At 49.2% G+C, this 118,232-nt stretch overlaps 3 protein-coding genes across 7 annotated transcripts in view; 2 read left to right on the forward strand and 1 right to left on the reverse strand.

Annotated features, from left to right (window-relative positions):
- Window positions 1-1,589: 1,589 nt before the first annotated feature.
- MRPL14 (mitochondrial ribosomal protein L14) lies at window positions 1,590-17,794 on the reverse strand. Its single transcript, XM_014600029.3, has 3 exons — window positions 17,734-17,794; window positions 5,012-5,105; window positions 1,590-2,046 (listed from the first exon to the last, which is right to left on the reverse strand). Exons 1-3 carry the CDS (start codon window positions 17,774-17,776, stop codon window positions 1,680-1,682), a joined length of 504 nt encoding a protein of 167 aa, XP_014455515.1. The 5' UTR covers window positions 17,777-17,794; the 3' UTR covers window positions 1,590-1,679.
- Window positions 17,795-17,878: 84 nt separating this feature from the next.
- On the forward strand, window positions 17,879-108,735 carry TMEM63B (transmembrane protein 63B). 5 transcript variants are annotated; one of them, XM_059716810.1, is made up of 24 exons: window positions 17,879-17,999; window positions 70,619-70,811; window positions 71,598-71,677; window positions 77,287-77,325; window positions 84,551-84,641; window positions 85,914-85,951; window positions 87,421-87,563; window positions 88,053-88,104; window positions 88,542-88,650; window positions 90,053-90,123; window positions 91,513-91,593; window positions 92,220-92,343; window positions 92,722-92,855; window positions 93,096-93,233; window positions 93,616-93,769; window positions 94,639-94,745; window positions 96,977-97,063; window positions 99,173-99,238; window positions 101,218-101,380; window positions 101,894-101,999; window positions 102,853-103,020; window positions 103,255-103,370; window positions 103,901-103,981; window positions 105,502-108,735. In XM_059716810.1, the coding sequence occupies exons 2-24, from the start codon at window positions 70,641-70,643 to the stop codon at window positions 105,664-105,666; spliced, it is 2,484 nt and encodes an 827-aa protein (XP_059572793.1). In that variant the 5' UTR covers window positions 17,879-17,999; window positions 70,619-70,640; the 3' UTR covers window positions 105,667-108,735. The 5 variants fall into 5 exon arrangements, with proteins under 5 accessions (XP_059572793.1, XP_059572785.1, XP_059572795.1 ...); XM_059716802.1 differs by having other exon boundaries at window positions 17,880-17,999; window positions 105,499-108,735; XM_059716808.1 differs by lacking the exon at window positions 17,879-17,999 and adding an exon at window positions 33,772-33,790 and having other exon boundaries at window positions 105,499-108,735.
- An 8,175-nt stretch (window positions 108,736-116,910) lies between these two features.
- The window catches only part of CAPN11 (calpain 11), a 24,924-nt gene continuing 23,602 nt past the window's right edge, over window positions 116,911-118,232 (forward strand). Inside the window, exon 1 of the mRNA XM_006271904.4 lies at window positions 116,911-117,057. The gene's annotated coding sequence lies outside the window, so the exon portion shown is untranslated. The remainder of the gene's footprint in view (window positions 117,058-118,232) is intronic.

Consider the following 118,232-nt stretch of genomic DNA (forward strand, 5'->3'; position numbering starts at 1 on the left):
AATAATGCAATGCAGGCAGCCAATCATGGCTAAAACTAAACAGGCTGACTACTTTTAAAGTATTTTCCCTGTTATACAGAGCAAATGTTAAGTAAAGCACTGATGTTCTTTCTATCCAGATGGAGGGTGTTTGCTACTGGGGTTTGTTGTGGCTCTTTGGTTAACACAGATGATTCATGTGGTTCCTGAGCATCACTAATGTAGAGAGAGGTTGTCCTAAAAGAGAAAGTGTTATGATTAAAGCCCAATAGTTTGTTAAAAAGAGAGAGAGGGAGATCATATTTAAACACTTTCAAGAAAATACGTTTAAATTAACCCTTTCCGCTACAGCAGAAGTGTCAAACATACAGCTGTGCCCCAGAGCTGTGTTCTCTGGTCTACCACACTACCAGGAGGCCATGGGAATTTGGGGGGCATGGCCTCCTGCAGGATCTTAGCAGCAGAAGGGTGGCTGCTCTACCTCCCTGGCTACCAGCTCTTACTGCATACCCCATGCTGCAGCTGGAGCTACTGCTGCAGCACAGGGCACACAGCAGCAGCTCTGGCATACAGCAGGGATTGCTGCTATTGCCATATGCTCCAGGTCAGAGTCATTGCTGCTTCCTAGTGCTCGGGGCTGGATCTGACCCACAAGGAGCCCCACAGTCCAGATCTAGCCCAGGATGCAAAGCAAGTTTGACACCCTTGCCCTACAGGTCTTGCCACTTGAACCATAGAGCATGTTACTAGATTGGAGGACCCAGAAAGTGCACCTGACTGGTTGATTCCCAAAGCCTTCCACTGGCTTAAGCTATACTCCTTAAGCCCTGAACTGCAGTATCACCCCACCCCACATTCTCTCCTCTCCCATTTGTTTCTCTGTGGCTTCTTCAGTATTGTCTGCAGACATGGATCCATCTCCCAGTCCCAAGGCAGCATACCCATTAGCAGGATGTTTCTCCAATTCCTCCTAGACTCATTTTTCCTGCCAAGTCACAGACATTAACTCACCAGCCAAAGCCTCTAGGACAGGGGTAGGCAGCCCCCTGGCATGGGTGCCAGAGCACGCCACGCACATGCATTTTACTTGGCATGCACGCCTCGGGGCAGACAGCAGAGGAAGGACTGGGGCTTCACTGACAAAACAAGGATTGGGCCCCTCGCAGCTCCCCCACCATCTACCCCAGCATGCCGACATCTAACAAGTCAAGGGTGCAGGTGTTTTTGGCACTCTGCCCAAAAACATTGCTGACCCCTGCTCTAGGACTTAAATACTTCTCTTTTTCCTCTAACTCTCCTCCTCTGTCTTATCCAATTCTGCCTTTTAAGTTGCTAGGTACTCAAGGCAAGAATTATAATATTTGCCTTACTCAGGAGCAGAAAGAACAAAGAAATGCAAAAGAGCTTGGGGGGGGGGGTTAAAGCACAGATAAGAGGAAAGCAAGTGAGGGTTTTAACATTTCCATTTTAATGTAGCAAAATGTGAGTCCAAAATAGGTGTACATTGTAATGGCATTACAACCTTGTACATAGATATTTTTACCAAAGCAATTAAAGAATTAAACAGTTTAAAATCTTAAGCAGAAGAGAAGACTCCTGATGAACCTCAGTTTTTCAATACAGTTTTTAACTTAGAAAAGATGCAAACAATGGTTACAGCTTGAAAGGTTGTATGGCAAGACAGACTGAGAGGTTGCTGTTCACACAAAATTGCTGGCAATGGCCAACACTTTGGAGTACTCTCCACCTTGCTGCCGCAAGGTAGAGGGAATGGGGATTTTTATTCTAGTCCCCGTTGGGTTTCCGTTGTCTTCGATGAGCACCACGTTGTTGGAATCAAATCTAGGACTCATACGAGGACCAGGCATCTTGTGCCCTACAATTAAAGCCTTTTTCTTTTCTCCTTTGATAGCCAAGAGAATCTTATCCCCTACTTTACCAACTCCAGTCTTGTTATACACATGGATGCACTTGGGTGGCCGGTGGTACGGAGTGTTCCCCAAGGCACTGTTGTCTACCACTCGTACACGGGTCAGCTTCTGTATTGCACCACATGCTCCAGTGAGGCTGGCAAAAGAGAAGCAAGAATGCTAGACAGGCCTCCTCAAACAATCCTTGGGGATCAAGGGCAAAGAACTGGACAGAATCAAGCTGTTACGCAAGCCACTGATAAGGAGCCGGCAAGAAATACATACCATGTTGTTGACACATTGACTGCATTCAAAGCATTCTCTAACAGCCCGAGGCCACTTTGGGCTTTGCATACACTTTAAAAAATACCAAACTTACACGGGCCATTCTACTCTGGAATGTGGATATAACATGGTGTTTTGGGGGCCCACATTTACTGCGTCTTTTACCAAGTCCAGGTAAAGTACATCCAGTTCACACACAAAAGGATTTGGGTGTTTTCAATACAAGGTGCAGGCCTGGAGATAAGGGAGCTGAGGGGGATTCTTTCATTCTTGCAAAGTGACAAAGGCTCAGCATGCTCTCTCTCTCCCTTCAGTGCCCCTGTGACACCCCACTGCCTTAATACTCTGCCCCCAGTGACACTTTCAAAGTCCCACTGTCCGTGCACAAGTGCCACGACTTGGACTTTAATAGACTATTATCTTTGTGAGGTAAAAAGAAGAATCATGTGCCAGCTGGATCCTCAAGGCAATACAAATGCATGCTGGTATGTAAACTCAGCAGATCTGATCTGGAATAAGCTACACCAATGGCAGGGCAGATTCACAGAGTAAGAAGGGATCATGTTCACTTTCCAGAGCTGAACCCGACTTTATGGTACTTTTCTGTTCTTTTATCCAGATGAGGTTTTCAATACCAAATTTGGAACAGCCCTGTTCAGAGAAGACACAGGCTCAAGTCTAGGGAAGCATTTCATCACAACAGAGTAAGGAGCAGCAATCAAGTTGACTCATACTGGTCCAAACACAGTATTGGACTAACACTAGGAGGGGTATTCCCTGTTATACAGTGTCCCTTCAAGAAGTTCAGGGTGAAGATACAGCCCATCCACTCAGGCTCTCTCTAGAACAGTGGTTCTCAACCTTTTTGGACTTGAGGCACCCCTTCCATAGCTTCTGTGAATTGAGAGGCACCCTACTTCAAAAAGTAATTTATATATTACTGTGCTTACCTCCTTGCAGAGGGGCTGGGCTGTGGGAGTGGGGAACTGTTCAGGCAGAGACAAGCCTGAGTGTACACTTATCTCCTCAGTTTGCAGTACCCTTCAAAGGATCTGGCATCACCCTGGTTAAGAATCACTGCTCACAGATCATCAAATGAGGATTTCCACAGCAGGAAAAACACAACCAAAATAGGGCCTTCATTCCTGCTTGAACATGGAGGATTTGTGCACACAGACAACTTCCTTCCAAAGGGGAGGCACACAAATCCCCTCCCACCATACATGATGGGCAGCATGCCCATGGGCACATTTAAACAGAAAGGGACAGGTTCAGAAAGTGCAGTGAGGAATAAGCAGACTTAAGAGTCTGTATAAGCAGCTTCTTGCACCCACCCAGAGCATGATTAATATCAATGAGACTTCATATATGCTCAGGGCCCACCCGCAGATTTAATCATGAACACAGGTTAGATTTGCTTTCAAAGGGACTGGTAATCTCATTCCCCATCCTGCCATTTGTAAAAATACCCTAAAGATAACTCACAGATAATCAAGTACAAGGCTTGTCTACATGGGAAAGTTAACCAAATACTGGCTATGGTATAAATTCAAATAAAGGGTTATACCCATGACAAGGGCTCTCTTATTCTAGGAGAATGGTGCTTTTTAGATTTAGCTTCTACAGCTCTTGAAGAAAAAGGTAGTGGGGAGATATGCACAGATCACTGGCGCACACATCTTGTAAATGTTGCATCCTGCAGCTCTTGACCATGTTAAAATTTTGATTAATTGCTACAAGGGTTAGAAAGTTTGGCCACCCTTGTCCTTGTACTGAAAGGGGAAGTATCAAGTCCACTCTGTATGGAAACGGATTGTATTTCCCTAATCCAAGGCAAGTACACAGAGCCCAGAAAGAACATAAGTGGGTATTATACGAATGACTATTAAATCAGTAAGTCTGCTCAATACATTGAAATCCCTTGCAAAGTGAGGTCCCAAACCTGTCAGATCTGTGCTGGTTAGGGTGGCCATCACAGAGGACATTCCAGTTTTCTGCTACTCTGTCCTCTACTGGTACAAAACCTGACGCCTTTATGTTCTCTGTTTTTTCCTTCAAGAGAAAAACAGAGGACACAAATGCATCCAAGTTTCATATCAATAGAGGACAGAGGACAACTGGACTGTCCTCTATGATGACCACCCCTGTGCTGGTAGATCTGTGTACCCATCCAGAGTACACAGCAGGTCTATGGCCTGGTCAAAGCATTGCAAAAGATGAAGTTTATAAAATTTAGGAGCCTTTAAATGCCTGGAAGCAGGGATGGACTCTTCAATAATTTAAAATTAAAAACACACCTCTGGAAGGGAACTGTTGAGATCTGATGGAATAATTTTTCAGTTTTTTTAAAAAATGTTCTTCTTCTAAATACTGAGAGGATTAATTCTAGAAAAATTTAAAAACACATGACTGACTTTTCACCATTTAGTACTAGATGCCTGTCTCTCTACCTTTTGCTCAGGTAGGAAATTAGTCTTCCCTGATCCTGCAATCAACCAGACACAGGAAGATGCTGACAAACAAAAGCACTGGTGAGAAGGGCTTCTCTTCCCACACATCTGATTACCCAATCAGGGCCATTGTCAATATTGCTTTTTGATCCTCAGGCACCGGCATGTGCTGTTATGTTTGGATTGCCTGGATTATTTTTATAATCCATAAAAATTATGCAATTCATTTTTTTCTCTTAGACTAATTTTTTAAAAAGCAGAAATACTATATATCATGTTTGAATTATGAGGATGGCCCTTTAGAAGAGGATAATCAGTTTAAAAAAGGGTAATTAGTTTTTAAAGAAGTGGGTTCAGTGAAAGCTATTCATAGTGTTTGAAAGATACCTGAAATGTCGCTGGTTGACTGCTCTGCTAAAGTGGGTTAGGAACAACCCCAGTCGTCCATTCACAAGAGCCATTGGAATTCTGGTACAAAGCCCTGCACAGGAAACATGAGAATTATGGACTCTGGAAATGTGTCAGTACTGGTTTCAAAAAAAGAAAAGATAAATCACAGGCTGGAATCCAAATGACACATCTGGAGTATGCTACATTGAATCCGGCTGCATACATAACTCAAGTGCTAACAGTATCCTCACAGCAACAGGCTTTACTTGAAATCTCATGGTCAGTATAATTCAGAGGCACATAACACAAAGGTGTGTTCAACACGACTGCAGGGCAGTTTTCTACTTAACAGAATAGAGCTTTTTTGGATAGCATTTTCCCTCTTTGTGTGAGCCTTGTAGTTCTTAAACCCACTTAATAATGAATACAAAAAAAAGGCTACTTGCTATACAGAATGAAGCTCAAATGGACTCTGGTCAGTAGCGCTTTAAATCTTATTAAGCAGGGAACATTCCTCAGCTTGTTTTTAGACTTCAGTATTATTTCACAGACAAGATCTCCTTTTTCTATGGTGCCCACAGAAAGTCTCCTGTTACTTAAAAAAGTTCAGTTGACACAGTTCTGTGTAGTAATGCTATCCTGTGTCTTTGCAGCGTGCCAGCCACATTATGGCCCTTGTTATTAGAGTTGGGCATAAATTAACCAGATACCAAAATGCATGCATCAAAATGAGACTCCCTGACTTCTTCCCAGGTTAGCATTTTATGTGCTTCTGTTTGACATTCTGTGGTCAAAGCTACAAACAACTAAATTACTTCTAACAAGGTTACCTTCTGCTTCTCTCCTTTCCAGAACAAACATTAAAATACAGTTACTACTACTTGTCTCTCCGTGCCAGTTCTGATAAACTTAGGGGCAGATTCTGACCTCAGCACATATGAAAGGTCCATCTTGAAGGATCTGCCATGGCAGTTCTGCACCAACACTTGCAAAGCATAGCACGTATTCTTAAGTACGTGGCAACGGCCTAATATCACGTTGGCATGCTTTGAATAAAGAGGTTAGTGACACTGACAGATCATTACTCTATGGAGCCAATACCAAAACTCAAATGTTCAGTGGAGCAACTGAGCCTCAGGTAAGTTAGATGCATTTCTTGAAGCTCTGCTCAAGCTCTCCTCCACTAAGGATGTCCTCCCAACCAAAACAAGGCAGCCTTTTTACAGCAAGGTAATTAAAACAAATTAGCTCCCTGGCCATAAAGTCCTAGGGGAGATGAGACCTCAGATTTTATCTCAATGTAGCTAACTGTGGTCAATGCTACATCAAGGTCAAAACTGCCTGTGTTTGGTCTCCACCAGTATTTTAGAGAGATGTAGCTTGAGCTGCCTTGATGTAACACACACCTCCTTTGATAGGGAAGATAGCCTTTGCCCCAGTTTGCATACTCTTAGCTATGTGCTTGACTTTAGCATGTGAGATTAATGACAAGCCTCAGTGTCTGAGGATTACTTTCACTTGTGTCAGAGCCATGGACCTTTCCAGAAGACCTCAATGAGCAAAGCTAGTGCCTACCCTGTGGTCACTGTTAAGACTCTACACCCACTATCCCCGGGCTCATGAAAAACCCAAGATTCGTGAATGACTGATGGCTCCTGAGATTGGGAGGGCACCATGGTGGTGAGAGGAGACCACCCGCAGATGCCGAATCGGTGCTGGCGAGCGGGGAACACCCACAGACTCCAGCATCAGCCAATCTTGGGGGGGCATGTGCCCTCCTCCCCCTCCCGGTGCATCGCCTATGCCAGAGCTGTCTCTAACCTCAAAGTCTCAACATGGCATGAGGTTAACTAGGCCACTGACCCAAAGTCTCTTCTGTCCTGCAAACAAAGCGAAGGAGGTTCAAGAACTATGTTTAATCAATAATTTTACAACGATGAACTGATATTCCATCTCTGTGACAATGCTGAGCAAGTTTTCAAGATAACAACATGAAAAACAAAAAATAATTTTGATATGGCTGATAATAGTAAATCCATATTAGTAATAAATAATTAATCCTCAAACCCATACAGACTCCATATACCATGCAACAACCCTTTCTCCTTCCGTATAACATTCCCTTGGATCCGAAATGTCCCCATAATTTGCTCAGTTCATGGAGTGAAAGACGTATTGTGCTGAATCTCTGTGCTTAATATTACATGAAGAGAAAATGGTATCTTCAGTTAATGTGATTAATGTCAGCAATTCCAAATTTTCCAAGGAAAGGCAGCTCCATTTCAGAAAGGGTAATTGGGCCGCTCACGGGATAAGTACAACTTTTTGGTGTATTGCCAAACACTTCTGAAGCTAGCCCTTGCTCTGATTCACTCTTTAATGGCCTTGACAAAGTCACCTAACCTAGTCTACCCTGTCTGAGAACCATAGATAGTGCTAAACTCAAAGGGACAGATTATTTGCTGTCTGTGTTGTACTACGTAAATGCTAAGTATTGAAAGCATGTTTTAGTAGTCATCCAAAACACCAAATGACATCCCACCAACTATGGCACAGATCACATCAACAACACCTAGCTTCCTCATTTTCCAGGTAGATGTTACACCATGCTGGCAAATCTTCTACATGACCCAGAAAGAGAGAGACAGGATTTGGCACATGCTACTAAAGAGGTAACCCCAAGGTGAGGAGAAGCAAATCAATTCATTTAGTTCTTCTCTGTAAATTTGCTTTTCTAATCTCATCTCCGCTCGTATTTCAGGGCTGTGGGAAGGAAGAGGTCCTTCCCAGCATCTCTCAAGCATGATATAGTGTAAACGCTTGGGCAATTCCAAGAACCACTCATCTGAAGTTGGTACTGCCCAACAGGCACATGAGGACACTTTATAATAGCTGAGACAGGCAAGGGAATGTTTAATATTTAAATACTAACATTCTTCTACTTGCTAAATCATTCATGTCAGGTTAGAAGAGGCAAATCTTTGGAAAGTTCTGACATTTTCACCATCTTCATCAAGGTCACTGCCCAAAAGCATGGCCTGAGACTACCACTGAACCAAAAAACAATGTAGAAGTTATACAGCAAGAAGTGCTTCTTGCTCTAGAAATGATTGCAACACTCTAAAACCAACACCTCTAGCTCTCCCAGAAATGTTGTATTCAAATCTTCCTCTCATTCATGTTAGGCTGCTGATGCTAAACTATATAGCTAGATACACTGCACATTTCTGTACATTCAGACATTCAGTGGCATATAAATTGGGTCACTTTAGAGAGTGAATGTTGAACTGATTTTTTTTCTTTCCTATCTGAAACTTATTTTGAACTCAAATTGGATTCTGCATCTGAGTTATACCTGGCACATGGGTTGGGATAGGTAGAGCATCCTCAAGGCCTTGAATTTGCCAAGCTAAATGAATATAATATGAATATATAGCTATATAGGGGCTCAACTAATCTCTCTCTCTCTCTCTCTCTCTCTATATATATATTCATTTAGCTTGGCAAATTCATGGCCTTGAGGATGCCCTACCCATCCCAAACCACGAGCCAGGTACAACTCGGATGCAAAATCCAATTTGAGTTCAAAATAAGTTTCAGATACGAAAGAAAAAAAATCAGTTAAACAAACATTCACTCTCTAAAGTGACCCAATTTATATGCCACTGAATAAGTCTGAAAGTATAATGCAGCCAGACCCCACTCCAGTAGGTTTTCAGCAGATCCACCTGAAGTCCAAACACTGCACAGAAAAGAGGAACTTTTCACTGGTCAGAAGGTGCTGAAGGTATTTATGCATTACGCCATTTTGAAGTGCCAGATTAAAAGAAGCACTTTTCCATAGCAGTTAAAGAGGTTTTAATACTGCAAAGTTAAGTGGATATCAGCAGAACAAATATACTGGACTTCTGGAAAATTTCATACCACCTAACACAGTGATGGTCGACAGAGTATTTCAGGCTAACATACATAGGCAGTGTTGCCCCACATTTCACTTACACAAGGTGAGGACGTCTCACCACTAATAACAAAAAGCAGCAGGAATGTTATCTGCTTACTCACAGAAGGAGCTGCATGGTCCACGAAGTGCCAGAAAGCGGTCACGTACCTTCTTTGGGTTCAAACAAAATGGGAAGCATCACCTGGGGGCTTCTCATTCTCTTACATTACTCCATCCTGAAGTGACCTCTTACTCATGGAAGCTTAAGCATCTCAGAGTTGGCTGAGATCGAGCATTGGAAGTATCTAAAGTGCTGGACTAGAGTCTGGGATGGAGGATGCTTGCCTGTAGTATCTGGGGGCATCTGAATCCCAAAACCTCTGGGCTTGGGGCTCCACATAGGATGCCTGCCAATAGATTTGGGAGTATCTGAAGTTCCAGGGTGAGAGCCTAGGACAGAGGATGCTCACCAGCTGTAGTGCCATACATGGTGTTTAGAACAATTAAGTTCTGCCTGCAAAATCAATACGGTTTTTGGAACAATTGAAAAGATGAATTGATATGATTTGGAACTGATTTGACCTGGAACACGAAATATATTAATATTAAAAAAAATCTGAGTCACTTAGTCTATAAAGACACATCTCTACCCTGCCTCCATGCCTCATAGATTCATAGATGTTAGGGTCGGAAGGGACCTCAATAGATCATCGAGTCCAACCCCCTGCATAGGCAGGAAAGAGTGCTGGGTCTAGATGACCCCAGCTAGATGCATATCCAACCTCCTCTTGAAGACCCCCAGGGTAGGGGAGAGCACCACCTCCCTTGGGAGCCCATTCCAGACTTTGGCCACTCTAACTGTGAAGAAGTTCTTCCTAACGTCCAATCTAAATCTGCCCTCTGCTAGCTTATGGCCATTATATCTTGTAACCCCCAGGGGTGCCTTGGTGAGTAAAGCCTCACCAATTCCCTTCTGTGCTCCCGTGATGAACTTATAGGCAGTCACAAGGTCACCTCTCAACCTTCTCTTGCGGAGGCTGAAGAGGTCCAGGTGCCCTAGTCTCTCCTCATAGGGCTTGGCCTGCAAGCCCTTAACTATAAGAGTGGCCCTTCTCTGACCCTCTCCAGGTTATCCACATCCCTCTTGAAGTGCTACGCCCAAAATTGCATGAAGTATTCCAACTGCAGTCTGACCAGCGCCTGATAAAGAGGAAGTATCACCTCCTTAGTTCTGTTCGTCGTGCATCTGCTGATGCACGATAAAGTGCCATTAGCTTTTCTGATGACTTTGTCACACTGACGACTCATGTTCATCTTGGAGTCCACTAGGACTTACACTTTCACTTTAGTGAGATCGTGCACATTATCCCATCCCAACTCCATTTTGTGAACTAGAACCTTAACGTCCTCTGCAGGAGTGTTCTGTACAGTCACCATTACCACTGCATACCCTATGTGAGCTACAGCAATATGACTGGAGGTTCTGCAAAAACTGTTTACTAATGATATATTAAGTATTAAAAGGAAAAAAATAAAAGCATTTAGAATTATTGTTGTAATACTTCCTTGAGTAAATCCACTTTGAAAGGAACACTTTCTTTAAATGGGTAGATTCAGAAACAGAATCTACTCTCAAGCTGTGGTCAATGTTTGTGGTTCCACAAATGCATTTTTCCTTTTTTTAGATTTCTGCCTGGCCCCTGCTGTACATGAAAACCTGGCACAGTACAGGTAAAGAAAAAACCTGACTGGCTCTGCCAAACAAACAGCAAAACTAACTATAGAAAAATTCCAATCAAATGTGCAAAATAAAACCTCTCAGTTTGATGCAAAGAAAAAACATCTTTAATTGCTCTCAACCACAGTGATCTTTCCTGAATAGTCAACTAGCAGGGTACAGGATATGGGTTCTTTCTAACAAAGGAATTGGGGGAAAAAACAGTCAAATTCTGAGCCCGAAAAAGGAGAAATGTGCAATGGGTCCTTCATTCATCAGGAAAATGAAGGCAATAAAAATCAAGACAATATGCACAACGCAAGCTAGCTATCTGAAGCGGTGGTAACAGGTTGGAAATTTATTTATAGCATGTCTGCCAATGTGCGCTATACGGGCCAACCGTGAGCTACAGGGGCTCAAGTAATTCACAGCTTTCTTCATAAAGGAAGAGATGTGATTAAGGGCTTGTGTGTGTTAAAAATACAGGAGATATTCATTACAAAGGCATAATTGGTTTTACAAAAATGACAGGCTGAGGGGCCAAAGATTCACATGGAGGGAGTTAATTCTTCTAGAATTCAAGTTTCTGAATAGGATTAGTTATTAATCTTTGTATCTAGTGATTCAAGGTAGCAACAGAAACTCATTAGAGTTGTATTTATTAATGAAAGAAGGAATAATTCCACTCTTACAAATTCCAAGTGAAACTCACAAAAGGTGATAAAAAGATAGTTAAAATATTCTCAACTGAAACCTACAAGATTATTTTTAGCAATACAGGTATCTGAAAACCTTTTCACAGTACATTTCTCATCTGTCTAAGATACTTAAGTGGCCCTCATTGCTAGGGTAGTTAATCTTTTTAATATATTTATCCACACATCACTCCCAGTAAGGAGGATGGAATTATTCCCTTTTTAGCAATGAGCTAAATGAAACCACACAGGAGATAAGTGATTTGTCCAAGTTCACAATGGGATCCTGTGGCAGAACAAGCTCCCAAATCCTACACTACTGGCCTCACCTCTGGATTATCCTCTCTCACTCGAAGCTTCTGGAATTGCAAACAAATCCAGCCAGATTTCTGCAAAACTGGATTCTCCTTTCCATTCTTCAAAGGGTGTGTGACATATGTAATCAATTCCCAAACAAAGCTTTCACCTCCTAAAGACAAGCAAGATCTAGCCAACAAATTAATAATGGCAAATCAGGAAACCAGGGTCTACTCCCAGATCTGCCACTGACCTAGGCTCTCTGTCTTCATAGCATGTGATATGCTAACATTTAGATAGCTAATGCCAGGGACGTGTACTGGTATTGTTGTTCCTGGAAGGTATTCCTAATTCAAATTTAAAAAAGAAAAGAAAAAAGGAGTTAACTAATTGCCTAGGGTCTCAGTGCAGTATAACACAGGGATCATCCAGGCAGGGATTGCCTTGGCACCCTAGTAAAAAAGCACTGGTATACCACAATTGTGCCTCTCCACAATTGCTTCCTCTTGCCCCCACAAAGGGCAGACAAGTTTTGCACAATTTACTGGAAAAGAATTGTTGAGTGGCTGAATTTACTGTGCCACAAGAGAACCAAGACACATGTCCCCCAAAGTTCAAGGGACAAAACAAGTGAGTGCTGCTCCAGTGAGACCACAGTAACTTTGTTATGGCTTTAGAGTGGGGTGGCCAACCTGTGGCATGAGTGCCATAAGTGGCATGGGTAGCCCTTGGGTGGTACATGCCTGATCGGGAAGGGGATAGGCAGCATAGTAGGGCAGAGGGGAGAAAGCAGAGTAGCAAATCAGGTAGAGAGGATAGGGCAGAAAGCAGAGCAGCAAATTGAGCAGGGGGAGGAGAATAAGAGGGCACCGAGGGAGGGTGGGGGGCTAATTTGTGGCATGCCTGCAAAAAAAAAAAAAAAATATTGTCCCCACTGCTTCAGAGGGTGGCTGTTCGCATCCACAAGTGGCTAACCTGTGTCCTCAAACACAGGAATAGTCCCTAAAGTTAACTCTAAAGCACAGACATAGCCTGACATATGGTAGGTCAATACTTCTCAGCCTTTTCAGACTGGTGAGGCTAAGACTTTTCATGACCCCCTTACATTTATTAGAAAATGTCTGTGATCATAAAGCTAAACCTAAATAAACATGTATTTTGAGAAGATCACAGAGACTTGACCTTGAGCATAATAGTACACAGGGAGAGAGATTTCTTCTGCACTGGGTTGTAATATAATTTTTTATGTCTCAGATACCCCCTGGTGGTCACTACCTACATTTTAGTAGTGTCCTAGACTGAGCTGTACAAAGATGAAATGTTTGTAGTCTAGAAGCAATACATGGCTGTGGACAGCTATAACTTTCAAGCATTTTAAAATGGGAGGGGGAGGCTATGTTCTGAGGCACGCATGAAACCACGAAAAATGGCACTATTTACAATCGCCAGGAAATATTGCATTGGCTGGAATTTCCCACAAAATCAACCTAAAAAAAACAACAACCCAGCATATTATTCATATAATACACTGTTTTAGAACGTCCTACTGTTTACCACAACACAAAGACAATGCGACAATCACTGCAGCCATAGATCACATGATTTAGAGTTTGTCTGAGAAGTGACTCGGAATAAGTGAAGGCGCCAGTCAGTAAAATGAAAATGTTTCAGTGCCATCTTTTAAGAAGTGAAATGCAATGCCAATACCCTTCACCAATCAGTGGCAAGGGCCAGGGATGCCAGGAAATGCTTCCGAAATCGGCTCTTCATGCTGCAACCAAGCCATACAAATTATTTTGTGTAGTCTTGCGTCAAGTAGATCCCTAGTCATAATGGTATGGAATGAAAGAGGTATAAATTGTTACAATATAACCATTATATATGCATATTCCTACAAGGGATACAAGTGTAGCAAAGCCATTGTAACTTTAACCCTGCTTCTTTCTTTCAGGGCTAAAATTATAGCCAGTAGGAGCATACAAACATAAATTACATCATAACAGCTGATGCCAAGTGAATGTTATTTCTGTCTGTTAAACCCTAAATGAAATATGGGTAAATTTACAATTGTTTTATTCCATTAATTCCACTATAGGAGCATGCGAACATAATAGTTAAATTGGATTAATTTATACAAGTATACCTGTTACATCTGTCCATGCCCTTTTGGAGTCATGCTTGACTACTGAAAAAAAAGTGTCTAGCGCAGACCCTTTTCATATCTTTCCTACAGCTGTAGAGCTCACCGAGGAATTGCCTGCCCCTAACAATATGTTTGTCCAGCACTGAGCACAACAGAGTTCTGATCACAGTTGGGAACCTGACCATATTTGTTTTTGAAAGGCAGAATGAAGAAAAAAAGATTTTTCCAGAGTTATGGTTGCATTAAGTAGGGACATACCCTAATCTTCAGCTAACTCAACCTTCCTGTCCTGCTTAAATAAAACTGAAATCCAAGCTGCTGCTGAAGACTGGTCTCTATGGGCAGGCCTAGGATTTTGAAAATAGCTAAAGAATCTCCATGGCTGTGAAACAGGAGAAAAGACCACGAGCAGCTAATGGACAGCAAAACTACCCCAAGAAAGGTTAGTTTTGATTAGTGGGACATCAAGACCACCAAAAAGGAAAGGCTGAAGTGCTCAATGACTTCTTCGCCTCAGTCTTCACAGGCAAGGTCAGCTCCCAGACTACTGCACCAGGCAGCACATTTGGGGAGGCAAGTAGCCAGCAGAGGCAAAAGAACAGGTTAGGGACTATTTAGAAAAGCTGGACATATAAAAGTCTATGAGGCCAGATGGGATGCACCTGAGGGTGCTGAAAGAGTTTACCTGATGAGATTGCAGAGCCATTGGCCATAATCTTTGAAAACTCATGGTGATCAGGAGAGGTCCTGGATGACTGGCAAAGGGCAAACATAGTGCCCATGTTTGAGAAAAGGGAAAAAGGAAGATCCAGGGAACTACAAACCAGTCAGCCATGTCATCTCAGTCCCTGGACATATCATGGAGCAGGTTCTCAAGGAATCCATTTCTATGCACTTGGAGGAGAAGGAAGAGTGATTAGGAAGAATCAGCATGGATTCACCAAGGGCAAGTCATGCCTGACCAACCTGATAGCCTTCTATGATGAGGTGACTGGCTTTGCGGGTGTGGGGGACCAGTGGATGTGACACACCTTGATTTTAACAAGGCTTTTGATATGGTCTCCCACAGCATTCTCACAGGCAAGCAAAGGGAGTACGGGCTGGATGAATGGACTGTAAGCTGGATACAAAACTGGTTGGAGCATCAGGCTCAGAGAGTAGTAATCAATGGCTCAATGTCTGGTTGGCAGCCAGTATCAAATAGAATGCCCCAAGGTTTGGTCCTGGGGCCAGTTTTGTTCAATGTCTTTATCAGTGACCTGGAAGATGGCATAAAGTGCACCCTCAGCAAGTATGCAGGTGACAGAAAGCTGTGGAGGTAGCAGATACTCTGGAGGGTAGGGCTAGGATTCAGGGGGACCTAGACAAACTGGAGGATTGAGCCAAAAGAAATCTCATGAGGCTCAACAAGGGCAAGTGCACAGTCCTGCACTTAGGATGGAACAATTCCATGCACCAGTACAGGCTGGGGGCCAACTGGCTGGGCAGCAGCTCTGCCGAAAAGGACCTGGGGGTTACAGTGGATAATAAGCTGAATATCAGCCAGCAGTGCCTTTGCTGCAAAGAAGGCTAATGGCATTCTGGGCTGCATTGGTAGGAGCATTGCCAGCAGGTCATGGAAAGTGACTATTCCCCTCTATTCAGCACTAGTGAGGCCACATCTGGAGGACTGTGTTCAGTTTTGGGCCCCCCATTGGAAAGGATGTAGGCAAATTGGAGAAGGTCCAGCACAGGGCAACAAAAATGGAGAGGGGGCTGGGGAACATGACTTATAAGGAAAGACAAAAACCCTTGGATGGGATGATCTAATTGGGGATGGTCCTGCCTTTAGCAGGGGGTGGGACTAGATGACCTCCTGAGGCCCCTTTCAACCCTAATTTTCTATTATCTTAATGCCTCTGGAATAAAGAACACTGAGCCATTAAGACAACTGACTCCCTCAGCTGACTGAATACTAGTGCCACAGCTGCTGTACTAGCCCTATTTGAATCATATAGGGAACCTGGGCAGAAGCCCACAAATTAACTACTAGTCCCCCACCTATTATTAGAGGGGGTCACTAGGTGTGCAATCAACAGCTTCTAAGGGGCAACAGAGATGGAGGGGGGGGGGGTTAAAGTGTGATCACAGGAGCACCAAGGGGGACACTGAGTAGAGCACCCCAGCCAGCATCCACTGGCCCTCAAGCAAGTCCAAAGAACATGTGGACACTACGCAGTGAAACTGCGTGGAGACACTAATGGATGCAGGATAGCTGACACATTAGGCCTTTTTGCTACATCAAGGAGTTTGTGGGCCAAAACTCACCAAGAAATTATAAGCCCTCTTACACAGGGAGGCCACTAAAAATGTAGCAACTGATTTCTTGGGACAAATCATAAGAAAACAAGAAGGGAGTGAAGGTCACAGGTTAATAACAAGGGAGCTAGAAAGGGAGATTGGGCAGAATACACTGGCCAGTGCCCACTGACCCTTGAGAGTCCGAGGAACCAGTGGCCACTGGCCAGTGGAACTGCTGGGAGACATGAACAGATGAGGGACAGCTGCTGCACCAGGCCTTTTCAACATGCATAGGGGAATATGGGCCAATGCCCACTAAGTAAGTCCATAAGCTCCTTTCAGTAAGGGTGGGGGCACTAAGCGAACATCAACTAATTGCTGGGGACAACTAAGAATGAAAACAGAGACAGGAGTGAAGGTCAAAGGTTTATAACAAGTGCTCCAAAGAGGGACACTGAGCATTGCTCACTGGCTCCCAAATGAGTCCAAGGAGCCAGTGGACTCCGCCCAGTGAAACCGCCCAGAGACAGGCCTATTGGTTACTTTCAAGGGATCATGGGCCATTGCCTACCAAGAAGAAAGGGAGGCCACTGAGAAAATAACTAATTTCTTGGGATAAAAGGAAAGCAAAACAGGGATAAGTGAAGGTCAAAGGTTTAAAATGGGTGCATCAAGGGTGGGACACCAAGCAGAGCACGTGGGCCAGTGCCCACTGGCCCTAGAGTAAGTCCAAGAAGTCAGTGGACATAGACTTCATAGACATTTGGGCTGGAAGGGACCCCAAAGGATCATTAAGTCCAGCCCCCTGCAGTCCCTGGTGGTCACCCCCAGCCAGAGCCTCCGTCCAGGTCAGGTGTATGGCCAGCTTGGCTACAGCCAGGACTCCCTGGACACAGGCCTATTTGTCACCTTAAGGAGCACGGGTCTAGGCCCACCAAGTAACTTACTGACCTCCCGCAGGCAGGGAGGCTACAGGAAAGGTGACAATTGACAATTGAATACGTGGGACAAATAGTAATAAAAAGAGGAACAGGAGTGGAGGTCAAAGCTTCATAACAAGAGTGCTAAGAGGGGGCACCGAGCAGTGCACACCAGGCAGCTCCCACTGACCCTCAAGCAAGTCCAAGGAGCCAACGGACACTGCCCAGTGCTCCTCTGCTAGGACACAGGAACAATGCGGGGCAAGAAAAGTAGCCCTGCAGTCCCCAGGGACCCTCCCGCTGCCCAGACACAAGAATCAAAGCAAAGTGCTTCTACCACAGCCAGAAAACCAGCTCCGTCCTTAATACACCTCCCCCCCTCCATGTGGGGTATGGAGAGGGGTGATTTTGAAGGTGGGGGGCGGTAAGCATACACTGTAGGTGAGAAAATATGGCAGCACAAGGGGGAGGTGGAGGCATCTCCTCAGGACCTCGGCTGTGCAGTGGGCAGCCCCTTGACTTGGCAAAGGCCAGGAGGAGCCAGCAGGAGGGTGAAGCAGTGGAAAAGCGGACCCCCACAGGCACATGCATCGCCTGCCTGCGCAAATGCAACCCCCCCACAGGGGCAGGAGCGGGGCACCCTCCGGCAGGGGCAGGGGCAAGGCAGGACTCCCCCGAGACGCAGCTTGTTGCAAGTCCCGCGCCCAAATCCCGCTCCAGCACTTACAGGCCACGAGGATCCACAGCAGCACCCCCTCCCTAACACGCATGCGCGCAGAACCCACAACCCCCCCTTACCAAGCGCATGCGCAGCCGGCTCCTCCCGACGCCCAGCCCCCTTCCTCCTCCCTCCTCCCCTGCGCCAGGCGCGGCCCCGCCCCCCGCTCGCGCCGCCAGCCCGGGCCGCGGAGCTCCGGCTGCTCGCAGCGCTGGGCGCGGGGCGTCTGTACCGCCCCACGGCACGGCTCGGCTCGGCTTGGCACGGCAGGCGTGGTAAGCGGGCCCGGCTCCGCAGCACGATTCTTGTCGGGGGGGGGGACCCTTTGCACACCCGGGCGGGGTGCGGCGCGGGCATGTCCCCGGGCTGCCTCCGCGCACTAAGGGCGGTCGCCACTGCAGCCGCCCGCTCGCTCCTCTCCCCTGCCGCAGGATCGGTGCGGAGCCGCCGCCGCGTGCTGTGCTCGGGGTGGGGGGCGGGTGATGCCGCTCCCTCTCTCCCAGCGGAGGTCGTCGCCCTTGCCCTGGGCCGGTGCAAGGGGGCTGGCTGGCACTGCCTGTAGTGCCCGGCCCCATCCCTGCTGTGTGCCCCTGCCTCGCTGCGGAGGGAATCGGGTTAGTTGTTCGTGTTGCGAAACGGACCGACCCACGCCTACACGTAGGCACACACGTATACATACATACATACATGCACACCTACGTGCACATAGATACAAGCATTCACATCCACACACACACATACATGTATATGTATATGCCTGTGCATGTGCACACATGTGTGCGCACATGTATATATGCCTGGCATGCATACATACATACATATGCACACTCACACATATATATGCCTGGTGCATACCTGCACACACGCATACCTGCATACATGCACGTATAGATGTATGTACTGCCTGGTGCTCGTGCACACACACACACACACATAGTATGCGAAAAATGTTGAATATTTACTGAGCCATAAAACATTAAAGATTTCTGTGCCATTTTACATCCCTTTTCGCTGTGCTGGAATTGGGAATGGCTTAATAAATATATGTCTCTTAAAAATGCCCTTTTGCAGGATGTTGGGTGTATGTCAGGGGGCTAATGGCATTTTAAAAAGGAAGAGGGAGGGCTGTGGATGGGGAGGGGTAGCTGATGGATGGAGAAACGGAGGGGCGTGAATGGAGCATCCCAGAGTGGGTCTGTGGGAGCTGTGGTAGGATTGGTTGGCCGTCGCTATGCTGAATGTGTTGGTTCTGAATTCAGTGCTTGCTTGAGAGGCTGGGACTCGAAAGGGGTATCGGGGCATTGGCTTATTAGCGTCATGCATTTCGCACAGGAATATTACGCAGCCTACATTTTTTAAAGGTGGGGAGCATTAGAAACAAAATGCCATCTTTTCTGTTTTGCGGGAGTCCTGATGGTCGAGCATGCTGGACTCATGATTGCTTTAGCTCTGCTTAAATAACAGATGGGGTCACTGCCTCAGGGAACTTAGCCTTTAGAGCTGTCATTCTACAGTTGGCAGGCATAGGGGGGCAGACCCTTGGGTTAGTAAGGAGCCCCGAGGGTTTGTGGTGCCGGGAGTGGCGTGTGGATGCCTACAAGCCATGGAACACCAAGCTGTGTTGCAGCTGCAAAGCAATGCAAAAAACTGTTTTCCTGATGAAAAGCTGGTGCCTAAATGTGCATCAAAGGACCCCATCCCTATGATAAATTGCATGAGTGGTGGTGCATAGCATCTTACCTTTTATATAAATCATGATTTAAGTAGGTGTCATGCAGAGGTACTGAGAATGCTGAAGCGGTCTTATCTGCAGGGCAAATACTATAAAATTTATTTCTATATAACAGAATTCATCCAAGTTTCCCTGTACCCTGCCTTCTCCCCATTCCCCCCCCCCCCCCCCAGTGAAATCAAAAGGAGGCTTGTCAGCTCATTTGTTGGTTATAAATAATAGTTGACATTTCCCTTTGGGAAGACAGGGTGCCAGTTTCCTGTGCTAATAGGCTTGGTATTGCCTGACGCCCTTCTCCTGGTGGCAGACAAAAGACAGGTTGATGCTGTAGGTCTGTCTCGCCTCTTTTAGATAGAACCATAGTACTGTCCTCTGTATAAGGCTGCCCGTGGGATGTCCAATTGACACAGACTGACTGGTAGAGCTGCAGGGATCACTGCACTGCTTTCCTCAAAGATGATGCTGGCTGATCCTTTCACTTTGAAATGAAATATGAGGTATTGACCTATAAACCTGTGGTGTGCAACCAGCCTTTCTCTCCTGCTGTATCATTGTGGTGGTCAAGAGTAGCCAAAGAGAAGCAAGAATTGTGGGACTTGCAGGAGGACAGGAGAGACTGGCAGATGCCTAGGGCTTATGGGGAGCATAATAATGCTTGGCACTTCTGGCACCTTTCACCCAGGAGCCATGGAGCACTTGACAAAGATGGGAAACTGAGACACAGAGGGTAAAGGACTTGCCCACAGCCATACAACAAAGTAACGACAGAACCAGAGCTGAGGCCCTCAGTAGCTGTTTTTAAATTCTCTGCTCTAATCCTAATCTTCCCCCACACAGCGCAACCTTATCAGTGTGTGTAGCATTGGGCGTAAGTCACCTGCTACAAGTATTACATAACCCGATATCCATTGGATGTTAGAGAACTCGCAACCAAATTGAGGGCAGGGAGTGGCATGGAGTGTGGTGTAGTCCTGTGAAGGGTGGCTGGGCAAAAAAGCCATGCCTGAAACCAGCCACAAAGCCTGAAGCCCAGAGTTGATCTGAGGGAAATCCTGGTGTAGATATATGTGCTGTACTAGGAGCCTCCCCATCCCAAATCCATCTGTTGTCTTTTGTTCTGGCTTTTGAAGTAGTCCATTTCATCATAGTCTTTGTGACATCTGAGGCCCCATGGTCACAAACTAAGTGATGCAACCTAGTACTGGCATGGTGGTCCCCATGAGGACAGTGTCTCAGACTTCTGCAGGTACCATGCCCCTGCCCTGGACAAGGCCTTGGAAAATACCATTGCAAGGATACATTCCTCCTCAGATGGGCACAGTGGTTGAACCATATGAGCTCTAATAGCTTTTTATCCTTCTCTAATGTTTCTGATTCTGTGCAGAGCCAATCATTCAGCTGATAAGTAACTCCAGGAGGACTCTGCATGCACCAGAAATAGCAAAGCATTAAGGACATTACCTTTAATGACTGCAATTAACTTGCATCTTACCTAGGAAAAGCCTTTTCCCCTGAATCTTTCAGTCTTCAGCATATTCTCTGTAGCAGGATGTGGGGGGTTGGGGAAGATGTCTGGTTAGCACAGGTGGGAGTTACATGCAGAAGAGAAGATTGAGGGGCTTAGGAAAAGACCCCAGCAGGCCAAGGGAGCGGGTTCTGTTGCACAAAGTTCCGTCTCTCCATTACTTCCTATGCTAAGTGATTTTGAAAGAAGCTGACTACAGGACTTTTTGAGTGTGTTGGTTTTGTCATCAAGAGATCTGTCAGGGGGCTTTGCATGTTGATATCTTCTTCCCTTTTGACCAGCACACAGTTCTGTCCTCCGCAAATGTTCCCAAAAAAATGAGTCAGATCAAAATAAAAATCATGCAACTGGCTTAAAAATAACCAGCACTAGGTTTTTTTCTCTCTGCCTTCACAGCCTTTGCTGTAACTTCAGCTCATTTTTTTGAGCTTCCCTCAGCTGTTGTAGACTTGTCTATATCACCTAGGTGCACCACTCACTCACTCCCACTTGCACTTGCTAAGTCCTGAAAGTAGGCAGTGTAGCCGTCTTAGACTGGCAGTGCCAATAAGCAACCTAGAGATGGTGAGCCTCAGAGCAGTGCAAGGCCTGTAGTCGGGCCGCTCAGGGAGGCTCCCCTGCCTTATTCCCGGGCTTTGGCACATGTGGAGTGGACGCAGATGGGCAATTTGGACAGGGATCCTGCACACTGCGCAGAAATGAGGTAGACAAGGCCTGAGAGACTGGACGCTAACTCAAGATATAAGTGGAAAGGCTGCATTTCGTATCCAATACCCTGCTTCTAGGAGCAAGGGCATTAAGAGGAGTGGCAGACAACATGAGGCTTCTGACAAAGTCAGAACAGTGCCGATGACATGATTTGTCAAGTTCCAAATAGGCTTGTGCTGAGCCAACGGGCGATAAAGTGCCTTGGGTCCCATGCAGTCTCCTGGAATCATGCCATAAGCCCCTGCTGCTGCCTTCACCTCTCGTTACAGGGCCCCAGCCTGGGGAGAAGGCGAATCCCAGCATGCGGTGCTCCATCATCATCCAAGCAGCCTAGATGGCACAGTTGCATGCTGGGAGTTGCAGTCTGTGCCACTGACACCTCCCTGCTTAGAATATGGCCACTGGGACCTGCTGTGTTTGATGTAAGCCATATCCAGCCCCAGGGTTCCTCAGTGTGGGGGCCTCCTAGCAGAGTTAATTTCAAACAAGTGATGATGAAGGCTTCACTGGGTGGTTTGCAAGAATCTGAGAGCTCTGCAGTCCCCTCTCCTCTTGTGGCTCACTGGAGTTTGAGGATAAATCTGGCCCAGACATTTTTGGTTCAAAGATGGAACAAAAATAATATGTTGATTGATGGATATTTGGAGAATACAATCCCCCTCTCTTTGTCCCCCTCCTCCCTCCACTCTCAAAACTGACTCTGTTCTGTTCAGTGGAAGCATGGTCAAGGCCTTTCATCCCAAGAGCTGATTTCCAAACGCAAGGAGATGAGAACAAATGTAAATGCAAACTTTGCCACTACCCCATGACATGCTTCTGCTTATTGGTGCATCTGGTCCTGCTCCAGCCCTTCTCACTTTCTGGGGGTCATGTCATTTGCTTTTTGACCCTTCAAGATGAGGATTTCTATATACCTGCCTGGAAAGGGCCGAGCATACTGTATGACATTAGACCAGTAGGTTAGGCAGAGGCCAGAATCTGCCCTGTTTTTCTCTCTGTGCCTCCATGATGTTTAGCTTGAGAGTTTCAATGTTTTATTTATTTATTCATTCATTCATTCAGCCTGTGCCAAGGTGCATCTCCAGCCCCCAGGATAGCAGTCTCTATCAACACAGTCCAGGGCTACCCTGGAACTGGCTGTCCCTGCACAGCTGTCCCTACAGGGGCAAAAGCATCCACCCAGAGTCCACATTTGGGAGCAGGCCCTGCACAGACAAACTGGTGTGTGGGGGAGTGAGGAGAGCTTACAAAGGACGTTTTGCAAATGCTTTCTTATTTCCTTAGCCTCACCAAATGTGCTGAATGCTGCATGTAGCACACTGTTACATGTTGCGCCCACCCCAAAGAGCTTGCCTAAGGAAGTTTCAGTGTTTTAAATTTCTGTGGGCTGTTGGAAACTAGGACTGACTGGGGGTCCTCAGGGCTGGAAAATCCTTGGCAGGTTTCCTGCCTGGCATACGGTAAGGCTGCAGACAGGAAGTTATTGGTGCAGATGGCTGCTGGAGTACCTGAGAAGGCCTTGGAGAAGACAGGAAGCTGATGCTCCTATCCTGTGCCACACAGGAGGGATGCCTTCTCTGGCCCAGGCATTGGTCTGCAGGCAGGCACGGCTAGAGGGAGGAGAGCAGAGAAACAAATGGTATCCAGTTTCTGAGGCATATTTTCCTTACAACTTGGAGAGAATGGGAAGGAAATGGGAGGCCTGTTCAAAGCCAAAGGCAAAAGGACAAGTTTCCTACCTCCCAAACAGGCTCTGCAGAGCCCTAGGTATCACATAATGGTTTTGGAGGCAAGAGGAATGGGTGAGGGGGCACTGCCATCCTTAACAGTACCATGGCATGTTCTCCAAGACGCTGCTTGGTCTGATGTTCATTGCTACAAAGCTGAGCCTCCTGTCTTCTCTTCCATCTCCAGGCCTTGAGAGTAGGCTGAGAGTGCATTTCAAGGTGTGGCCGAACAGGCCTGTTTATCTTCACCCCCTGATTCAGTGAGAGCAAGTGCTGTCTCTGGGAGTGGAAACACAGGCATGATGCAAGGCGGTTACTAGGGCATGGGGTCCCTGGTTTCCCCAGAGGGGACCTGCAAATGTTGCAGTCAGATGGTGCTTGGGGAAGTGAGGCATTAAGCTACTACAGAGCATCATTGAACAGTTCTACTCCCCTGTTAGAGTCTGACAGTAAGGTTGTGGTGATGCCCACTGGAAACTAGACGGAGCTGAAGCTTTGTTTCACTGCGACCTAAGATCAAAACATCACTCAGTCTTCTAGAGTGGAGGGGTTGAGTGCTCTGGTCTCTTTTCAGCTTTTCTCACTACTTTCCACCAGCCTCTTGCCTAGACATCCTAGCCAAAATGCTGCTGCTTCTCAAACCTCTGACTGCTGCCCCTCTGTGTCCCTGATGGGAGCTCCTTCAGCCTTGCTGAGTGTACTGGAAAGAGCTCAGCCTCCCACCTGCTCCCCAGTGCAGCCTTGCTCCGTTAAGGTCACCTCCTCTCGTCAACCATATGGGACTATGCAGAAGCAGCCCTGCCCTTCTTATTCTAGAAAAGGAACCTCCCTTACTGAAGCTGTTGTAGTACCAGCGGCCCTCTGTATATGCCCTCTGCATGCCTTGAAATACCAACAAAGCTGGAAATGCAGAGCCAGGGAGTGGGGTTCTACAGAAACCAAGCCTCAAGTGATACCTTCTGTCCTGACCCTGGCAGCCTGTGCCCCAACAAGCTGGCTGCATCTCCAGGGTCACAGTCAGTAAAAGGGAAGCCAAATGCATATGTTTGGCTGGGAGACAGTGGGGTGCGTGCGGGACCAGAGTGCTAATTTGGCATGGAGAAAGAGAACAGGGTATGAAATGGAAATTCCCGGCTCCTGAACCTGTGGTTCCCACTGCCTTCTACCTCCTCGTTCTTTTCCAGCATTCACCTGGGCTCCTCTTTTTTTTTTTTTTTTCAAATACAAATTAACAGCAGGAAGCCCAGGATCCTCCAGGCAAGGTACAGGATTTTGCTCTCTGCTTTGCAATATGTAATGTTCGCTCCCCTTGACTGCGTCATCCTCACGCTCCATCCCGCTGCCTACTGCAGCCTTCTCTTGTGTACCAGTGCCTCAAGACAGGCCTTGGAAAGCTTTCTCTTGCTCTGCCACTGATGCACATCCCCAAGGGACGTGCGTACATTTGGAACCCTTTTAGAACCAGATCGCGCAGCAACTGTTACCTTCTAACAGCTACCTGTGGACAAGCCAGGAAGTTACAAATGTAGCAAGAACTGCTCCAACTTTAACAGAGCTTCATCCAGGGGTAGAATTGCAGTTGTTTTTGTTACACTTGTATGGTTTGCAGTTTGTCTGCCTGTAAACTAACTGTCAGAATATAACAGCTGCTGCATAGATTCGGGCAAGACTGTTCCACCCCATGCCCCTTTGGAAATAGCTCCAAATGGACATGTGTCCAGACCCTCAGATGCCCCATGCCTCCCTTTTTGTCATCATATCCTCAGTGGCTAATAGAATATAGTCACCATACTATATTACATCAGCAATGTGTCCCTTGGGAGGGCGCAGCTTATCGCAGCAGAACCATGTTGTTGTTGCTATAGTTTATTACAGCCCCCCTTGGCAATATGAGCTTGTACCCACTCTGGGGGCTTCTGCTGTGGCAGCTGTGTACCCAGGGGCAAGACCGCACCTCTTCATACTGTGGACTGATGCAGGTGCTGACAGGAGACTGCAATATAGACTGGATTAATTTAGAGCAGTGGTTCTCAATCTTTTTAGTCTCGCAGCACGCCACAGCAAACTCAAGAGACCCCTTGTTAGACTTGAAACACCCTTTGGAAAATGTCAGCTCTTAGTTTTCACTCAATTTTTGACTACGGAATGATAATAAAGCAGTTCTTCTGTTGCAAAGAGCTCAGACAGACCACACCAGGGCAGAAGGGTTTTAACACTATGGATTCCTGTTTGAGATCTCTAGGTTTATCTTGTGACTCATATTTGCACACCTCACAGTGCTGATGTTGCGCAGCACCCTGTGGCACCCTTAAAAAATCTTGAGGCACCCCAGAGTGCCACGGCACCCTGGTTGAGAATCAATGGTTTAGAGAAACCCTGTTGGTGAGGTCTGTTCAGGGATGGCTTTTAGGCCTTGTCTGCTGGCATAGCTCTGCCAGCAAAGCCCTTGGTGTGGACACAGTTCTGCTGCTAGAAGGTTGGCTTCTACCAACAAAGCAGCTGTCATTTTGGGAGAGCTGATGTAAGTCTGCCAACAGAAACCACCTCCTGCCTTCAGAGCCACAACCACACTGGGGGTTTGGCCTCTAACTCTGCCACCAGTGTCAACTGTAGCTGTCTTCACACTGTGGATTGACACCCCTCGCCCCCCCACCCCAAGGCACACCTATCACGCTTTCATGCCATGCCCAGGGACATGACCATGATGCTTGCCCTGCCTGCATGCACCAGTTCCTGGAAACGAGACAGTTGAGCTCAGCAGTGCTTGAGCACCTTTTCAGCGCTGTCCTAACCATATGCAAGGCTGCTCTAAAGCAGCTAAGCTTATATTGCCTCCTTCCTGGGATTTGGCATGCGTCACACAAGAGTGAGTGTGTGGTCAGCAATAATACAGAGAGTGCTACAGAGTAAAGACCTTCCAGAGGCTCACTGCAGTGGCATCAGGGGAGCAGAACATTACAGGTGGGGTCTGTTTCCAGCCATTCTTGGTACTGCTCTAAGGTCATGGGATTGAGCTGTCATAATCGGGTCTCTTCTGGCAACAGAGCAGCTAATCTTCTTTCTGTTCTTTCCTTTGGAGAAGCAGTCTGTATGGGCCATTTATACCTGCATTGTTTTCTTCAGCAGCCTGTTATCAGTCCTCTGTCTAGCCTCTCTGCTATTGATCTCCCCCTTACCCATAGGATCCTATATCGGACATGGGTGGGCAAAATGCAACCCGCGGGCCGGATGCAGCCCACAGGGACCCTAAAAAATTTAGAAAATTAATATTTGGCTACCCCTGGCTGCCTGTCATGCAGCCCTTGATGGCTTGCCAAAACTCAGTAAGTAGCCCTCCGCCTGAAATAATCGGCTGGCCCCTGCTATATCGGATGTGCCCCTTTTCTTGTGTTTCAGCTCCCCTTCTTTGGTTCAATTCTGCATGGTGCATTTACTGGCTGTGAGCTCCTTCTCTTCTCTCAAAGGAGGCTGTAGGTATGGAGAGCTCTGTGGAGCCCCTGTAGGTGGATAGGTTGTTCAGAACACATGTATCCTTTTCCAGCTACAGCCCAGCTTGTACCAAGTAAAGCAGCCCTGTGGAACTGCAAAGGATCTGTACAGGTGTCTGTGGTGTCACCAGCCATCCCAGCTGCAGGCCTCTGGCATGTGCCAGCAGAGAATGGAGAATGACCCACAGGCAATATGGTTCCTGGTTGCTACATGAGATGTCACTTTCTGAAGACTGTGCCTCACCATGAAATGTGGACAGATTCCTTGGCTCACATAAATTTCTGCATGCTGGTCTCTGCAGTCTCTACCTACTCCTCCTCCATACTAAAACAGAAGGCAGCTCAGACCTACTACTCTGGGTGCAGCCCTGTCTCCTGAGAAGTGACTGACACAGCCCTGAGTAAGACGAAGGTTGAACTTTGCAGTGCAATTTAACAGAGTCATGCTCTTGTTCATCCCACATTTTCCAATTAGAGGTCTTCAGTAGCCTCTTTCTCTGGATGAGTCCATCAGCCTCTCAAGTCAGTGAACAAACCTATAGTTTTCACCACAGCACTGTGATCAATGTGAAATTCAGATTACAACAGGTTGATGCTGGCTGCATGGCAAATTATATTCACAGGCTGAGGACAGAGCTGAGAGGAAGCTTCAGTGTAAATGTTTAAAAACACTTGCTACCTTCTTAGGGTATTTCACCAATGCTGCGAGCAATTTTCGGGTCCCAGAGAGGATCTCAGAAGGGATCCAATGACTCTTTCTCTTCTTACATCAGTGGAGCCTTTTTTAGACCTCTTTGTCTGTGACTAATTGTCTCTTGCTGTGGCCCAGCCTGACATTGTTGGCTTCTGGAGACTCAGAGTTGGAAGTCAGTGAAACTGAGACCCTTCCCAGGGCTCTTCTGTGTGCAAGTCACACCGGTTTAGAATCGGTTAGAGTCTTGTTTGTTTATTTTGTCTATACATAGATTTGTACCAGTTTAATCAGCCAGTGTAATTAAACCGCTACAGTCCTTTAAACCCCCATTTCCCTTTAAGAGCAGTTTATTTGAAGTCACTTCAAACCTGCCCCAACTGACTTAAGGTAAAAGGAATAAGGTTGCTTTTGAACCTGTTCCATACTCTGTGTAGACACATATTTTGGTTTAACTAAATTGGTTTAAATTCACATCTTTGGTTAAACCGCTGTGACTTTCCTACGTAGACAAAGTTTCCAACTGACTGATATATAACTTGCACATCAGCCATGAGCAAGGGCATAGGCTCGTTTGACTCAATGCCAAGGAGCCAAGAGTGAATTACTTTTCCTTGCTATGTTCTTTGTGTGTGTAAGTGTCTGTATAATAGCAGAGCTGATAGCTACATAGACTGGACATAGCCTCACTGTGCTGTTCTTTTCTGTACCCCTGGCTGGCTGGAACGGTACCATAACACAGAGATCTGCAGGGACTGGCGCTGGGTCCAGTGCAAGTTAGTCTTTTCATCAGCCACCTAGAAATAAATCTAAAATTGCAGATTAAACTGGTTTGGGGGTGACAAAAATTGGCAGAGTTGTGAGCACAGAGAGAACTGCCACACAGAGCATGGTAAGCTGGGCCAAATGGTTTGGAGCAGAGCCAAATGCAAAATTCTGCATCTAGGAGCAAGGACCGCAGGACAGGCTGATGGAGATACCCTGGAAGACTTCTGTGGGTCACCATGAACAACACGAGCTTCTGAGCTGAGACAAAAAATAACAAATGCTATCCTTGGAAAAGCATTCCTGGCCAGTATGTGCCCATTGCCAAAAGAGCGAACAACAGATTACACAGACAAGGTTGAAATACTCAATGTTTCAGTCTTCACAGGAAAAGTAAATTGTGACCAGTTTCTTAATGCAATTCATGTTGATTTATGAGACTAGGCTGAAAAGGCTAGGATTATTTAGTTTGGAGAAGAGAAGACAGGGGTGGGGGGAGGGGAGGGGATCTGGTAAGTCTTCAAATACCTGAAGTGTGGTTATGTGGAAGATGCAGATAAAGTATTTCCTGTGGCCACAGAGGACAGGAGAAGGAACAGCAGTCTTAAGGCACCTATACACATGCAGAGAGGCTGCTCCAATGTGTTGTAATTACAGTGCATTGGAGCAGACTCAATTGAGTCTGCCAGAGCATGGTAATTACCATGCTCCAGCAGACTCCAGCATCACGTGTTTCAGCATCCCTGCACTGAAAAATGGCAGCGGGGGTGCTTTAACTAAAATCATTTGCTGAGCTTTAGTTAAAGCACCCCTGCTGCCGTTTTTCAGTGCAGGGATGCTGATGCATGCACGCGAAGCTTCTGGCACTTTAATTAGAGTGGCTCTCAGAGCTGCTCTAATTAAAGTGCTCCCCCCCCCCCTCTTAGAACACATCTATACATGCCCATAAATGACAGCAAGGGAAATTTAAGTTGGATATTAGGAAGAATATTTCCATTATAAGGTGGGTTAAGCACTGGAACATGCTACCAGGAGAAGCTGTGGAATCTCTGTCCTTGGCTGTTGTTAAAGGTTAGACAGACTGTGATGGTTTAGTGAGGGATGATCCTGCCTTGAGCAGTGGGGTTGGACTATATGACTGCACAGGTTCCTTCCAGCCCAGCTAGTCTATGATTCTGTGTTAACAAATGGATCAGAACACAGACCAGAAGAGGGAGAGAGTGGGTTAAAGAATATCTGGATAGATTAGATGTATTCAAGTTGCCAGGACTCAATGAAATTCCCCTTAGAGTGCTTGAGGGCATAGCTAAAGCAATCTCTGAACCCTTAGCAGCTATCTTTGAGAGTTCCTGGAGGACAATGTAGGTCTCAAAGGATTGGTGAAGGGCAAATATACTACCTGTCTTTAAAAAAAAAAAAGAAAAAAAGAGAGAGAGAGAAAAGAGAACCTCAGAAAATATTGACCAGTCAGCCTAATTGTGGTACCTAGAAAGATGCTAGAACAAATTATTTCTACAGTCTATTTCTAAGCATGTGGAAGATAATAAAGAGATGGGGAAATAGGCAACCTAGATATGTCAAGAATGTATCATATCCTGTCAAAGAAGAAAAACTGATTGGCTTGATAACTGGCCTAGCAGATGAGGGGGAAGCAGCAGCTGCAATGTATCTTGACTTTTGTAAGGCTTTTGACACTCCCTCACATGACATTCTCACAAGCAAACTACAGAAATATGGTGTAGATGAAATCACCCTAGGGTGGGTGGTAATCAGTGCTTCACTGTCAGACTGCGAGGACATTTCAACTACAACTCTGCAAGGGTCTGTCCTGAGTCCTGTTCTAGACAATAGTTTCATTAGTGGCTTGGAAGGGAGAGTGTGTTTATAAAATTTGTGGGTAATACCATGCTGGGAGAGGTTGCAATTTCTTTGGGAGACCGGATTAAAATTTAAAATTATACTGATAAATTGGAGAACTGAACCAAAATCAAGAAGATGAAATTCAGTTTAAGATACCCCCAAAACAGTGGTAAGTACTATACATAGGAAGAAGGAACCATAGGTATGAGTGCAAATGGGGAATATAACTGGCTGGTATGTAAGCAGTACTACAGAAAAGGGGCTAAGAATTAGACTGGATCAGAAACTGAGCATGTATCAATGAAGTGATATTGTTGCATTAAGGTAAATTTCATTGTGAGCTGTATTAACAGGAATGTCATAACAAGAGACAGGAGAAGATTTTTCTGCTCTACTCAGCACTGGTGAGGCTTCAGCTGGAACATTGTTTCCAGTTGAAGGCACCACAGTCTAAGAAAGATGTAGACAAACTGGAAGTTCAGAGAGAGAGCAAGTAGAATGAGAAGCGGCTTGGAAAATGGCTTTCGCAGAAAGGTTGAGACCATCATATTTTCAGACTGAGGTGGGGGGACAAAGGCGTTCACCTATGTAAAAGAGGACCGCTCTCAGATGTTTTCCATATCTTCTGGGGATTTAGGACAAAGAGTCCTTGGCTTAATTTCAACAATGAAGATTTAGGCTAGATATTAGGGAACATGTTTTTATCTACTGGGTAAGTAAGTGCTGAACAGGTTACCTTAAAAGATGTTAGAATCCCCTTTGGAGTTTTTTAAAAGCAGGTGAAACCAGCACCCCTCAAGAGTGCTCTAGGTCAGTGATTCTCAACCACTGTGTGATGAGATCCTTTTAAGGGGGGCATGAGGTGCTATGCAATATTAGCACTGTCACATGTGGAAACACTTGCACATGATTCTCAAGATAAACCAAGAGATTTAAAATAGGAATCCATAGTATCAAAAACATTTCTGACCTTTTGTGGTCTTCCTGAGTTATTTTCAACAGAAGAATTGTATTCATTTTCCATAGTCAAAAAATGAGTGAGAGCTAAGCGTTGGCATGTTTCAAAGGGTGCTCTGAGTCTAATGAGGGCTCCCTTGAGTCCGAAAGGTTGGAACCCATTTGTATAGGTATGTTTGATCCCACTGAGGGATGGGATGGGCTGGATGACTTCTTAAGGTCTCTTCCAAGCTGATGTTCCAGTGAAACCTTTTGCTTTCTAAACAGGGGAGTGATGAGTAGGAGTAGGGAGGTGATTTATTACCTGTGTTTAAGAAAGCTGGAGAGACTAGTACTGAAATATTGGTGTTCACATTTTTAAAATGATGTTCAAAACCTGGCAGGGAAAGACCCACAAAAGTGATTTTGGTGATGGAAATGCATGATAGTGAGAGCCTTGGAAAGCTTAATTTGGTTAGCTTATCAAAAAGAAGATTGAGAGGTGATTTCATTACAGTATTCAAGTGTCTTCAAAGGGAGGTGCTAAAGGGCTCTTTCACTGAGGAAAGGTATAAGTGACCAGTGGCTGCAAGTCAAAGCTAGCCAAAATCAAAGGGCAAGTAAGACACAATTCTTTAGAAGGGAAGGTGATTGACCACTGGGTCAACAATCGAGCACAGCGGTAGGTTCTTTGTCTCTTGGTGTCTCCAGATGTGGGCTAGATGCCTGTCTGGCAGTGAGGTTTAGCCAAACAACTTGTAGACTTCAGACTAGCAGGGTATTGGCAGCCCTTGTCTCTCCCTGCTTTTACCTGTGGCATATTGTAGAAATGTTCTTGTTGTTTCGGTAGTGTTCCTTTGTAGTGTTGGATGAAGGTTTGATGTAGAGACTTTGGGGACTTCTTCAGTGGACAGTGGCCCATCAACACGAGGAACTGACTTCAGTGATCCAGGAGGCCCTTCCGGTCTGTGGGGGAAACTGGGTGCAATTTAGTGGCACCTGGTATACTGGAACTCAGACTAAATAACCTAATGGTCCCTTTTAGCCTTACCTTTTGTGACTGTTTGGACATCTAGAGTGCAGTTCAGTTCCTGTACTCTGCTAGACCTGTCTCAGGCAAACCCAGTGTCCTGAACTACAGGGCTGAGCTCCTAGAATTGGGGGAAATGGAAGGAAGCACTGCAAGGCATTCAATCTGTATTAAACCTTCTTCCTTTTGTTAGAAGCTTCATCATAATACAGGATGCCTGCCAGGCAGAAGATGAGTAAATGTTGTGGGCCAGGACTTGAGATTCCTGGCAACTGAGGAGCCCTGCCATCTCCACTAGGAGCCCCTCTGTTCTTCCAAAGGCTTGGTTGGCATTTGCTTGCCTCCCTGCTGAGCCCCCTCACCTGTTGGTCCTGTCAGGCACAGGCCTGGCAGTTCCTCACATCCAGGCAACTGTGCTATCTGTCCATCCAGGCTCATTCTTCCAAGTCCTCTGCCTGCTGGAGGAGGCCAGGCTTAAGTGGCAAACTTCCTGGGCTGGGCCATGACATACTCAGACATAGGAGTAGAAACAGCACAGCCAATTTTGCAAAGCATCTCAGGTGAGCGGTTTAGCATGGCTGAGGGACAGAGCCAAACAACCCACCTTTGTAGCATTTAGCCCTTCTGTGGGGCTGCCTGGACATGGCTACACTGCTTCCAGGCTAGGGAGCAGCCTGCAGCAGTTTGCTTGAAGATGCTGCCTCTGGGGGCAGTGGGTTTGCAGCGTAGTTATGGTAGGGAAACGGAGCCAATGCCCCTCCCCACCACTAATAAAGTGCAATCTCCTTACACAAACAGGCACATGCAGAGGTTGTACGGCCCCTACGATCCAGCTCTCTCTGGGTGTTTAGAGTTGAACCCCTGACAAAAAAACTCTGGAAGCAGTCAACACAGGTTCTGGGACTGTACACTGCCATGCTAGTATGCACACACGCACATAAGCAATCCTGATGTGTGCAGAGCTAGACTGAAGTCCAATAGAACCGAACATAGGGCTGACCCTGCACTCCCCATGATGCATTGCCCTGCAATGTGATCCCTTGTCATGTAGAGCTGTTCTTTGCGTATGGTCCTTAAGCCAGCTTTTAGCTTAGATGACAGGCTTCCTGTCTGAGCCTATTTGAATTCTTAGTGAGAATGAGATCTGATGAGATGAGACCCTGCAGCAAACGCTCCCTAACATTCTAGCTGTATCCATCATTTCCCCTTCATCTGTGGCTGCTGTAATGCTATTAAAAATAAAAAGGGATCCAAGTATGTCTGGCAAGATCTGTCATTTATAAATTCCTCACTGCCTATCCCTCATAGGCTCTAGTAATATCTGGGCATGTTTTACTAACCTCAGTGGTACATAAGGGATTTTCAAAAGCCAGTCGTACTCCCAGTGAAAATCAGTGAGAGTTAAGTGCCTGCTTTGTGCTGTTGAAAAGTCTCCGTGATGTCTAATAACAGGATTTTTTCTGTCTCTCTTTTTGTTCCATTATTTTAGTTGAAATGAGATTCTCACTTTTTTTAGGCAGTAATTTCCAGGACTCTGCTCATGTCATTTTGTGTGAAGATGGGTGATTCCATGAGGTTTCAGGCTCAGTCATCACAGCACTGCAGTGAGTTCACCCAAGGGGAGCTTCTCCTGAAAGAACAAACTGGGATTTTCCAGGCCCTGCGATTATCAAAACAAACCAGGGATGATGGCTGGACAAAGGGCCTTGAGACAGCTCAGTGAGTCAGAGGATGAAAAAATGCCATTACATTATAGTAGCTGGGTCTGGATCCCCCCCCACCCCACCCCATTTACTTGGCCCTGTTCAAACCTTATAGCTTATTACGATCCCTGCCTCAAAGAGCTCACAACATGGGGCCAAGCCAACACTAGGGGATGGTGGTTGAGATTGATATGTCAGTAGCCTACATCCACAGAGCACTTCTGTGTACTTTTCTCCCTATGGCTGATTCAAGATACACCCCATGCGCACGCACGGACACACGCACGCACGCATGCATGCATGCATGCATGCATGCAAGCAAAAGGAGCTAGACCAGTAAAAGTGCAATTTTGCTGGTATAGCTGCATCCCCATGAGGGAACTCTGCTAGCACAGCCGTGTCAGCAATCACACCTTTCCACACCCCTGACCCATGCTGTTCTGCCAGCAAAAGTTGGTAGTGTAGAATTTGTCTTAAAGCCAAAACATCAGCAAGTGATAGACAAAGAAGCAAGTCGGGGTGGAGGAATGGGAAGGGCAGGGCAGGGCAACCAGAATAATAGGATGCATGTCATTTTATGGAATCTGTTTTAAAGATGCATGGGATCAGCTGATCCACTGGTAAAAAAAGAAGGGCTGCAAGTATGTGGCTTTGAAATGGAGAACTAATGAGAAAGTGGACAGCCCAAGGTCTGTGTTCTATCAATTGTTAAAAGCATCTGGTATTCATTGTTGTCTGTACTGTGTTAATCAGGGATGTGGAGAGGGAAGCGCTGTACCACGGACCTTGGTAAGAGTTTAACACTGAAACAGAAATAGCAGCCTGGCCCCAGGAAATGTGTGTGTGCTGGAAACACTCAGCCTTCTCCTTGCAGAGCTGCAGAATCGTGGCCAGTCAGTTTGGCCCATTAGGAACTCAGCTCCCTTAAACGCATCAGTGCTCTTCCCCTCTGCCCTCACTCCTCTGTTCCCATTCTCACCCCCCCTCCCCAGCTTCTTATTGCCCCCTACCATTCCTGGCTTGGTGGTAAAGCAGTGTTTGTCAACCCATGGGTTGCAAAAATATATATGAACAAGCTTTAAAAATGGATTCTCCTTTAAAGGAGAAAAATATGGGAAAGCAGGGGGTTTTCACTTACAGGCTGGCAGAGTTCCAGCCTGCGAGGGACTGTTTGGGGCCCCCCATACCTCACACACTTAATAGCTGGGGCCTGGAGGCAGCGGGTCAGGAGTGAGAGGTACCAGCAGGGCCAGGGAGCTGTTTTCTACTTAAAACTATTTATTGGGTCAGGACTGGCCATCAGCGTTTACAAATGGGTCCTGGTACAAAAAGGTTGGGAAACCGCTGTTCTAGAGCAGGGGTAGGCAACCCCTGGCAGGGTGCCAAAGCATGGCATGGGAAGGCATTTTGCTTGGAAAAAGGCCGGGGCTGCACTATCAGAACAAGAATTGGACCCCTCGCAGCTCTCCTGCCATGCTTCCCTGCAGAGCTAGACACAGGCATGGGCAAACTGGGCAGCCGCCTGGGGCCCAGACAGAAAGGGGGCCCCAAAATAGTAATTTTTAAATTACTATTATTATTATCATTATCTCTGGCTAAGGGGGGCCCGATACTAGTTCATCCAGGGCCACCAAGAGTCAAGGTATAGTGCTGCTCCCCTGGCATACCATCATCTTACAAGTTGAGGTTGTGGGTATTTTTGGCACTCTGCCCGAAAACATTGCTGACCCTTGTTCTAAAGCATCCCTGACCCTGCTTTTCCCTTGCTGCCTCTCATGCATTATTTACTGCTTGCATAGTGCTTCTAGATGGCAGCTACTTCTCCTCTTCCCTGGATGAACCTTTTATAGAGGCTCCCTTTTTCCTTTAGGAGCTGTCTACCAACCAAACCTCTGACCTTACCTTATGCCCTTTATGCATGGACAAGCAAGAGGGCTGGGTTTATTTTGGGGGAAGGGGGAATAGATTTGCTGTAGTTTGTCTTTTTTTTTCTCCTCTCCCATCTGCCCAACAGCAATGCTTATATCAGATGCACCTACACCCTACATCACTCTTGTCCCATTTTGAACAGTCATAAGGCAGTTCTTAACATGCGGGGTTTCACCACCCCCCCCCAATGTTGTCCACAAGCTGTTTCACATAAGGCCTGCACATTAGTGCATCATCAGCATAGGCCTTCCATATGCAAAGGTGGATCCTATCCACAATGAATATTCTGTCTGGTTGGGTTTCAAGTGTATTTGGGAGGTGCCCCCCATGCTCATTTGAACATAAGACACTTCAGGGTCATCTGCTGTCAGTACTGATAACTTAGCAGGAGGGAGGCCTGCACCAGAGGTGTGCTATGTTGAGCATCCCTGTTTACAGTACTAGTAAAACAATTGCATCCTCTACTTCCCAGTTCTGCACCCTGCTGTGCCTCTGAGTCAGCCCATCTCTCTTTTTTTTTTTTTTTTTTTTCCCCCCCCTGACACAAATGGGTTGTGCTAGTGGGAAGCTGTTATAGCTCTGGGAGAGTGAGCAAGGTTCTCTGTGACCTGCTGGAGGAACACCACAGAAAGCAGGTGATGTTTCAGGGAGATGACAGATGCAGCCCTTCCATGATTCTTCCAATTAAAAGGGGGTTGCTGTTTTTCCCTCATGCACCTGCTGCTTTGACTGGCAAAGCATCCTTTTGCTAATATAGATTCAATCGCTTCCCCAAACTGAGTTTACACTATAAGCCAGATCCTGCCTTTTCGATGCCTAATTTGACTGATGTGGCTCAGGGACAACTAATTTCACTTTGCTTGAGTCCCTGAAAATGTTAATACAAAAAGGTGGCTAGGTCCTTGTTCTCCTCCTCCTTTTGCAACTCACTCATAAGGCTAAGATGATGGCATGTTACAAAAGTAGGTGTGCTAATGGTTTTGGTTTTGGGTTTTTTCCAGGGAGTTGAGTAGGATTAAAATAGGATCACCTTGAGGTGCCCTATAGATAGAACATGATCTGACCCTATACCTTTAGCCAATATGGTTGTATCACTTGGGGATGTGACTTCCAACCTGCCCCAGCCCCAACCCCGCTAACTAGCGTAGCTGTGCCAGAAAAAGTGTATTGGCCAAGCCCTATTCCCCAGACTCTTAAGTGCATTTTATACCTTACTTCGTTTTGATTAAGAAGCTGTTAACAGCATGTTTGGGGCTCGCAGCACAGCATTAACAGGAAATCCAGAAAGGGCATACAAGTGTCTGGGAAATCCCAGACACCAAAGCCTAACAGTCCAGTGAAGGCATTACTTTCACAGGAGCGCAGGGCATGTGTGTAGAGCTCCCATTGGCTCCAGTCAGCTTTGACACAGGCTCTGGTTGTGTCCGAGTTCTGTCCACAAGGAATATTTCTTCCCTGTGTAGAAGGAGGAAGATATGCCCCTGCCCTCTGCATTGCCCAGGCAGTATCCTCAGCCAGCTGTCAGAGCCTTGCCTCACTCATGCTGCCCAGGTGCTCCCCATGCCTTCCCCTCTCGGGAAGGTGACCTGATAAATAATTGTATATAAGGCCTGGTATGTTGTCACCCTGGGCAGGGCTGCTCGCAGCCTCACGCGTGAAAGCATCTGCATCTGACAAAGGAGGCTGTCGTCCAAGAAAGCTCATGCCTCTCTGAACCAGTCAGTCTCTAAGGTGCCACCCTGCCCTCCTTGCACCTCACGTAGTCTGTGGAACTGGCAGGGCCACGTGGGAGGTCTTTCTCAAACATATTGACACGGTCTTCTTGACTATACATGGGGTGTATAGTCAAGAAGACCGTGTCAATATGAAGGGGTGGAGAAGGCAGACATCAGTGGGAGGGAGCTGAGGTGGCATCAGGACTGCAGTCTGACTGATTCTGACATTTTGCTTTCTATGGTAAGCATATCTTGCTGGGCAAAGGTCTCTTCCTACAGCGGTGCTGCTGAGTTACTGCAAGTGCTGTAACCCTGACCGGAAGCAGGTTGGTTTTGAATCCTGCAACTTGCCAAGCTCTGAACAGAGGCAGATGTTGTTCCTACAGGAGAAGGATACCAAAATATGGAACTAGGGAGGAGGAAGAAGAAAGGGGCTTTCAGAGAAACTCAGCATGCAGAACCTGTGATCCTGGGGTGGGGAAGGTCAGCAGAGCAGAGAAAAATCCCCTACCCGATGACATGAAGAGGCAGAGCAGTCAGGAATCTCCAAGGCACATGCTTTGCTACTGGCAGCTGAAATTTGTCATGCCCTGGCTTACTATAGGTAACATGAAATAATAATCTGTTGCCTTTATAATCTGTTGTCTAGAAGGTTTCATAGAGGATCATGATGTGTTGTACTAATGCTCATGAATTAATCTCACAACTGTGTGGAGGGGGTGGGCAAAATAGCATTATCCCTATTCTACAGGTGGAGAAGCTGAGACAGAAAGGCAGGGACTTGCCCAAGGTCACTGAGTCAGTGGCAGATGAGATTCAGGGTCTCCTGAGTTCCTTGGCCACAGATCCATGCTACTTCCTCACTGACTTTTCAACCTGAGCAATTTGAGCCCTAGACACTCCTCTGGCACTTCCTCCTGGGGACTGAGCTGACACACAAGCTGTGTGTAAGAATAAAAATCTGGCTTTCTCTGAGTGAGTGGGGAGTTAGGCAGAGCACTACCTAGGGCTTGTGGTTCACTTAACTCTCACCGTCTGTAATATCTTCATAGATATCTGTGACTTAGCATGTCAGGACTTCTGCGTGGAGTGGGGCCTGGTAAGTGGATGAACATGTGAATGAGGGCCCCCCAGAGTGAGTCAGGGAGAGGGGTGAGTAAATCATCGGTGGGGGGGGCAGGCCAGTGTGTGGATAAAAACACTTGGCCAGCCTTTAATTCAGAGCAGCTGCAACGTGAAACCCTGGGAAGCTAACCGAGAACAAGGCCCAATCTAAGGGACTTGGATTTCTGGAGCCACTGAGAGATTTGTTTGTCTCCCCAAGGTAAATGACAACGCAGGGCCCAGTCTCCAGTGCGGGAGATAGGTTTCTAGTGGCAGGTTTATGGCTTGGAGCTTGTCCCAGGGTGTCTGCTCTGCTTTGCTTGTTGTTAGCCCAGAACATTTAGGAGTAATGGTTGGGACGGGCAGAAGGGCCCAGCCCAGCCCCAAGGCTGTTTCATTGAGTCTGTTCTGCTGTATCCCTTTAAACCCCATCATGAGCAAACTGGATTCCTTTGGCACAACGTTTACCTTCAATATGTGCCTCCCAGTCAGGCCTCAGGGCTCCAGGCTCAGCCCGGACCAAACCTCTGAAGCATATACAAGGCTCTCTTAATAAAGACATTGAACCCATTATCTGTACAGACAGGGACGAGGCATAGAAATTGCCCTGGTCTCTCCAAGAGGATGCAAGTCCATCCTCCCTCTCAAAAATGTTCAACCTGATACATTTTTGAGAGGAAGGATGGCCAACTTGATAATTTGGGGAGCTAAGTCCAGGAAGCAGGGGGAGGTGGGAATGGAGCCAGGGGATCCATTACAGGTCAATAACAAAGCAGAAGATTTTAAAGCAGAAGGTATTTGTTTTCTCTGGGGAAGTGGAGAGAGTAATCCTGAAGACAAGCCCTGAAGAGACAATGAGGAGATGTTCTCCACGAGGGAGGTTGAATACATCCGTGTGTGCTGTGAAACCTAGGGTCAGTTTCCAGGCACTGGGTTTTGGGGAGGTGGGGAGGAGGAGGGGATTAGCGTTATCTTAAAACTAGGGTGAATCTTTAGGCTTAGCAGTCCTGCTAAATATCTACTGCTTTCCCTTCCCTGTGAGGCATGGTCAAAGAGTGCTGTAGGAAACCCCCTTTTCACAGCACTGGGGCCTTTTCCACACTAGTGTATGATGGTTAAGGTTTGATTACCTCTGACATTGTGGGCACAATCTCTGTGAAGACAGTGCACTCTGCTGTCCTGTTCCACACCCTCACTGGGAGCTAATTGCTGACAAGGGGCTTAAGAAAATGCAAGCATAAAATGACAAGCCATGAGGAGCACGGTAGCTTTCAAGGCAGAACCTTTGATATGGCAAGGCACAGTTCAAATGGGCTTGGAGATCAGTGCTGGTTCTGTTCTTCAGCATTTAATAAGATGTTTTGTTTCTCCAAATTGAGCCCTGCCACCCTCTGGGAGGCTGGCATTATAAACATTACTCTCTTTGTTTTACAGATAGGGAATTGATCAATTTAAACAGGCCCTGAGACTTTTTAAGTGAAGTACCCAGAGCTGCAGGTCACTGGCACCTCTGAAGCATCCGGGCCTCAGCATTTCAGTGGCAGAAGGGGGGCTTAGGAGTTCCTGCTCCCCTGTGCTGTTCTTTGGTCTACAGGCTGTTTTGCCTATCTTCCAAGCTACTCATCTGGAAACTGGTGTGTTAAAAATAGGCAGCTGATGCCAACTAGGGAGGAGTTTTGAATGCCAGGGAGGATAGAGGAATCGGAACTTGTGGTAGAGGTGATATCTTTTATAGAGAAGAGGACAGAGAGAAGTTACATGTGCATGCCCTAAATCGCAAAGCTGCCTGTTGGATGGTAATGCTGAATCTTGTGGGAGGGGATGGTTCCCTCTGTGTGTAGTTCTGGTGTAGGCACACCTGGGATGTTGTGCGCTTATTTCTATCCCAGGCTTACATGGGGAATGCTGCTCGGTGCTCCTTATACAACCCTAGTTGGGCCACAGCTGGAATAGTGCCTTCACATCTAGGCTCCTCAGTGTTGGAAAGGTGATCTAGAACCTGGAAAGGGGTTAGAGGGATACACAAATATTAGGAAGGAGCTTCCTTTGGGGAGAAAAGAACTAGATGTGGAGTGGCGGCCATCCCCAAAAGGCAGCAGGAATCTTCGGAGAGGCTGAGAACGTAGAAATAGGAATGGTGAAATAAAACTGGATGAAAGGAAACCTGAGCTGCATGCCTAGGAACTTCCTAATGATGAAATATCTGTTGCTGTGCAACATCTGCCCAGGACAAGAGCAGAAGCCCTTTTGTGTGTATGTGTTACCTCTGGACTGGACAGCGCCCTGGAAAGTGGATGGTAGGGAACAGGCATGTTCTGGAGGATGGAGGTATTTGCCAGAAGGAAACAAGCAGCAGTTTTATCTACAGTATCTCTCTGATTCTAGCCCTTATGCACCTAAGTATCAGGGCAAATGTCAGGCCTGAAAGTTGGCCAGGTTGCAGAGCTGTGGAATTCTAATGACAAACTCCAGGGCTGGGGTCAGCTCATAGCAGAGTTCATCTGACTTCTGGATGCCAGTGGAGTTGTTTACACCAAGGCTGAACTTGACCCAGTGCATTGACCAGCACTGCTGGAATGCCCTGGCCCTGTGCTAGCTAGGAGCAACAGTCAGCATCTGCTCTTGGGTGCCTGCTGACTGGTCATGTGGTACTCTTTGGAGGCCTGGTGGAGCCCAACCTTATTTCTGTGCTCTGGGATTCCTTGGAAGTTTTGCTCAGGATGTTGGGGCAGTGGCATAGTAGAAGAAGGCAGGCTGCCAGGGGTGAAATTCCACCCCTCCTGCCTGCTTGTTCTCAGGGCTGTGGAGTGATTAAAGTGACAGGAATAGTGTGTAAACAAATGAGTAGGTCAGCCCCAGCCAGCCAGGGAGCTTGGAAGAGGCTGAAGGTGGTGCTGCCCTTGTGCCTGGGCCCTTGTACTTTTCCATTGCAAAGTGTGGAGGGAGTAAATTTAACCCAAGAGCCAGTGGGAAGGGACTGTGTGCTTGCTCTGAGGTCTCTGCCTCTGCTGCTGCTTGGGTTTCTTTCTCACACCTGCTGGTCTGTCTTGCGAGCCAGCCCTGTTCAGGGTTCTCTCTCCCAGTACTTGTGACAGCAGCAGTGGCACATTTCAGCCATGCTTTCCATCCAAACCCTACATAGCGCAGCCTAGCCCAGTGCACCATTTCATGCCCCCTCATAAATAATCCCACTAGGGCATAATCTCCTGTGTAGTCAGTTCCTTCTCCCTCTTGATATGTCCTAGGAGTTCATGTTCCAGTGTGGTGGATGGCAACGAGTGGTGTTTCTGAATGCACAGCCTTGTACAGGACTGCTCAACACGGGGCTTGCCACCACCCCTTTCCCTTTCCATGTTGCTCAGTGCTGAGTGGTGGTTGCTAGCTAGAGGTCCTGGTATACAGGTGGGAGGTCCTGGTATAGAAAGGGACTCTGGAGCTGTGGTTAAGGGATGAGGGCTTTGAGTCAAGGCTGCTGTGACAGTGATCTATGTGAGACCCTTGCTGTTCTTGCACTTCTCTGCCTGGAAACTAGAGATGAAGCTGCATGGCAGTGGGAGGAGGGGAACAAACAGCAGTGCTTAATTAATATTAGAAAGGCATCTCAAAGCACTCAGACAGAAAGAGGACCAAAGCAATTGTGTTATTGTTCTGTTGGCAACTTTGTGGCTCAGTAATGGGCAATGCAGGGAAATGCAGGTGGAGTCCACCCAGGGAGGAGTTGGGGGAATAGTTTAAGAGCTTTCTATACTCTGAGTCTGAAAGATCCTGCACCTGAGGAACTCTGGCACTCTGGAGCTCTGTTCCTAGACAGACAGCTTCATTCTAGGTCACAAACTCCTAGAAGGTTTCAGACTGGATATAAGGAAATACTTCTTTGCGATTCGTGACCAGACGCTGGAATGGACTCCCAGCTGGGGCGGTGCAGGCACCTACCCTGGAGATCTTCCAAAGGAGCCTGGATGCACACCTTGCCAGGGTTATTTGCCCCCAGCAGACTTTCCTTCCCAGAGCAGGGGGCTGGACCCGATGATCTCACGAGGTCCTTCCAGCCCTAAACTTCTGTGAATCTGGCTTGTGCTGATCTGTTTTTTCCAGGTTCCACTCTTAGTAGAGTGAACATACACAGTTGTTCGGAGTACAGCATCCAGTCAGGTCCTCCAAGCTGAAGTCAGGAAATGGTGAAAGAGCTGAGCAGCTAGGAAGACCTGCCTGACCCAAGTGACTGGCAGGGTTGTGTCACCTCAGCTCAATGTCCCTCCTCCCTCGGCTCTGACAGGCAAAGTGCCTCGATAAGAGATTCTTTGCTTATCCCTGATTTGCAGTGTGCGTGTGGTCTTTTTACTTTCTGCTGTGGAAGCCCAATGTTAGGCAGTCCTCTTTTCTAAGGGTGGTAATGAAGTGCTTGTTTTCTCTGAATATATGCAGGTAGCCTCCCTTAGAGAGAATGCAGAAGACTCCCCATGATGCAGCTGTTGAGTGAAATTATCAGGCACAGCTTAAGTTGCTAGGGAAAAGGAAGGTTTCCTTTTTGACCCTTGCCCCATCTCTAGGCCCTAAAGCATTCCAAAGCAGGCAGGTTTTATTACTCTGCAACATGGTTTCATTTCAAAATGTCCAGGAATAGTGCTCCAGAAAGAAGAAAAAAAATCTTATGTGACCCAAGAGATTGTCAGTAGTGATCTGGCAAAAAACCATGTAGCTAATATTTGTCATCTGAAATGAGATGCTCAGTGGGGCTCTTCCACATGGAAAAAATAGGGTTGTCTTAAAATGGTAGCAGTGAATACTTTTCTTTAACTGTAGTGTAGACAAGGTAAGTTGTGGTTCCTTACCCAACAACAATTAATGCTTGTTCAACTGTCAAGCATTAGAGCAGGGGTGTCAAACTCATCTGTCCCCATGAGGCCAGATCAGGCCCATGAGCCTCTTCCCCTCCCCATTTTCCAGCATATGGCGTTGGGCAATCACTCCAGCTGGTCTGGGACCCATGCTTCATGCAGCATGAATCCTGGAATGGCCAGCACAGGCACCATGTGTGGTACAGTCTGGACAATGATGTGTAGCACAGATCCCAAGGCTTGTACCACACTGCGTGGTTCTGCTCAGACACTGGGAACTGCAACACAAGTGGTGCCTACTTCAGCTGGTCCAGGACCCCTACTGCACATGACATTTAGTGCAGTGAGGGCCCAGACTGGCTGGAGCAGGTTTCAACAGGCATTACGGGCCCAGAGCAGTTAGGGTAGGCGCGTGTCCTGGGCCCTGCCTGTGGTGTGGTCTACTGTGTGGGTCTGCTCAGACTCTGGGGCAGCACTGTGGGGGAGGGGGGTGCTCTGGTATTTAAGTTGTGACCGTGAAGATGTCATAATCAAGACCAGGGAAGAGATAGCCCTTTCCTCTGTGGCTCTAAGTGTCCACCTGGGATACTGTATTTAGACTGGGCACCATTAACTATGTTGACTGTGTTGACAAAGTAGAGGGAAAAAACTATGTTGACAAAGTAGAGGAAATTCAGAGAAGGGCCATGACCATGATCGGGGCCAGAAGACTTTGCTTACCAGAAAAGCTGGAGAACGAGTATAGAGCTTGGTATGAGAACCCCTTAGAGCTATGGGAGAGGTCTTTAAATGTGTGAAGGGTGTCAATGCTAAGGTGGAAGAAGTATCATGTAGCATGGGAGCTGGATAGAAAAGGCAGAGACAGCATTGACAGTCCCTCCATATGAGGATAATAGTCTTCCAGTAAATAGGGAAGTCATTGGAAAGTCCATAGTTGACTGAAGAAACCATTCTGAGATCCACATGTTTGAATGGCAGGGGTTCGGACTAGATGATCTCCTCAGGTCCCTTCCGACCCTACCAACTATGAAACTATGAATGCAGGCTTGGCAAATAGTCCCTGGTGATCTTGGGTTGCAGCTCTTTTCCTTTGTTCTTCTCGTCTATCCGCCTCCATAGTGAGGTGAGTTTGCTAGAAGTGATCAATGACTTGTTCCACATTATGGTGCCACTGAGGATGATTCAGTGCTAGAGTCTCCCAGGTATTGATATTACTATTCCATTTCTTCAGATTGGCCTTCAAGGTGTCGTTAAATATCTTCTTTTACTTGCCTCTTCAGCAGTGACCAGGGTTCGAATTACACTTTGACGCTTCTTGGGGCCAGGATCTGCAAAAAAAATTGGACGGTCCATCACAATGCCCTAATATAATCAGAGACTCCCCAAGGTTATGATTTTCAAATCTTACAGGGGGGCTTTCATGTCTTATGGGGGAGTCAGCTCCCTCATAATTTGAACCCTGGCAGTGATCATTGACAAGTTGTGAGTATAGGACTTGTTTTAGGAGCTGTTTGTCAGGCACTGTTATGACATGTCCTGTCCAACAGACCTGGTGCCATATAAACGTGGCTTCAATGATGGTAGAGTTTGCTTAACCCAGACCACTGGCATTCATTCTTCTATCCTTCTGACTGATAACGGAGGATTTTCTGAAGACGTTGCTGATGGTTACATTCCAAAGCTCTCAGGTGTTTCTGATATGTCATCCAAGTTTCACCCCAATACAACAAGATACGGGTGACAACAGCCTGATAGACAAGAAGTTTGGTTTGGGTCCTGATGCTGTGACAATTGAAGACATGATTTCAGAGACATCCAAAGGCAGCACTGACAGATTTTATCCAGTATTGATGAGTGTTGTCATGTGTATATGTTTTGGGAAAGGTGGCTACCCAGGCAGGGGGAATGCTCAATGTATTTCCAAGAACTGTCCTCTCTAATTATAATATCAAATGTGGAATAGCTGCCGTATTAATGGAAAAGTGTTGGTGCAATCGTATATCCTCGCTTGACTCTAGTTCTGATAATAAAGGGGTCTGTTTCCAAACCATTTCTTAGGATTGTTGCTATGATGTCATGAAAATTCTGATGAATGATGATAAATGTTGGCAGGCATCCAGACCTCATCAGGATCTTCTGTAGGGCCTCTCTGTTGATTGAATCAAAAGCCTTAGGTCAGTGAAGGTAAAGAGCTCCGAGGTGTGGCGTTTGTGGCACTTCCGCGGCTGTTGAGCAATAAAGATCTATTGTATCTCTAAATAGTTTGAAACCACATTGGGTCTCAAGTAGAATCACCTCAGTGAGGGAGTCTGTTGAGGAGCATGTGGAGGAGAATCTTCCCAGCTGTGGACTAAAGTGAAGTACCACAATAAGCGTCCCAGTCTGATCTATAATAATGGCGGTTAAAGGGGGGGGGGGTTTACCACCTTGCTTATAAATTTCAGCTGGTGTTCCATCAGGACCACATGCTTTGTTGCTCTTCATCTGCTTAATGGCTTTCAAGGCTTCTTGACAAGTTGGTGGATCTACAAGATAATTCTTCATGGGGTGTTGTGGAATGGCTTTGATGGTATTGTCTTTGATATTAGAATCTTGGTTCAGGAGCTCTTAAAAGTGCTCCTTTCACTGTGCCTTGGTGCTGAAGTTGTCTTTAAAGAGTGGTGTTCCATCCTTGGACCTCAGAGGGATGGCTCTTTGTGTGCTTGGCCCATAGGTAGCTTTGGTTACATGGAAGAAACAATGCATGTAGTTTTCCTATCATTCTCATCAAACCCATCCTGATAGTTCTTTGTGGAGAGGCCTAGAGATGCTTTGCATACCTGATGGATGCCTTTCTTGAGGCTCTCCCAGTGGTCAGCTGCGTCAAGATCATTGTAGAGATCAGTTTCTCGCTGACCCACTGCTGGAGATGATTGCTTTCAACAGGGTCTTTTAAACAGTCAATATTGGACCTTTCCTTGGTTGCTTCTGTTTACATGATTTTGGGGTCATGTAAATGGACATGAGGGAACACATCAAACAGTGATCCATCCAGCAGTAGTCTGCATGGATCAGAGCTGTGGTGGTACGGACATTGTGACAGTTCTGGGCATGTGCTATGATGTCAGTCTGGTACCAGTGTTTTGAGTGGGGATGCATCCATGATGTCCTCCATTCCTTGCTTTGGCAGAATAAGGAATTTGTGATTATAAAATCATGTCCTGGACACTTGCTCAGAAGAATTCCATTTGAATTGACTCTCATCACCTCTTCCTTTCCAAGTATTCCTTTCTATAGCTCAGAGTCCCTGTCCACTCTAGCGCTGAAATCACCAAGAAGTATTATCTTATCTTCTTTGGAGACAGATGACAGGACTTGGTTAAGTTCAAGACAGAATTCTTCTTTTATTTCATCATCTGCATCAAGGGTCTGGGTGTATGCACTGATGACTTTTGCATGTTCTCTGTTGGTCAGTGGTAGATGAAGGGTCATGAGATGGTTGTTAATGCCAACAAGACATTTCGGCATCTACTAACAATCTTGGTTTTGATAGCAAAATCAACACCATGAATATAGCTGTCTTTTATTCATCTTTTCATTCCCCCCGCAAAATAGCGTAACCACCACTGTGCTCTGTGAGCTGTCCCTCTCCTGTACGTCTGGTCCGACTAAGTGTAGCAATGTCAATATCAAATCATAAAAGCTCCATGTCTATGAGTGCTGTCCACCACTCCAGTTGGTCACTGTTAAGGTTGTTCATCAGGATGCAATCAGTGGTGACGCATAGGGGGTGCACATGCACCCCCTGAGAGCATGTGATCAGCTGTGGGGGGACCCCACCCCGGTCACTGACTAGTGGCTGGGGGGGCACATGCCCTTCCCCCACCCTGCAACTAAGGTGGCACCAGTCGCCCATGGATGCAGTCATTCCAGGTTCCAAACTTGATTTGGACCACAGATAGAGTAATCCCACTGGACATGGTTTTCCAGTCGAGTGAAATGAGGCATGCTGTTTATAGCACCTTTCCTAGCCGCTTCCTCATACAAGATGAACAGAGCGGTTCCTAAATAGGCTTGCTCAGTCATGATTGCACCTGCTGAACTGCATGCCCATTTCGGTTCCAAGTACAAAATGATCATTGCTTCTGTGTGGGTCTGATTAGGGGCTTCAGGCAATCACTAGCACTTGCCCTCATTGCCACCTGCCCACTGCCATAGGGCTTGCTACTGAAGAAAGATACCTGAGGTTGTCTCTTTTTAACATAGGGATGCCCTTGTGTATCTGTAACCAGATGATACTTTGTTTCTGAATCACTATTAGTTTGGAAACTTTGCTCTTGGCCTTGTTGCCATGGGTGACCCTATCAGGAATACAAAATTCCAGATGGAATCACTCACAAGGTCATTGGTAGCACCTAAGCCTCGCCATTGCATCAAGGTTGTGATTTTTGGAAAGAGGTAGAAAAGAAAGTCAGAGGAAGTGTCTTTGATCCAAGACTATGAAGGCTGATTTCTTTGGAGAAAGATGGGAGCCTCATTCTCAGGAGGTCGCTACAACACGCCCCATAAGTAGGGTAACGATATGTTCTGGTTTGGCTGGGACACTCCTGGATTCCATAGGCCTTGCTCCCACACAGTAGCAGAGGTGTCTGTCTTACCTGCCTGGCATGCCATGCCACTCCACCTCCCTGCTGTATCCTGGCCCAGGACTTTTGACCAACTGGCCAGGACTGACCTTCAGAATCCAGGAGTGTCCTGGCCAAACCTGGACATATGGTCATCCTACCCATAAGGACAAGCCTCTATCAGGAGGGAGAAAGCTCTGGGTGACCCAAGTGGTCTTCTTTATCTCTTCTGTGAATAGGATTGATTCAAACCACATTGATATAAATCGGGGACCAATATCACCAGGTGGAAAGGTTTGATTTAAACAATTGATTTTAATCAGTTTTCCATTTGCATGCTTTATTTCAATAGTTTTAAGAGGTTATATAATAAGATTAGGCCTCAGCATATTTTGAACTTAAATTCAGATTTGGTTGTAAGCAGGTTTATTTGTTAAAAGAAAAATATGTTGTTATAACTCAAATAGAATCTGATAGATACATTTAAATGGTTTATTTTTATCAGCTCTGGTTTTGAGATGTGTCACTAGATGTGACTGGGTCCCAACATCCCAGAAGATGTATGAAACAGCTGAGATAATCACCATACAAAATTTATGGCATCAGTTCCAGGAAAACAGATAAGCATGTGCTTAAGTCCTTCCCTGTTCAGATAAGTATTTTAAATGCAAACATGTTCTTAAATCCTAGCAATTTTGATTGGATGTGGTTAGCTTTAAACACTAAGGAAGGAGATGCATTTTGTAGCTTTGAGCATATACTCAGGTGGATCCAGGGAGGTATGGTGGTGCAGTCATACCTTGCCTTGCCACTGGTTCACAACTGAGCACTGTGGTCTTGGCTAACAAGACACATGTTCACTGAGCTCTCTGCCACTGCGCTCCCCCCACCCCTTCTTTTGAGGTTGATTCCTGGGGGTGACTTCCCTTTAGGATCAGTGACCAGGAGCAGGATGTGGTGGCTCAGAACTGCTTCTTCAAGTGAAAGGTCTGGGTTTTTTTATCCACAGAATTCAGAGGAGCATTTGGAGAAGGGTTAAAACACAGTGGCCTGAATGTTTGAGTCTTTCCTAGAATTAAGCACTGATAGAAATGTGCTAAAGTGGGCCCAGCCCTACCCAGATACCCAACCTCTGGATTTGAGATGGCCTGTAGGCTAACACCTTTCTTTTCGCCTTGTCCTCAAGCAGCCAGAGTTCACCTACTCATGCCAGACACACCAGGGCTAGGGATGGGCCATCACAGAACAGTCCAGTCAGTGTCCCTTAAGTGCTGAGACAGGCCCTACTGCCTGATGCCACTGTACCATTCTCCTAGGATGTGCACTAGTGACTCTGCAACCTGGCAGACCTCTGCCATGGCTGTCTGCTAAAGAGAGATACACCTACAAGTCCTAAAAATAGCACAATACTTCCCACTCCATATTCAGGACACAATTTCCTGGCTACCCCTAGGGTAGGTACAGTGCAGGCAGCATCAGCACAGGGGTCTTTGTGCTGCCCTGCATGTATGCCTCAACCCCACCCCAGAAGGATCCTCTCTTGAGGGGCCAGTTGAAACAAGCCAGCCCCAAAGGGTGAAACTTCAGGAGGGCAAACTTCAGGGAGTGAAAAAAAACCCATGAAAAAAAGCCCAATGAAATGAAGTATAAAGAGCCACCCATGCAGGAGGACTGGGCCGCAGAGTCCTCACAGGCTCCACAGAGAAGGCATTAATTGCCATCAGCCAGGTCATCCTGAGTTGCATCACTGCCCATTCCCTTGGTGTCATTGTGCACCAGTGTACACGCTGCCTTGCAGAAGGAGGTTGCAGTTGCATAGCTGCTTCAGCAGCTGCAGTTCCTGGGTGCTCAAAGGCAAAGATGCAAGTGGCTAGGATCCTTCAGAGGAAGTAGCTAACAGGAGGGAGCAGCCAATGTGATCTTGAGGGACTGCCTCAAAAATCTGATTTCAAATGAGAGACAGAGAGGGATACTGTACCATAATGGGAGAAATTAGGCAGCAAAGAAAATATGCAGCCTGTGAAGGCTGTCAAGGGAAAGAGGAAGGGCCAAATGCATTAATAATCCTAAATGGGCTAGGGAAAATAAGATTATAGGTAAACTAGGAGTTTTAGGCCAGACAAGGGATGGCAGAAATGCAGAGCACCTCCTTTAAAACTTGTGTCTGAGACAACAATGAGATGCAATTTGGAAATGCACGGTAGCATGAATGATTCAGATCAGGTAAAGGGATACCAGAGACATGGCTTTGTTTCAGCCAGACCAAACCTTACGCACCCTAGCAACTCTTAAAAATCCATGGAAAGCTGAAGCCAAGCCTGCATCTTGTGGATGTTTGTAAGAAGAGGGAGAAGTTTCAGAAGCTGTTGTTTGCCTGTTTATTACTGTAGCAGCCTAGGCAAGGGGCCCAGTGCTAGGCATTGTACAAACACAGAATGAAAAGATTGCTCTCACTTCAAGGGGCTTGCAATCAAAGTCTTTTAGTTACTGCCTGAGAAGACCAATTCTAAACTCAGTAAGAGTATAGAAAAAATAAGAGCAAAACATTACTGGGCACCTGAACAAGAAGTAGTACTGGGTCGGGGGGAAGGTTAGGAGGGGATTTTGTTAAAAAGTGCATCGAGTCAGAAAGCAGTCAAGTTTGTCTGATAGATTTACAGTCTGTATAGCTAGAGGGAAAGTGGCAGGTGAATGTATTTGGAGCCCAGTAAAGCATTTGATTCAGTGACTCAAGAAATCAAACCCTCCAAATTTAATGCAAATCAGCTTGGCTGTGATGCTGCTCTGCAGACTGAAAACTGCCTGACAGAGCCCCTCTCAAGGGGAATGGTGGATGGTTACCACTTTGTCTCAGTCACAAGAAAGAGAGAAAGAAAGAGAAGACTTTTGACTTATTTGAAACTTCATTACACAAATATTAAAAACAAACAGTGAAAGTGCAAAGGTAAGTGGCTATCCCAGGGATTGAGCCTGAATTACTTGTTAGCAACAAAAAAACCATGTCACCAGAGACGAAAGCATCCACCCCCATGTCCATTCTGGGGTTACACACGTGGGACCAGCTGTCCACCTTGCAAAGGGCCCCCTCAGTGACCCAGCACAACACAAACTGGTCCACATTTTGTTACAAGGTGCAGTGTCCAAATTAATGTGTGATATGTACCCGGACCAGAAAGAGGAAAAATAGGAGGGCATCATCAGTGCTGGTGCCTGTGCTCTGTAAGCAAGGCTTTGTAACTTTTACCATGAGGTAAGCTAGGTTACATCAACCGCAAGCCACAAAAAATGTTGGCCTTTCGTAACTACACTGTGAGGAAAACCTCAAGATGGCTTGTCTCTGCCAGGCATTCATCGTCTGATAAAACTATTGCATGTTTGTTATCTCTCTGGACAAAACCCAGTGAGAAACCATGTGCCCAAAGTATGGTGGGAAAGTGTCAGGTGTGTACTGAAAAGTGCAGTTTTACGCCTGGTCTTGGTGAATGAGTAAATTGAACATTGATGTCCTTCAGGGTTATTCAGTGAGCAGGAGCTGAGACCAGCACAGAGGAAAGGGAAAAAAATAAAATCCCAAGGGACCTTGAGAAAACAGCAAGGTAGGCAGGAAATAATTGAAATTCATCATGGCAGGAAAGTGAAAAGCAGCAGTGGCTGAAGGGGATGTTAGGCTGAGTGCTCATTAGATAGGGCTCTGCAATGAGATGTGGCAGAGAGAGAAACCTCTACACATAGAGCCTCTGAGGCGCTGTGCAACTCTGGTGCCTCAGGAAGTTGTGGGATCTCCTTCCCTGGAGATTTTCAGGGAAAGGCTGGATCAGTGTCTACCCAGACTGTGTTATAGATTCATAGATGTTAGGGTCGGAAGGGACCTCAATAGATCATCAAGTCCGACCCCCTGCATAAGCAGGAAAGAGTGTTGGGTCTAAATGACCCCAGCTAGATACTCGTCTAACCTCCTCTTGAAGACCCCCAGGGTAGGGGAGAGCACCACCTCCCTTGGGAGCCCGTTCCAGACCTTGGCCACTCGAACTGTGAAGAAGTTCTTCCTAATGTCCAGTCTAAATCTGCTCTCTGCTAGCTTGTGGCCATTGTTTCTTGTAACCCCCGGGGGCGCCTTGGTGAATAAATCCTCACCAATTCCCTTCTGTGCCCCCGTGATGAACTTATAGGCAGCCACTAGGTCGCCTCTCAACCTTCTCTTGCGGAGGCTGAAAAGGTCCAGTTTCACTAGTCTCTCCTCGTAGGGCTTGGTCTGCAGGCCCTTGACCATACGAGTTGCCCTTCGCTGTACCCTCTCCAGGTTATCCGCATCCTTCTTGAAGTGCGGCGCCCAGAATTGCACGCAGTACTCCAACTGCGGTCTGACCAGCGCCCGATAGAGGGGAAGTATCACCTCCCTGGACCTATTTGTCATGCATCTGCTGATGCACGATAAAGTGCCATTGGCTTTTCTGATGGCTTCGTCACACTGCCGGCTCATGTTCAACTTGGAGTCCACTAGGACTCCAAGATCCCTTTCCACCTCCGTGCCACCCAGCAGGTCATTCCCTAGGCTGTAGGTGTGCTGGACATTTTTCCTCCCTAGGTGCAGCACTTTGCATTTCTCCTTGTTGAACTGCATCCTGTTGTTTTCTGCCCACTTGTCCAGCCTATCCAGGTCTGCCTGCAGCTGTTCCCTGCCCTCCGGCGTGTCCACTTCTCCGCATAGCTTTGTGTCATCTGCAAACTTGGACAGAGTACATTTCACTCCCACGTCCAAGTCGCTGATGAAGACATTAAAGAGTATCGGTCCAAGGACCGAACCCTGCGGGACCCCACTACCCACACCCTTCCAGGTCGAGACCGACCCATCTACCACGACTCTTTGGGTGCGACCCTCTAGCCAATTCGCCACCCACCGAACTGTGCAGTCATCCACATCACAGCCTCTTAATTTGTTCACCAGTATGGGGTGGGATACCGTATCGAAGGCCTTCCTGAAGTCCAGGTATACGACATCCACCCCTCCTCCTGTGTCCAGGCGTTTCGTAACCTGGTCATAAAAAGAGACTAGGTTGGTCAGGCACGATCTGCCCGCCACAAACCCATGCTGGTTTCCCCTCAGCATAATTTGCCCTGCCGGGCTCTCACAAATGTGAGCCTTGATAATTTTTTCAAATACTTTACCAAGGATGGAGGTGAGACTGACCGGCCTATAGTTGCCCGGGTCCTCCTTCCTCCCCTTTTTGAAAATGGGGACCACGTTAGCCCTTTTCCAGTCCTCCGGGACTTGGCCCGTGCGCCACGAGCATTCGAATATTCCCGCCAGTGGCTCTGCAATGACGTCGGCCAGTGCCTTCAGCACCCTCGGATGGAGCCCATCCGGGCCTGCTGACTTAAAGGCATCCAGTTCTTCCAAATGACTCTGCACCACCTCAGGGTCTACGCATGGAAGTCTGGCGCCTTGCTGCTGCCTCTCTACAACCCCAGTGAGAGACTTGTGTTAGTGACAGCCAATCCTGCAGTTGTGCAGGGTGTTGTGCTCTGTGACACTTGAAGTTTCTTTGAATCCTGCAATCTAAGCACACAGGGATATTGCATTTGGTTCTGGGTACCACACAAGAAAGCCATTGGCAGCTTGGAGGGAGTGCTGTAAAAAAAAAAAAGAAGAAGAACAAGAAAGACTAGTGGCCTAGAGGAACTGGACACAGCTGGGCAACCTATTTAAGAGAGGGGAGAATGAATGAAATGTTTCTAATATTTGAAGGTTGAGATTATTTCTATGGCTAATTTTTCAGTTCCCATGTTGAGACATTACAGGAGCCAGGCTTTCCCAAAGTAGTAAGCACCCCTTCAATGAAGCTCTTCCATTTTAAAGCTTCTCAAATTGAGCACCAGGACTCTTTAATGCACTTCTCAAAATCATAGCTGTGATTCTGTGGGCACCCGGTCAGGGGGAGGGGGAGAGGATTCATTTTGTGTGGCATGGCATGGGGCACAAGAGGAATAGGATGGAATTCAGAAAGCTGTTTTTATTGTAGGCTGAATCTCCAGCAGATCTTCCTAATACTGATGCCTCCTGGGGAAGGAGAGGATTTGTTGCTGGAGTTATTTCAAGCTATACTGGCCATGGCCCAGTGCATTTCTATTCTTAGGAAGTTTTGTATTGAGTTCAGCCACTGAGAGAGTCCTCCATGCCTAACACCTATGATTGTCCATTAGTGAGAGGCTTTTCCACAGGAAGCTCTGCAGCAGTAGGGTTGAGAGCTAGAAGTTTGGAGGATCTTGCAGACTTCAGGGAGCTGTGAAGCAAGCCCTTGAATAGGGAATGAGGGCATGCTCCATATTTTCCCTGATGAAACCAGCTGTCCAGAGCATCATTTTTGGAGGCCTGGCATCCATAGGGCCAGGTACCACCTGGGTGTGCAGTGGTCTGGCTCTTGTTATCATTTGAATATAGACTTCTACGAGGCAGTGTACTGGGAGAGAGGAGTAATAGTCTTGCTTAGCTTTGGTATAGTGCTGGGTTAGTTTCTGCCTAGGCCTGGCCACTTTCCAACTACTGCAGGCTGTTTCCCTCGGGCATAGTCTTCAGTCTGTCGTCCAGTCTTGTGTTAATTGTCCCAAGTGAATACGGTTCCTGCTACTTCCCTTTGGAGGCTTCACTTCCCCACGCTCCCTCCACCCGGTCGATTTCCCCGGCACTGTGCTGGACAAAAGAAAATGCTGGATTTGAAGCATGGTCACGGCAAAGCCATAGGCAGGGGCAGCTCCAGCCCCCCTGCTCCACAGTCCTTTGCCTCCCTGGTGCACAGCCCAAGGGATGTTGGCTCTTTCCTCTTGCTCCTGTGTCATGTTCAAGGCTGGCGGCTCGTTTGCAAGCTCAGCCAGCCCATTGGTGAGGTTCCTCCCCAGCTGCTCACAGAGCCATACTGTTCTCCTCTGGGATCATTCTTAATGGGCAGCATCTTTCTCCAGTCCGTGGCTGTAAATCAGCCGTGCTGTACAAAGCTCCATTGAACTACATGGTGCAAGCTCCTCAGGCCCGCAGTGAATGGAGTGAAAAGACTCCCCAAATACACTGAATTCTTACCATCAACAGCTGCAGTTCTGCAGCAACACAACAGCTCGTCTCTCTCTGTGGCCTGAGCAGTACTCTGTTCAGCCTGCTAAAGTGGGCAGCTCTGTGACCACACTAAAGAGGGGCAGTGAAAGGCTGGGTTGGGTTCTTGCTCTCACTGGTGTGCATGACCTTGTACAAGAGAGCATGGTGAAGCTCCTCATAGGAGTACTACAGAACCACCTGCCTTCTGCAGCATTTTGAGAGGGCTGAATGTGCAAGAGTAGATAGGCTGGATGCCTGCTGCTGAGCCAGGCCTCGGAGGTACCTGTACTCGATTGTTTCAGGCAACTTGGAACCTCAGAAGTGGTTTTACTGCAAGGCCATCAGGGTTTATCCTAACTGCTATGCCCGATGAGCTGCCAAGAAGTATGCAGATAGGCAGAGAGGACCTATCCCTGGAGCAACATCCCCGCTCACAAAGAGTAAGCTTGGCTGTATGATATCTACATGGGCTAGGCCTTCAATTCCCAGGAGAGTTTCAGGGCATGTCCCAATCCCCTTGTCTGTTACTGGCTCCCCAGCAGGATCAGGCTTGTGCCCCTGGATGGGGAAGGGAGATGATGGGCTTGGCAGGCTTCATAACCTCCTTTGCCTTCTTCAGTGTCTTGGCTGCAGCAGTAGCTGTTGTGGCCTCTCTCAACTAACCTCTGTGCAGTTGGGTTTAGCCTCAGGAAGGACCAGGTTGCCCAGATTAGTAGGTAAGCCTGTGAGACCACAGGGCTGCTGGATAGGGAGAGACAGAAAGAGAGTGCCATTCCTTTTGCCCCTCCTGCCTCAGCCCCCAAAGGCTGACTAATGAGTTGTCTGGCTTCTTGAACCCCCAGGTCATATAGATGGAAAGAAGGAGATGCTGGAGGTCCTGTTCCAGCAACACCTGAGCCATGCTTACCAAAGCTCTCATATGTGCACAAGTCACCTGGCTGGCAGGTCTCCAGCCAACTCTGTGACACCTGGCTCATTGATATTTAGAGCTGCTGAGCTCTACATTTTCCCTTGCCAGAGGCTTGGCAAATGAGCCCATAAGGTATGGGGAGAGGAGAGACCAGGCTGAGCTAGTGAGGAGGAAGTGAGTTGTGGGAGGCGCATTGCTCCAGAAGGACCCGGCTGCTATTTTTATTGCATGCCCAAACCTGTGCTCTGCCGCAGCAGAGGTCAGCCCAGGGTAGACTGGGCTCCTCAACAAGCAGTTCATTGTCTGGTGCCCTGCAGGAGCCATCTGGGCCCTGCCTGGTGTAAGCCCCTGCTGCCCAGAATGTAAATGACTCGGCCAGCATCTCATTGAAGTCCTTCCCAGCTGCCTTTGCAACCATGTCACAGACTCCACAGTGCAAGGCCAAGGGAATCCACCTGTGTCTCTCCAGTCCCACTCTCCCAGCACCCTTCCTTTGCTGAGATGCACAGTGCACAGGGGTTCCTGTGTGGTGGGGACAGACCTCAGAGAGGGAGGCCACCCAGTCTCCCCTTTTTTCTACTGGCCAAGAAAACAACTGGCTGATCACACCACAGCACTTCCCTCAGACTTGACTATGCAGGGCAGTGACCCCTGGGAGCTCCCTTGTGCCCCACAGTTGACACAGGAAGGAGATGTGTTTTCCCCTCCTATTTACTTTGTAGGCTATCCTGTGTTAGCCACATAGAGCCTTCAAAACCTAGCCAGTGATGCCAGAGTTATTTGCTGTTCCAGGTGGGGGTGGCCTGGGTGGTGTCATGTCTGCAGTGCAGCAATAGGTATTGAGACCTGCACTGCTGGAGGTGTGCTCATTCTGGAGCGGTCTGGCTAACTGGCCTGGCTTGGAGTTTGTAATTGGCTCTGGCCCCATGATTCATTCTGTTTGTGGGCTGGTCTTGACTCTATTTGCACTGAGGAAGGAGGAGCAGGGAGGCTAAATGCAGTCTGTAGATCGGGGTTGGCAATTATTTCCGCTTACCTAGTTTTGGCAGGCTGTCGAGGGCCCCTGGGTAGCCCCGCCCCTTGACAGGTGCCCCGCCCCCTGGTCACCATCTTGGGACCAATGTCCCAGGGCCAGCATCAGTGGGCCCAAAGCAGGGCACAGGCTGGCAGGGATCTGTGAAGCCAGGCTGGGCTGCACCAGCAGGGAGAGGGGGGAGCTGGACCGGCTCCATAGAGCCCCTGCCAGCTGGGACCCAGAGCTCCTGCCACCCTGCTCTGGGCCCTGCTGGCACTGACCCCGAGGCACCTGTGCAAGCCCCGTGCTCCCACTGGCTCCCTGCCCACTATCACTCAGTGCCCCCCAGCTCCGTGGTACAGGCGGGGGGCAGCGCACAGCCCTGACCCCATGCTCGCCAGCAAGGAAGAAGCTGGTGCTGAGTGCAGGGGAAAATGGCCCCCCCCATGGCCGGCGCTCCTTGCTGCAGCCACTGGCAGCTCACATGGGGCTGTCCAGAGCAGGCACAAGCAGCCCCAGGCGGACTGCGAGCGGCTGCAGCATGGGACACCAGCCACACACTGAGCGAGGGCCTGCGCTCAGCACCAGCTTGTAACCCGCCCCGCTGCCAGCCTGGCAGTGGGGCCAGCTTACAAGGTGATGATGAGCGTGGTGGGGAGCAGCTATATTCCATGGCAGAGCCCTGGAGGTGAAGCCCTTGACAGGAGTTGAAACCTTGCAGCTTGAGAACAGACCTGCCTCTCTCCTTGCAGCCCCAAATGTTTATTTTTCAGCATCAAGCGTCTTGCTTGCAAAGTCCAGGGTCCCTGTGAGTCTTCACATGTACCCCCTCCACTTCTGCTGAACTTACAACAGTGTGTCTGAGCTGGTTACCTGCTCTGAAACTAGCCCTGCTGCCCTGGAGTTGAGTTCAGAGGCATGCCATGTGCAGTGAGCTACCTGCAACCTGTGAGACCAGCACCACCCTAAAATGTTGGTGAGTGGGGAGGAGTCCGAAAAGCACCTATTTAATAAGAGTCACAGGCCACCTTGTCTGCTTCTGGCATCCCACAGAAATACCAGGGAGAGAGCTCGAGAGAGAGAGAGAGTGTGCATCCCAGGGCTGTGCAGTGTGCTCTGCCCTCCTAGAACAACAAGGTGCTGGAGGGCAGGGAGAGATTTGATGGCACCAGTGCAAGGAAAGTGGCTCTGCGCCTGGTAGAACCGGTCTGTTTGGGGCAGGGCCTGTGTCTGGGTTCATGGGACAGCAACTGTGTGACAGATTCATTACCTGTGTGGAACAGTTTCCAGTCCCAGCCGCCCTATGCTGCTAGGAACATCACATCACGCCAGGTCTGGCCACACGTCCAAAGTAGCTTGATGCTGCATTCAGAATTCAGTCAGGGGAGAAGGAGAGCTAGTTCTATCTGACTTCCTTATTCTTTTATCCTCTTCCCTCAGTAGACTGCCAGCTCTAAAACGAAACTTCAAGCAAGGCTGGGAGCTAGAATGGACACTTCCTCTGAAACCGTATGTGTGGTTTTCTCTCCCGAGCATTTTGCTCCATGCTGTGTGTATACAGGAGGTGCGTGGCCCCTTCCTCAAGAAATATATGGTCCCATGTTCTTAGGCAGTGTGGCTTGTACACCTGTAGTACATAAGTGTTTCAATGCATGTACAGGTGAGGACGAGCTCAACAAAAATCAGTGCCATGCTGCATGATCCTACAGAGAAGAAAAGTCAGCTCCAGAGTCCTGAAGCTGAGTAGAGAAACACAATCTACTTTCCTTTTCAGCTTCCGTGATGTAAAGGATCCTAAGTCTCCTCTTCTGGAAAGCTCGTCTGTAGTTACTTTCTGCTCCATTTAAATTTCCTCCAGGTGATTTGTACTAATCAGGGTTGATAAAAATCAACGATTCATTTTAAAGAAATTAAAATTGGGTTTTTTTAGTTAAATCAGATTATTTTATTTTATTTTTTTATTTTGTTAAGATGCTTTTAAAAAATAAACCTATATAAAGATAGTTTTAAGTTAAGGTCAGTGTTAGAGCTCAATGATGTCATCATGGAATTGGGATTAGAACTTCTAATTATATATTATTTGAGACAATATATTCATGTAACCTTTTTAGAAAATTTTCTAAATAATTCACAACAGGCCATGGACTATATTAGGGACCCAATCTTATGGGGTTCCCAGAGGTTCCTCTGTAGATTAGTAACGATTAAAGAAAACCACACTACCCAATAGGACTCAGTGCTCAGTCTAGAAGATCCCATTAAACATCTCTGTGATGCTTAGTTTCAGTTCTTAAACTGTAGATTTGTCTCCAGAGATAACATCCTTTTTAACAGCAGTACATGGAGATGAGAGATAACAGACCTGATTACCTACCCATCAGCCCTGTCGTCTCTTGGCAAGTTTGTGTCAGAGAGTCAAGCCCTTACTTCTCTCTGAAATTGCAAAGTTTCAAGATGTTAAATGAATAGAGGATTGTTTGGGGTGGAGTAGATCTGAGCAAGGAGGAGGAGTCTAAAGATAAATGCAAGGAGGGTGGAGCAGTAGAAACAAAAAAGAAACATTTTGAGCAGACTATTGCAGAAGTCTTGAGGGATACCTTTCTGAGTATAGCCTCTCCATTGATTTGAGACCTAGTGAGGGAATGGTATAGTAGAAGGGAAAACCCATCATGGCAGTGGGCTTCCCCGGCCGTAAGAGACCCTGTTTGGGAATATTTTAATGAAAGTTATATCAAACAACAAGAATGCACTTTCTGTAGAAAACAATGTTTAAATCAAGGCTTCCTGATTAGTGATTTAAATCACAATTTAAATCATGACTTAAACTGATTTGATTTAAATCAATTTAATCCTGGTGCTAATAGGTCTTCTACCAGTCCTCAAATCCTGCAGACATGCTTACTGGCTGGAATGCCTTCCAGGGAAATGTTAGCCAGTGTGCAACAAGCGTGCACACCTAAAGTGGAGAGGGGTGTGCTTTCCTGCCATCCTTTCTCATTGAGAATGAGGCAAGATGCTGTGGTGCCAGCCGGGATCATGGTCAGGTGGGGCAGGTCCTCTTTGGGCTTGTGCCTGGAGCTGCACTCCTGGGCAGACATGGACAGTTTGCTGGGGTCAAACCCCTGGGTGGACATGACTGGTTTGTTTGATTATGTGCATGGGAAGCCTGAGGCTTAGCCGTTGGGTTCCCAGCAACAGGCGGCTGTGGGTGGCACTGAGAGAGAGAGAGATGGCAAGAAGCCATCCCATCAAGCCTGCAGGCTGAAACACACACAGCGTCTGTTTCAAGGGCACAGGAATCCTCCTGTAAGCTGTGCTCTGAGTCCCACCAGATGGGCACCATCCTCCCCCCTCCTTGTTCTAACATCTCATTCTTGAGAGTCTTCTCTCATGCCTATTTATTGGCATGGAGCGAATCTCCTGCCTGTTCCTGTGCCAAAGCTGAGCTCTTCCTGATGCATCAGTATGCACCCACTGCTCCCAGGACACCCCTGGGCAGGGGTGGGGTGGGAGGTGGGGGAGACAGGTTTAGTGAAGCCCTTGCCTTATCTGGCTTCTGTCCTAGCCATGAGGGTTGCCTGCCTTTGATCTTCCTTCCACACACTCACTCTTCGTGGGCGCTGCTTCATAGAGAAGGTCTGAATCCACCAGCCTCCTTCAGGCTGGGAAGGAACAGGTCATAATCAGAGTAGGATCAGCTGATCTCAGGGAGAGAAATGGCAGTATTCACTAGGCACAAGTGGGGAGTTCTACAGTGGGGCTCAGGGACCAGTGAGGAGAGGCTGCTTTTGCTGACCTGGCTGTTTTGCATGTGGGCCCTGTGAAGGGTGCTGATGAGGAGGTCTGGGGAGCCTGCCCTTTTCTTGGTCTCTCCTTTCCCCACTGTCCTCTAGCAAACTCAGCTGAGGCTTAGCATCCCTTATTCAGAGAGCTCCCTGATGTTTACCTGATTTTCCCCAGCTAATGCACAGTGAGTCATAGGCTTGATCCTACCCCACCCTGACTTCAACTTCACAAACAGATGGCATCTTGCTGAGCTAATCAGTTACTAGTAAGAGGTTTGTAGATAAAAAGAACTAGGCACACACTCTGTGGTGTCCATGTGGGGCACATGACTTCTGGGCTGGGTCCACCTGATGTACCCCTAGTAGGAGGCAGAGAGGAGGGGTCCTCTCAGTTTCCTTCCAAACTCTCCAGACCACAAAGAATGCCCTCTGGTATTGGAATTGATGCTTCCCTACTTCCACTTACATCTCTTGGTAGCTGGCACAAAACATAGCAAGGTGTGCCAGTCCAGACTATGGTCTACATTACTTTTCTTTGCCAGTCTTTCTCTCTGCTGGTATAAAGGGATTGTTCAAAAGAGGCCTCACCTGTCCAGGTAAAATATGTCCCAGTTCATAGCATAGAATATGCTTGCATTTGCTTTAAATGACAACAGGAGGGTCCCACTCCCAGCCCTGCACCAGAATGTGAGTTTTCGAAGTACTTTCAAAACACATTGCCAGTTAATACTAATGCAAATCGGCTGCTATACCTGACAGTTCAAATAAAACAAGACATGCATCTATCTTATTCAGAAAGGTATTGAGGTAACCCTGGGAATTGCAGATGGTTTAACTTGGGTAGTTCCAGTATTAAAAGGTGGTTAAAATACTTTAGTTATGGACTAACCAGTCCAGCTTCTGCAAACAAAAAATCATGCTTCCTTAATCTATTGGAATGTGATGAACGGGTCTGCAAAATAGCAGATAATGGAGAGCTAGACAGCCTAATTTATGTGGATGTTTGAAAAGCCCTTGATAAAATCTCTCACAAAGGGCTATTAAGGCAACTGGTGGGGGGGCAGTGGAGGAGGAAAGTAAAGTTCTGTCATGGATCAAATACTGGCTAAGTGACCAGAAACAAAGAGTAGAAACAAATGGCCAATTTTCAGTATAGCTAAAACCAAAGACAGGTATGCTGAGGTTCTGTCCTCCAATGGAACTTATTTTAAGAGGGTTTATTAATGATCTGGGAAAGGTGATGACCAGTCAGGTGGTGAAATTTGCAAACAATACAGAATTATTTAAGTTAGTTGAGGTTGCAGGGAAGGTCTGAGTATAACACTAAACTGGGTGAATGAGCAACTTGATGGTAGGTGAAATTCAGCATGGAAAAGTGCAAGGTAAAGGCCGTGAGGAGTAATTTGCTCTTCTCAGGCACCGCTGGGTTCTAAATTAACTGTAACTACTCAAGGAATGACTTGGGCAATGCTATGGACTGTTTGATGAGCAACACAATGTTCAGAAAAGCAAAGCTGTTCAAATGTGTGAGAAACAGCATAGAGGGAAATAGCAAAAATGTTATAATGCCACTCTATAAATTAGAGCAGCTGTCTTATTAGAGGAACTAGGATTGTATAGCTGAGAGAGGACAAATCTGTTGAGTCATCATAAAGGTAAGTAAAATAATAGGTGGTCTGGGGAGGGCCAATGTAGTCTTTCCCATAACACAAGTACAAGGAAAATTGCAAGGCAATAAGTCGAAAACCAGTACAAGAGTATTGGCCTTAACTCCCAATGTAATTAACACGTGAAACTCGCTGCCACAAAAAGTCGAAGTCAAGAACTCTAGAAAGATTCAGGAAAGGTTTTGGCATTGCTGTTCTTAATGAAGCTCTCTAGAGTTGCACTAGAGTGGATAAAAGAGAAGAGACAGGAAATGTCCTGCTTCAGGGAATACCAGCCTCTGCCTGATGTGGTTAAGGAGTAACTTACTCTATCAGTGAATTCTAGATGGGCATCTGACAGGGACTGCTGTTTCTAGAGAGGATGCTAGATTAGGCAGGCAGAGGGTAAACCAGAATGGCACTTTCTATGTTCTAATTCAGGGGTGTCAAAGACACAGTCCTTGGAGATGTGTCATGTGGCCTGTAGGGCTGGAAATTTGGTGGTAGCTGCTGTGGCTTGCCCCACCACTCATCTTGCCACCATATTTTTGATCCACGGGCAGCCCTATGGGCCACATCTGAAGTGTAGCACCTTGTCACCTGGCTTTGGGTCAGAAATTTGATGGCCAAATGAGTAGTGTCTGTTGTGGCTCAAGGAGCCAGGCAACTAATCAGGGTGGATAAAAATTAATTATTTTTAAAAAAAGAATTAAAAAGGTTTTTTATTTAAATCAGATTTTTTAAATTTAATCATATCTTTTTATTTTTTAAGATGCTTAAAAAAAAAACCTATATAAAGATAGTTTTAATTGAAAATATGTTGGAGCTCAAAGAGATCATTGTGCAAGAGGGATTATAACTTTTAATTATGTACTATTTGAGACAATATATTCATGTAACCTTTTTAGAAAAGTTTTCTAAATAAGTCACAACAGGCCATGGACTATATATTAGGGGCCCAATCTTATGAGGTTTCCAGAGGCTCCTCTATAGATTAGTAAAGATTAAAGAAAACCACTCTACCCAATGGGACTTAGTTCTCAGTCTGGAAGATCCCATTAAGCATCTCTGTGATGCTTAGTTTCAGTTCTCAAACTGTGGATATTTCTCTAGAAATAACATCCTTTTTAACAGCAGTACATGGAGATGAGAGATAACAGACCTGATTCACTACCCATCAGCCCTGTCATCTCTTTGCAAGTTTGTGTCAGAGAGTCAAGCCCTTACCTCTCTCTAAAAGTGAGAAGTTTCAAGATGTTAAATGAATAGAGGATTGCTGGGGGTGGAGTAGATCTGGGCAAGGAGGTGAAGTCTGGAGATAAATGCAAGGAGGGTGGAGCAGTAGAAACAAAAGAGAAACATTTTGAGAAGTCTTGAGAGAGAAGTTTCTGAGTATATAGCCTCTCCATTGATTTGAGATCTAGTGAGGAAATGGTATGGCAGATTTGAGATCTAGTGAAGGAATGGTATGGAAAATCTATCATGGCAACAGGCTTCCCAGGTCATAAAAGAGACCGCGTTTGGGAATGTTTTAATGGAAGTTATATCAAACAACAAGAATGCACTTTCTGTAGAAAACAGTGATTAAATCAAGACTTCCTGGCCAGTGATTTTTAAACCACAATTTAAATCAATTTGGTTTAATCTCTTTGACAGATTCTTTGCTTCCATTTTTCTGAGCAGAGACAGGGACATCCCCGCCCCCACCGGGATTCTGGATGGACCCAGGGGAGGCGCAGCCAGACCCAGGGTCAGTGAGGACCTAGTCAGGGAACTTCTGGAGGGACTAGGTGTGTTCATATCAGCAGGTGCTGATGATCTCCAGCCCAGAGTGCTTAGGGAACTGGCAGAGGTCATTGCAGGACCTCTGGCACAGCTTTATGAGCACTTCTGGTGCATTGGTGAGGTGCCTGATGACTGGAAAAGGGCCGGTGTGGTCTCCATTTTCAAAAAAGGGAGGAAAGAGGACCCAGGAAACTATAGGCCCGTTAGTCTTACCTTGGTCCTGGGGAAGCTCTTTGAGAAAATTATCCAGGAGCACATCTGCGAGCACATCTGTGAGGGGCCAGCAGGGGAGGTTATGCTTAGGGGCAATCAACACGGGTTCATTAGAGGCAGGTCCTGTCAAACCAACCTGGTGGCCTTCTATGACCAGATCACAAAAGCCTTGGACGCAGGTGTCGTGGTGGATGTAGTCTTCCTGGACTTTAGGAAGACCTTCGACACTGTCTTTCACCCCATCCTCATTAAAAAATTAGGCATCTGTGGTATCGACACCTACACAGTCAGATGGGTGGCAAATTGGCTGGAGGGCCGCACCCAGAGAGTAGTGGTGGATGGGTCATTTTCGACCTGGAGAGATGTGGGCAGTGGGGTTCCCCAGGGCTTGGTCCTTCGGCCCGCACTGTTCAATATCTTCGTCAGCGATTTGGATGAGGGGGTGAAAAGCACCTTTGTTCAAGTTCACAGATGACACGAAGATGTGGGGAGAAGTGGGCACACTAGAAGAGAGGAACAGGCTACAACTAGATCTGGAGAGATTACAGAGGTGGGCAGATGAGAATAGGATGGGTTTCAATACGGACAAGTGCAAGGTGCTGCACCTGGGGAGGAAGAACCAGCAGCATACCTACAGGCTGGGGAACTCCCTTCTTGTCAGCACAGAGGCAGAGAAGGATCTTGGAATCACTATTGATTCCAAAATGAACATGGGCCGCCAATGTTGGGACACGGTCAGGAAGGCTAACCGCACCTTGTCATGCATCCATAGATGCATCACGAGCAGGTCCAAGGAGGTGATCCTCCTCTATGCGACATTGGTCAGGCTGCAGTTGAAGTACTGCGTCCAGTTCTGGGCACCGCACTTCAAGAGGGATGCGGACAGCATTGAGAGGGTCCAGAGGAGGGCCACTCACATGATTAGGGGGCAGCCAGGCAGGCCCTATGAGGAGAGGCTATGGGACCTGAACCTGTTCAGCCTCCACAAGAGAAGGCTGAGAGGGGATCTGGTGGCCGCCTATAAACTTGCCACGGGGAACCAGCAGGCAATGGGAGAGTCCCTGTTCCCCCGAGCACTACCGTGGGTAACAAGGAACAACGGCCATAAGTTGACTGAGAGTAGATTCAGACTAGACATCAGGAGGCGCTACTTCACTGTCAGGGTGGCTAGGAGCTGGAACCAACTTCCAAGGGAAATGGTGCTTGCCCCTACCCTGGGGGGTCTTCAAAAGGAGGCTAGACCGCCACCTAGCCGGGGTCATTTGACCCCAGCATCCTTTCCTGCCCATGGCAAGGGGTTGGACTAGATGATCTGCTTAGGTCCCTTCTGACCCTACCAACTGTGAAACTATGATTTAAATCAGATCCACTCTGCAATTAATGTTGCCATGGCTTGTTCTACTGCTCAGTTTCTGCCCCCACACACAACATGACATGGCCCCAAATGACCAAATGAGTTGCCACCCCTTTTCTAACTCATCTCGTGCAGGTGCTGTGGAAGAGCTCTTTTGCTTTTATTGGTCATTTATGATGTGGGGGCCACAATGGAACAGGTACCCCAAAAGTGAAAGCCTCCATATCTCACTGCAAGATTTCTCCAGCTTTTGGAGCCTGTCTGGCTTGCAGGGTTCAGTCCCCTGCCCACACCAGTTCATTTCCCTCTAGAATTAGATAGGAACATCATCATGACCTGATATTATTAGGGATCCAAGCTAGACTCTGCACCTCCTTTTCCTGGGAGCCATGTAGGATTGTTTGGCAGATCTGTCGGCCAGTGGATCTGCCAGCATGTTTCTTAATTGCCTTTTAGCCTGACTACCAGTGCACCTTTGCAACTGCCCTGTCGATCACTAGCAGCTGGAGGTGCAGAGCCCAGCTTTGGGAAGCCCTGCTTGGATACCTGGAGTGGGCCTGCAGTAGGCTGGGCTGCACAGGTAACATGCCTGGGAGTCCTTGGCCTTGATCCTTGGGCACACCTGACTGCCTGGTGCACTGAGCTAAACCCTCTGGCTCCTGATCCTTCCTGCCATCATGGCCTTTTGTTGTCCAGGCTGTAGCTAATCAGCTAAAATAGCAGCCATTCAGTCCTGCTCCCCTGGCTGAGTTAAGAGAGGCTAATTAGTGTGCAGCTGCACATGGTACGTGGAGAGGTGGGGGGTGAGTCTCGGGGGAAACTCTTGATGTGCCCAGTCAGCACTGAGCTATAAAGAAACACAGGCTTGAGAGAAACTTTCTAGATCAAAAGCTGCATCCCCTGCTATGTCGGGCAGCCATGTCCAAGCATCCTGTTCGTTAACTGATAGAGCTCCATCATCGAATTAGTTAGGGGGAAAGGGGGAACAACCATCCTGGGAAGACTGCTTCAGAGCTATATTGCATTGTTAATGAGAAACTTCCTGCTATTTTCCTGTTTGGGCGTATTACTGGCCAGTTTGTTGTCACGTGGTCATATGCCAACCTTGTCCAACGGTGTAAATAGTTCTTGATCTGTTGGTGTATGTACGCAGATCAGTCGCTCCCAGCCTCTGTTGTGCTCCGCTAAGTGGGCCAAGTGCTTTTCAGGTATTGGTGCTGCACCATTATCAAGGCTGGTGGATCAGGTAGGCAGAACTTGTTTCTCAGACATAGCCAATGTAGATGCATCCTTTGTTTCCTTTCTGAAACTTAGCACCATGTCTGCAGGATGTGTGGCCTCTACAGCTCCTCGTGATCCCCTGCTGTTAGGCATGGGATGAATTCACGCACATGCGCACATACCACCTTTGCCTTTTTCTGCTCTCTTCTGACCAGGCACAGCTCCCATCTGCATCTGGGACCAAAGATGGACTAGCTCGGAGTGGGCAAAATGTGGCCCATGGACCAGATGCGGCCTGCCAGACCATTCTATCTGGCCCTCAGGGCCCCTAAGAATTTTAGAAAATTAATATTTATCTGCCCCTGGTGGCCTGTTATGCGGCCCTCAATGGCTTGCCAAAACTCAGTAAGTGGCCCTCCACCCGAAATAATTGCCCACCCCTGGACTAGCTGCATTGTCAGTTCTGATCCACAGACCAGCTACAGCAGACAGGCATGGCAAGCTTTCCCCAAACACTGTTCCCTGCCTTCGCTCTGCCCCAGCTGTACCTGGGAAAGACCTTTCTCTAGAGCGGAGCTGGATCCCCCCGGCCCATTCCATCCAGCTGGATCCCCTCTGGCCCTCTCCATATGATGAGTTACTGTTGGCTGTGGTGATGTTTTGTGTGGGGAAGGAAAGAAACTAGTCTTTTGATTTGGGGTTTTGGTTAAATGGCTAATCTCTGCCAATTGCTGTCCCTCTGAAGGGTTGAGGGAGGCCTGCTCACTTATTCCTGACAGCACTTTTTTCTGGTCCTCCATCCCATCTAGTTTTAAGAGTCCATTGCATTGAGGTCCCAGCCCTTCCCCTGGGTTTTCCTTGTCCCCTGCCTTCCTGGATCTTCATCAGAAAACCCATTCCTGACTCCCAGCCTCTCTCCCTGTCATCTCACTCCATCATTTCTTGGTGATCCCTGTCTCCCTGTTGTTCCTCTCTGCGTCCAGAGCTCCGCATTTCAAGCAGATTGATCCCAGTTTCCCCTTTAGTTGCTCTCTAAGGCCCCGTTCCAGAACCCACTGAAAGCTCCCCAGCCCCACACACACCCATGGATGTGGGCACAAACTCCCTGTACCCCCCTGGGTTGTCCATCTCCTGTTGTCAGCACCTTGCTCAGGGCTGATGGCAGTGTCCTAGGCCAGGTTTGGCAAGCTCTGCATCCAGCAGAGCCTCTGGAGCAGGCTTTTGTGTAAACAGTCCCATGGGCCCTTGGGTAATTTTGTTGTGCTGTTCAGGTGCGGGCCCCTGTGTAATTTGCTGCCCACTTTCCTTATCCCTCCTCCCTCCTGCTGCATTTCCCAGCTCTCTCCCTTGTCACTGAGTATCTGCTCGTTCATTTTTCCAGGGTGAAGAAGCTTGGCTGGCTCTTGGGCTAATAGCACCAACTTGTATTGCCATGGCTCAGCCATGCTGTCCTCCAAGCCCCCTCACCCCTCTGGCACTGGCAGGCCCTCCCTACCCCATAGTCTGGGAATTTAATCGAATGTGCTGTTTGGCTTCTCCATCTCATTAGCTGTGCTGTTCAGAAATCCCCCAGCCTTCTACTGGTCCCGTTGGACGCCCCCAGTGGGTTGCTACACCACTGTTTGTCATGGTCCTTTTGTTTACAGTCCTTCAGCCAGTTCTTAAACACGTGACTGTGTCTCAGCTGAGCCAAGAGGCATTAATTTTGCAAGCAAAAGCTCCTGGGACAGCAGCCTATCTTCCTTCCACCTAACTAGTCTCCCAACAACTGCTGTGCTGTACTGCTTTTAACTTGCTTGAGGTAGAAGGAACAGTGTTGGCCATTCAGTAGGGGCCCTCTTTCTTGATAGTCCACAATGAGTGACCCCCACCCCCCAGCTGTGTTAGTGGATCCTGAATGCAGGGTCCTGCTTCCTTGCATTCCTTAAAGATTAACCTTCTCTGTTAGTAAAAGATAGGGTGTTAACACCAGTTTCATGGCTGTGTTTGTACTTACCTGTGCTCCACAAGGCAGTTGTGTTTATCCAGTAGGGTTCAGCCCTTCTGGACGGTCCAAGGGATGCTTGCGACATGTTTCACTTGCTGCTATCCTATATTTGGCTTAGAGTTCCTGGCTGCAGTAAAACAGCATCTGTGTTTCCCCCCAGAAGTGACTGACTGGAGCAGTGTCCTCATGAGTGGGATGAACATGTGTTGGTCAGCACGGTACCTAGACTCCTGGCAGCTCTGGGCAAAGTTTAATATTGGGCCCCCCTTCACCAGAGATAATGATGATAATAATTTTAAAATTACCATTTTGGGGCCCCCTTTCTGTCTGGGCCCTGGACGGCTGCCCAGTTTGCCCATGCCTGTGGCCAGCCCTGGTGCTGATTTGTGAAGCCGGTTGGGGCGAGAGGGACAGCAGGAACCTGCTGCCTGCGTTGATTGTCAACTGCTGCCACCTTCAGCAGCTGGTTTTTGTCTTCTCTCCCTAAAGCAACTGTGTTTATCTCTTATGGCTCATCCCTTATAGACCATCCTAATGACACTCACTTCATGTTTTAATCACTGCTGCTGCAACTAAGCCACTAAGCATTTCCCACAGGGCTGCTTCCATCCCAGTGGAGAAATGTCTGTCTGTCTCTCTCTCTCTAAGCAGTGATGCTGTCTCCTCATCCTGGTTGTAGCACTGTCCAGGACTCCCTTGTAAGGTTTCCAGGAGGTCTTTGGCCAATTAAATTAAGAATCCCAAGCTCTTCTCTGCCTCTTCCATAGCTGCATCATGTCTTGCCTAAAGTCTTTCTACAGCTGAACTCAGCTGCGATCACAGTTACAGGCAGCATCAAAACTGGGGGCGGGAAATAAAAACCCAGAGGGGGATGGACTCAGCCTGCTGAGGGGCTGGAAGGGAGTGGAGCTGAGAGAACTGGGGAAGGCAAGCAGTGAGAGGGGAGAATCAGCCTAATAAATGTGAAGGTCTGCATGCAGGGAGAGGAAATTGGAGAATGTAACGCAGCAGCAGCAGTCCTGTGGCATCCAAGTGAGTTCATTTCCATTGCCATGACTTAACAGAGGTTTTTCCTGTAACCGAACGCTCAAGCAGCAGAGGGGGAAGGGAACTGAAGCAATCCAACTGCTTTAGCTGCTATAAGGAGAGGGAGTATGAGGGGGAGAGGTGCTTTCCAGGGCTGCATCGCAAGAAAACACTGGACAGGCCATGCTGCAGCTGCTCTGTCCAGCAGCTGCATGGTAGTTCCTGCAGGGCTGGAAGCTGGAATACCCCACCTCCTGCTTCAACCCTCTGGCTCTTCCTGGCTCTGCAAGGACTTCCCAAATGTGAGCACCAGCCATGCATTTAGCCTCCTCTATCAGGGGTGGGGGCAGTAGCAGGGTGCTGTGTAGTGCAAGCACCGGCTGTTCTGGAGAAACTGGAGCTGAGTGGAGGATGGTTTCCAGAGCTCCTCAGCTGCTGCCTCCTCTTGTTAACCAGGCCGTGGAGGATCCATCTGGTGTGTTTCTAACTGGGCCTTTTTTCCTGTTTCCCCAGGTAAGACGATGAAGCAGTAGAGATGCTTCCCTTCCTGTTTGCCACCTTTGGCTCGGCAGGAGCCACCTGCAAATCCTGTAACAATGGCACCCAGGATTACTGCTACAGTGCCCGCATCCGCAGTACGGTGCTGCAGGGGCTGCCCTTTGGTGGTGTGCCTACCGTTCTCGCCCTTGACTTCATGTGCTTCCTTGTAAGTCCTCTCCACCATTGTTTACATGGGGCTAGGGTTGTGGGGGGGAAGGGGAAGGATGGGGGTAGCATAGCTTTGGGGGCTAGGAACAGATACTGACAGACGGGGCTCCTGGGATGTATTCCTAGGCCTGGGAGGAGGGGAGGAGGCTAGTGACAAGGGCTTGGGGCAAAAGGGGCTCAGGATATCCAAGCCCAGTTCCCATCCCAGGGCAAGGAGTGCAATCTGATGGTTAGCACCGGGATCCTTAGGTTCCATTCTCAGCTTTGCTGCTGGCTTGCTGTGTGGTGCTGGGTAGGATATAGGCACCACAGCCATTTAGTCCTCCAGTTTCCCTGGCAGACCTGGGCGAACCAGACTTGGATTCAGGTCCTTTATGGCCCTGGACTTGTGCCAAGTGCCCTGCAGCCCCAGTTAATGGCATGCTCAAGAGTGACCCAAATGTGGCAGCATGAAAATGGTGAGGTGAGCCATAGAGGTTGGGAATGGCTTGAAGTGAGGCTGACCACGAGGCTGAGACATGCCCTCATTGGATCCTGAATCTCCAGGGTGCTCAAACACTACTTAATTTCTCCCCCTTGGATCCTGGCTTCCCAGAGTTGTGGTGGTGTCTTGTAGCCAAAAGGGTCAAATTCCACAGGAGCAAGCCAACCCCAGTTCCTGCTGCTTCCTTTGTCCTCCCCCACTGTTCCTTCTCTGGGGCAGGTAGAGACAAATGGCAATTGAGGAAAGGCGTCACCTGCAGGAGGGGCCTGGCCTCACAGTTTTTCCTTTATATTGTTACAGGCATTGTTGTTCGTCTTTTCAATCTTGCGTAAAGTGGCATGGGACTATGGACGCCTGGCCCTAGTGACTGATGCTGACAGGTAAGGTTGAGACAGCGGGACAAGGAAGATGAGGGTAGCAAGATGATAAACCTTCTAACTGTGCACCCAGATGGCAGTGAGGACAGGGTCAAAGTGGTATTCAGGCCAGTCAGGCCCCTGTAAATCCCAGAAACAAAGGAGGTCCCTGCAGCCCAGCTTGCTAGCCCTTTTCTGTTCCACCTACAACCCCACACAGAAGAGTTGCAATGCATTATTTATGGGTCCTACAGCTACAGAGTGAGCTGTGCACTGTGCCTTGCAAACTCTCCGAGGCATCCTGTGGAAGCAGAAGTGGCCAAGCGAGGGTCAGCAGACAAAAGACTAGAGAAAGGTTATGAGAAGGGGAAGGTCTGTGACCAGAACAGCTTTGCTAGTCATGCGATGGGAAGTGCCTTTGCTGACTGACATATTGCACAGTGTACCTGGGAATCAGGCACTGAGTTTTCAAATAACTTATTATGCAGCTTGGTCACAGTATTAGGTCTGAGGAAGGAAGGAAATGCAGGCAAGTGTGGATGGCTCCAAAGTGGAGCTCTGAGTCCTATGAGTCTAGAGCATGGATGCAAGGGGGTTGTTGATGGCAGGTACAGTCACTGAAGGAAGAGCGGTATGTGTCATCTTAATCTGAAAATATTTGGCTTGGCTTAAACAAAGAATAGCTGCATGGAATGACCACCTGCTGAAAGACTGAGCATGGTGCCGTGAAGACAAAGCGCGCGCGTGTGTGTGTGTGTGCGCGTGCATCTGTGTACACTGGGGAGGGCAGTGTCTATCAATCGCTGCTAAGTCTGACTTAAGTTGTTGAAATGGAAGAGTAAACTGCATGTTAATGATGGAGGCTGTATCTCCTTTTACTTTACAGCCAGAGCAGGGAGCTAGATCCACAGTGAAACAGGGAAAAAGGCAGCATGACTGGGCAATGTTGCTTTCATTATTCTGATGAAATCCCTTGTTTAACATCCCAGCTAGCAGACAATCTCTGATGTATTCTCCCTTACACTAAAGTCACCCGCTGCTTAGTTCCTTCCTAGAGGGTCTTTATAAAGGCTTCCCTGTTTTCTCTAGGCTTCTACACCCTCTAGTAAAAGCAGGTCCCTTCCCATATGCTAATTCCATTGTGGAGAGGAATGTGGATTTACACACTCAGCTTTGCTCTCCATAGCAATGAGCTACTGGGCTGACTTGTGTTTCACTGCTCTTTGTTGGGTCAGTTCAGTGTAGATATAGCCAAGCTAACTCGGGGACCCAAAGCAGTATTGCAGCGTTGCATAGACCACTGTATTAGAGCACCTAAACTGCTTTTAGTCTTTATGCTCCCTGAGAACTAACTTGGGTGTGTTTACATGGCCCTGCAGTAGGCATACCAAGTTGCTGGGGATTGGTCTGAACTGAAGCACTCCTTCCTCTTGCCTGGCTCCATGAGGCTTGGGGAGAGCTGAATTCTCTGGCATGTTCCAATCCTCATGAGCCTGCTTCTGACCTCTTGACCACACAACAGAAGGAATCGCTGAGAGTCATTTACCTTTAATGCTGAACAAGGGATTAGATTAAAAGCAGATAAAAAATTGCAGCTCTATGTCTGTGCCCCTTTTTCCTTACCTGGGTGGGTGGGGCGAGTTGTGGGCCTTGCTGACACAAGGGAAAATGGTGCCAAGGGACCAAGAAGGGAAGGGAGGGGAGTCATCATGTACAATTCAGCTTGGGAGACATGGGATTGTTCCATTAGAAAGAAACTCATCTGAATTTGGATCTTGAGATGAATGGGAGAGCAGCATCTGGTTGCCAGCATGGGGTGGGAGGCCCAGGACCAACATGCACAGCTGATCACATGTACTGGCAGTGTCATTTGCTGCACTAGCCTCCTTTGCAGTCATGGGGTAGGAAGATGAGGGGCCTCCGAGCAGGGAGGGGTGTCTGCTCCCAGGGTAAAGCAGAATGCCTGTACCTCTGAGGCAAGGAGCTGAACTCCACTTCTTCCATCACATCTCAGGCCTTCTAGTCTCTACTCCAGAGCCCAGTCATTAAGATGGGTGTTTTTCAGGAAGAAGGTCTCGCACTCTCTCACCCTCTCATAGCACACCCACAAACGAATTACAGTGGCTGAGCACTGCTGCTGCTGATAGTTACACTAAGATTTTACTTGTGTCAGGGGGGGTGAGAAATGTGGACTCCCAATAAGGAAGGGGCTGCCAGTTTGAAAATAGTCACAGGCCTAGACCATGCTGCCTGTCCCCTCCTCCTCCAGCAACCAGTCTGCTCATTGTCAGAGCTGGCTCCTCCAATATGTATGTTCTCAATAGACTTCCCAGGTCATCAGGGTTAGCATCCATCTTCTTCCCTGGGCAGAGCAAGGGGGAGGCTGTTTCTCTCTAAATCCACTTGGACCCCTTTGAGAACTATGCAAGCCTTGAATCTCCTTGCATGGCCTCTGCTTCCCCAGGGAAAATTGGTCCATCACCCCAGTGCCCAAACCCCTGACACAAACCTTTCCTTCCAGTTTTGTTTCCCAGACCTGATATCATGGGTGCCCTGCCTTCATGTACCCTAATTGGGATCATGTGCTAGCATCTCGTAGTTTGTCAAGGCTTGGGTTTCCCCCCTGTATTTTGTCAAGACATGGGTTTCACCCCTGCCCTCAGGCTTGTTGTACAGGCTGCTGTCTTTGGCAGTCCCTGTTTGCAAGTCATGGTGTTGTGCCTGGGTGCTGTGGTCTGTATAAAGAACTGCAGCTGATGTGGAAATGCCAGTGCTTTTTTTCCCTTCACAACCAGAGCACAGTTGTTATAAGCAGGGATCCTGGTTTTCCCTAATAAAAAATTGCAAATTCTCTGATTAAAACCCACAAATCTGTGATTAAAATGAAAGGCCACTATAGATAGGTAGGTAGGTAGGAAGGTATCAGTTGGCCACAGTGTTTTAAAGCGATTTGGAAGCCTACCAGTGCTTCAATCACTATAATAAAATAAATGCTTATTACCTATAAATTTTGGTATTCGATTTTGGGTTTTTTATCATGGAAAATCAGAGCTCCCTCTGCCCCCCTCACTCATAGAAAACAGGTCCAGGCCCCTCACTCCCAAGTAACAGTTCTCCAGCCCTGCTGATGCCCCTCATTCACCCCCAACAAGGCAGGTGTTGAGACCAGAGCATTGCTTCACACATGCCCTAAGCCTCAATAGCAGGGCCATTTATATGGGCTTGTGAGTGTTGGTGTGGGGTGGGGAAGATGATTCTGGAGTCTTTGCACACAGCTGCAGTCCTCATGGGCTGAAGGAGAGATGCATCTTCTTGGCTGAGGTCTGGAGTTTGAGCACCTTGGGTGCTAGAGGTGAGACCCTGGGGCAGGGCGGGGCAAGCAGTGAGTATAAAGGGGATCCAAGGGAATGGGAGGGTTGTGTCAGGCCAGGTGAGCAGTGTTCCCAGCCTTCTGTTAGGCTCTTATCCCCACCCCTGGGATGAAGCAGAGGTGGCTGGGCTGCTGCTTCCCTGGAAAACATTTTGACTCTCAAGTGAAGTGAAGCATCTTCATGATGGTAACTATGGGTGCAGATTTTGAAGCCCAGGCCTCATGGGGGGGGATCACAACAGGCATCCCAAAGGAGATGGTTGATCTAAGCCCTTAAGCACTGTGTTTCCTGCACTGATGTCTGAACCATGGAGGAAAAGGATTGTCCTGCCATCCCCATTACACGGGCACATTTTAAGGCAGCAGTTAAAACATTTTGCCCATCTGGTGATTTGCTGCCGAGACACCCTCCATACAGGTCAGGCTTTTTTTTTTTTTCTTCCCCAGTACTTAAAATATTTGGGCTGAGGGTTTCCTACATCACCTCTGATCCTTGATAGGGACAGTGAGTGCTCCCTTTCCATTCCCCCATATAACCTTAGGGAGCTGGTGCAAGAGACCTTAGGTTAGAATTTGCTTCTAAAATGTATGAGGAGGAAAAGGGGGGCTAAGAGGACTTACAGGAGAGAGCCTCTCCTCAGTTCCTAATCAGGAGACTAAGAGAAGAGTCAGAGTCTTCATCATAAGGGGAAAATAATTTCTCTAAATGGACCTATGGGACCAATTTCCCTAGCAGTGTTGGGATAGGAAAGTTACTGACTTGGGCCTTCACACACTTAGTGTGCATGGGCCATGATCTGCCTCCACTGACATGGGGCGGAAGTATGATGAGAGGAAGGTAGCATGACAGCACCCTGGGCCCAAACAGTAGTTCCTATAGGTTCCTGGACAGCAGCTTCCCTGCTGTCAAGGTCCTCAGCCCTCCATCCTGCACCAAAATTATTTGGTTTGTTCCTCATTTTGTGGAGGAGGGGCATTGTGGCATGTAAAACATTCCCACTGCCTGTGTAATCACATGTGCTGCTATAAGACACTGAAGAGGGGTGGGAGGAGGGAAGAGCCAGGCAGGATGCACCAGCTGCCCTTGCTCCCTGGGGAGTCAATGGGTTTGCTGTCAGCGGAAGCAGGAGTTGGCCCAAGGCCTTTGTCTCCAGGACAGGTGGAGCTGCTTCTCCTAAAGTGTCCTCTGTCCTAATGTAACATGCAGCGAAGGGGGATCTGTTCCTGTCTGTCAGCGTGCTGGCCAGACACCAGCGCTGTCAGGGAGACCTAAGTGTATAAGAATAGCTCAACCAAAAGATCAAAAGAGGAAAAACGGGAAGCTGAACTAGGAGAGCTTCTCTTACTTGGCACTGCAGGGTCCTGGCCTTGCCTGTCCAGGCTATCCTGCCTGCCCAGGTCCTACAGGAGCTGGCTCAGCTTGTATGCTGCTGCTCCTGCTCCACCTCAGAGAGCACAGTTCCTGAAGGTCATTCAGCATCTTCCCTTTCTTCAAGAGCTGCTGTAGGGGCATCCTGCCCGGCAAGAAGGACCCCACATCCTCCTCAGAAAACACCCCCACATCCTGGCTGCTGGGCTCCAGGCCCCTGACAGTGGGGCAGTAGGAGTGAGAAGCAGGAGTGCAGTAGGGAAGGAGGAATGGGGCAGTAGGAGCAGGAAATGCGTTCTGCCAGATTTGCAAACCATAGCTTGGGAATCTGATGTGGGATAGGACTGAGAGACTGTAGAGGTCCGTGCTGAGGTGCTGCATGCATGTCTTGCATCATCTTTCTGCTCAGGAGAAAAATAGTGCATTTGTTGGTTTGGAATTTTACAGACGCGCATGAAGTCCAGGGAAGCAGTTGCTTAAATGGTAGTGCAGATTCTTTTGCAAAATCCCAAATTTGCACATGTGCACACACACTCTTCCGATCGAGTTTGCAGCTCCAAGACTACAACCCCTTCATGTGAGAGCCCCAGCTGCACTGCAGAGCTAATGGAAGTGCATTACTGAGTCAGCCCCAAAGGTTCATGTCGGATTTCACAGGCAAAAATGAAAGGTCCCCTGCCTTGGGGCACTTGCAGCCTGGTGCGAAACCGAGCTGTGAAAAGCAAGGTTTTTTACCTTTTATTTTCTTCCTTTCATCTGCTGGTGGACAGGCTTCTCCTCAGGATGGCAAGGAGCTGCCTGGTGAGGTGTCCTCTTAGACAGAGGAGGTTCCCTGCGTGTGCCTGAGAGTTCCCATGGTTGTAACCCTTCCTTTTCTGTTTTTTTTGCTCCCAGGCGGCGGGACTGGCAGACAGAGCGAGAGGAGCGGGAATAGTACGTTGTTGGTTTTTTTCAGGGTGTTTTTTCTTTTACCTCTCTCTCTCTCTCTCTCTCTCCCTGTCATTCTCTCCTGCCTTTTCTTTAGCAGTTTTTAATCTTGCTTCTGGACTAATCTGAGTAGCTGGGAGTTAGGGCTTTAGGGTCTGTGTGTTTCAGTTGATGCAGGCTCTTCCCTTTCTTCCATATGCCACATCTGAAGGAGCCCCATCCCTCGCCTTCTCCTTCCCAGATATCCGACCCTGTCCTCTAAAGGAGGGTCCCCCCAAGAAGCAGCCTGCCCTGTGATGCTGGAGGCTGCCCCAGCATTAACTGTGCCTTACTCCAAAACGTGTGTGTTTGCAGAAACCAGGACAAGGGACACCTCTGTTCATCCCATCCCCCACCTCCCAAAGGCTGGTTGCTCCCCACCCTGCTCACCCTTCCTCTGTACATCTGTGGATGGTGGTGCTGAGGGGCTTCTCTCAGAGCCCTTGACTCAGACTACAGTTCATTGCCACCACACAGTTGGGGCGGAAAAGGAAAGGGGCTTTTCTAATCCCCATGTTCAGAGGCACAGGAGCCAGAAGTCTGGTTCTGCCCCTCCAGAAGAAACAGCTGTGAATACAGGTTGCCCTCTGACTCCACAGGTATCCCTCACTGTGCCTTCTCTTCAGCAAGGCCTTTTCCTCATGCCAATCAATTCAGCTGTGCTACTGGACCAGCAAGGGGTGGGGGTCTTCTTAGATACCTGGTTTTGGAGAGGGCCTGGTAGGTCAGGGGTGTGATTATTGGAGTTTGCTCCTTACTACCCCCTGAGGTGGCCAGCCTGCTATGGGGGGCAGGGCCTGCCTTCATCTCCCCCCTCCCCATGCACCCTAAACCTAGCAGTTGTGCCAGGGGATGGCACTGTCTTTGTCTTCCCTAAGCTCATACTCCAGCATCAGCCAGTGTTGCAGGCATGTGCTTCCTGGTAGAGCTATGGAAGGCACCATCCGGTACCTTGGCCAGACACTGCCTGTTGCAAAACCCCAGCAGCGACTGCTGGCCTAACAGCTTGGCCTAGATAGATCCTGTGCACACACGTGTTCCTCCTGCTTCCAGCAGGGCCAACATCCTTACACATTTTGACAACTTTTTTTTCCAAAACCCACCCTAGTGAGCAGCGATCTATTTGATCATCTGGTCTTGTTTGCACTACTGTCCCTGGCCAGACAGCCAGTGCTGCGCGAGAGGGGACCAGCTCTCACTGCAGAGCACAAAACAGGGTCAGGAGGAGCTAATAGGCATCAGCCCAGCAAACTGGAGCTCCTCTTCTCAGCTCTGCCCAGCTCCACAGGCGAGCTGAACCCTATCTTGAAAGCTGTTTCTGGGCATGGCATGGGGAAACCCTGGCACTTGCCCCAACTTGGTCTTCACAGGGCAATCTTGGTCTGCGTCTAGCCTTTGCTTGGGGGAAATCGGCTGCCCCTTGCTCTGTCTCACTTAGGATTATACAGGAAGGGTCAGTGCCCAGTTGCACATTCCCCTCCATTCATCACCTTCCTGGCCTTGAAACTCGGGGTTCCCACTAATGTAGTCCTGCTGGGCAGGGCGGGGGTCTCTTCAAGGAGACCGGATTTGTGCTTGTCTGGCATCCTGCTGCCCTTCTTGCCTTGGACCCATGCAGTCCGTGACGCTCTGCAGCAAGCTGTTCCCAGCCTGTGCAATCTGACTTTCTTCTCGCACCTTGCATGCAGTGCCACACCCAGGTTTGTGGCCCTTTTCCCATCCCCTTACCCCCCCACCATGATGCCAGCTGGTGAGAGGCACAGGCCCAGCTATGGTGCTGCCCTTGGAGACAGGTCCTGCAAGCTTTTTGGAAGCACAAGCACAGCGGCACCCATGCCCAAGGCCCAGCCCAGAATCTCTTTGGGGAGGCAGTACCAGTCCCCTGACCCTGCTCGCCCCTTTCTTCTCTCTTGTTCCACCCTCCTCCCCCTCCTGCCCTGGCAAGGATCCTCTCTCTGCTGCCTAGGGGGATCTCACAGCCTGAGCCATGATAGGCTTTGTTTTGATGGCTGCTAGCTAACAACTGCTGAAGCTGAGCAAGGAAAACCCAATTTGGATCTATCCTCTCCCCCACCTCCACCCCAGGGCTGGCAGCAGCTCTCCTTCCCAGCTGTGTCTCCATGTAGGGTTGCGTTGGTGTGTTGTGCACACAGGTATGGAGAAACCTGCAAGGGCTGCAGCTGGTCTGCTGGCCACCGAGGCCTGATGTTCACAGCCTGAGACCCAGGGCACTGTTCCCTGCACAGCATCACTCCTAACTAGCACAGGTGGCACATTCATCTTAGAGAAGTGCTGGCTTGCTTGTGTCCTTGTTCTTCCTGCTGCCTAGACCCATGCCAGCCATCCTCTGTGCAAGCTGGAGCAGAGGATAGCTCTGTTTCATGGGCAGGGAGGGAGGAAGCGGGCCGGACCCCAGCCCTCAGGTAGAAGTGGTCCTGTCCCACATCCCGCCCACACTGCTGCCTCCTGCTTGGCTCAGCCGCCAGCCTGGGCCTAATCTGCCTGGCAACACGTTGCCCACGAGCTCCCCCTTGTGGATCCTGTGCACGTTTATTTCCCCATGCCCGAGGCCCAGACTCCGCGCGGCGAGTGAGTCATAGTTGCGCAGGCACTGCGTCCCACAGGATGGGCCTGACAGGTCTCATCCTGACTCGCTTGCAGGGGCCAGGGCAGGATCTCAGCCTAGAGCACATTTTGCTTGTGCTTTGCTCAGTCTTGCTTTAGGGGGCCTGGCTGCAGGGGCTTCTGGCATCCCTGGGTACAGTGTTTGCAGGAAGGGGCGTATGAGAGCCCTTCTGCATCCTCCCTCCTGTAATGGTGCAGTGCTGCTTCCAGGCATATCCCCAGTGACCTCCTCCCCTTCTTGGCATTCACACTTGCCCTGGGGCTCTAGACTGGCAGTCTCCCACTCCCTTCACATCACCACCACCCTCTTTTGTGTTGAGTCTGGCCAGTCAGGTTTGATTTCTGCTCTTTTCTCTAAGTGGATCCCTCTAGCACTGTTCTCCTCCAAACAGTTTTGGTCTGTGTCGCCTGACTGGAAAAGGAAGGCCCTGGGATACAGCATAGCTACCCAACTGCAGAGCTGCAGGGATTGCTGCTAATCCCTCTCTGCTCCAGGACAGAAGGCTTCTGGGACTGAAGGGCTTCAGGTTTAGCTCAGGGTCTGCCCTGATTTGTGCAGAGAGGGGACTCCCCTCCTTCCCTTAGGGAGTGGCACATCTGCACCTTCAGCCTCAGGCTTCTTTCTAATCTGCTCCTCTCATTTCCCTCCCCATGTCCCTGAAGTCCTCCTTTAATCGCCTTTCGCTTGTGTCCTCGCTTCCAGGCAGCAACAGGGGGAGTGGTGGGGAGATCAGGGCACTCTGCAGGAGCTGCCGTGCTCTTCTCCATTCTTCTGCCAGGACGCTTGGGGGGCAGCCTGGGCCCTCCCAGTTCCCTTCCTCTGTGTCATAGAAGCCTCTTTTCTGGGGAGTCATTAATGAGGACCAGTTGCGTCTCCTCTGCTGGCTCCTCTTGTGCTTGCCTCTCAGTCTCTGTTTGGGCTCCTGACCTCCCTTGGGCTCCTCTCCATCTGGTCCTGTCATCATCTAGCACCCCTAATGGGGACCAAGTTTTCCTATTTCCTGTCTTCCTGCCTGCCTTCTGTTCATCCATCCTTCTGCCTAAGGTGTCAGCCTCCCATTACCACTTTTTTTCCCATCACTTCTCAAAGTCTCTTAACACTTTCAGCCGCTCCTTTGCCACACAGCTGCCTGTCTTGGTCCAGAACAGCAGCTCAGTCTCCTACCAGGCAGCCTTGCATGCTTCAGTAGCAAGTTCTATCTTGTGAGCTCACTGCCATGGGCTCCATTTCTTGCTATAGGATTAGGCTTGAGCATCTCAGGTTGCATTAAATGCAGTCCCTGATTGTTGCCAAGATAACATGAACCAAGTGTAGCCAATCCACGGGTGCCTGCCTGAGTTTACAGAGAACCTGAAAGAATAGCTATAATGAAATGAACTTCTTTGTTCATCCAGCTGGGATGTTAACCCTGAAACATAGTGATGACAGCATAAATGTGAGCACTGTTCACCATTTCATTGCTGATTTGACAGAAGCATCCAGCTAATATGCTTAACCTACAATCTCAGACTGCTCCTTTCCTCTCACCAAGTCTGGAAGCAGCTGTCTTCTTTTAGTTCCCAAAATCTCTAGGTTTCCCCTTTTAAATGAGGTTCAGTTCCATTTTTCACCCCAGAGCACTCCAGCACAGTGACATCTGGAGTTGATATAAAATATCCAAGTGAACAACCCAGCCCATTGCACTGCCCCGTTCTCCATCTCCAGAGTCATTCTGAAGTTGCTTCAAAATCTGCCATGGCCACGTGCTGAGGGATGCGGGGACCAGGCTACAGAAGTAGTCTGGTTTGCCCAAGAGCATGTGGGGCCTTCTCTGTGACCCAGCTCTTCAGAGAGGTCTCTTCTGCAGTTGAGTTTCACAGGCCTCCCCACTCTTCACTCTCTGAGTATCCTACTGTCCAGTTTCTCCCTCAGGTAGTCACTCACTCCCTTTCCTGCCTGATCAGACATTTATTTTTCCACTCACTGCTTTCAGCACCCCCAGCCTCCCCAGGAGCTAGCCTCCCTGGGCTCAAGAGGAGGAGTAATGTCTCCTTCTGATGGAAATACTCTGCAGTAATAAGCCCAGACTTGGCCCAAAGCCCCCCAAAGGGTAGGGCACCTGTTGCTTTCCATTGGCCTTAGAGCTAAACCCCAGGGGACCAGGTCTGAGACTGAGAGCCTTCTGTGCACTCCAGCCCCGCAGCCTCCAGTGCTATGATACAGCTATGAGAGAACTAGTTGGCTCGTGCCATGCAAGTGAATGACACCCCAAGTGACCCACAGGAAACATGGTTCAGTTAGTACACCCCCACCTCCCCAGTATGTTCCACCATGTAGTTTCCTTCACTGAGGGGAAATTGCTAATACACAGCACTCAGTGTCTTGGCCTCCCCCATCCTCATCCTCTGCAGGAAGTAGCTGCCTCCTCCCCCTCTATTGCTCTCTGCCTTCCAGCCCAGAGCAATTCCCCAATCTTTGCCCCCACACCCTGTTTTGCTTTGGTTTCCCCTTGTGGGTAAGTGAGGATTTCCCACCTGCCCCTGAAACACAGACTGTGCTGAATTCTATGGAGCAAGCTATGCTGAGCCTGCCTCCAGGGAGCTCAGCCAGTCCTCTCTGGCTTTCCCAGCACTGGGGATTCCAGCAAAAATGAGGGACAAGCTGCTGCTCCCACTGTGCACTACCCAACTGCACTCTGAGCAGCTTGCAGGCTATGATAGCAGTACAAAGGCTGAGGATAACGAGTTGAGGAATTAGGTTGGGATAGTCCGCATATGGCCTCTGAGGTACCCAACTCTCCTTAATCAGAAGTGAGGTCTACAGAAACTACGTGTCCCAGGATGCAATCCAACCTGTCTATCCAGTCTTTGGTCACCTTGAGATGGATGTCTGAGAAATGTTGCTGTTCTCTCCAGAATGGTAGATGTGCCCCTAGCAGCTAAGCCAGCCAGGGACTGAATACTAGAGGTGCCTCCATACACACTCCTGCCTGTTCATACACTTGACCCTCAACTTGCTCACAGAAAGGAAAACAGGGTCAGGCAGTTAGAGCAGGTCTGGGGGGCAGGTCACCTGCGTCCTGTTCCTGGCTTGGCCATGCTTGCCTCTATGTGATCTTGAACAAGTCCCCTCCTCTCTCTGCGACTCCATTTTCCTTTGGAAGAATGGAGCTGATGATATCGCCAGCTAAATCCTTTGAATGAAATGCATGAAGGAAAATGTTATGATATATTTGCAAAACTGTGTACAGCACTATAATATTCCGCAGATGCTAACTCACTCTGTCCAGCCTTCTCATTCACCAGAGGAACACAGAAACTGGACCAGTGACCTGTCTCTAAGGGCATTTTTACACATGCATCTGTCGCTTTAAAGGTGCTTTGCATTGCACCTCAGAGGTGTTTTAGTTCAAAAGTGCACCGCTGCCATTTTCTGCCTGTTGACGCACATTTCGCCACTTAAAGAACTGCACGCAGTGCAGTGAAGCTCACCTCAGCTTGTGCGGAGCAGACTCTCCAGTGTGTCCCGGGGAAAAAAAGTATGTGTATAAATGCCCTAAGGTTGCCCAATACCAAAATGCTTCAGGAAAACATGTCAGTACCTACTAGTGGGTATTTATAGAACAACCTGTGCCCAGGGAAGTCTTTGGTTAAATCGTATATAGCCCATACACATTTCTCCCCAAGCTAGTTCCTGGGTCGTCTTGTATTCCTCATGGAGTCTTGTTCTTATATTTTTAAACTTGGCCTCAGCATTCTCCTTGGGCAGTTGCATGTTGTATGGCAGTGGTTTTTAAACTCTGATGGCATTGATGTTGGTATCAACACTCTGTTTCAGGAATGAACACGCAGAAACATGTCAGGTATGTAGGATATGAGTAGCAATATTTTGCAGGTAAAAGGGTATGCAGCCAAAAAAAATTGAAAACCACTGCTATACAGGATTTTTGTTTAATTAACCAATTTAAAGTTGTCACCTAGATTTCCCATGTGGCTCCTTGCAGCTGTGTCACAAGCAACCTACTCATGACACCCATTACCATGGAGCCCTCTCCTATATCCCCTCTTATCCAATATTCATCCCCACTCCAAATTTGGTAGGTCAAATCTGTCCTCCTTAGCAGCATCCCCAGGACCCTCCTCACCTGGGGGCAACTTTGTCCTCACTCTCTAGTACACATGCACAGGCGCTTCATGTTCTCTGGCCTTTGGTCTGGGCTGCAGCTTAGCTGTCCTGCTGTTGCTGACCAGACCGGGGAGTGAGGGACTACTGGGGAGAAAAGGAGAGGAAGGAAAGGGAACCTGCTTAAACATACTCTCTTTGTCTGTTCCTGTGAATGCCAGTAGAGCTCTCTGTCTGTCTGTCTGTGGGTCAGGCCCTGGAGGCCAATCTTGTCCATGTGGTATAAGGAGGGACTCTGCTAACTGCTTGACACTCTGCTCTCTGAGGCTCTTCTTTCTCCATCTCGCCTGGGGCAAACTGACCTGAATTAACCTCTGATCTTCTGGGTGCTGCTGCTTCCTGGCCAGTCTTCTCTGCTCTCTCCCACTGACTCATTGATTTTCTTCCCCTCTGTTGTAATTCCAGCGTGGCCTCTGCTCTGCACTCTGACAACCACGACCGCTATGAGCGCCTCACTTCCGTCTCCAGCTCCGTGGACTTCGACCAGAGGGACAATGTGAGTAGCAGCAAAAATCAGTGTAGCGCCTCCTGCTCAGGTGGCTTATAGTCCATTGCATGTGCCAGCTGAGCCTTGGGACCAAGGCAGCATCATCCTTCTCATTCCACAAGAGGAAAACAGAAGTGCAGAGAAGAGAAGCCTTTTACCCAAAAGCCATAGAGAAAATGAGTCCTGACTTGTTGTCCAGTGCTCTAACCACTGGGAAATACTCCACTCCTGGTTCTGAGGGAAAAAACCCAGGCATCCAGATCACCCCACCACACCCTGTCAACCAGTTGCAGGAAGTGAGGTTCTCAAACTGTGGTCCCAAATGGGTGGTGGTTGGTTGCATGGTGTTGGCTCTTCCACCTCACAGCCAGCTGATAAATTCTTTTAAAAGTGACAAGCCAATTGAATGGTCCCTTGCTATGTCCTTTTCCTCCAACAAGCAGCTGTAGTTAAATTAGATGGCAGAGTCCAGGATCCAGCAAATCCTGGTGGGCTTCCCACAAGACATCTCTCACCCCAGACCTGCTCTGTACTAGGGGAAGCTTTGGCTTAGTTCCTGCTTCCTCTTTGGCTCCTTGTGCATTGTTCCTCATCTGGCCACTCTGGGCCTGACCTTGTGAGAGAGAGCTTCTGGGCTCACTGGTCACTGAGGAGAGTTGAGCTGTCCCGATCACCCATGATCAGAAAGCAAAATGGCTCCTTGGGAAGGGTGACCATCCAGTTGGTGGTATTGTCACAGACCAGACTGTGACAAATGCTGTGCTTAGGCAACATCACATGATAATCATGACCTACCCCAGATGGGCATATTCACAGTCCTGTACCCCCTGAGCACATATGGTCTGTGTCTTCCCTGAGCCTCCCACTTTGGCAGGGTAAGCCAGTGGGAATCAGGGAGATGGGAGAGCAAACACAGCTTTCTGCTGCCTGGAGAGGAGAGAGGAGTAGCATTTACACAGGAGCCCTGGCCTGTCCGAGGAGGGGCACTTCTGGGAATATCTAGCCCACCCACCCCTGTCTCCATGCTCCAGACCTGGGAATGTGGTGGTAAAGTGGTTCTGGGAGTGTCCCCCACAAGCACCCAGGAGACCAAGGTCTTAAGACTGCCTGCAGAGACTGGGCTTGGAGAGGCTTCCCTGGCATATTTCTTTGGTTTGTAGTGTGTGAGCGGCAGCTGTGGGCAAGGCCAGGGATACAGTGTAGACCTGCTCCTAAGGCTTTAGAGAGGGGTATGCTGAGATGCCACGGTGTAACACAGGCTCCTGTTGTCTCTCTGTGCAGGGATTCTGCTCCTGGCTGACAGCCATCTTCAGGATAAAGTAAGTGCAGCCTTGGATCCAGGCACTGGTTTTACAACAGAGATCCTGCCTGGACCTAAGTAGCAGAAGAGGTGGGGGAGACTTCATCCTTTAGAAAGTTAGTCATTTGTGTTGTAGTTGCACCGAGAAGCCCTGACTGGAATCCAAGCCTTTTGTACTAAATACTGTACAAGCATGTGGCAAGAGACATTCCCTGCCTCAAGCAGCATGCAGTCTGAGCAACAAGGACAAACTGTGGAAGAGTCACTCCCTAAACTTACAGAGCAGGATTGGAGACAAAATAGCTAAGTGACTTGAGGACACCCAGCAAGTCAGAGGCAGGAAAAGGAAACCAGCCCTGGTCTCCCACAGCCCTGTCAAGTGCCTTAGCTGTAATCCATCCACTCTGCCCTGCCCCACCTCACCTGCTTTGAGGAAGGGATCTGCCATAGCCTGCTCAGTCCATTGCCATCAATAAGCCAGGGAGCCTAAAGTAGCAGGGGGCTAGATTTGATGACCCAGGAATTCCCTGTCCATCTTACTGTATTTACTCAATTCTAAGATGAGATCCATTTCCCTCCCCCCCATTTAACATGGGGAAAAAAAGCCCCTCATCTTAGAATCATTTATGGGGGGAGGCAGGTTGCTGCTGTGGCTTGAGCTCCAGCCCCTACCTAGGGTCAGTGCCAGAGCTGCTGCCTGCCCCCACCCCAATCCCTGCTATCTCCTTCCTGTAGCTTCTCCCCATCTCCCCTATCCCTCATGCAGCCTCTTCTCCCCTGCCTGCCGCTCTCCCTCTATGTTTACTTTTGCTCCATGCCACCAGGCTTCATTCAAGCTGCAGGTTGGGGCACTGAGCACGGCCCCAGAGCAGCACTGCACAGCACACATGTGCTATGTGCCCCAGGCTAGAGCAGGGATGGAGTCTGTTATTGCAGAGCAAGGGCAAGGGGGCAGGAATGGGGGGCAGGGGCTGAGGGAGGAGAGGGGAGGGTGGAGCAGAGGCAGAGGGGGAAGGGAGTAGCTTGAGTCTTGGGGGAGATGGGGGCAGGCACAAGCAGGGGGTAAGACATTTGACCACCCCACACCACCTATCATCCTGCTGCCTACCCCCTGCAGTGGTGGAGGGAAGAATTTAAGGTAGCTCTTCAGTAATTAAATTCTGTACCTGGAAAATTATAACACAATAATTTTTCCATGTATAAAATCTGATTATTGAGGAGTCATCTTACATTTGGGGTCATCTTAGAGTTGAGTAAATATGGTATGTTCCTATATGATCACATGGACCCCTAGCTGGCAGTGAGCTCAGTACTTCCCATCCAGAGGTCTCAAAGCACTTTGGTTAGTGGGATCATTTGGATGCTTTTAGCTCAGGCTTCAGGGGTTTGTGCACTTCGTGCTTCAGGTACCACAGCCACAGTGTTGGGCTTTCCTCTAGGACTTGTTCCCTTGTTAACAGTGCCTCATTGCCTGCCTTTTCTTGCCAGGGACGATGAGATCCGGGATAAGTGTGGGGGCGATGCGGTCCATTACCTTTCCTTCCAGCGGCACATCATAGGGCTGCTAGTGGCTGTGGGCGTGCTCTCCGTGGGCATTGTGCTACCTGTGAACTTCTCAGGGGACTTGCTAGGTGAGTAGGGGAGCGGAGGAGGGGCTCCTGGTGGATTGGTTCCCAACTTAGGAAGATAAATAGTTGGTCTTGTTCAGCACCTGTACCCCTTTCAGTGATCTAACCCCAGCATACCATGTGGGGAGGATCAGGGTGGATCAGGGTCTGTGGTCTCTGAGTGCAAGTGGCTGTAATTTGGGGATGGGGGGCAGGGTCTCGCCACGTCTGGGGAAGGTGTCACAATGCCCATAAGCAGCTTTGCCCCCACTGTATTGTGTTTGGGACCAGAGTGGCTTAGCCAAGAAGTCCGGAGTGCCCAGATGCTTTGACCTTTCACCTTTATATCAATTAAAGGGTATTGTGAGGAAAAACTTCTTGTTTCTTAGGGGCATTACTTATGTGACACCTAAAGCAGGCTTGCCCTGCCCCATCCCCACCATTCTGGGTACCCCACACCACAACTCGGTTGGGTTTAATTGAGTGTGTCTATCTGTCCATCTTTCTCTCCAGAGAACAATGCCTACAGCTTTGGGAGAACAACTATTGCTAACCTGAATTCCCGGTATGTTTTGGAGGGGGTGGAGTGGGCCCCTGGCATATGTCAAGCAGAGCCCCAGTGGTTGGGGGGGGAAGAGCGGGACACTACCCCATGGTGTCATCCAGCCTCCCAGTGCACGAAGGCCCTGGTGGTCAATGTGCCACTGTCTGTGTGTCCTGCTGCTGCTGTTAGCCCAGGCAGGCTGCAGAGTCCACCCCTAGCAGTTTCTACCTGCAGAGCAAAAGCCTGGGTGCAGGCTCTGGGAATACCATGTTATTGAGTTCAGAGCAGCAAGCTAAGCTCTGAGGCATGTGAAGTGTCCTCCCTACACTATACTGGTCAGCCTGGCCTAGCTGGGTGACTGGCAAGGCATGAGGTATCTGCTGAGTGAGAGGAAGGGAATGGTGGGCCCTGTGCCAGCTGCTGGGTCTCTGCTGAGGGTGGCTTCTCTCTGGTATCAGGACTCACCTGCTGTGGCTGCACACAACCTTTGCCTTCCTGTACCTGCTGCTGACAGTGTACAGCATGCGCCGGCACACCTCCAAGATGCGCTACAAGGAGGATGACTTGGTAAGTTCCACTTGCCCTTCCCTGTGCCTCTCTGCCTCTGCCAGCCCAGCCAGTCCTCCAACTTACATTGGAGGTACTGCCCATATAGGGGTGTTACCCCATCTCATCCCAGTGTACATGTAACAGCCCCAGGTCTCCCAAGACCCCACTAAGAGTAGAGAGGTGCTTTCCTCTTCTGCCTCTTCCCATTTGGAGGTCCTTCTACTGCATGGATTCTGGGCTCCCTTGTTGTTTGTCATCTCATCTACATCACTTCCCAAGCATAATGCCATCACTGCAGTTCTTTGCAAACAGCCTCAGTGTAGTTCCCATGTCTACACTGTGCAGGGGTGGGACATGGCTTGGCTATGTGTCAGGTTGTCATCTGTGCAATACCACCAACTGGCAGGTCACCCTTCCCAAGGAGCCATTTTGCTACCTGACCATGGGCAATGGGGACAGCTCAACTCTCCTCAATGACCACTGAGCCCAGGAGCTGTCTTACAAGCTCTGGCCCAGAGTGGCTTGATGAGGTTGCCTGCAGTTTGGTGTTTGAAGGGATGGTGTTACCTAATTTTAGTGTTAGAAAATGGCTTGGACAAGATTAGTTTGTTCTCTGCAGAGAGCATTTGATTACAGCAATTTACAATTTTAAGCATCAGACAAAGAAACAACAGAAAACTTTGCCTAAGTTAAGACGCAACAAAAACTTTGCATAAGTCTTATGTAGTCCCAAGGACAGTGTGTCTGCAACTGTCTAGTTGGTCTAATACAAGATATCACCTCCCCAAGAGTTCTGATTACTTTTGCCTTCAGCCTGGCTTTCAGAAGTTTTTCTGGGGTCTGCACTTCTTCTTGGCAGGTCGGGGCACAGGTCCCACAGTTCTTATTTTTACTTGCACTTTTATCAGTCATCTGCACACTGTCTCCTCCTTGGCTGTCTTGACAACAACATGTCCTTTGCCCCTTTCAGGATGTTTTCCTGGTCTGATGTTTATTTTCTGGTCTTGTTGTGTCCCCAGTATTCACAGGTTTTATCACGTTTATGGTAGGGGTAGCACTGTTTACAGAATGCCTGCTTCCCACTTTGAAATCTAATCTGTTGTAGCCCCCAGCTTTCTTAAATCACTTAGGTTATTCACTGCCTACTTAAGCTGCCTGACTCCCCTCCTTAAATTATTTACTCAACATCTTTTCCATTGGTTACAGAATTAGTTGAAGGGCTCACAACTGCAGTGACTGTCATGCGTTTGCTAACAATGGAGGCAGCCTGGTAGAACTGGATGCATGATCAGCCATTAATAAACACCTGCTCCCCCCAACCTTAAATTTGTCCTGCCCTTGGTCCCTTGGCTGAAACCTGGCCTCCTGCCTGCTGGAGTCCTTGTCCAGTTCTCACCTGTCACTCCCTTGTCTCTTCCAGGTGAAGCGAACTCTCTTCGTCAATGGCATCTCAAAATATGCTGAGCCAGAGAAGATCAAGAAGCATTTTGAGTGAGTTTCTATGCTTGCCCTGAATCTCAACCAAAGCTGCCCTCAGTGGGGAGTAATTTTTGAGGGGAAAATGTTAACTTTTGGGGCAAAAGAGAAAATATACAACATTGAGCACTGAAAATATTCAGCCCTAAAAGAGTAAAAAACATGCATTTAGAAATATTATCACAGTTATTTTTTTCTTTTTGTAGGGGGAGGTTATAGCTCAGGTGCCTCATTCCCCATTCTACTTTAAAGGCTGAATTGTAATTCCCATGATGCCCTGCTGTCTCCCCTTTGACAGAAGCACTCTGGCACATCATGGGATTTTGTAGCCAGACTGCATCATAGGAGGTGAAGTTCAACTTAGGGATCAAGTCCAGGGAGGAAATTGGGGGTATGCTGCTCACAAAATGCAAGTCCAGGATCATGCTGCAGTGGTGTTTCTGAGTCCAAAATCTTCAGGCATTGGCGACATGTAGGCAGTGATTGTGGGTGTATGTGCACCCCCTGAGCATGGCAGTGCACCCCCTGCAGGCGGTCACTGCTCACCATCTTCCCTACCTCCCCCCCCATTGCTGCCGACACCTCTGGTGTCATCTGCAGGCAGTCCACATTGGCCACTGCCACCGCAGCCGGTGGCGTCTGCGGGTGGTTGCCAACCAGTGGTGGGCGCTCACGCACCCACCCCACGCCCCCCTCCCCCTGCCACTGACAGCACTATGGCTGCCTGTGGGAGCTCTGGGCTTGCCGCCTCCAGCAGTGCTGCCGTTGCCTGCGGGAGCTTGCCATGCCCTCCCCAGCCTCCGGGGGCACGCAGCGTTCAGTTTTTCAGTAAAAATACCATTTTTTTTGGAAAGCAGATGCTACACTAAACTCAGAAACCCAGCTTTTCCTTCAAAAAAGAATTGCGGGTTGTAAAATATTGAGAAGTCTTCACTCTTGTCATTGTTCAGTGCCTCAACTTCCTGCCTGCACAGAGCCTTGAAGCACAACAGGATCATGGGATGGGAGGGGAGGAGATGTATATGGGGTACCCGACCCCCTGAAGCGGTACAGAGGTCATTAATCCCTCCTGTATACCCCCATACTATTATTTTTAATTGTCTGAATTCCATATCACACCTTCTCGGAAGCCGTCTTCCAACTATACCCACTTCCTTCCGGTGCAAACAACTGGAGGGGCCTCCCTCTGGTGCCCAAGTGGACAGCTTCCTCAGCAGGCCCTCCCAGAAGCTTTCACGTGGCTAAAGGAGCTTGTTAGCCACATTTCCTGGCAGTTGGGACCTGGCCCATGAGCTGGAGCACCCAGACCTTAGGACAGCACTCCCTCCAACTACAACAGCTTTGCTGATGCTGTATATCTCAGCCTCGCTTCTAATCAGCTTGAGTGGTTTCTTCTGTTTGCAGGGAGGCTTATGCCAACTGTACCGTGCTGGAGGCGCGCCCTTGTTATGATGTGGCCAGGCTCATGTTTTTGGATGCAGAGAGGTAAAAACTGGGGTGAGGGGACAAGGGCTTCCAGGAACATTGCTCAGAGCTAAAGGAATGCCGCTGGGCTGAGAGGGTGATGTCCAGCAACATAAGGGGTTTCCCTTCAGTGGTGTGAGGCCAGCCCAAAACGGACCTCCTGGATCATCAAAGTCCAATCACCTGCTGTTTCAGGCAACCCCCTTGAATAATCTCAAGATGGTTGAGTTCTAGCTTAAAATCAGCTAATGACTGGCCCTTGCCACCTCTCCTTTGAAAGGCTGTCTCACCACCTCATTGTGACAGAACAGATCACTAGTAAAATGTGTGGTATGGTCTTGGATTAGTCTTTAGTTAGGCGCTGTCTCCACCACAGAGCCATGGAGCTGGGTACCACTTGCCTTGAATGATAGTCCCTGCTCAAGGGCAGTCTAGAAGTTACATGGGAGTGGGGCTGCAGGTTAGAAGGGAGGGACATCTGCAGAGCTGGACGTAGGGAGCCCAGGTCTGGGGTAGCATGTCCAAGCATGAGTTTGCTGGTATGCTGTTCTCATTGCTTTCCACTCCAACTCTCACCCTCCCTTAGCAGAGCTGGTGCCATGAGAGTTTTTATGAGCCCCTTCTCCTCTTGCCACCTTCTGTTACAGGAAGAAAGCTGAACGTGGGAAGATCTATTTCACCAACCTGCAGAGCAAGGAGAACACCCCAGCAATGATTAACCCCAAGCCCTGTGGCCACCTGTGCTGCTGTGTCATCAAGGGCTGTGAAGAGGTAAGCAAGGGGGTCGGTGAGGTCTGTATACAGGCAGTCGTACAGTCAGTTTACAGGTGCTGGGACATCACCCCCATTTTAAGTGCACTGGCCTGACAGTGCTGCCAGCTCCTGCCAGTATCAGCACAAGAAGGGCTGTGTCAACCCACCCCCCTGACCCATTTGCTTTGTTAACTCAGCTTCTTTCAGCCCTAATAATAAGCAGAGCTGATGTATCATGAGGGTGGTCCCCCTGACCTAGTGGCACCCCACAGAACTCCTGCCCCTGACAACCACCTCTCCAGCCTGGGGAGGAGCAACACCAGGCAGGTGCCCAGCCAGGGGCCCAAAGGAGCAGCTACACAGTAAATGGGGCTCTGTGTTCTGACTTGTGTCCAGGTGGAGGCCATAGAGTATTACACCAAGCTAGAGGAGAAGCTTAAGGATGATTACAAGCGGGAGAAGGAAAAGGTGAATGAGAAGCCTCTGGGGATGGCCTTTGTCACCTTCCACAATGAGACCATCACAGCCATGTGAGTGGAAAAGGGCTGTTTCACAGAGGTGTGGTTGGGAGGAGGTGGTGGGAAGAGGAATTGGGTACCTGCCAATGTAAGAAAGCTCCTGCCAGGCCCTGTAAATCAGCAGAGGTCCAATGCTGAGGTTGGCCTTCCTGATGCCTCTGGGCTCAGCCTCTCTGACCTCAGGTCCTAGCATTTCCTGACCCCCCCCCCCCCCCCCCAAATCTCTCTCTTGTCTGTTGTCTCGTCTCCCAGAATCCTTAAAGACTTCAACGTGTGCAAGTGCCAGGGCTGCATGTGCCGTGGGGAGCCTCGGGCCTCCTCCTGCAGTGAGTCCCTCCACGTCTCCAACTGGACCGTTAGCTATGCCCCCGACCCACAGAACATTTACTGGTAAGCAGGCTGCCACCACTGCCTGACCCCTACCAGGGCAGTGGGCCCTGGTGGGAGGAGAAGAACCAACAATCCTTGTAGAGGGTAGACATATGCAATGCACCTGGCTGAGGCCTGCCCTTGGCATATGTGGGTCTTAGGAGGGGAGGGGAGGAAAAGGAAGCTATTCAGGGAGAGCTGGTTTCCTCTGCTGGGTAAAAGATCTGATCTAGGTGCTTCTAAAGGAATTCAAGCACCAGAGGAGTTGAACTCCCCTAGCCCAGCTCAGCTTTCCTCACGGCTCTGCCCAGCACAGAACTACATCCCTGGCATGGGGCCCTGGGTCCTCTGCCCTTCCAGCGATGCGCTCCTCACTGGGTTTGGTACCCTCTTCTGCCTGTAGGGAGCACCTTTCCATCCGGGGTTTCATCTGGTGGATTCGCTGCCTGGTTATCAATGTGGTGCTCTTCATCCTCCTCTTCTTCCTCACTACGCCTGCCATCATCATCACTACGATGGACAAGTTCAATGTCACCAAGCCTGTTGAGTACCTGAATGTAAGCCTGGGTTGGAGCATGGATGCTAGGAAACCTTCCCTTCTCTGTGCCCCATCTTGTGTCACAGAATGGATGGCCCTTTGGAGGTCATGAAAGCACCCAAAGCCCCCAGCTCCCATTGCTGGTGTAACTGGGCTATTCCTGGCTGTCAGGCTAAGCCAACCTGTCCCTGGGTTTTTCAAGGGCTCCTAAGTTGTGGCTGTAGGAGTTGTGTACATCACTGGACTGTGAGCATTGTTCTGGTTGACATGAGAGCCAAGAGAAGCTAATCACTCATTCCTCCTGTCAGGGCAATGCAGAGGCTGTGGATGTACAGCAGGGACTGTGTTGCTGGAGCAGGCTGCATGTGCTGGGCAGATGCAAGGGGGCAGGATGGATGGGTCCTGCCTCAGCCAGAGAGATGGAAATCTCTGTCTGGTCAGAACATGGATAAATGAGACCTTACCCACTCAGCCTCAGGTCTGACAGGACTCTGCAACCTGTCTGTGGCACTGGGGTTTTGTGCACAGCAGCAGAGAGGAAATCCTAGCTTGCCATGTCAGGACAGATAAAGCATGAGATCCCAGCTGAGGGGAGGTATCCCCTGGGGCAGGACCTGGGCTGGTGCCCATTCCTACCCTCTGCTATTCAGGTCCCAATTTCCTCTCAGGGGATAAGGCAGAGCCTCATCTGTTCCCATTCCAGTTTCCAAAGCTGGGAGCAGTGCTCTTGTGAATACAGGCCCTGATGGATTGGGGCCCTTCTGTGGCATTCTTGAGCTCAGCCTGGGCACACCTCTGCCACTGGAATTGCAGCAGGCTTGCCTTTGCTGTACCCAGCCCTGGAATCCACATCAACCAGAACAAGCACCTGGTCCTTTCTCTTTGCAGAACCCCATCATCACCCAGTTCTTCCCCACCCTCCTGCTGTGGTGCTTCTCTGCTCTGCTGCCAACTATCGTGTATTACTCTGCCTTCTTCGAAGCCCACTGGACCAGGTAAGGAGAGTCAGTAGGCATTCCTAAGCTTGGATTCTGGCTGTGCCCAGCATTTTACACAAGAGCCAGAGTCCCAGCCCCAGAAGTGATGTCCTGCCACCTGCATTCCCCCTGTAATTGCACTTCCCCTCCTGACCTGCAACACAGAAAGACACACAACTGGTAAACAACTGCTGGACATTCCCTGCCCCCAGCTTCAGAGGTAGCTACCCATCAGCAGCTGGATGAAGAAATTGTGCTACAAGGAGGGCTGGAAAGGCCAAGGGGTTCTGGCTGACTGGGATGGTGTGCATACTTGCATGATGGTTGCTCTTCTGTATTTCTGCCCTTGGGAATTAGCTGTGCCTCGCCCTGGTCTCCTTTCTATTTTTCTCACCTGCTTCTCCCATAAGCTTGGGCAGCTGCCTGGCTGATCCCCCTTAGGCCATACAGCTCACCCCATCAGAGCTGAGATTTGCTGATGACCCACAAGAAGTGTGGCTTCATGATGTGAGCACAGGACTAGGAGCCAGGACCTCCAGAGCTATGGTCTCAGCTCTGCCTCTTGGCTTATGGTGTGACATGGGCAGGGTTCATCCCTTTCTAGAGCCTCAGCTTCCCCACATGTCCAAAAGGGGAGTGTGAGTCTGCCCTCTCTCCCCTCCCCCCACCAGAGATAGGCAAGAGTGAATTAGGCCAGCTCTGCTCAGGAGGATAGCCAGGATAGTGCTGGGAGTTAGAAGTGTAGATTTGGGTGATGTTTCTATAGCACTAGAGCAGGAAAGTAGCTCAGCTGATGTCACTCACCCAAGTGAGAGAGGTCCCCCTGACAGAAGGATGGTTCTTGTCAGCACAAGCTGCATTGGTACTAGGAGAACTTTGCTGCAGTAGCTATCCTAGCAAGCTCCTTTCTGGAGCCTAGGCCTGGGGTATTGCTGCCATGCTGAGCATTGTTATTACCATGTTCTTGTTGACTTCTAAGAGCACAGGGCTGGAAGGGACTGACTGAGTCATCGAGTCTAATCCCTTGCTGTTGCAGGCGACGTGTGACGTACTCTGTTCCGTAAACTGGTCAAGCTCCAGCAGCTCCCAACCCCTCCCTCCTTTACCTGCCCCCCACCTCTAGAGTACCTATCAGATGACAGACCTGGCTTCCTGCCCCTCTCTCTGCAGGCAGAACCCTCCAGTCTGACCTCTCCCAGGTGCAGCTCCTAGGTGTCAGCCCTTCCCTTTTGCAGCCTTGTCACCTCACCAGGCCCAATTGTGCTTGGCACTTGGAGATTTTTGCCTCTGGGAGCCTGTGCCAGCAGCTGGTTCATGACTCTGAAACAGCTTATTCCAAACAAAACATGATTTATTTATTGATTCATGCCCAGAAGGCACATAGCACCTGGAGCAAAACAGGGGAGGGAGGAGAACAATTTTAAAGAATCCCGTACTTTTTTTTTCCTCCTCTCCCCTTTTTCTTTCTTTGTAAGCATTGGCAGGTTTCATTCACCTCTGGGATGGGAGAGACAGACCACTTGCTGCACTCTCTCCCTCCTCCATGTATCTCTTTCCACATCTCTTTCTCCATCTCCCAGTAGGTATTGATAGCCCATGTCCCACCTCCATCTGCTTTAGAGCAACCTAGAAGCTGGTGCATCTCCCTTGTTCAGGAGCATAGGACTGGAAGGCCCCTCAAAGACCATTGACACTGGTCCCCTGGGCATGAAGAGTTTAGCCTGAGAAGAGTAAACTTTGCTAGTCTAGTTGGAGCCAGGGCAGGGGTATCCTATTTTATTTCTCCAGTGAAGCTAGGGCAGCCTCTACTCTGTACCTTCTCTTTGCCATCCTTTCATTTCCTGAGGACTCCCTCAGCACAGCCTCCTGTGGTATCACAAATAAACTGAGGCACATGCAAAAAAAATCAACAAGCCAATGGCTATTTCCCACCCCTCACCTGGGTCCAGCTTTGTGCTCTGCAATGGACTGCTGATTTGATCCTGAGCAAGTCTCTTAGGCTGTCTGTGCCCCACGTGTCTGGTAACGCAGGAGTGATGATAATGGCAAGAATAGTAGTAGACTGCCTCACAGGGGTGTTGTGACAATAAATATATTGAAAGGGGAAAGAATATTCAGGCAGGATAGGGCAAGCCATGTAGTACAACAGACAGATACTGAAGGGGCCTGAAAGATGCATTATAAGTACCTAAGTTGCATGTTGCATTGTCTTCCCAGGTCCTTGCTAACTGCCTTATCTCTGCTCTCAGGTCTGGAGAGAACAGGACAACCATGCACAAGTGCTACACCTTCCTCATCTTCATGGTCTTGCTACTGCCTTCCCTGGGCCTGAGCAGGTAAGGGAGGAGGCAAAGAAGGGCAAGTCCAGGAACCCAGAGCCCTCTGGAATGCTGGGCAAACAGTGCCCTCATACAAACCCACGTCCTGTATCACTGTGGGGCACAGCCCTTCTGGCTCTTAGTGGACTCTTGCCTTCCCTACAGAAATTGTTCCCCCTGAGTTTGGAGTGATAGCTGGTGCCAGAGAGTCTTGTGGCTTGCTATGTTAGCTCTGTTTCTGGCACGTGGTAGGTAGGTACTCACGCTCTGTTCAGACAGTGCTTAAATGTTGCCTAATTACCCCCTCATAAATAAATTCATTCTTAATTTGGACTGTGCCCCATATAGGTGAATTCCTTGTAGCCAGGTATAGACAGGGTGTCAATTGGCCTCATCAGAGGTTGCTGTGGAAAAAACATATTTCCAAGGTGCTTTTTTTACCTGAACCCAAGCCCTGGGGCCTCATGTGAATACCACCTGGAGATTCTTGTAAGGCCTCTGCTAAATGTTTCCTGCCAGCTGCCTGTCCTTAACATATTCTGTTAATATCAGAAAGTCCAAAAACAGACCATGCTGCCACAAAGAGGGACTAAGTGTAATTACAAAGGGCCGTGAAGAGGGAAGGAAAATCACAACGCTGTTCTTACTGCATTTGCCTCCATCTCTATTTGGGGAGGAACCACAAGCTGACAGTCAGCATCTCTGCTGACCTCTGAATGGAGACAAGGACATGCCAGCCTGAGAGCTGAGTCAGGCTGCTCCTGAGCATAGGCAGGCCCTTTGATGACCACAAAAAATGTCCTTTATCCAAACGTGTCAGTTCAACAAAAATGTTCTCCAGCAGGATCTAAAAATACCTGACTCTGTTTCTGAGTCTCTGTGTGATCTAAAAGAGGGCCTTCTTTAAAATGGCCCTATCAGTTAAGTATGTGTGTATATATAGTGCTTCTCTGAGAAATTTTTACCTGACATTGGTAGAAGTGAAGTTAAGGGGCAAACTCTGTCCTCAACCTTGCCACTAGGAAAGTAGGAGGGAAAAATATTGCTTCCATTGAGCAAACACCCTTGCAGATATCACATAATGTTCCCCACTATATTTTTATCACTGTTTTTCCCCCTAAGATAAACTATGCCAGATTCTAGTAAATGCCACTAGCCTAAAGCTGTTTGTCATGTGTTACCTGTTTATTTGCACCAGAATAAAGGCAGGTCACACCACTGTTGACATGCTATGTATCCAGGCCCTTTATATGAACCTTTCACCCTGCAACAGAGGATGAAAAAAGGTTTCAAAAACAAGAAAATGTGATTGGAGTGGGTTGGGGGGTGCATGGAAATAGACAGCACCTGAAATAACTTTAAAGCCTTGTTTAGGACTGAGCAGCTCTCGGATTCACAGGAAACGCAAGCTACTGACGTGTCTCAGAGCAGGAGAATCAGGGCTGTATTAAGGGACACAACAGGCAGCAAAAAATTCCCCCAGCTCTTTTTCAGGGCAAGCTCAGTATTATTTTCTCTTTTGGGGGGTACATGTGTGCATTTGTACATATTCCTCCCCTAAAAGAGCTATGGGATTGCCCACTGTACCCCCTAGTTCTGCTCTTCCAGCTTCGATGCACATCCTCCAACTAGTGACATTGCTGCATCCTCACCTCACCTTCAGTTGCCTGCACACGTAATGGGGCATTGATACACAATAATAGCCAGGGCTTTCATCACATTGTGTATTAGATCGATTGAGTGGAAACCATAATTCCTGTTTTATTGCTGTTTTCTTTAAAAAAAATAAAAATAAAAAGAGGGCCACTTGGGTCAGGAGGGAACGGCAGCAGATAGGGCTATCAGCTCCCTGCAGAGGGTGAAGGAGCAAGATGGATAGCCCAAAACAATTAGAGGCCTCTTTCCAACACAGTCTCCTCTTCCATAATGACCAGGCTGCTGGCTGGAAAAGGGAAGGAGGCAGCAGAACCCCCAGGGAATATGCACGAACCCACTTCCTCAGACCGGAACCTGTGTCTTGACTTCATGCTAGCAAGTCCCATGAGGAACTGTGGCCACTTTGCTCCTGTCTCTCCCAACAGTTATGTGCTCATGTTGCGCTCTCTGTTTTGTGATTTTTCTCCCTAGTTTGGATCTGTTTTTCCGCTGGCTGTTTGACAAAAAATTCCTGGCAGATGCTGCTGTGCGGTTTGAGTAAGTGATGTCCTGAAGGGGGCCCCCCATCCTTGTAATTGTGCCTCGCTGTGAGCTGGCCCCCAGGCATTGCCCCTGCCCTGTTCCTTACAGCACCACCTGCTGGGGGAGGCAGGGACTAGAATAACTGGGAGCTTCCTGACAGGTGCCTCTCCCTCATTCTCTATAGTGCCTCCTGCTGGGAGAAGGGCTGTACGTATCTACAAGGCCTTCCAGAGCCTACAGTGTTTCTAGAACAGGGTTGCCAGTGGCAGACAATTTTTTTTACTGATGACCAAACTTCTTTACTGACATATATTTTCATAATATCAGCATAACCCCCCTTCTAGTCCCCTGGACAATGACTGGGCTTAAATTCAGGGTTCAACACCAACCATAGTAAAAAGAAGTTTGGCTGTCATTAAAAAGTTTGCAAATTATCAGTAAAAAAAAAAAAAAATCTTGGTCTGACAACCTTACTTGACTGCAACAGTGGTTTTACACCCTACTGCCTCCTCCCCAGGTGGATACTCACTCCTCATATCCTGATACCCCTTGACTACACCATGCTGCCAACCCCATGCCCCCATCTAGCACAGACTCCCAAAGAAGAGCTGTCTACTTTCCTGCCACCAAGCAGTATTACAGACCGATAGGATGCATGAGCAGCAGCACATGTCTGGGGGTTGAGGAAAGAGAGAGAGTCCCAAGAGCCATAAAGCTTTTATAAGCGTTCCCTTCAGGGTGCTGCTGTCCTATGCAGATATGAAGTGGTGCTGCTGTGCTCTGTCTGTGCTTCAGTACTGCCTTCAGCTTCTTTACCATCACAGAGCTTCAATCAGCTCTACTGGCTTTGTTTTTTACACAGCAGATTTTTTTTTTTAACAGATTTTATGAAGAGGCATTTTTAGTCTTGTGATTTACAGGGTGTCCATAAATTTACAGACCATTGGCAACCCTGTTCTAGCAGTGACAGACTGGCCCTTTCTATCCAGGTTTCTTCCTGGTAGGAAACCGAGTTAGGCTGGCTTGTTTGTGACTGCGTGTGGAAACCAAGGTGGATAAAAATAAATGATTTAAAAAAAAATCCAAAAACCCAACTTTTTTTATTTAAATCAGATTTTTTTATTTCATTGTATTGTTTTGATTTTTTAAGATGCTTTTTATAAAAAACCTACATAAATACAGTTTTAATTTAAGATGTGTTAGAACTCAAAGATATCACCATGGAATAGGGATTATAATGTCTAATTATATACTATTTGAGACAATATATTCGTGTACACTTTTTAGAAAACTTTTATAAATAGGTCACAACAGTCCATGGACTATATTAGGGGCCCAATCTTATGGGGCTCCCAGAGGCTCCTCTGTAGATTAGTAAACTTTAAATAAAACCAGTGTACCCAATGGGTCTCAGTGCTCAGTCTAGAAGATCCCATTAACCATCTCTGTGATGCTTAGTTTCAGTTCTGAAACTGTGGATTTGTGTCTCCAGAAATAACATCCTTATTATCAGCATTTATCAGAGATAAGAGACCTGATTCCCTACCCATCAGCACTGTTGTCTCTCTGCAAGTCTGTACACAGTCAGACCTTTACCTCTCTCTAAAAGTACAAAGTTTCAAGAAGTTCAATGAATAGAGGATATCAAACAACAAGGATGCACTTTTTGTAGAAAATAGTGATTAAATTGAGGCCTTCTGGAAGTGATTTAAATCACGATTTAAAATCTATTTGATTTAAATAAATTCTGCCCTGGTGCAAACCACCAGACCAGCTTCCTTCAAAGCAGAACAACCAGAGGCAGAGCAACCTCTCTGCAGTGGAACAGCAGGGCCTGCCCCAGCCAGTTTCCTCTCTGTCCTGTCTGACTCAGCCCAGCCTTCCCTTCTCCTCCAACTGCCAGCCAAGCCTACAGTGCTGGTGCCCCCCCTTGCTCAAGTTCAAAATGATCAGCTCTCACTGTTCCCACTCTCCCTGCTCCCTTCCCCCCACAGGTGTGTGTTCCTGCCAGATAATGGGGCCTTCTTTGTGAACTATGTCATCGCCTCTGCCTTCATCGGGAATGCCATGGACCTGCTGCGTATCCCCGGTCTGCTCATGTACATGATCCGCCTGTGCCTGGCCCGCTCAGCAGCTGAGCGGAGAAACGTCAAGCGGGTATGTGGTGGAGCCCAGGACAAGAATGCCCACTTCAGACCCTGGGTGCTCAGGAATCTGCCCTGAGAACCTTGCACTTGCATCAGGCAGGTGCTCAGTGACCCATATGTATTCCTGTCAGCACCAACACATTCCAGCTTGTACCCTCATATCTAAATACATGCAAGGAAGCACATTCATTCTACAGGCTCACCCAGGTGCATGCTGGTGCTTAGGGAGGCAGCCTGCTGCCATGCGCTGTGTCAGGGAGGGCAACTGATGCCCACAGCTTTTCCTAGGATGAGTGTAGTCAGTGTTGTAGGGCATCAGCTGACAGACTTGCCCATCTGTCTGGACTTGAACAGGCAACTTCAGGGTAGTGTAAACGCATGTTCCCTAACGTGCACACTCCCCTTCCTTAGGGTGCTGGTCAGCACACACATGTTATTGTACACACATACATGCATGACCCTGCCTCCTGGACATGGCTCAGTGCAGCACACTATGACTGACGGCTTCTGCTTTCTCTCACAGCACCAGGCCTACGAGTTCCAATTTGGTGCTGCCTATGCCTGGATGATGTGTGTCTTCACTGTGGTCATGACCTACAGCATCACCTGCCCCATCATCGTCCCCTTTGGTAAGTGACACGGTGTGGTGCCCAGACCCTTTGGAGGAGGGCTGCCAGCCCAGAGGCAGGGGAGGAGGCTTTTCCCATTGTTCGAAGCAGAGCAGCCCCATCTGTAAAGGAAGTAAGGGAGATGGGAGACATTTAGCCTGAAGTTACTATCAAGGGTCAGTTTCACTTGATCCTGATGCTGCATTGTGGGCATGCAAGAGAGCAGGAAAGCTCACAGTGAGTGCAACTGATGGACAGGCAAGTTACTAGCAAGAGGCTCTACCCAAGCACTGGTGCTGTCTCCTGTATTGCACAAGCTGAGTAAGAGATCTGATCCCTGAGCTCCCCACCAGGAGGCGCTCCCCACCAGTGGCCACAGTGAGACCGTCAGCCAGGCTGGCCAAAAGCTGGGCTTTCTCCTGGCTGAAGCAGAAAGGGACTTCTGCTCTGACAAAGGATGATAAAAGCTAGCTTCTCCTCAGTCTCTCGGCTCAAGAGGCTTTTACCAGCAGGCAGTGCTTTCCCTTTGTTACCCTGGGAGCCATCCCTGCTCAATGGTTAGTCAGCATGTATACATGCAGTGTGTCACCTGCCTTGTCATCCAGTTCAGCTGATACTGGAGTCCCTGGGCTGCCTTGGTGGGTCATGTTACAGGCCCCATCACATGCATCTGCCATATAAGGATGGAAAGCAGTGTCTTGGCTCCACAATGGTCCTATAGCCAACTGGTTGAAAAAGATCCTGTCTTGGGTGTTACCTTCCACCCCTCTGAGCAAGTGCCCTAATCTCTCATCACCCCCACTACTATTGCCAAGCCTGGAGCCTGCCTGTCCCTTCTTTGACACTCTCCTCCCCCTCTGTCTTTCTCCATCAGGGCTGATGTACATGCTTCTCAAGCACCTGGTTGACAGGTACAACCTGTACTATGCTTACCTGCCAGCCAAGCTGGACAAGAAGATCCACTCAGGGGCTGTGAACCAGGTGGTGGCTGCACCCATCCTCTGTCTCTTCTGGCTCCTCTTCTTCTCCACCATGCGCACAGGTAGGCACAGGGTTTGGGGCAGGGCCCAGGCAGGGAATGAACTACTGAATCACTATTGTCCCATCCTCAGCCTGACTGAGCCAGTGAGTTCAGGGACTCATCGACACCCAGCACATGCAGACATGCAGTGAGCTGAGCTCAGAGCCACGGCCTCCCCTGGAGGCTGGAGGGGGCCTGCTGGGCTGCATGCTGGCTGTGTGAAGCCCTGACTGTGTGATCCTCTGCTTCCCTCAGGGTTCCTGGCCCCCACGTCCATGTTCACCTTTGTGGTTCTCGTGATCACCATCGTGATCTGCCTGTGTCATGTCTGCTTCGGGCATTTCAAATACCTCAGCGCTCACAACTACAAGGTAATGTGCTGAGAAGCTGGGCAGAGGGAGCAGACAGCATGGAAGGAGGAAGGAGTGGCTTGGGATGAGGATGGAGTGGGTAATGAAGGGTTATGTCAAGCCTACATGTTGGGGAGCTCCTTCCTGGGCCCTTACCTTCAGCTACAGCCTTTCTTGTTTTTCTTCTCCTGCTCCACTCTCCCATGTGTAGGTGGGTGCAGCTGGAATAGGGTTCCCCCCTAATCCCTCAGTCACTGTCATTGTTGTCATGGTGGGGGTAAGAGTAAATGAGGACCTGAGCCTGCAATGACTTCTCAGACAGAGCAGGGGCCTCTTCCCTCTGCAGAGCCTCTGGCTTCATAACCCTAGAGAAAGGACTTGCAAGAGCTGGGCTCTCAGTCCCTGTTGCCAAGCAGTGCTCCTCTGTCCCAGTTCCCTGCTCAGGTAAATGTCCCAGGACAAACCCAATTGCAGGAACCAGACCCTATGGCCAGCAGGCAGCAGGGCTAGTGGGACAGCCCGGTCTCCATGTCACTATCTTGACTCCCCAGATTGACCACACGGAGGCAGACACCATGGATGGGGGAGAGAACGGGCGACCAGCCGCTAACCCACCAGCTCCCAAATCTGCTGTGAGTCTTCAAGCACTCAACCTTCCTCCTTGGCCGGGTCTGGGGAGGGGGAAGGGGCCTGCACACGTCCTCTACCCCTGCCCAAGTGCCCCCTGCCTGGCCTTTCCCAGGCAACGTGCAAGAGATGCAAGCCAGGCTCAGAGGAGAATGACCTTCCCCACGTGCTTTGCCCCAGGCGAGGCGATGAATGGCAAATGCCCCCTCCCCTCTGCCCCCCTGATGCTGTCTGTTCACTTCCTGCCTCTCTCTCAGCTGGGACAATGAAACTGGACCTGGTCAGTTTTTCCTTTCTGTTTTGCTTCCTGGCTCTCACCCATCAGCACATTTGGGGCTGGCAGTGTCACATGCCAACACAGATGGATTTCATGGGAGTCCCCCGTGGAAACCACGGGGGGGACACTTCTGTTCATCTGCAGCTTTGAGGCTCTCCCCTTTCTTGCCCCTCTGTCCCGTCCCATCCCCCCCCCCCCCCCCCCCCCCCCAGCTCTCTTGGAACTGAACCCCCTACATCTGTCTTCTTGTCTTTAAGTCTTTCCTGAGCTCGCTAGCCATGTTACAGCTGGCTTCCTTTAGGATCAGATTGTCTGCTATGGGTGTCATCTGTGGAGAGGGGATGCTAGTTTGTAATCCCCTGACTGCCTCATCCTCCTTATATGTTAGAGCCTCCTGGGGGCTGCTCTGACTGAAGCTTGTTGGCCATGGATTCCAGGAGACCATCTCCCAACCAGGCACAGCTGAGCAGCAGCACATTCCATCACATCTCCCTCTCTCCCACTTGCTGTACCAAGTGGATAGTAAAGAAGCCAGCTGCTCCAGTCCTATGCCCAGTGGGCACTCCCCACAACTGAGGACTTCTGTGCTGGGGAGAAGAGGGGCAGTCTCTACTCTGAGTGACACATAGGGAGATGTGGGGCGAGGAGTGGATTTTGAGTTTGGCTCCATGTCTGCCGCATCCAGATTTTATTCCATGGGTAAATAGTGGGGGAACTAGAAAAGGGCTGGATGCTTTTCCTGCAGCTGCAGCTCTGTTCTTGGACCCCTGGCTTGCCCTAGAGTACAAGGGGAGTAGGGGGATTTGGGCACCCTGTCTAAGCCACCTTAGAAGGCCTCAGATTTCAAGAAGTACTGGGGGCACCTACCCTCTGAAACAGATCTCATCTTTCAGTCCTGCAGAGCCCCGGAGTCTGGCAAGTTCCAAGCTCCCCTGCCCCTGGGTCCTCAGGAAGGCTCTACTGATCCCTGATATTTCTAGGTTCTGCTATGAACTTGAACCAGGCTGGAAACCTCCCCCCTCTGCCTGCTCAGCCACTGTCTAGCCACTCATCTCCCCCTCCTTCCTCCCATCTCACATGTTCCGTGCAGTCTGAGTTTCTCTCCAGCCTCAGCGGCCCATTGCATGCCTGCATGGTGCCTACTGATCATGCTTTGCTGCTGTGAGTTTCCTACAGCAGTATGCAAAGCTAACTGGGCCATGTGCATTCTCCTCTCCACCCCCTTTCTCTCCCTTCCCTCTGCAGCAGAAGTACATTGCCCAGGTGCTGCAGGACCCCTCGCCCAAGAGCGACGTGGCGGAGTGCGAGGAACAGGGGTCCCAGGATGAGGAACTCATCAACCCTGATGGCATGAACGACACGGATTTCCAGTCGTGCGAGGACAGCCTGATAGAGAATGAGATCCACCAGTAGGACCACGGAGGGTGGGAGGGGCAGGAAAGGACCAGGAGCCGAGGAAACTGCTGCGCACAGAGAGGGAGATAGTGAACTGAATGGAGTGAGGAGCATCGCAAGGAGGATGCCAGCCTCTTCCCCCTTCACCTGCCCACCTGGGCCACTGCACGAATGCTCGCTCAGAGGGGAAAGCGACCCATACTTCAGACTCTCTCCATTCCATGCCCTTCCTCCCCCACCCTATCCCAGTCCCTCTCGCTCGCTGCTGGATGAGAGGGGACCTGCTCTTAATAGTTACCATCTTTAACACTTATCAAGACCATGAGACCCTGGGAATAGGGTGGGGAAGGAAGAGGACTCTGACCCCCGCTGTCTTCTGTCCCTTGGGGCAAGAAGACACGGGGGCAGCAAAAGCCTGGATGCTTGGTGGGGGCAAGTGTTGGGGGTGGGGCAGGGAGAGGGCATCTCCGGTCTCCTGTGGGGACTCAGGGAAGGGACCCTTCCCTCTGTCCTCTGTCCAGAATCACAAACACTAATAATTTATTAGATATCAAGACACGCGAAAAAAAGCTTTAATCATGATATTTAAACTCTAGTGGGCGGCTGGCAGCTGTGAGCCTAGCAGGCGGCACAGTGTCCTGGCCGCAACAGATGCAGTATCCTTGTGGGGAGCTGCCCTCTGCCCCTGTATCTGTGTCTCACATGTATGTTTCCCCTCCCCGGCCCAGGGACAGCTGTGCGGGCCCGCAAGGAACCCTCCAGAATAACTTGGGGCCAGGCCCCAGCAGGTAACGGAGCGCATGGTACAACTGGCCCTCCCTGCACAGTCAGCTCTGAGGTGGTGCGACCATTACAGTTGCGGTGGGGAGGGGGAGCGGATGTCACCCAATGAAAGCCACATGGGCTCAGCGGTGGCTGGAGAGCAGGTCTGAGTGGCAAGGGAAGCAGGGAAGAGCCCCTCGCAGGGCGAGGGAGCACTGGGGGCTGGCATGGGCGCCCATGCCAGCCAGCCTGGAGCTGAAGAGTTGTAGGCAGCCCTCCCCCGGCAGGGCCGTGACGGGGGCTCACACTGGCGCATGTGGCGTTGTTTTAAGTGGCATTTTTTTTGCACATTATTATTTCCCCCCCCCTCCCCCCACCCTCTCACCCTTTAAAATAAAAATTCCTGTCACCCGTCTGCAGCCACTGCCCCCTGGGCATCCTGTTTGTGCACAGCCAGGCCCTGAGCGGGGAGGGTCAACCGGGGTTCAGTATCCCTGGCTGCTGTGGTGGCAGGGGGGGGAAGGGGTGGACCATTGAGCCCCAAGAACCGCTAAGCACTAGGGCTGGCCCTAGTTCTGCTGGGCATTATACAGTGGCGCCCTGAGCGTCTGGTCCCTGGCTACATATGGCAGCTCTTGTTGCCCATGGCTATTGTGCTAGGAGTGGGAGTGTCTGCAGCCCCAGGGGGTTTGTGCCCTTTTCCGGGGAACCTGACCATTGGCCATGCTGCTACAGGATTCCCAGCACTAAGGCCCCATAAGACTGCACTGGCTCCTGGCCATATTCCAAAACTTTGTCCCAGCCCTTTATGCAGCACAGCACATGTGCCAGGAGGAGGCTGCCCAAGCCTCTGCGCATCTGGCAGTGTGGGAAGTGCAGAGCAGGGGGAGTCACGGGAACCTCCTCCCCCAGCATTGCCAGGGCACCAGCACCTTACAGGCTGGAGAGGGAGCCATTTCCACCCCTATAGAGAGAGGGCTGAATGATCACCAGTCCTGAGAGAAGGGTTGGGAGGGGGTTCTCAGGAGATGAGGTGAAGGTGTGTGGGGGAAGCAACTGAAAGGTAAGATTTAGAGGCAGAAGGATCAGGGAGTGTATGTAGGACAATTGCTGGATTCCCTTTCAGTCCCTCTGAGACTTGGCCCTGGTCATAGGCTATGCTGGGAGCAGGGGGAGGGGGGTTGTTAGCTGGGGTTTTCTCCCTTCTCTGCCCAATGGGTAAAATGTAAAGATGGACAAAAAAAAGTAGATCTCCTTACTATGGAGCTGTATTTATTTTTCCTTCCCTCTGCCTAGCCCATTCGTTGCTCATTTGCTGCCTATTGCCTGTCTCTGGAGGGCGCTGCTCCAGTGGACTGCAGCTTGAACCAAAGGGTTGGGTCCTGGAGGCAGGAATTGCAATCTGCTCTGGTCCTTGACTACCCAGGAGCTGGACACACTTTACAGACGCTCGTGAACAAAGGGCGCGGCTGCCAGGCACACTGCGGTACCGCGTACAGATACGCCAGCTAACACTGAATGGGCTATTGGGTATTTCTGCAGAGAGCTGCACTTGCACCGTGTTGTTGTACCGGACACTGCAGCCTTCCCCAGCTCCCCAGTGTGGAGAGGGCGGTCAGGATCCTCCCCTGCCCACTCTGACAGAGGGGAAAATGGCAGAAAGCAGGCAAGGAACTTGCCCAAAGTCCCACAGTCCACAATAGAGGCTAGAGGTCCTTGCTTCAATCTTCCCATCTGACTGGCATGCCAGCCCCAGAGGAGGTGGGCATGGAGAGCAGCAGGATTTGCCCCCTGCTTGGGGGAAGGCATGGGAACAAGGAGGTCAAACCCTGGCTCACTCTAAACCAAGCTGCCACAGTATTGCTGGAGCATGTTCTCCCACTGTGGTTTTAGCCAAGGTCCAGGGGCTACCACTACTACTGCTGCCTTCTCCGCTCTTCTAGAGTTCACTGCCAAAACAAATGGGGGTTTTGTTTTCCTTCATTGTTTTTGTCCCCAGGACAGACTAGAAATGAGACCAGCTCCCTTACTCAGGGTTTCCTGGTCTGGATCTAGACTGGAGCAGGCATTCTGGTCCATGGTTCCTTATTGCCATGCTCACCTGCCCTACATCTCTTTTCCCCCACAGGGTGATGGGATGGCATCAGTCACCCTGTACATATGGCTGTAGCACAGGGCTGCCCATGCGGGCAGCAGTGGCTGTTGGGCACAGACCTTGGGCACTCCCTGCAGAGAGCTGTGTTTTAACTGGCACTGTGTCTGTGTAGAGATGTGTATAATACCTTGTATATATTTGTGTAAAAAAGAAAGAAAAAAAAAAAGGAACCTGTTGTATTTGCCGTGTCTCTATGTTGGAATAGGTTGGTCATGGTGGAAAAGACCCCACGGGTGTGCCAAGATGTGGTGGAAGAGAGACTTGCCGGGAGCCAGGCCCAAGAGCTTCCAGCACCCTGTGAGGGGATCAGGTCTACCAGAGCTGGGACCTGGAACCATGAGCACAATGCGTGTGTGCGTTGAGGGGTGTTTCTATTTAATACAAACCAAGGTTAGCCCTAACTCCCCACCTGTGGAGCTGCGATGATCCTTGTTCTCCCCTGGTTAGTGCATTGAGTGCTGTCAGAAGGCAAAACAGGCTTGAAGTCGCACATGCTCCAAGGCCTTTTTAACCATTACCCGGTCTATGTATCCAGGGCAGAACATGCTGCTCCATCCCAGACACAACCTGGATTCTTGATTCCTTCTCAGTGAGGCTTTCCAGCCCAAGGTGCTGCCTGCTGCTCTGTCTCTGCCTTGCTGTTGACTTCAATTCCTCTCTGTCCCAGCTCCCATGGGTCTTTTTGCCTTAGAAAGCAAGGGTCTGGGGAGAAAGTCTAGTGTTTGACTTGGTGGGAGAAGGTAAAGGTGAGTTCAGCCTTTGCGTTGTCTGGAAACAGCCCTTCTAGTATTCAAGGAGCTTCAGGATGGTGCCTGTAGCCAGTCCTGTGGCAGCAGCATGGAGCAGGCTGCCTTTTCTGTATGCCGAACCTGTGGGGACAGGGCGGCCTGTTGATGGGGTAACATCCCAATACCAGTGGGGAAGGGTGGTGAGGGCCCAGTTTCAGCCTCAGCATTCACATGTACGGTCATAGCCTGCGATCTGGCTCCAAGATATGATTGTTGAGATAGGATGGACTGAGGTCTCCAGGGAGTGGCTGGTAGGGTGTCCCCATCAAACCACTTTCTTTTTGTGAGGCTAAGCCATTGTCCCAGTTTCTGCTGCTGTGGTCTCAATCCCCTTCTCAGCCCTCGGCCTGCTGACCAGGCTACCCAGGGCAGGACACAGGCATGGGTAAACTGGGTGGCTGCCTGGGGCCGGGACAGAAAAGGGATCCAAAAATGGTAATTTTTTAATTATTATTATCTTCTTTATCTCTGGCAAAGGGGGGCCCAATACTAAAAGTTCACCTAGGGCTGGCAGGAGTCTAGGTACAGTGTTCAGGCTACCTGTTATGCTTGGCAGCCCCAGGCACTGCTTTGACACTCGCACACTTTCAGTGCAGCCAGAGGGAGCAGTTCCTCCTCCTACCTCCCACCTTCCTCGAACAGCGCCCACCTGGTCTGCAGCCTCGGGGTTGGGACCAGAGTGCTGCTTCCACTGGATGCTTTTGGGGCAGCGAAAGGTTCAGTGCTGAGCTGTGGTAGACTTGGCTTTGTCTTTCAGGCTAAAGGCTTGGTTTTGTGATATCGGGTTTCCCCAAGTCTTGCTGTCCTCTCTCCAGTGGTTGGGAGATTAGCAGCTAGTTCCACACCTCTGGCAGGGAGATGGGGGTGACATGTGGAGGGGTCTCTGCACTGGGGTGCCAACCCCCTCCCAGGTGAGCCGTGACCCATGACAACATGGGAGAGCTGCTCAACGGCCAACATGCAAGAGGAGCTGCTTGGTCTCGTTGCAGACCAGCTTGCTCCACAGACCTCGGTCACCACAGCCTATCGCCATCACACCTCCCTGCTCTGGGAGCAGGAGCCCACCTCTGCACAAGCACATTTACAGGATCATCCTGCAGCCAAGAGCCCTGCAGGTGGTGCAGACCCTTATAACGGAGTTATAAGGAGTTGGTTGGGTCCCTGAAGTGACTGATTGGTGCAGAAAGAATATCAGACAGTGTGGAAACTTCAGGCCATGTGGCTGAGCTGCCTTTCCACCTGCCTCGGCCCAGGGCTGGTTGGGGCTTCCATATTTTAAGCCGAGCGGGTTGCAAGCTCTGGTCTGTAGAGCTGTAGAGAAACCTTGGGCTTCTCCTTTAGGCCTGGAAAAGCCAGTAGAAGAAACAAGGAGCTGATCTGGCTACCAAGCCTTCCAGGGGGACACCGCTATCTAGGGGGTAGGGAAAGAGAGGTGCCGGGGGCAGCACCGCAGTCAGGGAAGAAGTAGAGCTGGTGGCAAGGCAGCGGTGTATTCAGATGAGCAAGACAGAAGGAGAACAGGCGTTAGGGCGTTGTGTGCTGGGCAGAGAGGGGCTCCAGAACAGACATGGGGTTCAGGGAGGCTGAACAAAAGAGCATGGGGTGACTTTTTTTTCTTCCAGGGGCCAGTGCCCCCTTTGCATCGTGCTTTTTCACCACAGGGATGGCAGGTCAGGAGAAAGGGCCTAGGAGAGCCTTGGGGGAATGGATGAGTCGGATGCCTCTGCAAAGCAGTTTTCCTCTGAGCTGCACTGAATGTGCTCTAAGTTCAGGGTAAATCCTGCGTGAGGGCTGGGGACACAGCTCCTCACAGGCCCCTCAGCCTGGGGCTAGTGATTGAAGGCTTGTGGCAGCAGAGGGCGCTCACAGATCAACCACTGGGCAGGCTTGAGTGTCCCTGGCAGGCTGCAGGGTAGGGGGTCTGCTCCTGGCTGCTCTCCCCCTTGCACCTGCCAGCAGGCTCGCCCCCTGCAGAGCCTGGCCCCTCCTGCTGAAGCCCTGTCCCAGGCAGGAGCAGATCTGGGCCTTTCCTCTCCCCCCAGCCCAGCTGGGTGTGGTATCAAGCCTGGCCAGGCATAGCTAAGATCTGACTCACAGCCTGAGCTGCAGCTCCAGGAAGAGACGCAACTATGGGTCCCTAGCAAAGGAGGCCGAGAGGGCAAGGCTCTTAAAGGCACAGAGGCCATCCCCGTGCCCTGTGGTGTGGTGCTCTGGCTAGCTGCGGTGCTGGGGCTGCACCTAGGCCCCAATCCTGCTCCCACTGGATCAGCATGGGAATGCTCATTGTTTTCAGTGGGAGCCAGAGCCAGCCTGCAGGGAAGGGCACATGCAGCACTGGGAATGCAGGGCTCAAGTTGAGGGGTAGCACATGGCAGAACAGCAGGAAAAGGCCAGCCCCAATGAGGGGAGTCTCTGAGGGGCGGGGCGTGAATTTCTCCAGCTTTCCACCTAGGACTGTGCCCCTCTGCCCATCACTTGTTGCCATTACAGGTGGCCCCAGTGTTGTCTTCTGCCCTCCTGCCTCTTGGATTTGGGGTAAAGCAGGCTTCCTCAGGGCTGGAAGGACAAACCAACACATGCTGGCCCTCAGGATGCAGTTTTCTGCTGTGGGAACCATTGCCTGGCAGCTGTGGTGTCCCTGGGAGTCCCGCTTAGCCCATTTTCCCAACCAGAGTCCCATGAGCCACTTGCCATCCCTGGGCTCCCTGAGCAGCCCCAGATCCTCAGAGGCAGCACCACACCTGCCGTGAGTTCATAGTTCTCTTCAGCCAGCGTTGCCACTTTCCTCAGGCTCGGAGGCCTCCCCCTGCAAAGTCTCCATGGTTCACCAACACTCAGCAGCCAACTTCCCTTCCACGCTCTGCTGAAGACAGAAGAGGTGCTGCACCCAAACACGTAGGAGCTATGGTAAGCTACTCTGTAAGCTCCCCAAATACACACTGCTCACTCCTTCTGTGGCTAGTAAATGGGTCACTGGGCATCTTGCATTCTTTTCCTCCGCTGACTAATATGCTTAAATTCAGCGGGTCGCCACGTCTGATCTGAGGTCGCAGTTGGATGGGAGGGCCCGGGCACAGGGGAGGGCTGTTGGACGGCGGGGCGGCCGAGAGGGACAGGCACCAGCCCGGCCTCTCGGCACACCACGTGCCGCACACGTCAGCCCTGCCCGCTGCAGCCGCGGGCGAGCGCAAACAGCCCCGGAGGAGGCCCGACGGACAGGAGCAAGGGGGGGAGAACGGCCCTGAGAGGGAGGAGCGGCCGCAGACGGCGCCCTCAGCAGGTCATGCCTGCGGGCCGACCTGCGGCCCAGGTCTCTGGCAGACTGTGGGGGAGGGGGGTCTCCCCTCCCCACTTACTGCCAGACCTTCCTTCAATGCCAGGTAGTGCTCTGCTTGGCTTCCCTGTTCTTTTATAGGCACAGTGCAGGAGGTGAAGGACCCCACTTTTCTGGTTCCTGGTTTCTTATGCATCCCAAAATCCCAGTGCAAAAGAAGACTGGATAAGTCAGCTGTGGGCAAGTGCATGGCACCTAGAGTAGAAAGGGCGATCTTCTCATGTAGGGGGTTCTCAGGAGAATGCAGCTCTGGGCTGTGACCCCAATCCTGCCTCTCTCTGGCCTATCCCTGGTGTAGTGTAGAGACAGAGGCTGTCTCTGTCCTGTCCCTGGTGTAGTCCTGTCCCTCCCTGGTGTAGTGCAACTCCAGCCCGTGCTGCTGGGCCAGCCTGTTCCATCTCCCCCATCTGGGCCACACCATCCCAGCTTCCCCTTCTTCTGCAATGAGCAGTCAGATGCAAACAAAGCAAGCAACTGAAGCAACAAGCTCAGGTGAGCTTTAAACAAACACTGAGCAAGCAGCTTGCAATCAAGTCTCACCCAGCCACATTCCCTGGGACAGCACCCCTCACGCTCACCCAGCACTGGCCGCACAACCCTTCTGCATGCTCAGCTAACACAGTCCCCCCCTCATGCTGGCCCTAGCTGCTCACAGCTGCCCTGCAGCTTCCCCCAGCACTCCCACCCTGCATAGACAACCCTGCCTCCATGCCCACAGCCACCTGCACCTTTGCTCTAAGCACACAGAGCTGTGCACAGCACCCTGTGCATGCTTGTACCATGAGGGGTTTTAAAGCACCGTGCAAACATGCACACCTGAAGTCACCATGCCTAGCCCGGCTTGTGCGGGCAACACACACTGCCATGACACTTGCTGTAAGGATGTGTGTTACCAAAGGGACTAATGCAGGAATATATTATTAACTGTTTAGTTTCAGTCAATTCACTCCCAGTTTTTCCTGATCTGGTTCCTTGGAGGAGCATGAGGAGCTGGTGTGCACCTGGTGTATGAGGTTGGGAGTACTTAACCCTAGAGATGTGGGCAATGCCCTTCTGAGCGCCACAGAGGCAAGGAACTGCCAGAATTACTGCCTTTCATATGGTAGTCAAGGAAAAGGCCAACTGTGAGGAGACAAGCACAGTTACCAGCAAGGATAGGGGGAGAGGTACTAGACTTAAGGTAGGGACAGAACAAGTGAGAGGTTACTTAGATGTTTTCACATCAGCAGGACCCAGTGAAATTCATCCTAGAATGCTCCAGGAATTGTCTACCATTGTCTACCAGAGCTTTTGGCTGTTACCTCTGAGAGCTCTTGGAGGGTAATGATGAGGTCCCAGGAGACTGTACATGAGCAAACATAAGGCATAAATTCAGAAGCAGAGGGCAGGTGGGGAGACCCAGCAAATTACAGACAAGTCATTTAATGTGGATGCCTGGAAAGATACTGGAGCCCATCTTCAGACTGTGAATCTGTAGGCATCTACACCACAATAAGGTGTTAAGGAATAGCCAGCAAGAATTTGTTACGCTTGACCCTGCTGTATTGCCTTTTATGACAAGGTAATATGATTTCTACATAGGGAGAGCAGGGAGGGGGATGTGATATACCTTGATAGAATATATCCCTTGATAGGTTTCGACAGGCTTCGGTAGCATTCTCACTAGTAAGATAAGAAAAGGCAGTCTAAATTAAATTGCTGCAAGGTGGATGGATACTCATGACAAAGAAGTCATCAATGGCTCATAGTCCAACAGGGAAGAGGTATTTAGAAGGGCTCCAGAAGGGCCTGTCCCCATTCCAATACTGTTTAATATCTTCATTAAAGATTTGGAGCAAGGGATAGAGTGCACACTCCATACGTTTGCAGATGACATCAAGCTGGGTAGCATTTTCAGACATTTTAGAGGAGTGAGTTGGAATTCAAAATGACCTTGATAAGTTGAAAAACACAGCCTGAACTAATCAGATGAAATTCAGTAAGTACACATGCAAAGTGCTTGTACTTCGAATAGAACAGTCAAATTACTACCTGCAAATTAATTCTATTCATAGCATCCAGCAAAGTAGTCTGTCACATATGGCAGCTCATACCACTCTGGACCAGTTAGTCTCTAAGATGCCAGCCTGCCCTGCCACACACAAATTGGGAAATGATTGGTTAGGCTGCATTACTGCCAAAAAAGGGCTTGAGAATTGTAGTTAACTCTAAGATGAATATGAACCAACAATGTGCTCTCCTTGCAAATAAAGCTATCAGTGTACTAAATTGTATTAACAGAAACATCATAAGCAAGACAGGGGAAGTGATTCTTCTGCTCTAATCAGTACTGGTTAGGCCTCACCCAAAAACTTGTGTCCAGTTTTGGATACCAGGGTTCAGGAAAAATGTGGACAAATTAGATGGAGTTTGGAAGAGAGCAGCAAAAATAATTAGAGGTGACTTAAACATGACTTAAAATGAGAAGTTGGAAGAACTGGCATTATTTAGCCTGGGGAAGAGAAAATTGAGGGGATGTTTGATAACAGCCTTCAAATGTGGAAAGCATGTTATAGGGAGGCCTGCAGATGTGTCCACTGGGGACAGGCAAGAAGGAAGGGGTTCAAGTTACAACAAGGGAGGTCTAGTTAGACATTAGGAAAAACTTTATAGCTTTGCAGGTGGTTCAGTACTGGAACAGATTACCTAGAGAGCTTGTGGAGTCTCTGTCACTGGAAGTTTTTAAGGAGCAGGTTAGACAACAAATGGTCTAGAATGGCTTATACAGGGCTGTTCCGGCCCTGAGCAGGAGGTGAGACTAGATGACCTCCTGGGCTCCCTTCCAGTTGTATTTTTTCTATGATGCTTGTGAGCCTGGAGCTAGGGTTTCCCTAGAGCAGCAGGGAGGGAAGAATCACGGTAGCTTAAGCCTGCTCTTGAGGAACAGAAGCTCTTGGTGAGACGGAAGAAAGGTCCAAGTCCTGGAACATTTCATTCTCCCTTTCACACACCACACTAGGGAAATGTGTGATCTCGAGGTCCCTTCCAGGCTAACTTCTCTATGAACTCTAAAGTCTGCAGGACTGAGCATAGATTCATAGATGCTGGAGTTGGAAGGGACCTCAACAGATCCTGCGTAGGCAGGAAAGAGTGCCCCAGCCAGATGCCTATCCAGCCTTCTCTTAAAGACCCCCAAGGTAGGAGAGAGCACCACCTCCCTTGGAAGCCCATTCCAGATTTTGGCCACCCTTACCGTGAAGAGGTTTTTCCTGATATCTAGCCTAAATTTGCTCTCTGTCACTTTGTGACCATTGTTACTTGTTACCCCAAGAGGTGCCCTGGTGAACAGAGCATCTCCGATCCCTTGCTGCATCCGCCTAATTAATTTGTAGGCGGCCACAAGATCACCTCTCGGCCTTCTCTTGCGGAGGCTGAAGAGGTCCAGGTCCCTCACTCTCTCCTCGTAGGGTTTGTCCTGTAAGCCCCTAACCATACAAGTGGCCCCTCTCTGGACCCTTGTGAGTCTATCCACATCCTTCTTGAAGTGCAGCATGGGAGTGGGATCCAGGGAAATCTGGGTTATATTCCTGCTTCTACCCCGGATTCACTTAATCTACTTGTGCCTGTTTCCTCCTCTGTAACCTGGGACAGGTTTTTTCTGGCCTGTCTCCTTTGGGGAGGGTGGGAGGAATGAACAATGTTTGCAACTGCACTGAAGATACCATGCCAGGTAGAAGACTGCCCAAGGCCATGGTTTGCCTGACTGTCCCCTCCTGGCTACCCCACTGTGTGTCAGATCCCTGCGCTAGTGATGGAGATTCACCTTCACTCCAGGGTTGGATCCTGTGCTTTTGGATCTGGGCAGGTCTAAGCTTTCCCTTCAACCCAAGATGAAGCCCACTGACTTCTTCTGACCCCCAGGGCCAACCTCTCCCAGTCCATTGCTGGCTCAGGCTCCTCCATTTTGGAGCAAGCATCCTTTTAACTGGTGCCCCGAAGGCTGTTGTTGCAGCAGGAGTCTTAGCCTAAGGCAGCTGGAGAGGAGAGCAGGATCTGCCGGCTCTTTGTCCCTGGTACACTGCAAGGCTGCCTGGGGGAGGAGGCAGGGAAGGGCGGGCCTGGCTTCCTGCAAGGCTCCAGGCCTGGAAGAAAGAGGCCAAAGGCTTACAGCAGCTGCTGTGCCTTTAATTTCCCTGCCCTTCCCCCTCCTCTCCAGCTCACTCAATCTGAGCTGCCTGCACATCCTGCCAGGCCAAACCCCACCTTCCTGCCTGCAGAGCCAGGGCAGCTGAGCTAGCTCTGCAGTCATGAGCTGTGGGTAGGGAGGCTCCCAGGAAAGCCAGGAGAGGAGTGAGGGAAGCGCAGGCCCCCCTCGGGGAAGAGCCCACGCAGTAAGTGACTCTCGCAGCTTCTTGTCCCTTGCAGCAGCCAAGCTCAGATCCGCTTAAAGGCTCAGCACAAGAACGGGCTAACTTCAGCTCCCTCTTCCCCTCTCTGCCACACCCCACCCCGCCCCATGCCGGAGCTGGCAGCGGCTCTGCCAGGGCACTCACTTTCCTTGGTATCGGTGGGGCCAGCAGGTGAGTTTGGGCAGTGGCAGTGCCCCTGGCACCAGGGACCCCTGCCCTGGCCCCCAGCTGGAGGTGTTTAGGGTGGGGGAGAAGAGGACTCGCAGGCCATCGGGTGGGGTTCTGTGGTGCAGGTTGGCATTACCAGGAAAGGAGGGGCACACCCCACAGGTCAGCCTTCACACCCCCCACCCCTCCTGGCGAGACTGGTACCTAGCCTTGGGAGGGGTCTGGGCTGGAGCCAGCCCATGCGTTACTCTTGGTGCCTATGAGTCTGCAGAGGCTGTAGGTGCTTGAACCTGCCTTGGATCCCAGGCTGGGTGTGGGGGTACAGCATGTTCCTTAGCCCCACAGGAGCTGTGCTGGGACAGAGCTACTCCCTCTGCTGAAGCTGGCCCCCTCCGCTGCCTAGAGGTGCCCTTGGGGTGCCAGCTCCGGAGAGTCCTGGGTGGGGAAATTTTGGCAGGCGCTTCCTCCCACCCACTTTGTGCGGTCCCGATAATCAACTTTGCTGTTCTCATGCATGCCCCCATCTTGGAGAGGAGCCCCACTGTGGTGGGGGGAGGGCTGGGGACAATTTTGTGTCTTTGGAAGGATAGGAGTGGGCTTTGCTTCTGGCAGCAGATGCTGAAGCTGAGGGGGCTGTTGCAGGTCCCCTGCACAAATAAGCCTGCAGGTCACTGGGCTTGGAAGAGCAGTGGAAACATTGCCGTTCATGGTGTTTACAAGATACAGCTTTCCTGCTCCACAGCTATCGGCTGGGGTGGGCCCTGGAGATCCCCAAGGACACTTTTCTCTGCACCAGTGCCTTTTCCTCTGTAATATACCACATATCTGGGGCCACAGCCTCTTTGCAGCTTCCACTTCTGGGAAACAGGCCTGGGGATTTTCCTTGGTCTGGCCATATCTCAGCCTGTAGATCTGCATTAGGCCTGCCTCCCTTCTCCCTGCAGCCATGGTTAGGTTCCTGCTCTATCCTTTTGCATATTGTGTTGCTT

Source organism: Alligator mississippiensis, chromosome 1, assembly GCF_030867095.1.
Source record: "Alligator mississippiensis isolate rAllMis1 chromosome 1, rAllMis1, whole genome shotgun sequence".
Classification (NCBI taxonomy): Eukaryota; Metazoa; Chordata; order Crocodylia; family Alligatoridae; genus Alligator; species Alligator mississippiensis.

Bases quoted from the DNA above. Each gene is read 5' to 3' on its own strand.
- MRPL14 (XM_014600029.3), bottom strand. From the start codon at position 17,776: ATGCGTGTTAGGGAGGGGGTGCTGCTGTGGATCCTCGTGGCCT. The intron at 5,106-17,733 runs GTAAGTGCTGGA...TTTCCTGTGCAG, and splicing joins GCTGTGGATCCTCGTGGCCT to GGCTTTGTACCAGAATTCCA. The intron at 2,047-5,011 runs GTATCTTTCAAA...CTCTTTTGCCAG, and splicing joins GTCAACCAGCGACATTTCAG to CCTCACTGGAGCATGTGGTG.
- TMEM63B (XM_059716802.1), top strand. From the start codon at position 70,641: ATGCTTCCCTTCCTGTTTGCCACCTTTGGCTCGGCAGGAGCCACCTGC. The intron at 77,326-84,550 runs GTACGTTGTTGG...TTGTAATTCCAG, and splicing joins GAGCGAGAGGAGCGGGAATA to CGTGGCCTCTGCTCTGCACT. The intron at 91,594-92,219 runs GTAAAAACTGGG...CTTCTGTTACAG, and splicing joins ATGTTTTTGGATGCAGAGAG to GAAGAAAGCTGAACGTGGGA.